General features: G+C 36.3%; 6 protein-coding genes across 19 annotated transcripts; 2 read left to right on the forward strand and 4 right to left on the reverse strand.

The window, feature by feature from the left end:
- Positions 1-2,124: 2,124 nt before the first annotated feature.
- Positions 2,125-11,837, reverse strand: LOC124301572 (odorant receptor 13a-like). 4 transcript variants are annotated; one of them, XM_046756792.1, is made up of 9 exons: positions 11,804-11,831; positions 10,053-10,248; positions 9,801-9,968; positions 3,529-3,817; positions 3,344-3,443; positions 3,136-3,246; positions 2,908-3,063; positions 2,786-2,836; positions 2,125-2,698 (listed from the first exon to the last, which is right to left on the reverse strand). In XM_046756792.1, the coding sequence occupies exons 1-8, from the start codon at positions 11,807-11,809 to the stop codon at positions 2,786-2,788; spliced, it is 1,077 nt and encodes a 358-aa protein (XP_046612748.1). In that variant the 5' UTR covers positions 11,810-11,831; the 3' UTR covers positions 2,125-2,698. The 4 variants fall into 4 exon arrangements, with proteins under 4 accessions (XP_046612748.1, XP_046612750.1, XP_046612747.1 ...); XM_046756794.1 differs by having other exon boundaries at positions 9,801-10,248; positions 11,729-11,837; XM_046756791.1 differs by having other exon boundaries at positions 9,801-10,248.
- Positions 11,838-23,330: 11,493 nt separating this feature from the next.
- Positions 23,331-30,723, reverse strand: LOC124301569 (odorant receptor 49a-like). The gene is made up of 8 exons (XM_046756786.1): positions 30,703-30,723; positions 29,194-29,641; positions 25,760-26,048; positions 25,577-25,676; positions 25,371-25,481; positions 24,456-24,611; positions 23,537-23,583; positions 23,331-23,465 (listed from the first exon to the last, which is right to left on the reverse strand). Exons 1-8 carry the CDS (start codon positions 30,706-30,708, stop codon positions 23,462-23,464), a joined length of 1,161 nt encoding a protein of 386 aa, XP_046612742.1. The 5' UTR covers positions 30,709-30,723; the 3' UTR covers positions 23,331-23,461.
- Positions 30,724-42,731: 12,008 nt separating this feature from the next.
- On the forward strand, positions 42,732-62,091 carry LOC124301566 (probable multidrug resistance-associated protein lethal(2)03659). Of its 6 annotated transcripts, none has more exons than XM_046756781.1 (13): positions 42,732-42,797; positions 47,181-47,310; positions 48,574-48,825; positions 48,976-49,240; positions 49,338-49,512; positions 49,585-49,741; positions 49,844-50,046; positions 50,131-51,466; positions 52,008-52,222; positions 52,799-53,877; positions 56,866-56,976; positions 57,147-59,190; positions 61,158-62,091. In XM_046756781.1, exons 2-12 carry the CDS (start codon positions 47,234-47,236, stop codon positions 57,171-57,173), a joined length of 3,897 nt encoding a protein of 1,298 aa, XP_046612737.1. In that variant the 5' UTR covers positions 42,732-42,797; positions 47,181-47,233; the 3' UTR covers positions 57,174-59,190; positions 61,158-62,091. The 6 variants fall into 6 exon arrangements, with proteins under 6 accessions (XP_046612737.1, XP_046612739.1, XP_046612736.1 ...); XM_046756780.1 differs by having other exon boundaries at positions 42,735-42,946; XM_046756778.1 differs by having other exon boundaries at positions 42,735-42,942.
- Positions 62,092-62,596: 505 nt separating this feature from the next.
- LOC124301567 (synaptic vesicle glycoprotein 2C-like) lies at positions 62,597-69,466 on the reverse strand. 2 transcript variants are annotated; one of them, XM_046756784.1, is made up of 12 exons: positions 69,361-69,433; positions 68,691-68,732; positions 68,558-68,632; positions 68,305-68,466; positions 67,241-67,403; positions 66,038-66,159; positions 65,550-65,788; positions 65,137-65,297; positions 63,661-64,019; positions 63,270-63,429; positions 63,060-63,187; positions 62,597-62,779 (listed from the first exon to the last, which is right to left on the reverse strand). In XM_046756784.1, the coding sequence occupies exons 1-12, from the start codon at positions 69,392-69,394 to the stop codon at positions 62,646-62,648; spliced, it is 1,779 nt and encodes a 592-aa protein (XP_046612740.1). In that variant the 5' UTR covers positions 69,395-69,433; the 3' UTR covers positions 62,597-62,645. The 2 variants fall into 2 exon arrangements, with proteins under 2 accessions (XP_046612740.1, XP_046612741.1); XM_046756785.1 differs by lacking the exon at positions 68,691-68,732 and having other exon boundaries at positions 68,558-68,617; positions 69,361-69,466.
- A 16,535-nt stretch (positions 69,467-86,001) lies between these two features.
- LOC124300293 (serine-rich adhesin for platelets-like) lies at positions 86,002-100,705 on the forward strand. 4 transcript variants are annotated; one of them, XM_046754233.1, is made up of 12 exons: positions 86,002-86,202; positions 88,733-88,903; positions 89,923-90,056; positions 90,789-90,939; positions 91,049-91,285; positions 91,358-91,599; positions 92,909-93,219; positions 93,325-93,917; positions 94,558-94,617; positions 94,734-99,257; positions 99,658-99,713; positions 100,087-100,705. In XM_046754233.1, exons 1-12 carry the CDS (start codon positions 86,160-86,162, stop codon positions 100,183-100,185), a joined length of 6,621 nt encoding a protein of 2,206 aa, XP_046610189.1. In that variant the 5' UTR covers positions 86,002-86,159; the 3' UTR covers positions 100,186-100,705. The 4 variants fall into 4 exon arrangements, with proteins under 4 accessions (XP_046610189.1, XP_046610190.1, XP_046610191.1 ...); XM_046754234.1 differs by having other exon boundaries at positions 91,370-91,599; XM_046754235.1 differs by having other exon boundaries at positions 89,923-90,032.
- A 524-nt stretch (positions 100,706-101,229) lies between these two features.
- On the reverse strand, positions 101,230-103,024 carry LOC124300294 (activated RNA polymerase II transcriptional coactivator p15). 2 transcript variants are annotated; one of them, XM_046754237.1, is made up of 4 exons: positions 102,872-103,024; positions 102,236-102,340; positions 101,568-101,790; positions 101,230-101,439 (listed from the first exon to the last, which is right to left on the reverse strand). In XM_046754237.1, the coding sequence occupies exons 2-4, from the start codon at positions 102,287-102,289 to the stop codon at positions 101,357-101,359; spliced, it is 360 nt and encodes a 119-aa protein (XP_046610193.1). In that variant the 5' UTR covers positions 102,290-102,340; positions 102,872-103,024; the 3' UTR covers positions 101,230-101,356. The 2 variants fall into 2 exon arrangements, with proteins under 2 accessions (XP_046610193.1, XP_046610194.1); XM_046754238.1 differs by lacking the exon at positions 102,872-103,024 and adding an exon at positions 102,632-102,655.
- Positions 103,025-103,843: the final 819 nt, after the last annotated feature.

Genomic DNA, 103,843 nt, shown 5'->3' on the forward strand with positions numbered 1-103,843 from the left:
ATTCCATACAAAATCCTGAATTTTTTGCATTTTCAGGTAAAAAAATACTTAAACTTTGGAATGATTAGGAGTTTTTTCTGAATCCATAACTGTTTATAGTTGTTATAAATGAACATATGTACAAAAAGAAACGTTACCGCGGTTCGAATAAATTGACGAATGTTTTATTTGAAACTCGGTGACGTTTTTTATACTTCCTCATGTCCATTTTTCCATCGAAGAACTAAAAATATCTATTTGCACCAAATACCACCAGGTATCGTTATCTACAGGTAAGATCATTGAGGTTGGAAGCGGAGGTGAGTCTATAGACTTAAAGTGGCCATATTCCGTTACCTGCCTGTGTTTTATTTAGTGGAAATAATAACTTTTTTTTTAGTTTTTCTTGCATCAAGGAATACTGGATACAGGAGGAAAATGTTTTTAGCGCCCAAACTATTCATAGCGGAGGATCGTACCCATGAAGCCTTTTTTTCAGAATGCCACTATCTACAACACATATAAAATCCAGACGATTTCACTGAAACTCAATTCCCACAAGATTATTGCGGGGTTCTTTGATAATAAACGCACACGAAAAATGCTTGGAATTCATTGGTTGACAAACAGAGATCTCATAATGCCCGTTAGATTTAAAAAATTGAATGCAAAGGAGCAGTTTTCACCTTCCTTAGGAGTACGTCTAGATAGTATTGGGGGTTGCACATATTCTCCGCCTAAAATCGCACAGTCTCAAAATAAATATTCATATAAATCTCATTCGAGAAATCTGTCTAGGACAATATTGACAATACGGCCCGTTTTCACCCTATTTTAGGGATTATTTTCAGTTTCATTAAAATGCTGACATCAGATTCGCATTCAGTGTCGAAAAATACATAGGTAACTTATAATTGCACTTCCGGGTCAAAAAAAAAAAAAAACAAACTGAATTGCGCGACTGAAAGGGTTATCGTACTAGCGTTATAGTTCTTCTGGAACATTGTAACATCACTTGACATGCATAAATCTATACCGATTGTAGCTATAAAAATATAACACAGATATCACGGCGTTATGTAATTAAGGGACCACAATTGATACGTGAAATTGACGTCACGCACTGTCTTTCGGCTTTACACGAGTTCGATGTAACTATTGCGTAAACCACAGACCGCAGTGTTATGCATCCAGAAGCGTACAATTTTCAAATACAATTGACGTCACACAGTACTGTCACTATACTTTTAACATTTCGATGTTTGTACAATATAATGGATATGTTAATCAGATGTATTACTGACACGATACAACAGGTGTACAAACTCTAGATTTATCGAGTCTTCATGTCGGGGAACGTTGGGCATGAAGTAATAATAAAGCTCCGTGCACTTCTAAACAATTTCCCTGTAACTACTATAAAACTTTTTGTTATTCCTATGATTTTATTAGGAAGTTTATTTGATATTGGAGAACTTTATTTGTTGGCTGGGTTGCATACTTCTTCTAAGAAACCTTTTATTTTATGAAAACCTGCTTTTGAAATTTTTACCAATTCCAAATATCGTCAGTGCAGATAAGTCACTGCGGTATTCAGTCGGGTTGTGCCTAATTAATATCGTGCTCAGATCAGCTTTCAAATTTTTTCGTGTCTAATAACGCCGGTGTTCAATTTTGTGGTAACCAATCGGGTAAAAAAGAAAATAGACACATTGTAGATAGGTTATATTTATTCAGAGGCAAACATAGGCAACTTTGGTCGTATTAAGTTTGTTGAAATTAATAAGCCTGTAAACTATATTTAATTTTTCACAAGTAGTAAAATCAATACACAAATCTTCGGTAATATACACAGCATACGGAAGTTGAAAATTTGCTTTGTATATCCGTATTATAAAGTAGTTTTCAAATCTAACAATATAATACAACAATAAATTCTAAAAATAATAGAGTACAAAGTTATTTGAATAAATAGACGCATGATGTGTGTGGAGTAGTGTTGGGCAAATTTGTAATTAATTAATTACAAATTACAAATTGCAAATTACAACTATATTTTGTCGTGAGAAAAAGTAATTAGAAGTTGTAATTGTATTTTGTAATTGAATAAAAAATCAATTACAAATTACAAATTACAATTAAACAGCAACTTTATGTACACTATTTGTGTATTTCACAAGATGACTTCGCATCATTCTATAGTCAGATTAGATTCCACTGTTAGATTTCTGTCAAAACCATTATATGAACGGACTGGGAGCTTCGCCAGCTTCAGGGCGGCGCATTAACCTTCCGCGTTTGTACCAGATTTTTTCTTATATAATGTGCATAATACTCGAGTTATTCAATTGATACGCTAGTGATTCATCACCAGTGACGTCACTTTCAAAATTTTTGCCTATAACGTATTACACGTGCCACAATTTCTGATCTAACTTTCTCATGTCCATTTTCTATCTGGAACAGACAGTAGAATAACGCCCTGAAAAGACGACATGCATCCACTTTATAATAATTCCGTTAATTTGTAGTCAAATCTATTGGCAAGAGCTAAAGTGTAACCTGGCTGAAGCTATCAGCTACCTCTGAAATCGCGAGGTTTATATTATCTTCTAATGATTTCTGTAAGACTATTGAAGGCCCCAAGGACAGTATCGCTGATTCGCGATGAGAGTTCGACTCTCACCTCGTGGCTAGACGAGTTCATGCTGTTCATCACCTGTGGAAAACAACTTTAAATATTAATAAACTTTTTCGATAATTTTCATTGTACCAAATTATCCTTAAACTCATTGGAAAAACTCACTCAAGTCATAGCTCTGAGGACTGATAAATATGCCATTGATGTCTTCACGAACTGTAATGAAGAGTTTATGTTATTCATCGTATGTTACATGCATGCGTATGATTGACGTATAACATTCTTACTTCAGAAAAGATTTCTAAGGAAAAAACAAAAACCTTCCCGGCAGTGAGGTGAAGTGGCTTTTGAGATCTGGCCATGACTAAGATCAAATCTTTCGCCTGGGATGGCGGCATCTCGTACCAAGCACAATCATAAACTGCATCGGAGATCCGTGTGCTCTAGAAACAAATTTTGTACTAGCGACATCTATTCAGTTCGGACTCCTTTCGTGCAAGCTCGAATAGTCCTACCTCCAATATCAGACATTCGCCGATGAAGCAATAAACATACAAATCCACCAATGCCGCAACCTCATAAAAAGCAAACGTTATAAAAGCAGTCTTTTCACTGTTTGCGGAATACTGTTACAGAAAATATGAAATTTCACCGTCATGTGCGGTATCTTTAATAAAATCACTAGTCGATTGAAGTGAAAAATATTGTGCACGTCCAGCTTACCACAATCATGTTAAATCCAGCGACACATATCATTATTTCAGAGGATATAACTTGAGACAACAAGACGACGGTGAATGCGGTGTCTATTTCCTTCGCCATCCTGAAAATATCATTTCACGATCAAATGTACAATCAATAATATCCGTATTCTTTACGTAACGAATGATTCGATAAGATCCACTCACCATATCAAACGTAAATGTCGCGTTATTATCTTTTGAATTTCGCATCGATGACCTTTCTCCATTTGCTTCTTTATATTAACTATTCTCTCGGATAAAACCGACAATTCGCCACATATATGCATCATCAGAGTAATGAGTAATGCATGGGTGCCGACATACCCAAGAAATATCTGAAGCAATGCCCCCATTTGACAAACGTACAAAACGGCATACACGTAGGCGTCTGTTCTTTCAAAAGACAAACTTGTCCGAAACGGTAAAACCAGAGATGTCGAGCCATTTCGATTTGCTGAAACAAAGTCATTCGCTCTTTCTGATCGTGCATGTTAAAAAAAAAAAGTTGGTTTCTCGGAATAGTATATTGTGGCATTAGTGCGTAAAGTAGACGGTTACCGATGGGTGTGAAGTTTGCCGCGTAAGCCAGGTCGAGCGCTGTGATCACACGAGTCAGATATCGCCCATCCGCAGGTGTAACACGTACTATTTTTTATCACTCATCGATCGAGTCTTCAATGCCCGCAACGCGTGTCTAAAAGAGCCGTTTGCAGCGCTGTTGCGTAGTTTGAATCGCATAAAGCACTCTGCACCGCTACGCACGCGCACTTTCTCGTATGGAGTGTTGTGCGCCACTGTGTACGCGCACTAGAAAACACTGTGCACCGCCACGCATGCGCACTCTAAGCAAACCGAGTGAGGCTAGGTTCGACACACAGCTGACGTCGCAAGCCATTTCAGGCATGTGTTACGGGTATCAAAACTCATTTTTGACTTATTCATTATAAAATATATTCTATGCCATTAACGACGAAACCGGGGAATGGTGATTCGCCCGCAAGCTCCACACTTGCCGCCAGCTAGCCTTCGGCTCGCCTCCGACTCGTACTCGCGAGCAGACTCATCATCATTCCCTGGTTTTTGTCACGTGTTGCATAAAGTGCTATTTCTAGGGTTCGTCTGACTTTTGCAAGCATTCCAACGTAAAAATAGGATTTTTCCAGTAACCTTTCAGGAAATATAACGCTGAATAATGACAATTTTTTTTTCGTAGCTGTTGACAATACATGAAACTCAATTTATTTTCATTGTACCGGTTACTTTTAATTTTCCTTGTCTGTGTATCATTTAAATAAAATAAAATAATTATGTTCAGTTACTCGATTCATTTGAAGAGAGGCCGTTACCTGCGAGAGTAAGATAAATGAATGGTATGTAGTAGAAAAAAGGGTTGAAATCTGAGTAGGTAAGTATAAATACGACATGACCTATGTACTCAGCGCTACGTTCGGCAAAGTAGCGGCTGTCTGCTATATCCTGATATTACCTCAACAGTGAATTGAATATCTTCTTACATTGAGAGTAACATGAATGGTCGATTTACAATGATTGAATGGAAAGGAATTTGGAAAGACTATGTGTGACTAAGTTTAGTGAAGATGCGGATGAACGCTTGAAGGTGGTATAAACTACAGATGTTGGGGAACAGATTTACGATACAAAGTGTTATCCAGTGAGTGCCAAGATTATGGATTGAGATGATAGCTCAATTCTAAAGTCATTGATGTCGTTTCTGGAAGAACTAATTGTGAAATTCGAGAAAGAAAAGACGGAACCGCCGCATAGAAAATACACGTCTATCTCATATTCCATCGGATCTGCTATGCGGTCGAAAACTTTTTGTCCCCTCTGCATCTTGGAATCGCTGTAGTATTACATTGCAAATTCGGATCAAAGTGAATTTTGGATATTCTATTGGAATCTAGGCTTCTCTGCGTCGTACAAAATATCCACAGCTACGAAGCTACACGAAGCATCGTCATTATTTAATCCACAGCTAGAAGACTGCCACAATACCATAGCAGCCTTAATACGTTTCATGGTATGGGAGGTATTGAAATTGTAACTTCAGCGAGTGCAATTGTAGCACATAAACCAATGATAAGAAGAACAATGCCAACAGCTAGAGAACTTGGTGCGATCGGACACGTACCGATGCTCATGTACGAAAGTTCGAGCGAAGATACATTCGGTAAAATTGATTTTCGTAAGCTATGGTATGTGTGGTTTCGGTTGTGGTTTTAAAGACCTTTTCAAAAATCAGTTCTTGTGAATTTTGATCTCGAAAATCAAATTTTCGCGTATTTTCAATATCATATTCGCGATCAGCCAGTCAAAGTACATGAGTATGCGAATTTATGATTAATCGCGGTACAAGCTTTTCGGAACTGCACCCGACTCTTCCAATCTTTATAATAATGTGATGAATGTACAAAAATATAGAATCATTTTATCAAAAGTCTTGGCTGAGTTTTGCGTCAAGTACATTGATAATAAATGGCCTTATGACAAACGTGAAATAACCATTCATCGCATCCATAAATCTTTGAAATAAGTATTGACGTGATAGCACAAACCGGCGTAAAACGATTTTTTCGAACTCTCGATCATTTTTTAAAGCTACCGATACGATGTTTACGACACAATGTAGCACAAGCCTAGCACAATATGGCACAACCGTTGTTTTTCGAAAATTCCAAAATGGCGGTGCCAAGTTCGTGCACATTGTAATTTACGCTTCTGTTTCGATTGACAAAATACTCGCATTGTTACAAAAGTAGTTGGCGGTGATCAAATAAATTGTCATAACGCAGAGGGGATCGGAAGAACATGAATTGTATACAATGATTGCTAAGAAAGTCAACGAAGTCAAACTGAAAATTTTGGATTAAGTACTACTACTTTTATAGATCAACGGTACTGTCAGGATCAATTATGCTATCGTACTAATACATGCGCTCTTATTATTTTAACGACTTACTGTCGCAAAACAAATTATCAAAAAACTACGTAATTGCTTTCAATATAAAACAGCCTCTCATCCTTCAGCACTTTCGACGAAACAGAAGAACTATGGTTCAAGCGTTGTTATACTATTCGACGCATACAAAAATATCGGTACATGCACAAAAACTTTGAATCGGCTTCGCAGATTCACAAAATTTTCATTAACCGACATTCTAATCATTAAACTGTGATCGTCACTGTGGGTCAAGAAAATTGTTCGTCTACCAACCATAATGAAGGTAGACTAATCGCTTTTTTATCGGACAAATTCACTACTTTCAATATGGTACGTCTAAACAAGCCTTTGATGATACAGGCACCTTAATTGTTGATACAGCAATTGAGGAATCGTACAAACATTTTCCGGTAGTTGTTGGTGAAGACATTGATCTTCTGATTCTTCTCACTGGGTTAATGTCAAAAACAAAGAGGTATTGTTTTTAAGCCAGGCAAAGGTACGAATGGAGGAAAAGTATATACATCGCGCATGTTCTACATGCGATAACCAGCTGTGTTAAAACGCCTGATCTTTTTAATAAAGGTAAAGCAAAGCCTTCGAATCGTTAGAGAATCGAAAAGATTTGCAGTCCGCCAAAAGTCTTTACAATCAGGCAAATACACCTCATTTAGAAGTATTGGGTGAAGGGATTCACTTCTTTTTGGTTTTATGCAATGCCCCAGAAATAGAAGATTAATTACATCAACAACTATCGATATAGGTGTATTTCACTCGACCTCATAGGTTGGGTGGAACAGATTATAATATACATTTGAATACTAAGATCTGGTGCATAACTTTCGGCAAGTACATTAAAAATATGTTCTCATGCTTTATCATAAAAAAAAAAAAATATTGAAATCACATACACTGCCAAGTACTTACATGTCTGTTAATTTACAATAAACGCACGGTTGAAACTTGACCTTTAGCTTCCACATCTCTCTAGAATGACACTGCTGCCACACTGGGATCAGGCTGACCCTAAACTTATCTGACTACAAATGATAAATGAGTATGAATAAAAAACAAAATAACTCTCTAACTTGAAATCTATTCACCGCATAATACGCATATTTGATTACGTTATCATCAATATCACATCAGAGTGGTCATATTCTGTGCAAGCAACATGCTTTTCTAAACTAATATCAATGAGGTTAAATACGTTATTAAATCTACAGTGCTAGCAAGCTGTCAAATTTTCCACACACACGTTTAAGAATTAAAAAATTTTTATCCCCGTGCTCTAAATATATTCACCATTAGGCATCGAGGTTAAGTCGATGTGATAAGACTACTTTTTGAAATGCATGGAAAACAACAATGCTACTGCAGAAGGCTCTTTAGCTTTTTTTCTTTTACATGTGTCAGCATAGTCTTTGTTCGAGTCGTTCGTGTGAGAACTAATAATAGTACATATTTTTGTACTCTCTAATCTTACCTCTTATCACCGTCGCGTTGCATATTACTTTGCGACGGATGGAATTAAAATGTATCCCACAAAGCATGCTGTTCCGCGTCACACAAATTTTCTCACGTCAAGCTCAAAATAATTACCAGTTAGTCATACGCGTTAGTAGAATAATTTTTTGATGATTATTTGATAGGCAACTCTTCTTTTGTGTAAAATATATCTCATAAATTTTTCACACTTTCGTTTTACAATTAGAGTACACTCAAATGCTTCCGTATTCATTATCCCGACTATTTCAACAACTATGCTATCATAAACCTAAAAGGAAGGCATCATTGTTCAAGAAAGTCAAGCCATACCTCGGTCCAATTTTTACGCCGCAACATTATTACAGATAAAAAAATCGATGTGAGTGATGTTCACCGATTTGTTTCTTACATTTGTGAACTTTTCAACATTGACTTTGATATTCTTCCCATCCGGTTATTCGTGTCATATAAATCAACTACGCATGCGCCAAATAATTCAATCTCATTGGTCGGCGAAATTTTTCCGCAGCGATATTTTTGTCTGTGCTGCAGGGGGCCAACCTACACAAAATGTGTACGTTTGCATTTTCAAAGAGCATAAGCATTAAATTCCTACCGTTCTTCGAAGAATCAACTTTCCGACCCAATAACAAATGCTTCCCAAACCTTTCCGAGTCACTACCTCAATTATTTAAGATTCTAACCTAGAAAATTCGTATCAACTGTATCGCCGCGCGCCGCCAGAAACAGTTTGACAGCTGAAACTCGGGATGGCCAGCCTGCACGAACAGCCGATAAAACTTACGCATGCGCAGTTGATTTTCAAGTTTCAACAGATTGCCCCGGTATATGTATACAGTGCAAGCTCCATGTTATGTATCCAGTATCAAGAAATAAGAAGAACGAAAATTCTGATTCGAATTGACGATTTCGGCAAGTTGGAAATCTTACACGTGGTATATTTCGGCTATCCGTGCATCTGTCGTATCGATATAGGGCTTGATTGAAAGCTCTAATAATATATGTATTTTCGCCAGGGATGCTTAGTACGCTTCTCATCGCGGTACAAGATAATATGGCCGATCGCAACATCTCATTTGTATAACGGGGTTGAATGCTACGATGCGCATAGACAATAGATGTGACACAGCACGTTTTGTAAAGAATTTAATTTACTTCTAAATGCTCAAAAAGTTTCGTAAAGAAGGGAAAACTTCGCACTCATATTCGTGCGAACTTCACACTCATCGGAAATTACCCACTTTCCGCACTAGTAACACAACGACATTATACTTAAGGATATTTATTTACCCCAAAATTTTTATTTTTTATAATTTTATTACAAGATACTCGTAGGAATTGAGTACATGTGAAATTATTATGTTCCCAAGCTGTGAAATGTAATGGCTTATTTTATTCAGAAAACTGTTTCCCAAAAATCAACTACAACAGATTTTTGTTTGGACAGTCAGTTCAATAATGCCACGGATTAGCTGTAATCAATACCGGTACATGGAAATTTACATATTTACAGGTGGGAATCTGATAAAACTAAAAGCGTGTTACAAGTAAACTGACAGAAAGTAGTCTATTAAATAAATTAAGCCAATGCAGGGTAAGATTTCACAAATCTACTCAATTTTCAACAAATTCTGAAAAAATTAAAATCAAGCATATCGTTTGGAATTACCATATTTTCAATTTTAATATTTTAAAAGAGTTTCATACCTTACGAACATAAGAATTTGATAGATACTGAATGTACGACTATTTTTCAACAAAATTAATCAAAAATATCAATTTCTGGCCAACAAACCTCCTTAACACTGATTTCAGTTGCTTACTAGTTTGTTTCTAACGATACTCATATTTTTGCCAATGTTATTTTTAGATACTGACTGTGAGTCTTAAAATCTAGTACATACCAGACAATAAAATCTTTTAAAATCAGGCCTATTTAACTGCTGGCAGAATGAGATAATCTTACCTGCAAGTACGATTATCGGAAGAGGTTTCAAGTAGTAGAAGACACACGTGGCGCCGACAAAAAATGTAAAAATTTTGACAAACGTTTTTCCCTTCGAATTACACAATGCGTATTTCCTTTTTTCGCTTGGACTTAAGCGAGTCTTGTTATTTTCACAGTCTTGATTCACTGCATCGATCATCTTACTTAATACTCGATTCTTGTGAAAAACCAATAATTTTATAACAACCATCGTACCCACAACGGTCTCACATAAAATATCCGCGAGTTCCTGAAGGTCGTCGATGTGACTTACAAAGTCTGCCCACTGCATAACTACGAAAATTGTCATGTACACGAGGCTCAGGATAAACCGTAGGTTAGTTTTATTCTTGGGCCAAGTGCCAACTACGGTCAAAATGCGCTCAGTATTAGTGAGCCAATCGGTTGTTTCTGTGAATTCATCCTCCTGTTGGAAAAAATATCTTGAAAGTAAAGTGAGATAAATTTCATACATTATAGTTACTAGATAATTCTAATAAAATAAGTAACGTCACAATACGGGTTTAAATATTGTTGGAATCGCAAGAAGATGTGGTACAATTAGATACTATCTACTTGAATTACAGTTGTCAATACTAAATTTTCTAGTTTTCGCAGCACTAAATCTGCTTATTTAGCTTAACTACATTTTTTCAGTTGCATGAGACCTTAACATCAGCTTATTATTGCACCATTGATAAATTATCACAACGGTAATAAGAAAATGTTGTACAAGTGGCCGTAACTAAAATTATAATAGTAACACGTACTAAACTTTCCATTACGTATTGTAACGACGTACCGAACCTTATAGGGATTCAAGAGCCGTGCGTGCATACTCACAAATTCGCACTTAAACGTGGTCAGATGGGATAGAAAGAAATAAAATACTCAGACGCCAAGTAGAATATTACCGTTGATAAGAGAATAATGTAAGGAAACGCGGGGCACAACGAACCCCGCAAAAAAAAATTAATAAAAATTAATAGTTTTTTTCCATTCTGAAATATTATTAAAGCTTTGTTAAATATAAGTTGAATTCAAGTGTACGACTTTCTGTTAGGACAAAGATAAATTTTTTACATATTCGTGGATTATTAAAGATTTATTCAATACAAATAAAATTAAAGGACATAGAGTGACTTAGAAAACAAAAATTATGTACGTGTAGTGAGTAACGTAAGGGTGATTAACGGGAACTCTAGTTTCCTAAATACGATTAGAAAAACACAGAACGTGTCCTGAGAACTTCTAAATCCTGAATAAAAATTGAAAAATTTGAAAATTCGAATGACGTGACAATTGAGTTAGTCTAGACACAAATCGGAGTGAACGAACACCGGCTGGCCGGACAAGCATAGAAATACTTAGGAAGAAAAGAAGAACCGATGTACCTTTATTTATTTGGTTACGAAAGAGTCACGCATTGAGTTACGCATTTTATCTAGAGAATTATTTTTCACAAATTCACTGAAAGAATTTCGTTTCTTCCATGTTCAATTGAACATGAGAATTCGTTTATCAACATGAACATAATCAGTGCAATATTGAAAAATCACATGTTTAACAAATTTCAACAGATTAAAAAAAAATTATCTCAGTAGGATTTTGGAGATCATGAAATTTTTCATCCCGTTTACTCGATCTGTTGCCTACGGTTTAGAGTATTTCATGTCTTGTATTTTCATTACTCATTACGTATGATTAATTTGTAATAAAAGTAACGACAAAATGTTGATTTTTAATCGAACAATCTCAACTTCGGCGTATCTCAGATTTCGAAATTCTTGTTTTTGTGAAAGAATTTACAGAAAAATGCTGTACGAAAAATGATTCGACAGGTGTTTCGCATTACTCATTAAATATTCCTCCATTTTCGATATATTACCTAATTGAAATCCACGCACTTGCTAAGTATCCAGACATCACCGTGGAATATGTTTGATAATTAGGGGTAATAGATGTCAAAGTTGGCCCCTAACCTGCATGGTGAATTCGATTTGTCGCAGTCGAAGGTACTCGAGGAACTGCGAGATGAAACGTTGTCAAACCGACAGAAATCGTATCTCGCTTCTGATTGGCGATTGGCATGGAAAGAAGCTCAATCGTAACGCGTACAAGGACAATTTAATTCGTCGTTTTTCAAATTCATGAGAACATTACATCATACGTATAATACGCGAGATGCAACGACCTCACGTTAGAGATAGCGTGTGGAATGATCGTTGAGCCTTGTTACCTAGGAATTAACTTATGTCCATTTAATACCCTTCCGAGTTATCTACTTGCGTGGAAAATCTAATTTACTCAATTATGCAGTGAGAAAATCGAAGCTGCAAATAGACCGAAGATATGAACCTTTGGCAGAGACAAAAACGTAGAGATATGCACTAAGAAAACTTTCGTGTGTTACAGTAACTAGAAAAATTCAGTAACACATGTATCGTTAAAAAGACTGTTTTAATATTGTTGGAATTACGAGAAACGAGGTACGCCCAACCATTTTTTGCTGTTGTCGATCCTTTTTTTGGTAATTGAAACGCAAAATCAGTTCGTTCGATTTACTCTACTTTTTTGGTTAAACAAGGCTTTAACGTCAATTTATTGTTGCGCGAGCATTGAATTTTCGCACCAGTTACAAGAAAATCTAGTAACAGTGATCGTAATGAGAAAGAATAGTAACGGATACTAGACTTTCCGGTAACAGCTAGAAAACTGATTTTCTTTTTGTACCTAGAACTATATTTTTCGATTGTGGTAAAAAAATTAAAATAGTTAAGGACTGATCGTGACCGGTAACCGGAACTAAAAATTTCTCTCAGTGTGATATAATGAGTCAAAATTCCTTATAAGCAGACGTGTTTGCACTTCATGCCAACGATGGATTTATAATTTCAGGATTTCGTAGTAATTTATATACTATGGTATTCTATGGTATATATACTAGTTACAAGCATGCACTATGGTATTCAATATTAGACTTCTTTCTATTGTCACATTGATTGTTATAAATATCAGATTCATTATTGGACTCGAAAACTATTTTGTAATATATAGGTTAGACTTGGAAAGTATTTTACAATAAAAATGATAGACAAGTAAAATACTCAAGCAAAACGTATTATTATTTGAAGGATTCGCTTGAAGACATCGGGAAAAATTAATTAAAACACTAAATACAATTGATTTGGACAACGTAACGTCATTGTTACACGAAAACGAGTGAATTTAAAAATTTTCAATGATAAACTTTTCTTTCTTTCTCAATATCGTTATCTTGTCCTTCTAACTTCAGTGTTACTAAAAAATTTCGTGTTATTCGTATTTTCGTTGGGATTTTTTTTCTAGATGACGAATTGTTCGCCAAGTTACATAATGATTACTTGCTCGTCTCACAGACACGTTCTTTCTCCTGAAAATCACTAAGATAATATCACTATAATTATCTCTCTTACTAGACCCCTTCTAATAGATGCATCATAAATCTATAATCATTTACAATTAAAAGATCATGTCTAGTTAGTAGGTTTGAAACGTCATTTTTGATTTTTTTTTTTTTTTGTGGAAGCCATTGGACCTTTATTGAGAAACTCGTTGTAGGTACTTGATAATACATGATTCCAGGAAAATTGTATTTTGTTCTTATCGAAACATATGCAATAATAACGGTAAATCAGGCGTCCTCTTGAACTATATTTTCGAAGACATGTTTTGCGGTAGAGCCCGATTCCAAGCAGCATAGAACTCATCTGAAATCCAAAAATCGAAAGGATTTCTTTAATACGTCAAATTATCGAATCTCCAATCGCTCAGTTATTCGAAATTTTTATTTGGGCTGACATGGCGGGCGTTCAAAGTGAAAATTTTAATGTCCGAGTAGAAAATCGCCTTTTTGTTGTTGATAATTGAAAAACTACGTGATTTCTTTTTTGACTGTGAAAACATTGTGGAAAGCTGAAAGGAAATCAATCAATTTGTTGTCGTTACCGATTTTGAAAGTGCTACGTTGATAAAACAGCGTTGAAAGTTTCAAAAGTATTTAAATGAAATGATCGTTTTCTAACTTGACTGTTCATTTCTGGTACAGCAGCGGAGGCTCGATGCAGCTTCGAAATATTATATTTTCCAACACCTGCTTAGGAAATTTCACTTTCGAAGCCTGTTGAACGTGTGTAAAGTGCCCCATTTCCGAATAATGCGATAAAACGGCGCCGCGCATAATTGAAATGGTATATTTTACACACTAGGGCTTTCTTTGACCCATACTGCGCATCTTCGAATAAATCGATCTTACATACTGTGACATTGAGCGTAAGTTACCCAACCTCAGTTTCACGCGCTGACGATAACACCTTCTTTTTCCCTCAAATCAAACTTTCCTATACAAGTGTTACAAAAAATAGCATGTGTCACACGTACGGATGGGCGATATCTCCCTCGTGTAATTACAGCACTCGCCTTGACTCATGTTACGTTCACACTAATCGGAAATTACCCACTTTCCGCACTTGTAACCCAATATACTATTGTATAACACTCGTAACGTATATTTGAATATATTATTGTGTTACAAGTACGAAAATTTTCATTGGCGATGCACCAAATATGCCACTGACAGTGCGTTGAAGCTGATAACGTAATTTTCGCTTAGTAACACATCGTAAAATTGATTTATTCGAAAGTGCGCGTGCGCCAAAGAAAGCCTTAGTGTGGAAAATAAAGAATCTCACTGATGCGCATGCGCGAACATTGTTTCACCGTACTGTGCGTAATTAGGGCACTGTAAGTACGATCTACAGACTTCAAAAATCGATCTATCCAAGCAGGTATTGCAAAAATATCCTTTCACAACTCGCAGTAAAGCTACAGTCCCTCCTCGTCGGTGTTTTCTTGCGTGCAGCTACCGCCCGACCACGACTATATATTCGTTGTGCCCCTATAGTGTGTACTATTTTGGAGGCTTTATAACTCCGTACATTTTTCTCAAATTAAGGGCGAAAGGGGGGGGTTACAACTTGGATTGTCTAAAATCGTACCTATTGCCAGGAGCTTTTTTTAAGAAAATGAATTTTAGAATTTTTTCATTCAAATTAATAACAAAATGGCGGCATTGCGCATATAAGTAGTAAACTACTCCGAATTCGAGGGTTTTTGCGATGGCGCATCTCCTGACTAAAAATACTTTTTCGTGTGTTGGCTCGTAGCCCGAAGTTTGAAAAAAAAATCATTCCAAATATATGCGACTATAAACAAAAAAATTTCATCTTTCGACTAAAAAATTGCTAAAAAAATTTTTATAAAAAACTTTTGGGATTCGAATACAAAAATCTAGCCACGCCATCGAATCGGTAAACAGATTTTAAAGATTGTGTCAAAATTTCAAGTCCACCAAATTGGAAACATGGTCGTTCGCTACTTATATGTACCATGCCGGAATTTCGTTATTAATTTCAATGAAAATATTCTAAAGCGATTTTTGAAATTATGAATAATAAAGCCCCCAAAACTCAACTTACTCCAAGAAAAAAAGAGGAATCATTTTATGGAAAAAAGAGAATTTTAAAGTTAAAGATTTTGATCATACTTGATACATCCAATAATCGAATTGCTTTGTATAGTGATGACAAGTAACGTGAAAATTATTATTTGTACCGCTTTTTAGATATATAATACCTCAGCATCAATTTATTGTAATATACACGTATATACATCACAGACCGCTCTTCATACACTTCGCAAATCAGACCGTTTTTCTCGCTTTTTCGGGAACTGCCCCTTCTTCTGCCTGGTGATCGCTACATACGTGAGTTTTCACGGCAAAGCGTAGTAATTAAAACGAATTAATCTTTCATCAAGATATACAAAAAGAACATGTCTTCGAAAACTTTGGAAAAGAAAAAGAATTTTTGAAGTGTCCGAATTTGCTTCACATCTTCAAATAATTGGCATTCTATTAACAGATATTCAAAGCCAAATTCTTCAAGCATCTACAACTTCGAAATCCGAATTGTCGAGTAAATTCGCTATGCTCGAACATTCCTATTCCTATTATCTATGCAAACGGATGCATAATGTCTGCTGGATACGGACGTAAGTGTGGATGAAATATTGAACAGATTTGCGCTGCATTATTGAAACTCAATGCCCATCATCGTAGACAATTGGGCTTTACATACCTACGATATAAGGGCACCGTTGGAATAGATAATGACTTACCGCAGCGAAGTTGTCTAAGAAAAAAATGAAAATTTTTCCTGCGGTGAAGAAACGTGGTTTTTCAGTTCCAGCAATGCAAATAATCAAATCCTTAAACTGGAATTTTCATATCTCATACCGAGCACATTCGTATATAACATGCTAAACATGTTCGGTTCTTAAAAAAATAAATTCAGGTTAAAGAGATTCGTCAGCCAGAAAATTATGATTCTAATTGTCAATTTTATTACGAGATAGTCGCACATTGAGTAGTTATCAAATTATTATATATTATATTGGTAAGGTACGGGGATATCTAAACACATAAAACTAGACGATATTGGAATTGCAAGCAGAAGTTTAAATTTTCATGCCTCAAGCAATTAAAAATCTGGAAGATTGGTTCGATTTCACTCTTGGATCGATCATCCTGTTCAGTAGGCTATTTTCTCTGAATGCACAGAAAGACTTTTCCGTATTAGAATTGTTGAATATTTAAAATCTAGGCAAAAACATTTGAATTATAAAAAAATCCACCGTTACCAAGACCACATCACAATAAAAATACAAGAACAACTTAGGTACTGAAATGTTTTTTACTGAAATGATTGTACTCGGTCATGTCATGTGTGATACCGTATAACAATGTCGTCATTAAGATTGACATTTATCATAAAATAAATGAACTGTATTGTTTTTCGAACGCAATCATTTTCGCATTAGATTGACTGGTTGATAACAGCTTTTTCAATGTTACCAACGTATCCAAATTGGAATGGTTTTTTTCTGCCACTAGCAGCTTAGATTCATATTTTCTAGAATTCAGGACAATGGGATTGAGTTAATTGATCAGTTAGCTTCAAACAGATCATCGTATTGTCAATTTTGAAATAGATGGATGCATTTCATCAATTTTTTCAGTTGCATTAATTGCCGTTGATCACAGTCCAAATATCGTTGTGTGTAGGTATACGGGAGGGCTGAAGTGCATACTAAAATGCATATTATTCTAAAAAGCAACCCGAGGTAGGTCGACCCCGCCGATTTTCACCTGGTTCATATATCTTGTGATGCATCGAAAACTAAAAGACACGTATTTTTTTTTTTATCCCCTAATAAACGGTTTAGAGGGGTGAAAACGAACCCCAATGATAGACACCCAATGGTGTGATTTCTTTATGCGCTTGATGGATTTAAATGAAACCAATGATAAAACGTTTTATTAATGAATAGAAACGGTTCAGCGTCGGTTTCTTTCAGTGCAACATTTCGTCACAGGTTTTCAGTGGGATGTTCAGCAGATTTCATAAGTGAATAATCCCTTGGTTCTAAAGCATCCATCAGGCTCACATTACAATTCTGACTATCACTAAGACTGACAATGCTTACAATTTCTGTGAATGGATTGATAGTAAGAACAATTTAGGTTTCTGTAGAATATTATACGAAACAACGGTCACATACAAAACGACAACTATGCAACTAGTCACTATACATTTATACTATAATTCAATGGTTATGAAGTTTTTAGTCTGTTTTATATGATTTAGTAATAGTATTTTACTCAGTGCATGCCACATAAAGCCAGATATTGGGATTAGATCAGACATTTCACTGGAAAACAAGCGGTTCTGATAGATAGGCAAATGAAATTAATGGTTGTCAGGCCAGTGAAAGTTGGTTCAGGACAACCCAAGATACATAGAGTGCTAACTTCAGAGCAGCTGTGAACGGTCTTTTATGTTGACACATTGTCATGCTGAAGTGTAATATGTGTCTGTTCCAACGGTTTGGTAATCGAATAGGGATGATCCAGATGACTGTGAAATATATGAAATAAAAAAGAATCATAGTGTTATTATGTATGTAGTTGAATGAAACAAACAAGCGATGACGACTTATGATTGCATTTGTACATATCATACGAGGTTAGGTGATTTATTGAATGTGGAAATGTATAGCATACTATTTGATTACAGGTATTGACATTTATATCAGTTTTCTTGGTAAGCAGTTAGTGATACCGAAGTATCGATAGGTTAACTTAATGGTTGGTAGTCTCGTGGAAGTTAGTTCATTCTAATGAGATACGTAGTGTTTACTTTTTTTTTTTTTTACCACACTTACGGGCCAGCTCTTGTATGCGACATCGACTTGCCAAAGTGAAACGTCGTTCTGTTTCAATGGATTGATAGTAAGATCGAAATGGTCCTAGGGACTGTGAAACGTGCAAAATAATAAGCCATGGAAGACAAGGTTCCGCTTTATTGCTTCTCATTTTTAAACCGTGTTTCATGTGAATCAAGGTAACGCAGCAGATATGGAATATGGTAGTGTATCAATGTCGACTTTGAGTTTCGAATCAGTCGGCAGACTGTTTTTTTGATTCCGTCGTTTGTTATCAATTTGAAGCTTCATGTTCTATTGTATTAGTAATTGCATGGGACATATTCTAGATTACGGTAGAAAACATACAAATCATTCAACAAATGAGTCACACATTTAATGGAAATGAAAAGATTGAGGCTGATCTATTCATCTTCTACATGTTACATGAATAAATGTAATCTAATAATCAACGTATGTAATCTACCGTCTGATTTGAGGCATCGTGACTGTTCTTCCACTAACTCAGGTTAGCATTGTTCTGTCAGATTCGTGACGAACGAACAGTCTTCTGCGGGATATTTTCTTTCTAACCATTTGTGCGTGACACAAATATTTCTCATTATTATGCGGGCTGTTTTGCAAATTTGTATCAATTGCATAATATCGCATCTTCGTTTGTTCGATTCTTTATCTAGATCTAGCTCAGTAGATCTGTTTTATGCAATGACAGAAGCCCGTAATGTAGATGTCAGTGATAATCATCATACATAGTATTAAAGTTCGAAACCGAAGTTTGGATGTTCGGATGTTCAGATGTTCAGAAAGTGACGTCACCCAAAATTTTCGTTTCTTTGACGTCATCGATCTATGTAGACGAAAATCAGCTAGCCGAATTCCTCAGTCTGGAAACAACCGCGCAGTAGAAAGGACGTATAAGAATCGCGCTCCGCAAATTTCGAGTACCGGGTTCTCAACCTCCCGGATCCCGCGCTTCGGGTGCGCTTCCTGGTGCAACTGGACTTCCGGGACAAGTGCTCCGTAGTTTCTATGCTCCAGGTCCGCTACCTGATGAAACTCGACTTTCAGGACAAGCGCTCGGTAGTTTCCGTGCTCAAGGTCCACTACCTGCAGGAACTGGACTTCCAGGACAAGCGCTCCGTGGTTTCTGAGCTCCAGGTCCGCTACCTGGTGACTTTTGACCTTCACGACTAATTTTCGGTAGTTCTGGCTGTCCACGTTCTTGACCTGGTGACTTTTGACCAAGCGTTGCGTAGTTTCTGCGCTCCAGGTCCGCTTCCTGGTGAAACTCGACTTCTAGGACAAGCGCTCCGTAGTTCTGGCTGTCCAGATCCTTGACCTGATGATTTTTGACCTTCCGGACTTATTTTCAAATTTACAAGTTTGATTATTGAAAACGTCATATTTTGTACTGTCAAACCAATATGCATGCTTCAGATAACATTTTGAATCGAAAAAAAAACCGAACGACCAGGATCAACAAATTGCAATAGGTGAGTGGTTCGCATTGTATACATAGGAATACATGAAAATAACGTCGTTCAATTAGAGCTAAAATTGCTGTGCGTAGTGTTTCCAATCTGTTAGCACTTAGCTCATTGTTCTGTGGTATTTTTTGACGAAATTTATTGTCATAAAATCACGATACGTTATATTTACATGCATGTGTAAACGTGATTTGTAGCATTATATAGAAAGAATCTTACGGGCAGATTCGGTTTGCGTCACATGCGCAAAGACAGTGTTCATTCTGTATACTGTGAAGCAAATACCAGAATTTTTGTGGGAGTCATCGTGCCCCAGTCTCCCCTACAACTATGTCATCTGGTAAAACACTGACAACGAATAATCGAGTGCACGAGCACAAAAACTAGTTACACTAGGCATCCGACCCTGAGCGAGCTTTAGCGAGCGAGTGTTTTAAAACTAGTAAACATTCATCGGTATGAAACTACGGTCGTCTCAGAGATGCCACCTCTCCGGGTTTTGACTACTTTACTCCGGGTCCTGGGTGGAGAACTAAATCTCTGAGTGAAACGTATGACCATTGCGTTTTTCGTTCAATTCTCACCGTTAACGGCCGTAAGGCCCGTAAGTCGTAAAAGATGATTTGCACTGCTAACAGTAATAACAGGTTAAATCCCCCCCTACCGTGATCTCCGAATCAGTAATTGGTGCGAGGTGGCGACCCTGATCGTAGAACTTTTTCACTCTCACGACACTCGATGACTATTTCACTCACTCGCTTATTTCATAACATAATGGGCATAACCGATTTTCACCTTTACGAATTGATCTCTGAATTGGATAACATATATGTAAATAAATAATAATTTATTATAAATATTTTTTCGATCGACATCGTTACGAGCGTGACAGCACCAGGGGGCGGCCATTTTGGTTAAGCAATCAGCAGCGCCATCGTACGTTTATATTATTAACTGCTCTACCCAGCGGCCATTCTGTTTTTCTATCTTTTTTTATCGATCACTCCGTAACTTTATTATAACATACCAGCCGGATAAGAATTCAGATTCATGCCAAAATCAATAGGGGGCGAGATTTTGATGCCGAATATCTGTATTTCAAACTTGAAGTCGATTGGTATACGCGTTCGGTCAGAATCGTGTTCACAAGGCGCTCTAGCGTGAAGAAGAAGATGAAAGAGAAAAATGTTTTTTTCATCATCTTTCAGGTAATACTGCGGAAACCACTTGCCAGATTTCGATTAGACTTTCACACTAAGGCTATATCAGCTGGGACCACCAGCCGTGTAAGTCTCATTCAAAAATATTCACGCGTTCCTAAGATATAACGGGTTGCTTATACACGGGAAGATAGAGAAGTAATTTCTTAGCTAGTTCTCGCCTTCAAGGTAATTTGGCGGCGATTCGCTTCCACGAATCTTGATTTTGCAACATTACGTCCATTTATTTGATTATGCACATAAATTAATGGCAATATTGAATCAAGTAATAGAGAAAAAGAATATCAGGTTCAGCCACTTTATATGAACAGTCTTTTTAATAAAATGAGCAATCGAAGTGTGAAATCGAACAAAGTTTAATCGTTTTGAACATTTTAATTGTTTGCGCAGAGCTGGACACCACAACAAAAACACTGGATAGTTGTTATTATTTTTGAGTTTAACTAGACAATGGCTTATTCGACATGTATGCGTTGTCTTATGAGAGACACATGTAGCTATGGCCAAGGTTGCGTTCAGACTTGAGTTCGTATTCGTGTCCAAGTATCTTGTGACTTTCGTTGTCTCGTAACACAAATTATGGAAGCTTGTGTTAATCGAATTTTCTCGGATTAATTTCTGTTGCAAAGCAAAGTCGTTGTTTTATTTATGTTCACTATCATTGTCACGAATAAGAATAGTGGAGATTTTTAGAACCATTTTTTTCTGTTCCTAACTTTTGATTCAGCCTGTGTGCCCCGTTTATTCTTGAACAATCCGCCTGAATCTTGTCGGAGATACTGATTACGGGGTTTCTTTATATTTTTCGAATATTACTTACTTTTTGTGCCAAGCATTCACCAATATAATAATAAAAGTACACGTATAACGTCGCCGACGTCTCATAGACAACAAAAGTGATTGAAGTAGTATTCTGAGCGCTATCCAGATCCTATCTCACATAAAATTGTATTTTATTGACAATGAGTCTTCAAGCAGATGTTGTTGAGCTTTCCTATCCTCACTTTTAGAAATGATAGAACTTGCAATGGTGATTGTGTGCAATCGCTAAGAAAACTTTTGAAACTTCAAAAATATTCATGTTGAATCAGGTTTTCATTGCATATGTTATAGTATAGATGCGCTATAAAACACCATAGACTCGGTGAAAAGGTGAACCCAATATTCGTATTTTTCGTCATTTTTCTCAACTTTCATCAGTGACCAGTTTTGTAAACCCTTATTACATACCGAGTATTTAACCGGAAGACAGGATTGGTATCCCTTCAAAAGCAGAGAACACGGTCAGTTTGATCCCATGCGGTTTAGTTTTGACTAAATTGAAGTTTAAAAAGTAGCATTTTCAAAATCATCTTCCCTGATTATAGGTATATACCTAGACTGTGTGAGACCTCAATCTGGTGATTACCTGTCAAGAAGAAACTTGGTTAAACCCCCGCCCTCGGAATTCGTTGCTTCGGTTAACTGATAAATATTTCATGTTAAACGTTCTGAAAATTTTGACCCTCGATGACTCAGGTATGAGGTGACGAAAAGTTTTGAATCGATCCAGAAAGCTCCCACTTATAGCATAACAATCTTCTAAAAGGAAAACAGAATCGAGGAGGTTCCAGTCTGGGATAGGCTCAATTTACATGGAATTTCCCATAAAACTTTTATTGATAACGTAAAATGCATTATACGATATCAGAAGCAGCATTTCCTCGACGACGATACAATTTGTGTTTGAAGCTACCTATGGTAAAAAACGTAAGGCCTGTTGTTAAAACAAATGAATACCATACAAATGAAAGATTAAACCATGCAATAATTCAAATATTTTCTTGTATACGTAACGGGATTTAACGAATTACGTCAACACCCGCCTGCAAATTATCAGCTCAAGTAACACCCTATAAGAAACTAATGGTTGCACCCCAACGGATGGTGAGATTCGTTTCCACATAATCTTTCTCTATATATTCCAAAGATATCAAATAAACGTCTTCATTAAATTTTATTATTACAGTGTATAGTATATATCTATTTCAGACAACAGTAGTTAGTAATTGAATGTTTTTCCTGATATCCAATCACGAAATGATTTGTAATTAATTTTTTTTTCCTTATTACCCATCACAAAAATAATTTGCAGCTAAATCTGTAATAGCATCAACTGAAAACTCACAATATTGAAATCAATCTTTTTTTACACTTATAAAGAAGAAAATATTTCCATCAGAAATGTCCCGGTTTTGATTCTTGTAGCAAATTTTTATACTGTTATTTTATAAATTTTGAAAAACCAAGTATCGTCAATTAGCATTTTGTTATTTATTTGAATTTTATCGATATATCCGTCAAAGAAAAAGTTAACTTCTCGTCATGAGAAATAGCAGTTTCATTAAGTTTATTCACCATTAAATAAAAGTTCATTAAACAAAATAAATCTCACAATTATAGGTTCGTATTCATATAATTTTTGGTCTTCTTTGGGTTTGGTCAAGTATGAAGTCATCCGGACAATTTACTCTGTTACAGTAAATCGCTGGTGACTTCGATTTATGCAGAGAAAATCTTGCCACAGGCACAATTTCGCAAGTAATCGCGAACAGGCGAGTGATCCAACGTATTACCTGTAAATGAATAAAAGACTTTGAGTAACGGAGTTACTTTTAAAATTATTGAAGAAAAATACCAGACTCACGTTAAAGTCCTCAACACGGAAAGATACGCTATTGTTGTTTTGATAATCTGTAACGATGTGTAAATTTTCATATCAATTAAAGCCAAGCTCACGCGCATAAATGCAGTGATTTGGAGGATGCCGAAAAATTACACCTGCCCACAAAAAAAAAAGTGGTCTGTACATTTGAACAGACCCACTTACCTTCGTGTATTTTGACGCGCTGAATCCGAATCTGAGGTCCTTTTCGTCCGTACACCCTCAAAATTTTGAGAAAAATGCAAAAAACCGTAAAAAATGGAAAAAACTGCAGTTTTGGTGATAAAAAAAATTTCTAAATATAAATCATACAAGTTTTACACGTGATTCGATCCGCTGAGTATAAATCTGAAGTTTATTTTGCCCGTAGGCCCTTAAAAATATAAATAAATTGCAAAAAATCCGTAAAAATTACTATAAATTGTATTTACAGTAATGAAAAAATTGATTAAACGTGATTAAATTTATTTCTCACATATTGTGGTGAACTAAATCCAAATAAAAAATCTGTTAATGTGAATCGGTCTGAAATTTACCAAAAATCGTTCAAAAAAGCGTAGAAAGATAAGGTAAGGAACGAGCTTCATTTTTTTTTATTTTTTATTTATTTTTTTTTGTGGGCTGGTGTTACGAATCCACCTAAATCCGTCGATAGATTAAAGTTATGGGCATGTGTGGGAAATTGATTGAGGTTCGGTACATACGTCGGCACTACGCAGTCAGGTACGAAATACAGTGCCTAGATATAGACGTAAGTAGGTAGAGATGAAATATTGAATAGATTCGTACTGTATTATTGAAACCAGATGCCCATAATCGTCGAGCATTTGTTCGTTGCTTTGCATTGAACGTCGTATGTACGCTACGGTCGGATCGAAATAGATTATAGATTGCAACTTACTTGGGTGAAATTCTCCAAAGAGAAAATGTAAATTTTTCCAGCAGTCAAGTAAAGAGGCTGCTGAGCTCTGGCCATGCATACGATGAGATCCCTCGCCTGATGTGGTGGTATATCGTACCAGGCACATTCGTAACAAGCTTCTCTGAAACGTTTGCTCTGCGAAATAATGACTGGTTATGCCTAAAGTCGAATCAGCCGAATCGTGGTAATTGAAACTTGGCTATGGATAGAAAACCATTTGAGAAATCATCGGCAATGATATTCGTTCTATTGACAGTGAACTTAAGTGAAACAACATCCCTGATTTATGTAGTTGAAACGAATGTGAGCTAATTCAAGTGAGGAAAGCTAGGATATCAATAATTTAAGAAAATGTTTCGTAATTGGAAGGTTTAACCTGATTAAGCTCGGGGTAATTAAATTCGATTGTAATGTTTTTGGGCTCATTTTGGTCACCAGCCAAATTCCCGCAAATCATCTGAAATCATTTTAAAAATCTTACAATATAGTTTACTCAAAATGCACTAATTATAATCGACGACGAATGTTTGTTATAGCGTGTAAAAAACTATTTTTATCCACTCTGGAAATAATTGCTTTTTTTTCAGATAATCTCTGAGGATTTGTGTTTATGGTGAACAGAATAAGTCTGAAAACGTCAGATAAAAAACGCCAGAGTTTAATCGTTTCTCGAATTAACGACATCTTAGCTTGCGATTTTCGAATTTATCCAGATTTATTTCTACCACATAGAAGGGACGTTATTGCATTCCTGTCAACTATCATCGGCGCAAATAAAATTCCAGCAAATTGTTCGAACGTTCTTTTTTCTTTTCCAAAATTTTTGTTCATACGGTCAAACTGATTTATCCTTGATCCGGGTACAATTGATCACGCAAGCTTGAATAATCTCACCTCTTGTATCAGACACTCGCCGATGAAACAATAGGCGTACAGAAAGGTCAGCATTGAGGCCTCGTAGAAGGCGAAAGTAATCAAACTGGTCCTCTGAACCCTTTCGGAATTCTGTCTCAGGGAAGAATAAGATTTTATCGCAAGTCTCTTTTCGCTGGTCTTTTCAATTTCACAAAGAAAAACGATTACGATTAAAAAGTGTTTACCACAATCACATTGAACCCATTGAGACAAATGAGCAAGGAAGATCCGAACAGTTGGCCTAACAAGACGATGGTGAATGCCTTGTCCATTTTCTCCGCCATCCTGAGAATTTTATATTCCGATCAGAAACGGAACCAACGACATTTAGCTCTTGGTTTTAAAAATTTTGGAACACAATAACTCGCCACATTAAACGTGTATGCCTCTTAACAATGCTCCGAATCCCACTATGCTGAAAGTTTGCCTTATCTTCTTTGAGAGCAGCTATTTTGCTGGATAATATTGAAAGTTCTCCACATATATGCAACATGAGCGTTATAAACAAACCGTCGGATCCGATCAAGCCGACGGTGACTAGTGGCAATGTTCCCCCTTGATACAAATAGGCCAAAACATACGTGTAGACCTCTGTGATTTCGAACGAATAACGAGTCCGGTACGGTAAGACATAGGGTGTCTTACCATTGTGGACTTCTGAAAAAATGGATTATCTCCATTAATAATTATACGATATTTAAAACAGAAATTGATCTACGAATCAATCTAGAGCATCGTTGAACTAGTCGTGAATTAATGGTGAGTAAATTACGCGCGAAAAATTCTCGGTTATTGGGAGGTAGTTGAAAGTGAGATTATATTTCAGCTTTTTTAGCACTTTTAGATGAAGTTTTATAACTGGTATAAAACAGCGCTTGATAACGAGCAAGCGCCAAAGATAATAACAGACTCGAAATAAAATCAGAACTGTGTCCAACAGCTGAAATATTGATATTACACCAACGTTTGCATTCGTTTGTTAATTGTATTCAAAACTAATATCTCCGTCAATTTTATCAGCCATAAATTATCAAATGTCATTTCCCCCCAAACAATTATTATTGAAGAAATAATTTCCGCATTAAATATTAAAAGAATACCTCATTATTTATGAAAATGCGGACCGAACAATTCCGTTGTTCGATATAATATGTGCATGTGCACAGAAAAAAAAATAATTTCCATGGTGGTTAGCTTTTAGGACGCGTGAATACAGGAGTACATAATGTTTTTTTTTTAACTTGGAATAACTTTTGAATAAAAAATTCAAAAGGGGACTTTTTTCGGCTGAAGTAAGTGATTGGAGGTCATTTGCCAAAAGTCGATACGATTTATTACGTTACGTTATCTGATAATCGTATATGAAGTATTTCCCAAATTATTGTATTCGTAAGCTAAGAAGATCTCTAGAAATACAAAAATGGCAAATACTGGAACGTCAAACAAAAGCTTATTGTTGAATATCGATGCTTCGTTTCAAAACTCAAAAGTTGACTTTTCTTAATCTTTTGGACATGTAACTCGTTTGCACAACGTTTTGTTCCCACTTTACGCGAAAACGAATCATCCGATTTCAATCAACCTCAGATTGCTTGGTAGTAGAAATGCCTGAAAATGACCTACGGTGTGTTTCATCTCGATTCGTTAGTTGTAAAATGAATCCGGAACGAAATTACGCCTGAAAGTACGCAACTTTCACTTCACTCGTGTAACATGGGACTGCCTACCTGGCTGACTGGTATTTATGGTATTATAGTTTAAACTATTACGTAAAATTCATTGTCGGAATGTTGTATGTGCGCGAATAACTTGACAACTGTTGAACCGATTTTTCAAACTCTTTCTTCAGTGAATATGATAGACACTCGGTAGTAACTTCGGCTCCGTCGTTTCGATGAAACGAAAGACAAATAAGCAGGAAAAAAACGTACCAAATCACTAGAAAATACGCGAGCTTTATTTTATGTTATGGTTTTCTCCACTCTGATCCTTTCGTATTTTGAATTTGAAACAATTCGACTTTCTGCATTTTGAATTTTTATAGAATAGATATTCGCATTGTTTGGTTAATCCATAAATTCGTCAGTATATTGGTTAGACTTTTCGAGCTTTTTTCTCTCAAATTCATGTATGGTCTGCTCATTTTTCAGTCTGAGAATATTAAGCTTACTATACTTTTAACTGGTTACAAATAACTGAACTATTTTACATAATAGTTCAGATTCTTCCCAAATTGAAAGTATTGAATAAAATTTAAAATAACGTCAATCCCCCGAAAATGACTGGTGGGGTCAGTTAATTTTAAAACAAGATCTATAGTGAATTCACTAAAGTGTAAAATCACTAATCGCTCGATTAACGATTGGAACGGGTGGAAAAATAACTGATTTTCACGATTTTTTTCCGATGGTTAAAATACGCTAATAAGTCTATTTTTTTTTTGTGTCAAATGAAAGAATTCATGAAGAAGAGAATATAAATTTTTTAATATTTACTTTCATTTATTTTTTTTACACTTTTTCATCAACGGTTTTCTCGAAACGTGGTTTTTCAAAACGGTTCTTCACGCCATTTTTCATCTTGCTATGGAAACTTCTTTTTTTGTTTCAATTTTCATATTTTTCTTAACGAAAAACTGTCGAAAAAATAGGCTAAATTCGATACTTTATTTTCAAATCGCCGTCATTTTGTCAAATCTGATGAAAAAAGAGTCCATAGCAAAATAACGGCTTTCATAATGATTAATAATCTTTTTACCAATTTTTTCTTTTTATGTAATATTTACCGTTAAAAAATTGTAATGAAAATAGAAACAAACGTTAGTAAATTTATCTTCTATTTTTCGTCAGTTTTTTGAATCGACATAAAAGAAATGAGGCTGATTAGCGTGTTTTAATCATCGAAAAAAAATTGCGAAAATCAACTATTTTTCGACCCGTTACACTAACATGATCATCGATCAGTGTCTTGGATGGAGATGAAAATTTTACTGCATCCTAAGCTGGTGTAAAGTGGACTGGCCCAAAATTCAACTAGCGTTTTTTTTTTTTTTTTTTTTTACATTTTTTGAAGTTAACCCACTTTGCCCAAAAAGAAAACAATTTTTCGGCAGCTCAGAAAGTGAAGTATTTCTAATCATTATTGGTAAACAAAAACAAAAAAATTCCTACCGTTTGAACAACCATCAATAATCAGTATTTTGACAATGATTTGAAATTTTCCTGTGATTATATAAGATATTCCAAAAGTTATTTTCAAAAAAAAAAAAAAAATACCAGTGTTGATATACTGTAAAATTTTCATCGCTGGTTGAAAAAAGGCACCGATCTTCCGTTCATCGTTATGCCAAAGTGCGTTTCATCATATGGTGAGGCATCATAAAATCCTGTCCCAAATACGAAAAGGTTCGCTCTTCACCGTCCAATGATTTCAGAAATTTGCATTTATCTTCACGTTGTTAAGTCAATTTTTATGATTAGGCATTTTCGGTGAAAGTAAAGAGAAAAAATCGGCTGCCCTAAAATAATCAGTCCTGAAGCTTGCCACAATTTTCGCAATTAACTCAACGATTACTGATTGTGAAACGATTTGTCTTTAAATCTGAGCAGTGTTTTGCTCAACTCAGTTTTAACCGATTTTAAGTCGTCAAAATCTACATCGGTTGATCTTGACATTAAAATCATGCAAAACCTGTTCATTCAATCTCAAAATATAGTTGGAATTAAAAGTCATGAAACACATACCCACGTGGGCCTAAAAAAATGACGAATTACTTTATAGGACGTTAATTAATGAATCTTACTTGAAAATATGAGTCCAGCCAGAGGCCTCAAATAGTACAGAATGGCAGTAGAAAATACCAGGGGTACCAAAATTTTGAAAAATGTTTTCGCCATCGCATTGTACGCGGCGTACAATCGTTGCTCGTCGATGCTCCTGTTGTTCTTGAAATCCGTACGATCTTCATTCATGGCGTCGATCATCTGAGCCAATATCCGATTTTTGTGAAAAACGATTACCTTTGCAAACAAAATCATGTAGATGGTCGTCTCGGACAAGTTGTCCAAAAGATTTTGGAGGTCACCCATATGACGTGTAAAATCTGCACATTCCATGCCAACGTGAACGGCCATGTAGACAAAGCTCACGGCGAAACGTAGGTCATGTTTGTCCTTTGGCCACATGCCGAATGGCGTTAACATCCGTTCAGTCCAACCCAGCAGGTCCGATATTTTGACAATTTCGTCGGCCTGCTAAAAAAAAATGTTAAACACCAGGCGTCACCAAAATACATTACCAATTACAATTACAAATACCAAAATGCGAAGCTGCGTGGATCGTTTCGTAATGTTATATTTGACTGCCGGCAATACGCTAAAACAATTGATAATCAAAATTGTGAAATCAAAATGGAATCGAGTAAAATTAATTCGACAACCCGACTATGAGGTTGGATTTGTCATCTGTGCGTTATCGGAACACACTTTCAGCCGTTATTTAATCGAGCATTCTTGTCATTAAAGAAAATAGAGTTTGCTGTGATGGAAGCTCGTCTATAAACCACTGTAAACACAAGCAGAGATTATAGATTACTGAATTTCCCAACTTGATTATACTACAGTAAACCAGTTCACATCGGTTTGGTGTTACTTACTGAATAAAAATACCCATTATCTTATTTACGTAACTTAAAATACAAGTGCTCTATTTTCAGCTACTTTATGGTATAATTCGTCAAATTTTTCCAGGTGCGTTGAACTTGGTTGTATCTCATGTAAGACAGCTGCTCGCTATTTAAACAGTAACCGTCGCAAAAAATACCTTCATTGCACTTTCATTGTCAAATCATTCGGCAAAGATCCTTTAACTAGATCACGTCTCTTATCTTTACCACATGTTCTTATCGTTAGCTCTACGACAGTCTTCCGCGTTAACTTCATATTTCATTAAATTTGAAACTGATTTTACGTCTTGTAGTATAAAAATACATTCAGACTGTCTGGTAAAGTAATGTCGTATCTCTTGTAGGCTTATATGAATGGACTTTGAGAACAATTAACCGATATTGCTACAAGCTCGCTTTAATATATGAGTATGCATGTGTAATAAGAAGGAAATTGACAAATAACTTGAATGAAAGCTGAACACTTTATAACATTATTGTAATACTTGTTTTTAGTTTCACGCCGGGGAAGGCAAAACACTTTCTATGACGAATAAATTCATCGATATACTAAAAATTTCAACTGAAATTGTCAGCGTATGTTAAGCAAATAAAGAAGTACCGAAGAAGTGAAACCTGGACCCTGACCTGCATCGTAGAGGCGATTTTTCGTAGTCACAGGCTTACGAAGGACTGAATGACCACCATACGATTGGAACCGAGGAAAAGTCCGTCTCGTTTTTGATTGGCGATTTGGACAGAAGGCAGACGCCAATCGAACCCAGAAAAGAGCATCGTCTAATTTGGTGCATTTTCAAATTTATGAGGGCATTATCGATCACACGCAAGAGACGGCATGTAGGATGATCGTTAACCTTAACTACATTAGGATTAACTTACGTTCAGTCGATACACTTGGAAATATTCATGCACATATACAAGTAGGCTACGAATACACCGAAGCAATATCTCTCTGAAAATTTTTACATGCAACAACGATGCAAATTCTGACGGTATCTCCGTGAAGTGAATCGCGAATATGATGGCAAAATTCTCTATGGAAGTACGAACAGTTCTGCACTTACGATCAGGGAAAAACTATACGCGATTCCTCTTTACCTCTTACAATTAGTGCCATGCTCTTTCCCTTTGCAAGGAATATATTGGCTGGAATTGGTTTCCGCTGTACGTGTATCGTTCATTCTCGAGCAAGTCGAAAGAGTTCAAAATTTCGTTTCTCATACTTTGGTCAAACACTGTTGTCGAGTTACTTTTCCCAGCGTAACAGCCCAAAGCGATTTTTTTTTCAGTCAATAATTTCAACTAATCGATTTTTGCAGACATCGAATAATTGCCATTTGACACTCAATGACGTTAATTTTTTTTTTTCTTAGAAACCGCTTGTTCTAATAACAATGTTGATTTTCACTCAAACCGCGTTACATGAAACAATGATTCGATCCCCCATCGCTAGGAAAATTTTCATATTCTAACCAGAAATTCTGAATTACTAAAATATGCCAGTTTTTTTATCGATGATTGTTTTTTAACATGGAAAAATACGAAAATTTTTAAACCCTTTTCTAAAGTAGGAAGAACCTTTTTCGATCTATTCTGAGTTTTGCGCTGCAGCCCGCATGAAAAAATATATATGCGAAAAACAAATGAGCAGATTTTCACGCTTTATTTATGCGATGTGCAACATATATTTCTGCATATACGTGCACGATCGAATATGTTAATAACAATATTACGCTTATATGCAGATTCGATATAATATGTGCAAATATATGTCGCACTCATCCAATCGTATTTGAGGCACGCATGTACGTAGCATACGTTCCTCATTGATCTAACACGTAAGAATCATACAGTTTGCGTGAAACAAATATATGTGCTCACACATATTTCCAGGCGGGTGAGGGGATCTCATTATTTGAAAATGATCACGGTGGGGAATATTTCGTGTCGCCACTTTCGGAATCGATAATGCGATTTTTTGTGATGGTTCATTGTCAACGATTGGGATCCGGTATCACTGTAATTTTCCCCGACAGTAACTCCCTAGATCAAACGTGCCTCGCTATCTACAACCGGCAATTTTCTCGGAGTTGAATATTTTTTTACTGTTTTCTTTTCTTCTTCTCTGTCTCTCGGAGATATAATATCGGAATTATAGTTTGGCGGTAAGACAGCTGAAATAGAGACGATGTAGTTTTTCTGTCAAACACATTTCGGCATCGTCGAAAGAGCGATAAGGTTTTCAGTATAGTTGGAAGCCTGACGACGTATTTTCATCATCTCGCAGGGAATACAAAAATTTTTGTCTTGTTTTTGGTTTATTAGGCAAGTGATGATTTTTTTTTAAACACATTTACGAACCTGTCGACAAAGATTATCTGCTGGAATAAATTAAGTGAAAGGAATGCCGTGGATTACACTAAGAAAAATTTCATTTTTTATAGTTATTAGAAAGATGACGTCAAATGGGTATCATTTCAATGCATTGCGCTGTTTGTTCGGTTAAAAATATTTTTTCAGTTAAACAAGGCCGAAGCATCGATTCATTGTCGTACTATTACATCAAATTATTGTTATACTTACAAAAAAAATATAGTACCAGTAACCATAATCAAAATAAAAGTATATGACGCGTACTAGACTTTCTGGTGACAGTTACAAATCTAATTTTTATTTTGTATTCAGAACTACATTTCCCGTTTATGTTAGAAAACGAGAATAGATTTCAAGAAAAAATGTTTTGTAATCACAATTAGAAAGTTCTGTCAGTGTAAATAGTTCAACGAAACTTCTCGATATTATTTTGGATAATGATGAAAAGGCTTTAGGAATTTTTTTAATAATGCTCAATCGCAGAATCGACTAATCCGAGAACCCTGAGAATGAGATTGCAGAATTTCAATGCCTTATATTTTTATAAAAGATAACCGACGATGAGTTTCATTTCACAAAGAATAATCTTTGACTACGGTGAACTCGTAGTGTAGTAAGCTGCTCGAGTGAGAAAAACTTGACTCGATGATCCAACATTACACGTTGTGCAAAGTGTGTGAGATAGGAAATCGTGTTTATTAGCCTTTCAGTCGGAGCAACTTAAACAGCGTTATTGTGAAACGACACAAGCAAACAAGATATAAAGTTGAACGCATTACGTCGCAAATATAGAAATAATAAAATAGTTAGATAAAATAAAATAGAAGAAAACCAGTGGGAACAACAATGAAAATCATCGCCGGTACAGCGGTGAAAACAATTATAGTTACTACGATAGCATAGGTATAATAAGCAATCGAACTGATATAAGAAACGGCAGAAAAACAATAGAATATCAATGACGATTAGAAAGAATTGTGATAAACGCTGCAAGACCCGCTAACGGCCGTACATTTCTTCTAACAATAAGACAATGAATTAACTACACTGGGAAAAATTTCATTTGTTATGGTAAATAGAAGAATTAAGTTGAACAGGTACCGTTAAAACAGCTCGGTCCTCAACTATTTTCATTTTTTACCACAATCGAAAAATATAGTTCTAGGTATAAATTGAAAATTAGTTTTCTAGCTGTAGCCGGAAAGTCTAGTATCCGTTACTATTCTTTCTCATCACGATCACTGTTACTATATTTTGTTGCAACTGTTGCGAAAATTTAATGCTTGTGCAGCAATAAATTGACGTTAAAGCCTTGTTTAACTAAACAAGTAGAGCAAACCTAACAAACCGATTTTGCGTTGCAATTACCAAAAAAGGATCGACAATAGCGCAAAATAGTTAGGCGTACCTCGTTTTTCGTAATACCAACAATATTCGAACAGTTTTTTTTACGGTACCTGTTCAACTTAATTTTTCTATTTACCATAACAAATGAAATTTTTCTCAGTGTAGTTAATTCATTGTCTTAGAAGAAATGTACGGCCGTTAGCGGGTCTTGCATTCGAGTGCGAATATCTCATTTACCTGTCTAGTGTTGATTTGTTACGGCATTCGTGACGCTGTTGACAGACGATGGTAGACAATTCCACGAAAGTTTTCTGGTTTTTCGAGTTCGCTATGCCTGAGTGACACTAATCAACCTGCAGCTATGAATAGCCTAGTCATTAGGAACTGAAAAAGGCCTTTGCCCTACAAAACGTGCTGTAGAGATAATTTTAAATTAAAGGTATGAAAAAGTGATTTTTTCAAAATAATTCCTCAATGCTTGATCCTACGACAAAATGTCTGATACAAATTTGAAGAAGGCTGAATTCCCTGCATTTTTTGTATAAACCCTTTTTTTGTAAGTCTGATTTGTAACGAGTTACAGCGGCGGAAACGCGAACATTCTTCAAAAATGATATTCCAATTTTTTCAATTTTACTGTAATTCAATAGAACCAGAGTGCAGGGACCTCCACTTATGTGGCATAAAAAAAAATGTTCAAAATGGCATTCATTGTCATTATACGTACGTACAATATTTATTACGACAGTAAATGTTTTCTCCTTTATTATATCGTCAACGTTTTGCGGACAGTGTGACATATAAATGACCGTTCATGGAGCGGAAGGCTTATTTATCAGTGCTGCACGTGTTTGAAACCGACTCATTTATTCAATGAGTGGTTATCTGGATGTTATCATTATCCTCGTATTACAGCTTTTTCGTCGCAATCGTTACGAGTTCGGGAATTTTTTCCCAGAAAATAAAAGCTGAGAATATTTGTGGTGTATCAATACAATTTCATTAGTATAACTAGTCTTTTTTTTTAATTAATCTATACATTCTCATTTGGCTGGGACTTCCATGGAAGGTGATCCGAAGCTAGGTCAATAAAAGGTAAGAGTCCCACATGTATCTGGCAAGATAAAATCGCTCTGAACTATTGTTACTTAACTAATATCAAAAGATGACTAAATCATCGAAGCACGGGTTTTATCCTACTTTATTATCCACGGGTTTTACCTTTTAAATTTTTGTAACCTTTGGTTGACTTTGAAAGAAGATGTTAAAAATTTTATTTCGAAGCACTTGACATGAGGTCTTATGGGAATCTGTGATTTTGACGCACTTTTATCATTTATCAAGTTGAAATTACAACCGTTGAAAAACCTTGAAATCTTGTAACCAAAATTCTTATTCATTCAACTTGTGAATATCCAGTAAAGATTTTCTAAAATTCCACTCAACGACTAAACCCCCAAGAAAACAAGTTTTTTTTAAATCACGTGAACCATTATTTTTCTGTATTTGACCCTCAAAACTCATTCCGCTGGCCTGTTATAATTAAGTTATCATGTAAATATATTAAAGCCGGCTAAAAAGATAATTGAAATGATTGAATATCAATGTCATAAATACTTTCGGAAACTGATTAATGTTTAGAACTCTCTTCGGTAACATAAAAAAAAGAAAATAATAAGATTGCACAAGTATCTGACATTACAAAATGTAATCTTTTACGTTCGTCATTCCCGTGGGGATATGAAAATGACTCAGTAATAATATTTGCGCAACACGTAGCGTAAACTGATGATTCGTTCCGGAGCATCCGGATCTGTATCACGAAACTAACAATCATTCTTTATGCATCATATTTTTGCAGAAGTTCGACAACATTATGAAAGATTTCCGCAGCGGAAGTTTCATTCCATTCTCAGGTTTGAACTATCATTTTTACGTCAAGAAGTCTTTAGACTAATTTTCAGATTATGCGCCTCTCATAAAAGCTTCAGCTTCTTATCGCTAGATTGTTTGCACAAGTAACATTTCTCAGAATATTTTCCAACTACTGTTTCGAAATATTCTCGAAATGCAAACTTTCGTCACAGAAACAGAAAGCCGAAGTTTTTAAACTCAAACGATCTCGTTCGGCTTTCCAGCACGTGTGTCATGACCGTCCGTGATGATTTCTGTCCAATCGGTCAAATTCACGATCAATTAACTTTCGTTAGAAAATTACGATACTATCATGAATAACAAGGAGCTTTTGAAATTTCATAAACAGTACAACCAAAAAAACGAGGACCAAGGAAACGGTCAAATGCATTCGTCTCGCGTTCGAAGGCTGATTACGGTGTTGTTGCGAGATAAGATTGCACGAAATTAGGAGCATTTCTTAGAACTTGATTAGGGTAGCCTTCGTTAAATTTTCGGTCAAATATCTAATCAAGATACTTCCTTATTCGAGTGGAAAAAGCGTAAATATGAACAGCCGCTGACAAAATTCTGTTACATAGTTTTAGTTTGTATTCAGTGTGCTAATGTTTGCCATTCGCAATAATAAATTTTCTGGTTATTCAACGATAAATTTGTTTGCGTAGTTGACTACAGTGCATCAGTCAAATAAGCCGTTAACGTCAATTTATTACTGCGTGCCGACCTAATATTACCGCAAGAATTACCTAGAAGTGGCGGAAGACACTCGTATAACAAAAAATAAATGAATAAATAAAACAGCGGCATGTAATTTATTTCCAATCACAGCCACAACACCCATTAGGCACTATCGTAAAATGAAAAGCCTATTGTATTTTTAAACGAAAAACGTTACCACGCAATGAAAAATAAATCATCTGCTACTTAACACGTATGTATCATCACTCACACAGGTATGTGAATACTTCCGGTTACGGAATGACGAATTTTTGAACTTTTCAATTATTATTTCGTGTATCCTAAATTACATAGGAATGGTTTGACCGACTTGGGCAAAACTTTAACGATGCGTGAAGTTTTTTTCAAAGAAACGTCAGGAAACTTTTCAAGTAAACTTCTACTACTTTTGGTTACCTATATCCTTAATATCGAAAAAACGGACAAATCGGTGCGATTGAAATTTAGCGATAAAATCAACTATTCCGTGAAGATTATACACAATCTTGCTAAACAACCGTCGACTTTCGGTTACGTAATGGCGGCAGCCCGAATTTCTAACAAAATTCATCATTCGCAGAAGTTTGTACGAATTTTCGTAAAATTTCAAAATTTGATACAGGACCTCAATTTCTCAATTTAGCGTATCTGTTTCTATCTCGGTATCGTTCGCCACTTGGAAATTATTCTCGTACGATAGTTTGCCCCGGTCTCTCGTCTTCGAATATCAAACAAATTAAACCGATTGTAAGCTACTCGGAACTAGCAACGCGATCTTCCGATCGTGTCTATTGCTAGCAGCTAAACTTTTTTTTTTCATCCAACTAGTTGTTATCCTGTACCGAATACCACAAGGTCTTTCATTTTAATCGCCCTAGGCCAACGATGTACGCGTAATATATTTGAACCGAGGTTGTAAAATGGAAAACAAATTTGCGCTATTCTTTGGTATCGAATACATGAAACACGACACAATCAAACCAATTTTCCTTTATCCAATCTCCTGGATTTAACATAAAAAAAAATAAAAAGAAAAAAAAACTATTCCGACAACTTTCAATACGATGATATTCGAGTCCTCAAGTATTTTTATACGGAACACTGGTTGAGTTCACACATATTAGAAATTTTTCTCACGAGTAAATTGTTTCAGTTCAAGATCGATACTTCAAACGAATTCATCCACAAAGAATTGACGTTCCGAGTATCCTATTTGGTTCTCAAATCTAGTTTTAGTTTTAGTGACAAACACGTTCAAGCTTGTTTCGTGATTGTTCGAACAATCAGCTTTAACTCCACAAGTATCGCGAGCACCTTGCACAGATTATCTGTGCGGTTTAGTCGTAGCCTACGTCATCGAAAATAGATCCGTACCTAAAAACATCGGTTCTTGCTGCTTATTTGAACATTAGCCGCGCGAGTTGAAAGAAGAAATGTTAATACTCTACGGATATTGAAAAATACGCGAATGAATATACTGTCCAGCCGATTTTAAAAACTATAATCAAGTGAAATCGACAAAGTCAAGGCGTTACTTTCCTTTCACCTCGGTCCTCAAGGACTGCTTTTTTCTATTCGGACATTTTTCACTCATGATTTTATTTTTCTGGAAAAGTTTCAACACGTTTGGGAAAATACCGACATTCAAAATGGCGGCGTGATAACAAAAGAATCGAGACTAATATTTTCACCATAATATTAACAATTCAAAGTTATCCATGACGCTTTGTTTCACCTACGACTAAACCGAATAGGTAACAAAATATTGATGTCATTACCTTATTTAATTAAAGGAATATGATTAACTAATCAAACCGGTTTAATGTAGAGAAGAACGTAAAATATAGTATCGACAATTATAATTGCAGTAAATAGTTGCTTGTACCGCATTTTGTTGTGATTCTAGAGTATTTTAATCATTATCGTAACGATACCCAGTTTACTAGATCTTTCTAGTTACTGAAACAAATGCAACTATTTTCTCACCACCCGAAAGATGCTTACATCCAATAATAAATTTATATTAACGCGTTCCGCACTTGATACTGATGTTACAATTGTAACGAACTAACGCGCAATAAAATCATTGAACGCTGCCGCTCTTAAATAACTGCTTTTTCAACTCGAATCGTATTACGTTGGTCCAACGAGTCGAGACCATAAGAATTAGCATCAGTTTCGAAATTTACCCATAGATTGTGCAAGCGTTCGATGACGTCCTGGTCTAATTTTATGTCAAGTTCAACTTACAGAACGTTTCGATCTCTGATTACGTAACTTGAAGTACGATTTTACATTTAGTGTTATTGTTCCGATTATATTTTTTATCTCTTTTCATGTAAGTACAGCCGTTAACATCCACCGTTAAAAATGTTGCCACGTCAGTGAGTGTTCGTATTCAATTAAATTCTACGCAGATTATGGCTCTCAAGAGAGATTGAATGTGCTTGACAAAGGGTTTTGGATCGATCTAATCTTGATTGACTTTGATTATGAAAATCCGACGCAGCTGCTGTAGAAATAAATTGCAAGAAAGGAATCTGTAACTACAGGGTGCAGTTTAATCGGTAACCGTATTGTTTTCACAGATAACTCAATCGCAATTTTTTTGTCTTAATTCCCTTTCACAATCAGCATAATGTACGTATGAAACTTTACGACATCGTACAGCAACTGAGTCAATTTCTAGGACGATTGTGAAACTGCTAATTTTCCACGCAAATGTAACTTACGAATAATCATGTCCGAAATAAACTATGTCCAACCGAGAACACGGGCTGTATTTGAAAACCTGAGGACCGATTGATTCGAAAAGAAAGGGATTTGAATTGGTCATAATCCCGTTGAATTTATGCAATAGTGTGCATTGTGCACAACGAAAAAAGATTTGTCCGTCTCATATTTATTTGATTGAATTAGATGCATTGCTCGAATATAGAAGGAGAGATTTGATCTCATGCGAACGTTTACGAACATCTCGTTTTAAATTAAATAAATAGATAATACCGTAGGTATAAAGTAAAGTTAACATATCGATGCTTCGTTTCAAATCGTTGTCAAATGATTAACAATCCAGTAGCATCGTTCGATTTTGTGTGGTATACGATATAGCATTTTATTCGGAAGACTATTTTCTAAAAAGTCGGTGAACCAGATTTGCTTTTTTCGAGTAGTTACGCATTTCAATACTGCCTTTTATCGTACACGAGCAGTATTCGTACAATTGTGTAAAATTTAATATTTAACGACACCGACACGATAAAAAAATAATCTTCTAGTGAATTCGTATAGTATCATGAATAAAATGAATAATCGTGGAGTCAAATCTAACAAATCTACCAGATAATCAACCATTCCGAATCGATTTGAAACTCAGCATCGATATCTAAACTTGTTTATAATTCCGATATTCACTATTTATTTATCATTAAGAAGATCTTCGCAGTCTACTTATATAATAATTTGATAAACAAATTCAATAAGAAGTATCAATCAATGGCCATCTAGCCTCCTTGAAAGTAACCGATGACAGTGTCCTAATTCCAGACTATTTTCAACTTGAATCATTATTTTGACGGTTACGTGCCACGTACGGACGTATGTAAATCTGTAACGTGAAATATTATAAATCTTACAGAAATGGGTACCAATGTCTTCTCTGAAACGTACAAGAAACTTTCCACCTAAAATTACACACGTAGAGGGTGGTGAGGTGTGAGTGTTATCAAATAGATCATGCAGCTCGTCGGCATTAGAAACAAGAGTGTTTATACCTACTTCTAATTATATCCGAGATTCACATTATATGCAGTGCGACTTGATGGTACGTAGCAAAGATCCAAGTCACCGTAGCGAAGCAACCGACGACGGCGTGAACAAAGATAGAAGGCGGTTAGTTTGAACGGGTAGGACAGAGGCGAGAGATAAATATTTTGCAATGACTGATAAGAGGAAATGTAAACACACCGCGGACCATCCGGATACGACACAGGTGTATCATCGCGATGTGTAAGCCACAAGGCAGGTTTAATAAGAAGTAACAGATAAATCTTATCTACTTCAGAAGGTATCGTCGTTGATGTTTTCTAAGCATTCGATTTTCTCTCCTGTGCTAATGCAACTGTATTTCATACAGCGAAATTTATTGCTAGAAGGATGATGTGTAAATCAATTTTGGCGGTTATAGGAAATGCAGAAATAGAAAGAAGAGTTGAGGAAACACGGTGAAGTAATTACGTTACGGACGTAACTACGATGAAATCCACGTTTCCTGAAACGGTCGTAATTTGTTGATGAATGCGTTTAATCGATTACCTGGTTACGTAACAACGACAATTTCACAACGGAACGAAACAACTGTAAAAAATTTTCATCGGTCTTGGGTTGAAATGTTGGACTTATGAATACTCTTCGGAAAAAAATTCACCATCATCCGAGTAACGGTAGTGTTGGGGAAATTATTTCATCAAAATTGTAAATCGCAAGGGAAGTCAGTATTACTCCGAATATGTCGGAAAAAATCATCTCCTTGAAATCTCATTAGCGCAGTATGTCGGAGAGAGCGAAAAATGGATCTTCGCTTGTGAAACTGTCGTAAACTGCGGATGACGAATGAACTGAAACGAGGTCGAAATAACTTAATCATTCAATTGTGAAATAATCGTTTCATGAGACATCACGCAGTAAGTTCGCAAATTCCTAGGAGACTTTGAATTTGCACACCACTTGCCTCGAAGTTGCAAATGTGCTGTAAGCGACGAACTACAGATCGGCTTAAACATAGACGGATAATGTGAGTTTCTTCATCACTCCCATGCGATTTGTCTTAGGTGTCGTTTATGTGCAAACGCTGTTTGCGTCCTCAATCTAACACCGTAATTTTCTCTGAAATTTCGTGTATACTATACGCCTGGTGACGTAATTTGCCCGTTGTTTAATGAACTATGTGGACCTCATAAGCGGCAACGGACAGACAGATAACCCGCATGTATTGAATTTTTTTTTTTTTTTAATTAGAAAATCGGTATTACTTCTTTCAGTACGTGGTATAAAATGTCGACGTGAAATGCGGTTCAAATTTTCAAATCGATAAAGTACAAAACATGACATTTTTTTTCGGAATAATGCCACTTTTCATATTTTTGATGAAAATTTCACTGCCCAGTTGGTCTTTTACCAATTCGAATGCTCCGTCCTTCAATTTTATACATACGCATGGATCACTTCGTACGATACCAAAGAAGAGATCCCATACAGTTTTATAATATCTCGTTTGATATTGTTGGACAGTAAATATAACATCCGAAGTATTCGTCATATGGACACGCATAATAGATACAAGAACCCGTCTGGTGATTAGGGTGAAATCGTTATATTATTAAAAACTCAATTACCGGATGAAATCCGTTGCTCTTCGTGTTTGTCGAGATAAACCTGCCGCCAATCGGAAAGTGAGAATATTGTAACAGGTTTAGCGAGTACGAGACAATTCACAGAAACATTACAAAGGGGAATTGAGAATCGCACGACGCACGTTTAACCGCAGTACAGACGGTTTGTTATCAGCCGATAGAACGACAGCGCAACAATGCGAAGTAAGGAGTAAAATGAGCCGTCGTGAGACTGTTTTCATGCAGACCATTCAGATTTTTGGTTTTTCTAATTTTTTACCCGCGCCCGACAAAAATGTAGTAACAATAGATTTTGTGGATGATAAAATTTCCTATAACTTTTTTCTGTGTAACGCATGGGTTTTTATTTATAGCGCGTCAAACTTTCTTTAACATGGTTATTGCTAAATACATAGTTAATGGTTAACGAAACATTAAAAATGGTGTGAACCAAATTTGCAGTACATAAAATTTTCAATAAACTTTGTTTCAAGTTTTTTGTTCTATTGGAATTTTTGCTTTTCGGAATTTTGCTCTATCTTAACCTTACTTTTCGGAACATTTTACTTTGCTCTGTCGGAACTTTACTTTACGGAATCTTGCAATTCGGAACTTTGACCCGTCAGTTTTCTGACCATTCGAAACTTCGATGATTCCTCGAAGTTTTGTTTCTTTACTTCAAGTTTCGTCACGAAAAAGCTCGGAATTCTGCGCCCTCGGAACTTTTCAAATGCGGAACTTTGACACCGCCTCCGCGACCCGATATTACGGTGAAAATTGTGTTCCGTGATCTCGCCAATTCCCGAACAATGTGACCTGTCCGGTTGAAACTCGCCCCGCAAGGGCGCATGCGCGTCGAAGAGCCACCACGTGCCCGAATGACGAGTTCTCTCGACTCCCTCGGCTCAGCGCCAGCCAGTCAACTGCAGTCAGCATCGCTTCGAACGGGAGAAGGCAGAGTGCCGCAGTTTAACACACACGGTCGGTTACTCGACAGGTCTGCGTCTCGCAGCGAGAGAGGAGGAGGCGACGAGGATTCGATCCTCCGAATGCTTGGAGTGTGCCGGGCCCGAGGCAACGCGAGAAAGAGCGATCGGCGTTTCGAGGCACGCAGGAGGCGCATCGAGTACGTAAGAATACAATCATGCGGCGTGTGCACGTTGCTCGCGCTCAGCGTTTCAATGTTTGTTGTAAACTCGGTCGTGATATTGCGCGATGCGAGTGTAAAATGGAAGCGCGTCGCTTTGTTGTTAGGCCAAGAGTTATTGCGGAAACTGCGTCTACGTGCAACGCTTCGATCACAACGCCTCGCACGTTTTACGAGCGGTTTTCACACGGACGAACCTTGCGAAGTTAGCGTTGCTTTTCTCCCACATTCCAGAACCCTAGACTCGGTCAATTTCCCGCAGTGCGGTGGCTACGCCACTGTAACGATCGCCTCGTTCAACGTAGAAGGGTTTTTCCTTGCGGGTTAATCGGAATTGCGTAATAAGTGAGGATGACGATGTGCTGCCGCGTGAGTTAACCGTACCCGTGAAATTATTAATAAAATAATTGAGTGATGTTTAATTGACAAGAAACGGGTGAACATATTTTGGTAAAAACACACCGCACGCGAAGAGTAGATCTTTGCAATCGCGCATTCATTCGTCTAAAGCGAGACACTTGTGTAAGCACAAATATTTTGCTGATGCACAATCCCACGGAGTGCGCTTTCAGACTTGTCGCATCGTGCACGTCGCGTTGCGGCGTTCGCATTGTTGTACGGAAATCCTGTTATTACGTGTATCTGCATAAAAAATAGCGTTAGAAATGAGTAGCATAACGGCGTTGTATTTCCGGAAGGGAATGGTTCACAGACCACACGCTTCCCTCACGAATCACATGCAGCCGCCGAGTATTACCATGTACCTATACGTATATCGTGCTAAATTATCATTCAACCCGATACGTCGATTGCCATGGCAACCGGAACGGGCGTCACTCTCGCAGCTGTTTATCGTCACGCATCCCACCGTTATAGCTACGTTGATACGATTTTAATTGAGAAACTGTACAACCGCCGAAGGACGGCAATAATTGTGCTTCTCTGCATGATTGCAGAGCGAAGCTGCGGTGATAAAACATTTTCATCTAGAATCGCGGGGAGTTGAACGTGTCATACTTTGTGCGTTTCTCAATGTCACGCGAACGATAAGCAGAGGTCGTATGCAATGCGACAACTAATGCCTGATTATTGAAGAAGAAAATCGATCATTAACCACTACCTCGTCGATTTGTTTACATCGAAGCGGTCAACTTGATACTGTAACATTATGACCAGAGCTAATTGAACGGTGTTTTCGCTTATAATCTCATTGTCAGACGCTGGGGTATTGGAATAATTTTTCCTGCGCGTATTTCAACTCCGTGCCCGGCAGTGGCGATAATCCACAATTATTTTAGTGCACGGAAACGATACGCGGAGGAGATTACAAGCAAAAGAGAATCGTTTTACCGTTAAAAATTGTGAATTAATTCACGTTCAACCGCCGATGGTTCAATGAAGTGATGTTCAAGTTCGGATGTAACGTATTTATATCTTGCTAATAGATGATCTTGAACCCGCATTGAAAGTCGCTCTGGCAGGTAGACCACTTTTTTTTATACCAACTATAAGATTTCATATCTACCTGTACTGGTAGCTACGATACAGAAATGCTGCAAGGTCAACATAAAATTTATATTCCGATACTAACAATAACGCTTGTTGTATGCACACACACACACACGTGAAATGGTCTAGAAGATTCAACCCGGGATTACGTAACGACGTTGTTGCTGGTTCTCGAGTCATAAGAGTTGGTAAGGCGGGACCGTCGTGTCACTTATTAATAGAAAAGATGTATTTTTTTTCAACCTTCCCAGAAATGAAACCCGCGGGGAGGGGGGAGAGGGTAAAAACCACTCACTCGTAGGACACAAATTCGTTCGATCAACAACTGTATATTTATATGTATTTGCTTTGAAATATTTACCCTACGCACGAAGGTTCAGGACAGCTATTTTTAGCGATCGCGACATTCCCTGCATATTATACGTGCCCTTTGGTTTAGGACGTGCAGACCTGCTGTTCGCTACGTTGTATAGTTTCCACTCGTTGTTATCGATCTGCTTGATTATTCATTTCGCCAAATTTACGGACCAGAGTAAGATTTTAATTTCATCGACATACGCTGTCAAATGTTGTGCAATTCAATCCGAATTCCCTGTCATCGGTGTTACCTTTATAACGGTATTGTTATTTCTTTTTTCCAACACCTATAACTTACATGTACATAATATATATTATATCCCTATATACGATGTCTACTGTTGAGGTGAATTCTTAGCGTTGTAGAATGGAGTAAAAAAAAATATTCGCCAGGCCATTCATATCCAAAGTAGCACGGTTGACGGATTTCTACTATGCTTATTGTTAGACTTTCGACGGCGGCTGTGTCGTCGTTATACCGGCTGCCGATTACATAAAATAAGAATTTCGAGAAATAAAATAAGTCTACGGAAAAATAAAATGACACAGGTTAACTATTCAGAGTTCGAACGGTGCACGATCAGTGAAGAAATCGGTGAAGAAAGTCTGCTGCAGGTCTAATATTAATTTTCAATTAAGGTTTAATGGGATAATGTCTGTTCAGATGGTCTTCTAGAATAATTGAAAAGATGTCCAGTCAACGATGAAATAAACTCCCTCCGTTATATTGTTTCATTATTTCTAACAGATGCGCGATGGTTGCACTTGCTTAACGTTCGTTTACGTTGGTTCACCCTTGATCTGTGCATGCGGGCTGCCTCGATCATCAGCTGTCTGGTCTCTCTTTGCTGGTGACGTTCGAAGTCGTCGCGAGCAATTCCTTTCGCTCGTAACACGATGATGTTGACACAAATTCTTTAACTTATTGAGCCCGAAGCTGAAGAACTTTTTTATCCACTGTGCATACAAGTGCCGATGGTGACATCAGTATGGTACAGTGGCTCCAATTGCCGTATTTTCACTTTTGTTTAAGGCGATTATGCACCAATATGATAATTTCGAGGCTGTTATGATTTACCGATTGCTGACATTTATTCCAAGTATAAACAAGCATATTAATCACAAAATTTGAAACGATGTAAGTCCAAATCAAAATCTAGACCAGTCGATTTTCGGTTTTTTTCTGGTAATGCAGTCGGATAAAAGGTAATGAAGCCTTTATCTTATACCATGCAATGGACAAGTCTTATTTTCAAATTATTAAACATCGTGTTAGTATTCTCCTACAAACGATCGAAGTCGAACATTCATTATCCGCGTGCAGATAATGCAGTTCAGCAGTGATCTCATAGTCGGAAATCTAAACTAGTATAACAAAGTGGTAACATTGAAAAACGCAACACTTACATTGCTAGAAATGGAGACAGTGGCGACTAATCACAAAGCAACATCGCGTTCGCGGAAAAATGTCAGGAAAATCGATCCATTGAGTTTACAACTCGGTATTTATTGCGACAACTCGGTTATTCGTAAGAGTGACGAATATTTGCGGAACTGTGCCGTAGTGCACAACTCATATGTACGCAAAGTACAAACGCGCGTCACGCATGCGGTATAAACGAACCATACAAAAGCCGAGAGTCTCTCGTGTTCAGAATTCGTGTGGTTGATTAGAATCGCAAATCTGGCTCGCAATTCAAGTGGTCGGTTGTACTTTGAGCTCCAGCGATTTGTCCACGTCCACGGTCCTTCGTATATATACTCCACAACAATCTAAACTGTTAGTTTATAAAAGAAGAAATATTGTAACTGCGAAAAAATCGATCAGGCATAGTGACGAAGCGAAACTCTAATACGACGACTGTATGTATTATGTACGGACCTAAATCGTATTCCCAGCCCCACCTTTCGCTTACCGGCATGTAGGAACACCACGTTCATCCACGTGATGAGGTCGTTGTGCTAAATTCGTCGAAAGTCATCATAGTACCTTCTGAATCTTTGCCACCGACGATTGGTTATCAGCGATATTTACCGTGTCAAAACAATACCATCGAGGTGCTGTTGGTAATATTATACACTTGTGAAAACAAAATAATTCCTGAACGCTACGGTTCGATCAATGCATTTACTTTGCAGATGTGTAATTGTTAAATGAAATTGTAATATGGTAATTGGTAATTCCAAGAAACTTTAGATCCACACTTTGCGCTTGATTCATTTCGCACGAATAAGGGATAATTAAATGGAATTTATGGCAACCGTTTCGAACCGCGTTCACATCGTACCGTGGATTTCGGTCACATTTAGCATCACGCTAATGAATTTGTTACGATTTGTTCCTGTTGCAGGAGGTGACTGTGCTAGATGAGAGACATTTGGTAATCATCCAACTTCATGTGCCATGGACAAGTCGGAGAAACAACAAGCGCAACGGAACCCGCGTGAAAAAGCAAATCCGTTCTCGATCATCACATTCGCGTAAGTTCAACTCACGTTTGTACAATTATAAACCAGATAGGTGACATTGGTTATCGGTATTCGCGACAAAAATCACCGTCATTGGTTAACAAAGAATTGGAGCGCAATTATGCACTTAACTATTTAACTATGGTGTAACACGTGTGCTATCGGTATAATTATGCTCTGCATTTATCAGAAGCCTTGCTAGTGATACTCATATCGCCGTATTGATTAGCATCGCAAACATACCGTAAGTAACATACAACGCATACTGAATTGATATCATACAGTGGTCTGCGACTGTAATTAATATCCGGTATTTCGTTACCATGGAATGCAAGTACCTATGGTTCATCATAACGCCAACTCATCTTTTTGCAACTTAAACATCAGTATAACCATGACAATCACAAGCTTGACAGCATTAAATTTCACACAGTATACATGATTATAGTAATGCCAGTAATTTGTAAGCGCCTCGCCCAGGAGTGAAATGAAAAAATGCCGGGTGCTAAGAATGACCGAAAATAATCGATTTTCGAATGAATCCATTATTTTTTCCCGTTTAATCGAGCATAATCGATTATTTTTCTTTGCAATCGGTTTTTGTTTTTTACTCCCATGAACGACGCAATACAATATCAATTTATCTGATTAAAGTATCAACTATTATCATTGTCTTACCTACTAAGTACCTATTTGATGTAATAAGTGAAAGATAAATGAATATTTTCACCTGAAATTGAAACATGTTTTGACTGAAACTATAAATTATCGAAAAACTTTTCCGCCAACAAGAGTACGCACTGACGAAGTTTTGGTTTCAAATGCACCGTTTCAACAAATATAAACAAATATAAAGTAATCGATTGATTTTCACCGATTCAATCGAGTTGTGTTCAATTATTTTTTGGAGTCGGTTGATCGATGCATCGATTATTTTTAGCTTACTGGCCATCGCCACTGGGTACGCAGTATTATGATTTCAAGCTAAAACTTACCGCACAGTCTAGAACCAAGTCATTATCGAACACTGTGTATAGCACGTATATTTATACACGTCCTCGCCTCTCGAAGGTACTTGAGAAATGAGATTTCTATTCGTTACCTCTGTCCTGCCGTTGGCAATTGGCGATTGATAATACGACCGTCAAATTGAGTTTTTCAACACGATGGCATGAGAAAACATAAATATCTATCGCTCAGCGCCTCGATCCATTTCTATAACACTTTAACTTCACTATATATTACATACTTCACCAACGAATGGTTCTCATGTAGATGGGTTCTGAGGACGTTTGCTTTGGGATACCGACGAGAGCTCGAAGTAACAGACCTCTATGCACCCCTTAATGAACACAAGAGCAACGTCCTCGGGGACCAAATATCGAGGATCTGGGAGAAGGAACAAGAAAGATGTTGTCGAACAAAGAAAGGAACTCAGCCCAGTCTGCTGCGAGTACTTGTAAGGTGCTTTGGCCCCCGGATTATGATGTTGGGGATCATAATAGCAGCCTTGGAGTTTCTCGTAAGGTGAGACTAGCTCTCATTGCAGAGACATGAAACGGTTCCAAGGTCAATAATTAGCTGACCCAAAAAAAAAAAAAAAAAAACGAATGGTAAAACATAAAAAACATTTTAACGAACATTCGTTGTGTCTTCGACACCGTCAAACACCGACAGGATAACGCAGCCGTTGATGTTAGCCGGGTTACTTCGGTATTACCGCAGTGACAATGTCAATGGGTCCAAAATGTCAAAGGACGAAGCATACTTGTGGGCCGGTGGAATAATTTTATGCTCCACCCTCAACTTCCTTGTAATTCATCCCTGCATGCTGGGAATAATGCACACGGGAATGAAAATAAGGGTCGCCTGCTGCTCGCTCATCTACAGGAAGGTCTTAAAGCTCTCGAAATCCGCTTTGGCTGAGACGACCGTTGGGCAGGTGAGTTGCTGACACTAACTCAAACCTCACGTGACTGCACGTGTGACCGACCATTATCAAAGACTGTAGTATTCATCCACGTATAAAACTATTCCAGATTGTTAATCTGCTTAGCAATGATGTGAACAGATTTGATTTGGCAGTTTATTTTATCCACTACATTTGGCTGGGGCCCTTAGAGTCTGTGGTAATAACTTACCTGATTTACCGGGAAGTTGGATGGTCAGCAGTCATTGGAATGCTGACACTGCTATTCTTCATTCCGTTGCAAGGTGATTGTTGAACTGCCGGAACCGTTAGAAATGCACACTAACAAAATACTTATATTATTTTTTAATCGTTAGGATATCTTGGAAAAAAGTCCTCTACATTCAGACTGAGAATCGCTCTTCGAACAGATGAAAGAATTCGCCTGATGAATGAAATCATCAATGGTATTCAAGTAATAAAAATGTACACGTGGGAAAAGCCATTTTCTTATCTTGTCGAAATCGCAAGACGGTAAGGGTAATTTATTATTCTGAATAAAGTCATTGAGCAATATAAATCGCAGCGAAGGAAACATATATCACGGAATCATACATAATATTGTATAATTTTTAGGAAAGAGGTTAACGCAATAAAGAAAAATTCAATCGTCTTAGGAATATCATCGTCGTTCGACATGTACACACCGAGACTCTGCGTCTTTGTCACGATACTGGCTTACGTTCTTAGTGGTAATAAAATTACCACGGAACAAGTGTTCATGATGACAGCCTTTTACAACGTCCTTCGCACAGCAATGACAATTGCGTTTCCAATCAGTAAGAGCGGAAATCATTCCAAACGCCATTATAATTTATACTCTTTCAATTGGTACCTCAATTGCACGTTTTTAAATATTTCAGGTATGACCCAAATTGCTGAAGCGTTGGTGTCCGTCAGGCGTTTGCAAAAATTCATGCTGCACGAGGAGAGAGAAAAACCAGCGATCAAAGCTAATGGACAAGCCAATTGTGAGAAAACTAGTAACAGCCAATATGCTGTTATGTTGAAAAATGCTACGGCAAAATGGGTGCCAGACAACAAAGAGAACACACTTTCAGAATTGAACATTGAGATAAAACCTGGTCAATTTGTGGCAGTTATCGGTCACGTAGGATCTGGAAAAACAAGTCTTCACCACCTAATATTACGTGAACTTCCTCTCGTTAGTGGCAGTGTTGAAGTGAACGGTAAAGTCGCTTACGCAAGTCAAGAGCCTTGGCTTTTCGCCTCTTCAATTAGACAAAACATCCTTTTTGGTCGACCCATGGATAAGACGCGCTACGAGAGTGTCGTCAGTGTTTGTCAACTAAAGAGGGATTTCACCCTATTTCCCTATGGCGATAAAACGATTGTTGGCGAACGGGGAATCAGTTTGAGCGGAGGACAGCGCGCGAGAATAAATTTGGCGAGGGCCGTTTACTCAGAGGCAGATATTTACCTCTTCGACGATCCTCTGTCGGCGGTAGACGCTCACGTGGGAAGACACTTGTTCGACGAATGCATCAATGGTTACCTCCGGGGTAAAACCAGGATAGTCGCGACACACCAGCACCAGTATCTTAAGCATGTCGATCGGATAATCGTGATGAACAATGGTGAAGTGGAAGCTGAGGGTACATTCGAAGAGCTTGAAACTGCTGGACTAGATTTCGTGAAGCTACTGCAGGAGCAAGTCAACGTGCCAGAGGATAACGAAAGCACGCGGAAAAGCTTGAGTCGAAAATCTTCAATTCAGAGCATGAGATCCGAAGAGATAAACGACGTGGATCCCGTCGAGGAAGCGGAACTGAGATCGACTGGTCGAATATCGGCCAAAATCTACCTGTCCTACTTTAAAGCAGCTGGCAGCGTTTGTTTCGTCGTAACTATGTTCTTGGTGTGCATCCTGAACCAAGGTTTCGCTAGTGGCGGTGACTACTTTATCACATACTGGGTAAACACGGAGGAGACCTCAGTAGACATAACCAACGGCACGTTGGTATTTAACTGGACGGCACCCTTGACCAGAGACATGTGTATTTACACATACAGCGGCATTACAGTGGCCACTGTCATCTTTACTTTCTTGCGAACGTATATGTTCGTCAGTGTTTGCATGCGGGCGTCGAAAACTTTACATGGCAACATGTTCAGATGCATCACCAGGACAACAATGCGTTTCTTCAATACGAATACATCTGGACGCATTTTGAACAGGTACGAAATTTACGTTACTAGTTTGTTACACTCACAAGGTGAGTATTACACTTCCGGATGACGGGTTCTGCTAAAACTGTTAGGGGTGTTTCTTTGGCCGAAAATATAAAGTTTCTTGCGTATAGTTCTATCCATTGGGCCTTTCACGCCGGTTAAAATTGACAGTGCGATGAGTAAAATGCCGCAATAAACGATATTTGCTGTGTACTTTTGTCCTAAATATTAACTTTCATTGGTCTCTGTTTTAGTTTCAATGACACGCTCTTACAGATTCTAGTGTAAACGGATGTATTATTATTTCAGAGCTGTAGTCGAGCTCAAACAAGCGAGTTTCCGAGAACCTGATGTATTATAGATTGAGCGAAGGAAAGCCCAATGGATGGAACTGAACATGAGAAGTTCTATTTATTTAGTTCTAACACTTCTAGAAGTTTCAGCAAATTTCGCGCTTCGGAGGTTTGATATTCTGATTATCAGTGATCAATAATGACGACCGACCTTAAGATGATAACCGGGTGTTTTTATATACGTTCTACGTCAGGTTCTCGAAAGATATGGGTGCCATTGATGAACTTCTACCGATGAGTATGTCTGACGTTGTGCAGATTGGCCTTTCACTACTCGGTGTGATTGTCCTGGTTACAATGATAAGACCTTTGCTCATGATACCGACCGTGATTATCCTAATCCTGCTGTATGTTATGAGAGTTATCTACATCAGTACCAGCCGCAGTGTCAAACGATTAGAAGGAATAAGTAAGCATGACGTTTATTGTTATTTCGTCTGGCATGCAAAATTTAAGATCAATACGAATACAAATACTTTTTATTGTGTGAACTGATCTTTATTTAGAGGAACACAGCACTTGCCCTTGAGGCTTACGGTCAAAAATTTCAGAGGCATCGCAAATAGCCCAGTTTCCGCACTTTTCACACAATGCTTATATTATTTTTGTAATAATATAATTAATGCCGAAACTAGTTGCCAAGGGTGTATACCCTACATTTACTGACTCGCTTATGGGACTCCAATGTTGATTAGGTCGATAAACGTAAGAAATTTCCATATCGAAGCTCTCTGCCCCATCACTCATCTAGCTTCAAAATACCATATTTGGCTGGCTATCTTTGCTAATCTTCAATTAATGGTTTCAATCTTGGTACCTACCCAACATGAATATAGGCAAAAAAAAAAAATTAGAAAAAGAAGACCGCTTTCAATAAGTATAAGCCAGATACTGATCTTACGAAATATGTCTCAAGTGAACTGGAGCTTACCAGAATGTGGCAGTGACATTTCAATCTTTCACAATCTACATGGTGTTTCCTCAGCTCGTTCTCCAGTATTCGGACATCTGAGTGCCACTTTGAATGGATTGACTACGATTCGAGCTTTCGACGCCGAAGCCAATCTCTCAAAAGAATTCGATAACCACCAAGACTTGCACTCTTCAGCCTGGTACATCTTCATTTCATGTTCGCGAACGTTTGGATATTACCTGGACTTCACTTGCGTACTCTACACTGGCCTGGTGACATTCAGCTTCCTTGTTCTGAGCCAAGAGACTTTCGGAGGAAACGTGGGTCTGGCAATTACTCAGTGTATCGGGCTGACTGGGATGCTGCAGTGGGGCGTCCGGCAGACTGCGGAAATGGAGAACCATATGACATCCGTCGAGAGGGTTCTTGAGTACAGTACCCTTGAACAGGAACCGCCGCTTGAGAGCAAACCGGAACATAAACCTCCAGAAGAATGGCCAACCGAAGGAAGAATACAGTTCTCTAATATGTTTTTGAGATACGATAGAGCCGAGCCCCCGGTTCTAAAGAACCTGAACTTTGTGATCATGCCAAGGGAGAAGATTGGAATCGTCGGACGAACCGGTGCCGGGAAATCTTCGTTGATATCTGCATTGTTCCGACTTGCATACATTGACGGTGAAATATTCATTGACGACATACCTTCCAGTAACTTGGGAGTGCATGATCTGCGGTCCAAGATCAGCATAATTCCGCAAGAACCGGTTCTGTTCTCCGGACGGCTGCGTGAAAATCTTGATCCGTTTGATGAGTATTCCGACGATATGCTCTGGCAAGCGCTGGAGGAAGTAGAACTCAAGGAAGCTGTAAACGAATTGTCGGGTGGTTTGAATTCGAAAATGTCCGAGGGGGGTACTAATTTCAGTGTCGGGCAACGACAATTGGTCTGTCTTGCTCGTGCCATTGTTAGAAACAACCAAATATTGGTACTTGATGAAGCTACAGCCAATGTAGATCCTCAGACTGATGTGCTGATTCAAAAAACTATTCGAAAGAAGTTTGCTGGCTGTACCGTTCTCACTATAGCCCACCGACTCAACACCGTTATGGACAGCAGCAAAGTGCTTGTTATGGATGCCGGTACCATGGTGGTGAGTTACACTTATATGCAAACATTTTCTATAATTATGTCGGTATTGACTATCACATTTTATTCCTGAAGAAGCAACATTACCTTCAAACAAAATTCAGAGTGGTTTCTCTCAAATTTGTAGCACAATTCATTCTAGCACAGGCGGCATTATTCTACCTCTTAAGAGGATCTTAGTACACACATTGACAGCGGAAAAAGTGTATGAGTTTTGGGAATTTATACCTCGACAACCAATCATTTAATTCAATTGAGGTTCGGTTTATTCAAAACTACGTAGATCAAATTTCATTTATATATTTTTCATTAGTATGAATGGGAAACTTGTATGAACGAGCATTTTCAAATTTTACCATCTGTGCATGAAGGGCAGTCTGAATTAAATCAATAATTATAACATGCATTCTTCAGTCAAAGCTGATACGGTTACTTAGGCAGATACAACGTTTTGCTAGGCTTTGATCATGATTGTGGATTGTTACATTTTTTTTAGTGAATTCATCATGTTGCTTCTCTCTGAATAATCGATACATAAATGATTGCTACTGCCTTTGTAACAATGATTTTGTTTGACGTAATTGTTTATTTCTTAACAATTTACCCAGCCTCTAAGGTTCACAGAAAAAACAGATCAATCAACTTTAAAAACATCATAACCTCACACATTATTCGGATTATATCAACTTAATGCTCGGGGTCTTCAATTACGATAGGTATGCTTTTGTGTTAGAGGACGTGAAGGTATGTAGCCATACTCGTCCCTCACGCTCGCCTACTTGAGGACACTTTTTTTAGTGTCCAATTATCGATGCTTCCTCCTGTCCTCCGTGAGTATGCACAGAAGAAATAGTAAACGATTGACTACGCATGCGCGAGTTTCATTGTCTTTTCGCGCAGGCTAGCGATCTCAAGCTTCAGCTGTTATTTTTTTAGGCTACACAGATATCACATAATTTATATAATAACTTGATTAGGCTCGGCAAACTAACCAATGAATAATAATCGTAATAAGAGCGTGACCCCAATTTCAATTCGATACTTGACGCGGAAAAGTTTGACAGCCCATGCCCGTTTACCAGTAAGTTGGCCTTCCTACCGTAAAGACGAAAATATTGCGTCGATACGATCTCACTGACCAATATAGAGTTCAATTATCTCGCGCATGCGCAGTCGGTCGCTCAGGCTGCTGAATTTCACCGTTTCCTTTCAGTATGCTCTAATTTTCCAACATGCATTGAGATCGGATCACACCCGATTTTCACTTACGATAGCCAATTAATCGAGAAATCTATCTATGCATTAACAAACTGGTAATAGGTGAATTGTTCTTTCTGAAATCCTTCTGAAATATGGTCGGTTGAAAAATGTTTTCTCTCGAGAAACGCAAGTTTACGGTTCCATTTTAGAGCTTCTGAGACCCCAGAGTGGCATACAAGTGATTAAAATATTAGTTGTAAAAATGAAAAAAATTGTTGACCTTTCACGGAACAATCTGTCATAACTTGACAGAGTCCAGATGTTTCTTTTTTGGTTTGAAGAAAAATTTTTACATCTAAGTAGGTGAAGTCAATAAATCTCAATGGCATGCATTTGTGTTTTCCACAGGCGTACACTCGTTACCTCGCATTTTATAGTGCCCACGATATCTCAAAAACGCTTAAACCAGTTATTTCAAATTTGGAGACCGTATTCTTGGATAGTTTAACCTCTTTGCCAAGATTTCATGTTTTTTATAATTCTATTCTTGTTACGGGATGTATGACTGTGATTACGACGAGCGGTTATCAATGAATTCAGCCCTGTCGTGATTGTATTATGGCCTATTATGAGTTTGTAACCCGTCGACTACGCACTCATACGAAAGATAATGGAGAATGAGAGGAACTAATATTGAGAAGTTGAATGATTGTTTATATAATTGATTTATTGTGAATGACCTCAAAAGTACAATGAGAAGATGAGAAGGAAGTATTATTCGCAGGAGGGAAAAAGGAAGAGAAATGAATTTATATGTTGGCCGAATGAGAGTTGACTTGAAAGTGAATATATGGGAGGAAGGATGTAAGGGACTGGCTAGTTACCGTCTATCAATTATAGAAGGAGCATGTTACTGATGCGGTATGGGAACCCAGGCAGCGAGGTGATGGTAAGGGGAGGATTCGAGAATGCAGGGTATAATGTAGCTGTAAAGCTCATCACACATAAAAAAACTGTGATCCGTGAGCCGGATCACCTCCAGGCCGTAACGTTCCCTTACAACAGAGATTTACACGACTCTTCTTTCGTCATGGGCTTTGGATGGCGAGAAAAGAATCCGAAGTCTGGAGAATGTAACATTCTCTTGTTAATTTAATAAAGAAAAAGTCGTCGATTTTTTACGCAAAATCTAGTCAAAATCAACATCAAAAGGTCGCCATTTTGGTGAGGAAAAAAAATTCAGATCGTAGCAAAAAATATTGACTACATAAGCATACTGTCTGCAAAGAAGTAAGTCGGCTGAGCCATTTTTGACATGTTGTGGGCACCGCTAAACATGCATATCACCGAGGGAAATGATTGACGTGATTGTTAATAACGATGCGTAGTACTGATTCCGATTTTAAAAACAATTCGAATGAAGCTCAATCTTGTATAAACTTTTGAATAAATTGAACCCTAATCGAACTAAATAACCGGTTGTCGGAATATAAATTCCCGAAATTCACCCACTTCTCCAACTGTCTACTCATTTGTACCCTCGTACGCAATCTGTGCTTGAGTAAAACTGTACACATGCGGACGTTAATTCAGAGACGGCTAATTTTTCGGCCTAGTTGATTACGTTGGTAACCCTGATTCAGCCTGCTGTGCCACTGTCGGTCGGCCGCTACGGGCTCAATCTGCATTACCAACGTACTCGACTCGGCCGAGAAACTAGCCATATTTTAATTATCGTCCATATAGGTATGTAGATCCTAATATAACAATAAGATCACCATTGTGCTTCCAGGAGTTTGATCATCCTCATTTATTGCTTCAAAATCGACAAGGATACTTGTACGACATGGTGCAGCAAACCGGACATTCAATGGCGGAAAATCTTACAAAAATAGCAGAAAAGGTAAAGCATTATTCTTGCAACCATGTGCAACTTATGCACATCTTATAACTGTGAGTTTTCCATTCTTTATCGACCCTATATTTTCCCTCTAGCTCGAATAGTATAGCTTGGCAGAAGAAAACATAATGAAATCAACGTAAATGTGAATAAGATTAATGGTGTTATTTCAGAACTACACTAGCCAAACGTCGACTTGAAGGAATACATGAAGAATACTAGGATTTGTTGTGGATTCACACAATCATTTTGGATACTAGGATTCTAAACTTGCCAAGAACGTATGAGTATGAATCATCCATTACCAAGGCTGCACATAATACGTTAATCAAAATCTCTTTCACGAAGCCTTCCATCTCCTATTCTTAACATGTCGTACATTATATTTAAAAGTGATTCATGCGAAAATCAAATATTTTTATATAGTCTTTTTTAATGTGTCTTAAAAGATAGTTGTTATCTACCATTCTCAAACTTTGTATACTTTTCCATTAATTTTTAAGGACCTTATAGGTGCAAATACTGATATCGAATCAGAGCGGACACAGTTGATCTTAATTTTATAGGTACTTATTACGCTGGCACGTTTTATTCACCGCCAGAAAAAGTTTATAAGCTTTATATAAGCATACGACATATAAGCTCAATATATGGGCTTCTACTAGGTTTCAATTACTAGGTTTAATAGAGTAATAATATCAATATTGCAGTATTCGTTTGTTGTGGCAAATCGCATATAAAAACGATCTCAGTAATCAATGTGCCTAAAACAATCTATATAGGAAAATTTTATCACTATTATCATTATTATTAGTATTCAATATTATTGCTATGATCATAATGATTAAAAAACAATTATTATACCTTATTAGGATATTAATTTTTTTTTTTTTAAGTTTTCTGTCAAATAGCTGTATGAAAATATCATTTCAGTTTAAACTTTTCTTAAACTATCGATATAAAATGATCAAGGAAAAACAGAAACTCCGACTGTACGCATTAAGAGATTGATACAGGAATATATTTTTCATTTCTACCTTCCAATTAATTGGCAATGTAATTTATCAAAGTTTCTATAGGTATAGGATAGGCAGAAGAATACACGTCACGATTGCATCGATCCTACCAGAGGCTTGCAAAATTATGCAAGATATTATGCCTATCGTAGTAGTGTCACGCATAGCGTGCGAGACTACGGAACAAGGAAACGTGAGCTCAAATCCAATGTGCGTCCATGAGGATGTGAACGGCCACTCGTAAAAATTGTAAAACACATCACGTCGTTTGAATTTCGAATCGGGAAGTAAGGTTTGTACTCGGTCCGGCTACACCAAGACCAGGTAGTTTTCCTTGTCACTTGTGCAAATACGCGTGTTTGTGTTAAACATCTTAAAGGCCGAAGCATACCGAATCCCGTAAGCCATAAGCAGAATACAGAAGCTGTATCAAAGTGGCACTACGAACTCTGCAATCTGGTTACGGCTTTTAAAAATTCAAATCACAAAAAATTCATCGGCATAAACCGCTACGGAAAGTCAAAGAAAATCGAGCCTTGAGATAACAATCTTGAAATACCTAGTCAATTCATTGCACCCCTCCCCCATTCCGCACAAGCTATCCACTTATATAGAGCATACCCGAAAGGCTATGGCGAAACTGGTAGTGATTATTATTATTATAAACGTTAATTAATCGCGGATTAACGAATCGCAAAGTTGATTAAAAAGTCGCCCCGCCCCCACACACACGCATACAAAAAAATTAAACTAAAAATAACCATAACTAGTATTCTCCATGTTTATGTTACGAATCTACCTAAATTAAGGTAAGTGTTCCAATTGTTAGCAGCGTCCCAATTATTGAGCTTTTTTCGTTGCATCTGTTTGATGCTCAGTTTTGAAATTATCAAAAAAATTAATTTGCAGTGTCTGACTCTCTAGCAATTGGTTTTAGTCCTCGAGAAATTAACAATTCATAATTTCGGAAAATAAAAGGGTCAGTAATCCGGTCTACATATGTCAATAACTGGTACACTTACCTTACACATTATTCAAGAATATTCTCTATATTTATCGAACAGTTTAGAATGTTTCCAGAACTTTCAAGAGCATTCGAAACTTTCCTGAAATTGTTTAGAATCATTAATCGACAACTGAGAGCTTAAAGACAAATCGAAGGGTACTGAGACCAATGGGAAATAAAGAGCAACTAAACAATGTAGGTATAATTCTTCATTCATTAAGTAGTTTGAGTAGAAAGGAGAAAATTTTGGATCGGCTCACTTAATTAACACGTGTATGTATAATGGTAATGCCGATATTACTTCGCACTTGAAACGGACATCATCAGCCAGATAGGGGTATCTTTTCAGTTGCTAACGCAGGAAGGCTATCGATTCTACTAGTGAAAAGTTTTACAAGTTCCACTCATAACTGATCGAAAATCGACATGAGCAACTAATGGAACGTGTGACAAACTGATGAATCAATCTATCCATATAATACAAGACATTCATAGGGTGGTTTTCATATTCGAACGATCGGTAAGGTTTTGTCAAGGTCATACATACACGGATCGATTATGTGGTCTTATATGTTAACTTCCATTTATTGGTCGTCCTCTTGTATGTAATCGTAATTCTTTCTCTGCCATTTTGGCACGTCGCAATATTTAATTGTCTGTTCCGTTCACTGATATACCTATAACTACATCAGTATATAGTTTCGTTCGACGTCTCTATCTAGGTACTCTATTCTAAATCTATTGTCTTTCGGCCCCACTACTCTACTTTTCGCCGGAGTGACAACCTTAAACCTGGGCCTATTATTATACTTTATACGAATAACATATACAGATTATACACATACATGTACAGGGTGTAAAAAAATTGCCAATTACTGGAAACCGTATTGCGTTCGTCTCGATGAGCAAAACCAGGAGAATGCAATTACCGTTTGTGGAAGGTCCGTTTTCTCAAAAAACGAAACAACAGTCGACCTGAACTTTTTTACCAGGAAAAACACAATCAATATAGATCAACCGCCGTTCACGAATATTTCAAACATACGAATCCAGTTTATTTTAACCCTTACTGTCACACATTTTTCAACTCAATATTGTGGACTGAATTTTTTATTACCCGGAGGTTTTTGGAGTCACTGATCACGAATCTGAACTCGTAATTTGATAATTTCTAAATCCGAGATGGCGGATCCAATATGGCGGATGTGAAATCGAAAAAAACTATAAAAATTTGATGTTTCTCGCCTAAACTTTTTACTCGAGGGTTCTTGGGATTATACGAAGTAACAAGATCATTTGAAGTTGTAAATAAACTGTGATAAGGCTAAAACATGGAAATATTTGCGATGGGAGGCTGAGAATCCCACTGTGACTGATAGAGTTAATCACATGTTTCGGCACTTCGTGAGACGTATTGCCATGCAAAGGATGCAGCGTTAATTTTTCAACAGCACGAGAACTAGTCGACTACGAAATATGACATTCTTCTCTCGATCGATTTTTTCCCGATTGTTACATCATCTTCTAGGTATATCTGATTTTGTTCACTTAGTGGTTGTCGATATAACTGGAGGTAAAATAAAAATAAGAAACGAAATCTTACAGTGCATGAAAAATCGACGATTATAATGGTTGTGTTAATCAAAATACGTACTATTTAATCAAATTTGAATATTTATTTGACAAGTAACACAGCATAACTAAAGCTCAAGTCAATCGATCTCCATTTCGACCTGAACACTTATCCCTCACGTTTTGTACAGACATAATCAATTCAATTTTTGTAGACCTATTTCGGCAAGATTCAGATAGACCAGATCTTTCCGGTCGCGTATTTAATAACAAAAGAAATTAATTCACAGCTAAGAAAAGCTACGTCGATCGAGACCAAAGTCATCAAAATCTATTGATTCAGTCTCGAACCTCTTTTATTTTTTATTTACGTTGCTAATAGAACAACTCGTAAACTACAGAACCCATCATATCCAAAATCTAATCAGTTCTAAAATAAGAAACGTCTCGTCGATTTCTTGATTGTAAAGAAATAGTTTAATCACAGTGAAAGATATCAAATTATTAAGGGAAATAATTTTGCTCGTACCCTAGGATAAGTGTCCCAAATATTAGTCGTAGTAAAGTTGATTCTAATTGATTGTTTCTAGAATTTACAATAAACTGAAGTACGTCTGAGGGAACTGCAACAAAAGAACCGAAGTAGAAGTGCACTCCGCGCTGGTTCTCTGGCAACTGATTTTTACGCATAATTTGGAAATATGCTAGGCTGCACATACGGCGAGTGGGAGGGAAAACCAGGTATGTCCGAAATAAACAATAAAACAATGGAAAGACCCTCGCGGTCTCCTAAATGCGGGAAAAAACCCGCACCAGCATTCTGGGGTACTCTTAGACGATTGTATTGTTGCTAAAATGCGTAGTTATTGTCTACGGCTACATCCAAGGTACACTTGGGGACAATGAATCTGAGACGGATAATTTTTTAAACTAGACAGTTATGTTGGCAACACAGAGAAACCTACAGCGCCATAGTCGGCTGAGCGCGAAACTAACTCAGTCTCAATAAACGTAACATAACCCATGACCGTCGAACTCAACCTTATAATACGTGTCAATCTAACAAGTCATTATCTCCGCGGTATTCTAAGATTAGATTCGATGGTCATGAATTATGTTACGTTTATTGAGAATCAGTTTGTTTCGCGCTCGGCCGACTGTGGCGCTGCAGGCTTCTCTGTGTTGCCAACATAACTACCTAGTCCAAAAAATTATCAGCCTCGGACTTATTGACCCCAAGTGTACATCGTCCCGAAACGCGGTTATTGTCTTACCGAATATGCTGCGATTGCCCGTCCAAGAAAGCAGAGTCAGACTATGAGCTGGACTGGGTTTTTCCTCCCTTCCAAATGTGTGTAAAGTCTCGTTCGTCAGCCTAGTCATTTCTTCGGAAATTATATCAAACTGCGCAATAAATTGTAAAAACAGAATATTTGGGCATGCAGGACCGAACAAATTTTAAATTATATTTTTAAATATTACGCTCGTAATGGCAATTTATTTTGTCTTTACATCTATCTTGTATCTATTTTGTTATTTCTAATGTTACAGACCTATATTATAATACTATACAAAGTATATTCTTTAGTCAACGTACAGAGCTTTAGCGATAAGTGACAGAGAGAGAGAGAGAGAGAGAGAGAGAGAGAGAGAGAGAGAGAGAGAGAGAGTGAGAGAGTGCCTAATTCTGTAGTAGTTCAATGCGAGTGATGCATTTTTTTCTATTTTCCCTGATCGACGAACGTGCCGACGGATTGTGAGCAATATTTTTTTTTTATATTGAAAGCTATCGCTTATGAGTTTCCCAAATTTACCTGAGTTAATGTAGCATCGATTTTTCTTTTTTTTTTTTACGTTACACACTTGATTCGAAATTGATTCGAAATATATTTGAAGTATATTGTGGAAATAATGCCTAAGTACGATATATTGCTGCAATCTCACCAGAACCTCGGTCTGAGATTCCTGAGAGAGCGTAACTATTTCAACATTGCCACAATTTTATTGCGCCTTAATGGCAGTATCGTTTCTGCATTCCTGGCAGAAAATGCGCTGCTAAACAATTTACTAAAAAAAAGTCAGCCTGCAAGATTGAACATTTGTTTCTCCATGTCTTCCGGGAGATTTTTTTGTGGGATTGGAAAGCTTCTCCTATTTTTTTCTGGAACATCAACCAGATTTTTTGGTAAATATATTCCAAGGATTCCGCCACCTAACAAACATTGTTAATAATTAATATTTGGAAAGTTGTAGAAATTACTGTTTATAGGTAATTATTCCTGTTGAAAAACATTTTGTTAAGATCTCTGGGAAATCTGACTTTCGAAACATGTCTCATATTATATCCAGCTTAAAATACAAATATTACTCTAAAAATATTGAAAAAATTTTGACTATGGTTTTGTGGGTCAGCTAAAGAAACTATAGAGGATAAGGTGAGATTATTTATTTGTAGACGTATGAATACTATGTGTAAGTGAAATGATACTCACATGTAACGAGACCTCCTATCAGAAAAATAGGAATTTCACAGCTAGTCTTAAATAGCAAGCCGAACAACAAATTGCTGATAATTGCGCCAAATCGTCCGGCTAATGTCGCAGCGCACATAGCCATTGAACTGCAGAAAAAATGTACATAGTATGTTCAAAAAGATCTTTACGTGTATATTCTCATGTACAACTCGATAATCGCACACTTACTTAACATTAGTTGGAAAGACGTCAACTATGACACTACAAATGACAACATTTGCCGTTGACGAGAGAGAAGAGAATAAGCAAGCAACAATCAGATTCTGTGTCGAAGATCGAAGAAAGTAGATCAGGACTCCAGCTATTCCAGAAATCACTCCTGTGGCAACTAAAAGAAACAGATAGATAGGTATGTTTACTACGAAAAACACACGCATTTTTCTTGCGGTTCATTCGACTCGCTATTCTCTAAATATGAGTATAAAGAACATCATCTATGAACGTCGACTGGCAGAAATATCATATGTATGCAAATGTATAAATTAAAAAAAAAAAAATCTATATGATAATAATAGCTGTCATCGTATTATACATGAACAGTAAAATAGATGTTCATTACTCGGCATAATTCTGCGGTCCAAACGTCCAGCTAAGAGAATAGAAGCGAAATTTCCCAGTAGACAGCTAAGTCCCATTATTATCGTGTTGATGAAAACTTTATCATCGACGAAACTGTCGCATTTTTCAAACGTATCGTCAACGGATATTGATGTCAAATTGGAGGCAATGGAAATAATCTGAGACGTGAAGTTGGAACTGATGTGTACATGTCCCACGGACTGTAAGTTTGTGAGTCCCAAATTTTCTTCTCGAAGATGTGCCAGCTCGCATACCGTTATAGTTTGGTTAGGATGCGACTTGTAGTAAGCTTCGAACCGATTAAACAATTCCGGAAACCATAAGCCCAGCCCGAGGCCCCTGTAACGTTAATTTCTGGTATTATCGTTGTCATAAACGTACCGGGAGTTTTCGGTAAATCTCACAGCTCAACGCCAGCAAATAGGCAACGAAAGTTACATGTTAGGTCTGTACAGTTGGTTGCAGAAAGTGACGTCAGTTAAAATAAATTCAAAAAGTCAGATCAATTCCTCGTTGGAAACATTGAATTTACTGCTAATTATTGGAGTTTATCAAGAATCGAACCCAATATTTGGAGAATTTCATATTACTCAATATCCCCTGTAGAAGGTGCGACTCAACAGAATCGACAAACTCTGTTACCATTTTCAATTGGAACATTAAAGTACTCATCTGCATTTTTTTTATAATTATATAATAACTGACCTTAGCCGAATTGCCTTAAAATTATAGAATTATGTTCGTGGGTCAGAATCAAATTTTAATTTGTATGCAATTGGAGTATTTTATAAGGTACCTCAAACCAATGGTACGTGCATATGGAGCATTCCATACTAAATTGGTGAGGTAGTGACTCTGAACATTTTTACATTTCGTATTTTTCTATAACGACAATCTACACAATGGATAAAAAAAATTTAGAAATGGAGAAAAATTAATTATATAGTTACTGAATATCGGCCATTAACGGGACTGTCTGGAAAGTTCTCGTTAGAGAATGGCCGGATTCACCTCATATCAATTTTCCTCACATATTTAGGCGAGTCAATGATATTCACCACAAAAACCGAACTACATGCCGACTGAATGGAACATCTAAAATAAAAATACTAGGACGTCTTGATACAAGAACATGCACCATTTCAAATGACACCCGAATCGAATATGTCTGTGATCAATAATATAATTAGTTCCTGAGGTGGATGTTGTCATGTCAAATAATGCTGCGTCAAACAAGGTTGTGTGCAATACGTTTGCGTTAAAAGTGATTTGAGGAAAATCTAAATAAGGCAAAAAGGTACCCTATCGATTCTCAATGTTGCGTTAAGAAAGATATTCAGAACTTTATGCATACGTGTTCAATAGTGATAAAAGTTGCTGTTTTTCCAGCGATGCCGATATGCAGTTTAGTTTTAGAACTTTCTTATCCTACAGACAAATATGTTTTTTTACCTACCCAAACATATTCGTGAACATGATAAACGAAATCAAAGCTGTATATTTCAGTAACGGAGGAGCAAACACTTGGTGCAGCTGCTCCGACATTTTGCTGACAGTTGCTTTTATAGAATTACATTCATCGTTAGATTTATGATGATCGTAAGTAAGTACCGCAACCTTTAAAATGAAAACCAATGGTTAATAACTGATAAAACTTGATACAGGTTCAATGATATTTTACCACTCCGATTATTTCAAGTGTTAGCAAATATAATTATAAACTATTGAATAACTGATGGAACTGTGTAAAAAATTGTATGATTAAAAAAAAGCCAACGTGATGTCAATTTTTTTGGATAACAAATATTTCTAACCGTTGCGGATTGAGGATTACAAACATAGACATGCAAAGTTTAAGATAATACTAACCGGATATTGATGTGCTTGCATACCAGTGTTTGAAGCGAAAACTTCCCGCAAGATCTGTAACGCCTTTTTGTGCTTCCCTTGGGAAATTAAGAATTTTGGACTTTCGGGATACTTTGATATGAGAAATGCGGAGACCAAACTGGGAATGGCCAAAATCCCAACAAATAATCGCCACGAGTTAAACACGAGCCCGCACACCACAACGTTAAATTCAAGAGGAATAATAATCCACGCAAAACCTGTAATATTAATATCCTATATCTAACAATAAGACTATATCAAAGCATTCTTACGTTTAATATTTCATAGTTAAAAAGGATCCAATTTTCATTATTTTCATCCAGAATATTAATGATTTATAAATAATACGTATAATTGTATTAATATACTTTCCGATGTTACATACACGGTCTTTGTAATTTAAGTACAATTTCTACTCAATGTCCAGAAATAACAGGATACTTTTGATATCCTATATTTATACTCACCAGGTAGAACTATACCTGAAATAGTCCAGAACATACCGAGATAACAAATAGCCGTAGCTCTCGTTTTTTCAGGATGAAATTCTCCAAGGAATGAAACTATTACCGTTGAAGGTCCACCTATCCTATATTATTATTTCATGCATACGATCATGTTAGTATATGTTATTAAAATAATAATCATTTTTTTAAAACAATTCTATGATCGTATAAAAATTCACGTATTTATACCGGGACAATCTCTTGAAACTTGAAAATCAACTGCGCATGCGCGAGTTTTATCGGCTGTTAGCGCAAGCTGGCTATCCCGAGTTTCAGCTGTCAAACTGTTTCTGGCAGCGATGTGGTTGATACGAATTTTCGAGGTTAGAATCTGAAATAATTGAGGTAGTGACTCGGAAAGGTTTGGAAAGCATTCGTTATTGGGTCGGAAAGTTGATTCTTCGAAGAATGGTCGGAATTTAATGCTCATGCTCTTTGAAAATTCAAACGTACACATTTTGTGTAGGTTGGCCCGCCTGCATCGCGGACAAAAATATCGCTGCGGGAAGATTTCACCGACCAATGAGATCGAATTATTTGGCGCATGCGCAGCTATTTTCAAGTTTCAAGAGATTGTCCCGATATATAACTTTCTTTAGGTGCTGAGCAAAATTTACGGCACCTGTGTGCAGCAGTTAAAATGAAGATGAACAACGTTCTGCCCCTATAATTATACATATAATCGGTTGCCAATTTTTTTTCCTGTTATAGGCAACAAAAAATAGCAAAAAAAAAAAAATTGTACCGAGTAGCTCGGAAAATTTTGTACGTTTCTATGTTACGTTATAGGCTACAACATTTTTCTTTTCCAGAAGTCACGATTTTTGTGTTATTTTGGTCCAAAACAACTAAGGAAGAGTTACCAAAGCATCATTCGACATATTTTTACGTTTAGATCAAGAGAAGAAAATGTTTTTTTCCTTGTAAATAACTTCAACTTCAGATGTAAAGCTTGTGATCGCGAGTTACTACAGTTCAAAAAGGTTTGACCCTAAAAACCGGAAAAAAATTCAACTTAATAACGGTTCGTAAAGAAAGCTGCAACCGATTTTGTAAAGGTCGGGGTAGAATCTTAGGTATATACTTTCGATTGGACTGTCCTATGACATTTCTAGAGCAGAGTACCTCATATAGTAAAACGATAAGTATGAATTGCTTACATACACGAATCCATTGATAAACCGAAGTATAAATAGTATAGGAAAATTTTGGGATAAGCTGGAGAGTAACGTGACAATGCCATCGATCAACAGGCACCATATCATAATATGCCTCCGACCGGTTGCATCCGCGACGACGCCCCATAACATTGCGCTTAATGTACCTCCTGCAAATTAAAGTGAAACGTAAAGTGTAAATTCGATCATAGATCTCTGTTTAATCGGTTAAGTATGCTTGATTTTCATAATTGAATCATATTACACACAAGGTTTTTAATGCCTCGAGAGTAAGCGCATACACTAAAGGAAAAAAATTGCTCTTCGCAATAAATGGCATTCACTTGACTTCCCTGATTTTTTTTTTATTTGACCCAGTATTTTTGGAATTCAAATAAGATGTACTAAAATTTAATAAATTTACTCAGATCAATGCAATGGTTGCTTGATTCAATTTTTCTTTTCTGATAAAAAGTAAATATTGGCTACGGACTCTTTAAATAATTAAGGCGTTCTGAATTCCCAAAATATTCACTTGGTTCAAATACAAATTTTTTAAATTACGTTCCTTTTATTCTAAGCAAGTGATTGGTTGCAGGATTTAAAAAGCTGGAAATTATTTGAATACTTTTTAGCCCATATTTACTTGTTGTTGGTAAAAAAGAAAAATCGAATCAAACAACCTTTGAATCGATCTTAGTAAATCGATTAAATTTTCAATACGTCTTATTCGAATCGAACAAATCATTAATCAAATGAAACAAATCAGCCTTTACGGAAGAAACCCTCAACTGGGATGTAAATTCGTACCCGCAACTCATAGTTAATGCTAAATTTCCATAAGGAAAAAGTCTAGGGTACGAATTGACACCTAACTCGAGGGTTTTTTCTGCGAGAGAGGGAAGTCAAGTAAATTCGATTCACTTGTAAAAGGCAATTTCGTTTCTCAATGTACATGCCAGACATGTTACATACCTAAACCTAACTCGAACAATCGCTGTGAGTGTATGTGTTTCGAATATTTATAGTATATACTTCAACAAAAAAATGAATTGCTTAATTGTCACTAACCAAGTGGAATTGCAGCGTTGAGTAATCCCATTTCAGTAGAGGTGAGATCAAGATCACATTGCGCAGCTGGTAGTATGTACGCGCTTAAACTATTTTGAAAACCAGTTGCAATCGAAATTAGCCCGCATACAAGCATAAGCGATACGTGATATCGACCATGGCCTAAAATTACATATGACGGTCAACTTCATTTCGTAATATCAATTAAATCTCAATATTTTCGTCTACCAAGTTACAATACAAAGTTTGCTACCTGCCAAATGCATAGCCCGTTCAAAGCTAGCCGATTCATCACCGGACTTTTCAATGGTCCCTGAAAAGTCAACAGCTACATAATTATGAGCAAAGGAAACAAATGTAATTTGTTTTTCACCATATAAGTTTACCAGCAATTGAGGATGAATCGCTCGGACCGTCGTAATCAAAAACTAGGAGAAGTAAAAACACCGTTTGAAAAAATCTCTAGCAGCGTTAAATGCGCCAATAACCGTAAACACGAATGAAATAACATCCCTGCTATGTATTAGATGCGAATTTGTGCAAATTCAAATTACTCAAGCCAAAATTTTGACAGTTCGAGAAAAGGTTGTAAAATTGGAAATGTAAAAAATGATTAGACTGTGGTATTATTGACCCAAAATTCTAACATATCGGGGCTTATTTTGTTCACCATAGAGATTTCCTGAAAAAATTTAGTAAACATTCATCTCTAGAGTGGATGAAAAAAAATTTGTAAAAATAACCTAACTGGAAATTTTTTACACAGTTTATACTCTTTTCCTATCTTCAGATTCTGACGTCTCGGCTAATGCCTCCTGAATTACCGAAACATCATAATGTTGCATTATTTGATGCAGTAAAATGATTTCCGGACAATTTCCTTACAAACGATAGCCACGAATGTCACAAGAATTATAAGGAATTCTTAAATATTTGTTACATTTGCAATATGCGAGGGGGAAAAGTCATTTTGACGAAGTCACAAAAATTCATTTTGTCATCCCTTAATTAACTACTAACAATTAATTTACGTATTTCACGAGATAATGCACTCACGCAATTGCTGTTCTTCTTCCTGCAACTTTTTCATTATTCCGAAGCTCCTTTGTTATTTATGAAGCAAAGCACGCACTCTTTCCGGCAGCAACTTTATTAATCAATGCTGTAAGCATGTTATACCCTCACCTTATATCAAGAAGATACAGTCGGATGAGTTACTATGCAGACTTTCCGTAAGGCATGCAATAAATCTGTCCGTTATCGCCGCGTAAGAAAAGACTAAAAATATTACGGACAATATAATCGCGTACTGTTTTTACCATATATCGTATATGTATGTAAACAGGTATATATATTTACACATATAGGATAAAGCCAAAGGCGGGCGGGGGGGGGAGGGGGAGGGAGCGTTCAATTATCATGACGGCATATTTTTAGTCCCATTGTCAATACGACACGTTCTTGTTTTGCGCTTCATGTCAACATGCTAACGTGTCATTCGATGCCTTATAATAAATTTACAAAAATTGTATCTGTGGATAACGCCGATAAATTAAATACCGAATTGAATTAATTCCCACTACATCAATGGACAACCAGGAAGTTGACGTTTACCACACTTATTGGATTGTTTTTCGAGTGCGATTTTTCGTGACTATAATTTTGTTGCAAGAGTATTGAGGAACAAATGAGAAACAGAATTGGAAAAATTTGTAGGGTTTCATTTCCAATCACCCAGGTAAGTCTAGACCATAAATCCAAATTACTTGGGATTTAAACATGTCATTCTTTGGGCTTAATTTAAGGCAACCCAAAAAAAATTCTGTGAACTTGCCTGAAGTCGTGTAAATTCGTTCGAAGATATTTTCTTTTCGAAGTATTCAAGTCCAAGTCTCTATTCCTACGGAGGAATCTGTACGTTTGGATTTTTTTTCAAGATATTTTCCGGACCTTGTACGAATGAATCAATTTTTTTTACAACAGCTCGTAATCCATGTCGTAATTGTTATTTTCTCAAAATTGCTGTAATTTTTGCAAAAATTCGACCAATGCTTACGGTTATCGTTCAAAATGTTCAGAATTAATCACCCTTTCAGAAAACACTCGATTTACCCTGATCAATGCAAAACTGCCAGAGTTGTTGAGTACTATATATGCGATAAAAATCGCGTGAAATTTAAACCCAATTTTCGTTTTGAATATACTTTTTTCTCTGCATGGGTTCGACCCAAACTCACTCTCAGCAAAAATAATTTTGGGAAAATCTTCGCAGAAAAGTATGTATTATATAAATTATAAAATTCCTCATATTCTTTTTAAAAAAACGAAGAACTACGCGAACTGGCGTGTTATTTAAACTTATAGCTGCAAAATTACACAAAATAGTGTCCAGTAGATTTCTATTGAAAATCAGATTTTCATCGTTTGGCTGCTCAAAGTGTTATTATCGTTACAGTTTGCGTAGTTGTTCATTTTTTTAAAACGGATATGCAGAATCTTACGTGCAACAGTAATCCACCAACAACCAATTTTGCATAGCACTTTTCAGTAGTTTTACGTTTAGAAATCCTTACACCATGGATGGCAAGATCTTCGGACTAAATGGAATTTTGGAGGAACTATAAATGTAATCAGACACGGAAAAATATAAGGAAAATAAGTAATACCTAAAAACTGAAAGGGAGGGGTCATATAGATAGATATTACCCATATCTGCACCACAGACCAAAAGCTAAACTGATTATGAGTAGAAATTGGAATCATCACGTTCGGTTCCTCAGCGTAGCTTGCATTGCCATGGGCTCGACTATGTGCAATAGATTGGTATGTTGCAGTATACGCCAAAGAGATCATCGGAGAGTGTCGGTGTGAATTCACGTAATTTGCATGTATCATCATTTCACCCTACAGACAAAATAGTGGTGGAATGTATAATCAAAATATAATTAATCAGAAATTTTAATTAGACGGCGGTAAATAATTATAAATATAAACAACTACGTAAACAGGAAGTTCATCAAACTTTGCGAATATGCATATAGAGGGTATCGTTATCCTAAGTCGGAGCAAGTAAAGAGTGATAAAAAAAAAAATATTCATCCAGCCAGATGCTGAGGCATCTAACTGGGGCCTTACTCTGAAATTCAGTACCTAATAAGGTAATAGAACTCATTATCGTAACCTCGATTTGTAATCAAAAGCGAAACTAGTAAATAATGCAACATGTGTTGAACTGATTTATCAGTCTATTCTATGGACTGATAAAAAAACTGTCGATAGGATATTGTTATTGCGGAAATAATAATACATTCGATCGTTGAGTTAAAAGCTCCAAGTGACAACTAAGGAATATTCTACACGAATTGCCAAAACAATTAGTTCGTGTTTTTAGGGCCACTGGGGCCTTATAAAAAAGTTTTATAACTTGTATTATGTAGTATGTTCGCATTCTTAGGGCGTCTTAAGGGGGGGGGGGGTATGCTTAATTCTGCCAAAAAAAAGGCTTATTTTCAACAATTTTTTTTGACGAGTCATGCAATATAAATTTATTTTATTGATTGTGACATTGTTGAGTAACATTCCAAGAGTATTTCATAATTTTTTGAAAGAAACATATCGAGAATTAAGCTCGTGGCAGCAGATCTCCCGAGGCGCCTCGAACAAAAGTTGTCCGCCGGTGAACATGAATTCTCGGGACTGGTTGGTCTAAAATCAAAATGTTTTAATTCTATCGTTAAATAATTTCTTTCCGCAAGTATCTCTGGAAGAAAATAATTTTTTTTTTTTTTTTGCTTCAAAAGTTTTTTGACACTTGGAACAAAAAACACCGATTTTCGCTAAAAAAAAACAGCCTATTTGCTATTTCAAAATGCATAATTGTATGAAAAAAAAAAACTTAAGGTTACCTGGGCAATTATGTAAGGAAGTATTGTACTAAATTTCAAAAGAATCGGTTGGATAGTTTTCGAGAAAGAAAGTTCGCGCGCTTCAAAAATGACGTTTTGAGTAAAACTACAATACTTCCTTACATAATTGCCTAGGTAACCTGAAGCTTGTTTTTTTTTTTATATATTTTATAAGCGAAAAATGAGAAGAAATTAAGACAGAGTACGGAGAATTAAAATAAATCGTGAACTGAACAATGTCACAGAGGGTAAAGTCATTTTCGGTTATAAGGTCCGATAAAAAATAACAGAACCCGACAAAAACCCATCAAAATATTGAGTCAATCGGTGAAGCCAATTCTATCTCCGGCTGGCGATGGAAAATTAATAGGAATTAATGATTTTTCAATAAGATCTTAATTTTTATCGGACCGAATGCTACTCGCATTAATGCAATATTTCTTTACAAGAAACGACAGAATACGTTAATTATGCTGACCAATCAATGGGAAATATCAAACGGAAACCCGATTAAAACCGGTATAAAATATCGATCGGTTTGAATTATTTCATTGAATTAGGGATAGGGTGATTCATGAGTGTGCAGAGAATCCAATTGGTCACATTGCTAGGATGGATGAATCACTGGTATAGGAGTCCAAAGAAAAGCTGAGTGGAAGCCGATTAGGAAAAAAAGGAGGGAAAGATAAAAAAACAAAGGTGACCAGGAGTAATGCAGAAAAGTATCTCAAGTTACCGCTAGCGAGAATCTGACGAAGAAAGGACAGAGCTGAATGGAAATAAATGAAGCATCGATCCACGCAGGGCCTTAAGGTCAATGAAATGAAAAAAAGGTGAATTCTACGTGGAGATTTTATGTACGAATAAGCATCTTGGAAGGAGTTACAAGTTTCTCAAAATCATACATTTTCGTTATCATTGTGTAGCTTATTTTATGCTATAAGTTATTTACTTTGCGATAAGGTGTGTATACAAGGAAACGAGGAGTAATGCATTTTTAAAATGAAATTCACACATAACTACCTCAACTTAAATAGCCTAATAAGCCGGAAAAACAGTTTTGTCGCGATGCTTTACATCACCATAAAAAAGGAAGAGTGTCGATTTATCCGATAAACGTCCGCGACGATCTCGAAAATGGCCCAGTGCAAAATTTGAAACAGATAGGATTTGGCAGCCAAATGTGAAAGTATTGGAGAGAAAATTACAAAAAAAAATTTTCAATGAACAAAAATTTATACATTTTTTAATAAATAAATATAGGGGAGACCGGGGCACGACGGACGCACCAAGAAATTTTTACAACAAATTTTTCTTTTAATATCAAGATATTATTAAAGGTGTGTTTAATATGTGTTGCATACGCTACTTCAACATTCTATTAGGGCAAAAGAAATTATTTTTAAATATTGTTTAAAAACGATATTTTAGACAAAGGCCGTTTGCTCCGCAATATAATTTCTTTTGCCATACATTTTTCTAGATAATCAGTGATTTATTCAACACGGAATATGATGCAGAGTTATTTTAAAAACAAAAATTAAATTTTTGGAGGCGAGAATTTTTTTTTTATCATCAACTGTGACCAAGTCATGATGAATTTGTTCGTGATAGGTGAAAACAAAAAATAATTAGCGGCTTAAGGGGGGCCGTCGTAACCCGATCTCCCCTATAAACTGGGAAGAACATAATCGTTTATTTAAAAAAAGAAATAAGGAGAAAGAAGTATATGTTTGTCAGTAAACCATTGAAAATCGATTTACTTCCGTCAGCACTGGAAGTTCAAATTAAACAGGACATGACAATTTTTCATACCTACCATTTGATTGTTAAATTCTGTAAGTTTCAAATATTTGATCGAGCCGTTTCTAAGATCGTCGCGGGGGCTTATCCGACAGATGGACATTTTTCTAACAACCTGTTTTTCGTATTCTAGAGGTTCGAAGGCTCAAAATTCGGTGAAATTAGAAAAAGTGATTTTCGACCAAAACCTGTATTTTTTTTATGTCACCAAAGGTGATGAAACGTTAAAAATGCTTAATTTCATCATTCAAATTATGTGAAGAAAACTACATCCAACAATATCCAAGACACATTGCATGTTTGTATTAAAATCCTGATGTCGTCAAGTTCATACCTTTCTTTCCACAGTTACAGAAAATTCTGTCAATTTTAAATACATTTTGAGCTAGTCACAAATTTTTTCAATGAGTGTTTTTTATTCCTATCATGGCGTTTAAATTCATCCACACGTCTATTTCATTGACCCGCAATATAATTGTAAGTTTTCAGCTGCGATAAGCCAAAGTTTTATAGAAATATCTGTGGAAACGTTAAATAAACTTGACAAAACTTTCCATAACTTTCAGCGGATGCTGTGAACTAAAGTTTATATCTGTGATATAACGTTTTCAACGGAAGTAAAATATGTTTGTATTTTTTAATGTAGTCTTATGTGTACTGTTGGCAACGCATATCAATACATAGACAGAAAACAGCTGTAACTAGTGCTTTATGACCTATAATTTCGTAATCGGCCATTGCCACAGACCATTATTGCCCCGTGTGATTATTCAGTTAGAATCCAATGTTTAACGCGATCTCAACCTGAGAATGTGTAAAAAATTAAGAAGTGTACTCAATAGCACTACAGTTTGGACGAGCATTACTCGAAACTATATGTAATAACAGAGAGGTATGGTAAGGCGAGGGGGTGAACGACCGCTATAGATCAGCTAGAGATTAGTAAAGGGACAGAATGTATTATAATACTACGGTGATGTGTGAATGAATCCAAGTACGCTAATCTCACGCACACTACGGCGAGTGGTCAACAAGACAACACAGTCCAAAGTTCTCAAAATCCCCGCGAGAGCGAGCGAGAGGAGAATACGGAGAAGAATCCAAAACCAGATCAGTATTAGTCGAAACTCGGAAGCGGAAAAACGTGAGTCTTGTTGACAGTAGCTCGTTATGTGTGCGAGAGTGATACAGTGAACTGTGTGAACGCGGGGATATCAACTCGACGAATCGGGGCTCGTAATGATCGGTTTGATTATTAAATGACGTTGGATCGTGTTTCTAATGTACCAGTGATCGAGTAATTAGATGCGAGAGCAGAACTCGGTAGAGCCGGTTGGGGATTCTCGTGCCGGCCTTCCCGGGGCCTCATGATTGAGGTTTGGACCCGGGGTGGTTGACACGCTGGGAAACCAACGTGGTTGTTACAGTTCGCGGATCAAGAACATTTGAAAATAAATAACAAATCACACAAAATTGGTGTAGCCGCGTGGGCTGGCCTTGCCGGAGTAGCTAACAATAACATAAGCTACCCCGGGGTGGTTTCCGTGTCGGGAAACCAGCGCGATTTGCACGGTTAAAATAGTAATTCGGGTGAGATGGTACCTGTACTCGTCATCCTGGGGCCTACTCCGGTTCTGCTCGCGACGAGACACGTGTTGAACGGATAACCGCTAGAAAGTTACCCAAGTTGACACAAGCGTTGAATAATTACTGATTGAATGAATGTAAAGCTTGTCCAATAAGTCCTGAAGTACAGTTTCATATCTGGTGGCCATATTATTAATCGTTAAATCGACTCCGAACCCATCATTATTGTTTGGAGTGTATTGAGAAGGGTGACTGTGAGACCTATAGCTAGTACAAAAGAAAATTTGGGTACTTGTAGTACCCGGCTGTGAGGTTTGTCACTAACATGTACAATTGCAAAATGACTAATCCGAAATAACTTAAGTCATATTCTTTTGAGGCTTTCACAATATATGATTTTCTTTCAAAGATTTCAGAGTATCCAAATGGTTTCACCATATTTCAAAGAATTTAAAAAGATTTCAGAGATTTCGTATACAGGTTGAAACAGTAAATAGTAACACTGAGAAAAATTTCATTTGTTATAGTAACTAGAAAAATTCAGTAAAACAGGTATCGTTAAAAAAACTGTTTGAATATTGTTGGAATTACGCAAAACGAGGGAAAAACATGTAACCGTTTTGCGTTATTGTCGATCCTTTTTTGGTAGTTGCAACGCAAAATCAGTTTCTGAGGTTTACTGTACTTTTTTACTTAAACATGGCTTTAACGTCAATTTATGGTTGCACAAGCATTAAATTTTCGCAACAGTTACAAGAAAATATAGTAACAGTAATCGTAATGAGAAAGAATAGTAACGGATACTAGACTTTCCGGTAACAGCTATAAAACTAATTTTCATTTTGTACCTAGAACTATATTTTTCGATTGTGGGAAAAAATGAAAATAGTTAAGGACTGAGCGGCAACCGGAACTAAAAATTTATCTCGGTGAACGGAGAACCGCTTGGTGAGACTGACTGAAAGCGGTGATAGTTAGGGTGTTGTTTTGAAAACAAATGTCCGTAGCTGTATTAACTGTATCATTTGTATCAGTCACGTATCGATCAATAAGCTGGCAACCGTGCCGATCCTATGTAGAAAATACCTAATTTAATTAAATTTTATTCTATTACTTTGAAATTTGATCGTGCAATCATATTTATACATTTTGCATGTAATAACTGTCGGAAACGAATAACTGTTTTTGAAGAGAATAATTCACTAGCTTTGAGAATCATTGAATCCCAATTTCACAAGTCAGTGACATCATCTGTAATAATTCCTTTTTCCGGCGCAGGCATGAATAAAAGTCACTTCTTGGCGCCTGTTTTCGATCGGCAAAGTTGCATTTTATACCGTTAACCCGAGACCTACCATATAAAGTCTTTATACCGCAGTTTTGATGCTCACTTCGAACTGCGCATCTTGAACAGCGGTATAAAGACTTTATATTAGTGCCGCATAATGTGGCCTGTTTAACCGGTTAAAATAGTTCCTGGTCAATTAGATCTCGTTTCCGGGTTAGTATGAGCTCATATTTCCCACAAATGCCTTTTATTGAAAAATATGCCACTTTCATCCCGCTTTTAAGATCGTAGAAGTTAACTGTACGGTTGAGTCGGGAATAAAGTACTATTATAAGCCCTGCAACATTTTTATCTCATCAAGTCTACGACCTTTTTCAGAAGATACTAATAGTTATATGATATTCCGCATCGAAAAAAATTGGAGCAAGCATCATTACATCTTGCACATTAATTTATTGTCGTTGTAGTTATACTTTTAGTGAGAAAGTTGAAAAAATTATCTAAAGAAAAAAGTGACTTGTGGCGATTTGACGAGGAGGAAAGAAATGAAAAAAAAATTGTATACATTAACGACTAGAGGAAAAAGCGTAATTTTTACATTCGTATTTACGTGTAGATTGCGCATCGTATTCCTTTTTACGCATAACAATCTTGGAGGGCGATTGTTAAACATGCATATTCTGACACAAACCATATTAGAAATCAATGGTAACACAGCGAATGATGTTCGTTTCAACTTTATTTAAAAATAAGATTTTATTAAAAATGAACCATAAATATTTTAATTATCTCCCCCCCCCCCTCCCTCTACCCCTCTTCCTTCCCTCTGCCACTGCCTCTCAACGATCTGTGTCTGAAACAAGTCATCGTCACATTATACGAGTTGGGTACAGTTATTTCCAGCCATTCTGTTGAAACCTCAAAAATATTAATTTAGATTATTAAACAATCCGTCATTGCGGTTAAAAATAAAGTAAAAAAATTATGTGATGCATGAAATTAAAGAATTTTTGATCGATGTCATCCGGAATTGGAGAGTTGTATCAACAAAAACAAAGGGGTCTATGAATTCGTTTTCAATTTAATTGTTTGAAGAAGAATAAATTTGGCTATACCGATGAAATTTACATTAGTTTACCATTAAATGATGGCCATTGAAGATCGCCATGTCTCGCTTTCTCTGACCGTATGCTTCTATCGAAATGAGTTCATGAAAACGCAAAGGACTCCGGTGCAGTTAACACGACGTTTATATAAAATTTATGATGATTTATGTTTGAATAAAATAACGGATTAAGATACAATTTCATGAATAATGAAGGAACTATTTTATGAAGAAAGAGAACATTAAAAATAAAACGAAGTTCCTTACGCTATATTACTGCTCATTGAATAAATTAAGAACGTTTAATTGAAGAATAATTAAATGAAAAATCAAATATATGAAGGAATGGTAATAAAATCGTACGAATGTGTTTTTGAAAGATATAAAAACAAGTTCCTGATGCACGAAACTTGAAGCTGGGGTGTCACCGCAAGCGTGCACCATACCTGCTTAAATTTTCTATCGCAGATTTCGCCAAAACGGCTGCATGTGTAGGTTTATCACATCTCAACCACCTTATACCGAAAAAAAGCTGATCCAATCTCGAAATTTCACTTGTAAGGTACTCTACGCAAGTACATGCTTTTCCGAAAATCTAAGCTTCCGTAAGTATCGACTGTGCTAAAAATCTTGGCCCGAGCTGAATAAACGGGATAAACTCAAAGTGATCGAGATGAGTTAGATATTTTCTGAAAACACATATGCGGATCATTGTCAATATTTACATGAAACAACTATCGCACAGATAACACATCATTGTAAACAGTCAGAGTTTGGCTTATGAAGGTTAGGAAATATTTGTTACGGAAAACGAAAAATCACGTCGTAATCACTCCAAGTTATAGCATATTTTCATGCGTCAGCCCTACATAAAAAACATGAGAGCTGTCATGGGACAGCCGGTACGAACGAAGTTCCTTACGCTATATTACTGCTCATTGAATAAATTAAGAACGTTTAATTGAAGAATAATTAAATGAAAAATCAAATATATGAAGGAATGGTAATAAAATCGTACGAATGTGTTTTTGAAAGATATAAAAAAATTCTGCTGAATCACTTTCACAATTCATTGTTTATTAAGAAGAAAACGACAGAGATTTAGTGAGCGCGCGCGAGAGAGGCAAAGAGACGCTATACTGATGCCGCTTGTTTTCTTTCCGAGCGCTGTGTGAGAGAGAGAGAGAGAAAGTGGGAAAGCTATGAGAAAGAAAGAGAGGCAAAGTATAGACGTACGCTGTGAGAGAGCGCGCTGCGGCCCAAAGTATAGTTGTACGCTGTAGGAGAGAGAAAGAGGGGCGAAGTATAGTCGTGCGCTGTGAGTGAGAGAGACCGCTGCTGCCGTCTCCCACCCCAAGCGCTGAGACAGAGAGAGAGAGCGCGCGCACACGCTGGAATAGAGAGAGAGAGAGAGAGGGAGATCGCGCGCACTATAGCAAACGAGCACTATAGCCAAAAAGTGTCGGTTTTTTGGTGTCGTTTTTTTCCGCCTAGCCCCTACGGTGAACGAGCGATAAGGAACTTCGTTCCAAAAATCCGACAGATCTCTGTCGGATTCGACACAGATCCGCTACAAAATCCGGTGTTATCCTCCACATGAGAGACAAGGATAGCAGATGTGAACGGATCCTAGTCGGCTCTGTCGTAAATGAACTCGGTTTGCGGCTTGATGAGCAAAATTTTATTTCGGAACGTGTCCGGTTTCTATTCCCGCGTCCCGATGAACCTCAATTTTTTTATAGTCCAGATTGTCGGAACGTATCCGGTTTCTGTGAGATCCGGACACAATCCGCTACAAATGTCGGACACAAGTCGGACACAATTGACGGCACAAATCCTGTCGAATTTTTTGTGTAGGGAGCATGCGTAAAATATGTTCATATAAATCATTGTTGACAATGAAATACCGTACTTACGTCTTTTACTTTCCGCGGACTCAATCGATTTATAATCGAAATACTGGCTGCAGTGAAGTGAAGTTTGTCGCACATAAAAACTAGTGCAATATCGAGTGGGATCACGGCCAAAGCCGGATAGGTACAGTTCCTACCTTCAGTCCGCCTCAGTCTCGTTGTTACAATCAGTCCGCTTTCGCCAGTAACCTAAGGAAAGTATTCTGATTTAATCTACGGGATAAGTCGATTATTTCAGGCTCTCTAAATTACTGTACTCCGGGTTATCGACTGTAGTTGCTAACAAGATATGTTTGAATATATATGTGTAATGTTCTATACTATATGTCACAGACAATCGTCATAATACACCGCAGTGCATCGAAATGCCTTGATACTAGATCAAGCAGCCCAAATTCGAAATGTAGCGCATGTACACTTGGGGACAATGAATCTGAGATGGCTAATTTTTTGAATTAGTCAGTTATGTTGGTAACGCAGAGAAACATACAGCGCCATAGTCGGCCGAGCGCGAAACAAATTACCCATTTAACAAATCTCGTTCGATTTTCATTTACATTACATCAGCAAAGCTTCATTTTTACATATTTATGAATATCAGACCTGCACTTACCTACACTTTCGAATACTTTATATTTCTCGCAACTGATTTTGACTTTCAAAAATGCGTCGCGTTCAACCTTACAATATGCCTTTGTTTTTATTTATTTTTTTCCAATTTTATTGGTCATATTCAATGTTACCAGAAGTCCAAACTACACTTTCTTTACTGTTTTTCGTAGCGTACACTGAAATCAATAATGTTTTTAATTGTTTCAAGATTCAAAACATTGATAAAAATCATCATATTATTTTTTATTTACCGAAGCATGAGTGTGTAATGTCCGTTTCACGCGCGATGAAATCCGTTCGGCTTCTATATCGGGTTCAGCTCCGAATATGGAAATTGTTGCTCTCGTCAGCTCCTCAGTGCAAAAGTACGTGTGACATTTCATAATGATTTTTCAGTAACGATTGTAATGAACACGAGGCCTACATCACGTCACATTTACTTAAAGTTTTTAGAGGTCGAGTACGAAGTAAAGTGTTATGTTGCTATGCTACGACAGCGAGCAAATTTTGTTCTAGCGAAACAAAATCTTGTGAGTCCGATATTTTTTTCATTCGTTACCTTCTTTCTCTCATAGTTTGACATTCCAACAGTAGTCATGTATAGCCAGAGTGTTAATTGAATGATTGTGATTGACGTGTATTCAGAGAAATTTGAAACCTTCACCTCCTGACCGCTGAAAACTTGTACCTAATCTCTAGAAGTTATTTAGTAAACGTCAACGGATCGTGAAATGTTTATCTTTTGAGTCACAAAATTCGTAAACAATCCATCAGACAAACTCCAGATGTCAGAATTTCATTATTATACAATTATGATCTATATTACTTACTTTGGTTATTATAACATTACATAATGCTGAAAGACCCTGAGAAACACCGTTTGGACCCTTTCGAGAAATATTATTCTCAAACTGGAAATTCCTAATAATAAACACGAACACTGTCACAAATGGATAATAAAGCGGACAGATATGGCAATTATATTCTGGGACACTAGTCGGCGGGCAGAGTCACAATCTAACCAGATAATACAACTAGAAGTTGAAAAAATGAACCATAATAATTTTTTAATTTCTTATTTATTACTTTTGTGATAATGATATCCTGAGGTTCATCCGAGTTTGTTACAGCACGGACTTAAAATTAGTAACAATTGAGTGTTATCTAATTTCCAAAAAATATTTACAAGTAGTATTTTTGTGTAGAAAGGTCTGAATTTTCTCCTGGAAATAAACAGTGTTTTAAAAAAACCTCGGAAATCTAACGTAAGTTGAGAAATTATTTTTATATGTCAACTGCATCTTCGTTCGCAATGAAAGTATGAGCGTTGACTGAAGCAATATATCCTCAGACACCGGTATGAGTAATGTATAACATACGTATACAAACTACATAAGGTACGTACAGGAACAATTATACCTATATCTTCATACTTTGATTCACTTCTTCGACTGTTTCTTCCATCGTTTGCATCTAGAAAAGACTTCTCACCAGGTGCAGGGTTGTAAAAATTGTTATGAAAAGGTAATACATTATCCATTAAATTTAATCTTTTCATAAAAAATTTTTCCATTAAATAAAGAAATTTAATGGCTAATGGAAATTTTTTCGATTAAAAAAATTAATTTAATAGTTAATAGAAATTATTTCCATTAAAAAACAAAGATTAATGATTAATGGAAATGCTAATGAATTAAAAAATTTTATCCATTATTTACAACTCTGACCAAGTGTATGTTTATTATGCATCTATTTAAATAACATTATTTTTATCGATCCGATGGAGTTAGATTAACATTGGTGAATTTTACTCCAATGAATTTGCATAGTTGAAAAAAGTATACGGTGTCCATATGAGGCTATATAAAAATTTCAGTCTGTTCCCGTTTGTCATTCCATAGGCATAATAATATTCGACTCTGCATTATCTGGGCACACGCGATGAGCGATGGTAACATCAATTCTTGTCGTCTTTACGTACCGACCGCCTGCAGATATGAATTGTGCGTGCAATGTAGGACGCAGAAGACGCCGCTTGACGATGAATTTACCTCGCCTATTGACGATTACGAGAAACTCCACAAGGCTAACAGTCTTTATACATTTTCAGTCAACGCTGTCGTTATTCCGATTTTTCACCGAAACGCCAGAACACATGAATATAGCACAACTTACTCCTGCATACGTGGCGATCCGCGCGTCCGTTTATGGAACTACTAATTTGGCTTTAAAATGGGGGCCTCCTTTACCTCCGAAAAATTGAGATTATTTTCAGGCCTGTATTCAAGACCGTGGTTTACACAGTGGTCTTAGATACCAAGGGGTCTTCCATTCAAATAATCATGGTGTTAATATGATTCCAGATAATTTCGTAATCTTCGAAATCACAATGAAATCAGTAATATTAAAATAAAATTTTGCATTAGTGATCATTGATAGTCATGAAGAAATCATTTATTGTTGATTACAGAAATCTCTTTGTTACCGTAACCATTGACTGAAGAAAGTCTTTGAAATCATGAGAAATCACATAATCTAAGTAGAATTTATTTATCGAGTGATCTCTCATAATCACTCTATAAAATGTAAGTAATCGTGAAATATTATAATCGTGGTATCATTTTTTTTCTCACAATCAGTGAAACACTCTTCGCCACTGTAATTTATCTTTTGAGCCTTCTCACCATCTTCTCACTTACATGAGTCAAAAGTCTATCAACATGTATTTGGAACCTTCTGCACGGAGAGAAAAAAGTCATTAAATCAACGAAATCAATTTAGTTGGATGAAAAATTGTTGTTTCAATCATTCTTTTGTGAAAATGAATATACCGTAGTTAACATAATAAATTGTCAGGTTAAAATTTAGTTTGAGTGAGTTGTGTCAACTCCATGATCCGGTTGAAGAAGGGGATACCTGCGGTTGAATGCGTGTAATCATTTCAACTAAATATTTTTTGCCGTCAAAGAATTTATTACTCCACGGAATTAAATTTGATCCTCTTGAATCAGTCCCTGCATGTGATTCAGTAAATAAATTGATTTCGTTAAAAAAAGTAATTTTTATTCTTTCCGATTAAACTTATACATTGTTGAATATGTATGGTTGAATGAACTAAATGTGAATTTGTCAGGAACTTTTGATGATTGAAAGAAACAAATTGTGTTTCTTAGCCTAAACGAATCCACGTTTCACAGGTATATATAATAGGTACCACTTGTTTCGTTGATCCAAGTCAGCGAACGTAATTCGACTAACTGCATATATACTTTTGTTGTTTCAAATGTATGAATCAGTCGAATCAACAAGAGAATTATTTCCATACAAATAATACAATGAATCTATCTACAATCACGAATAGTCCAATAAATTTAGCTATGTTTGAATATTTTGTTGGTCGAAAAAAACCACAAAATTCCAACGTGTACAGCAACTGGGAAAACCTAAAGTTAATTAAATCGAAGTTTTCAGCGAGTTGAACCATTTATATCGACGAATTATGTACATATGTCCAATAAATATTTTGTTGACTAGGAGCGTTTCATTCGTTAATTGAACTATTTCATCCGCTTTTTCACTCCTTTGATGTTGTTGAAATCTCTTCACGTCACCTGGCACTAGCTTTGTATCGGTGAGATAAATATATCTCGTGATCTAACTGAGCAAAAGTTAATTCGAAGTCTGTGCGATAATTTGGCATAGTAGATACAGATGTGCAGCCAGGTAGAATGATTGGCATTTGCAACTGGTCCCCGGTTCAAATCCCGAACCAAATCACGGACCATTTAATCGGAAGCTCAAAATGGGTTTTATCCAACTTGCGAACAATTACAAGTTATTTGCGCTACTGTACAATCTACCAATTGCCGTTATTATGCTAAAAACATCAATTTTATTTTAAATCAGAATCACTCCAAATGATTGTGGAACTTCCTTTCGTTCCATTCAGTAATATGGGACATTCCACTTCAAGTCAGCCACCTTCAAACCTTAATACCTTCTATATCATTTTTCTTCTAGGATTTTGTTATACCATTTGAGAGTAGTGCCCCTGATTTATTTCATAATTTTTTGAGTTGCCGTTCCCAAATTTTACGATACTCGAAATCGACAAATTTTTGATCAATGATGTCTCCAAATTGAATAGTCGTATCAACAAAAACAAGGAAGTGTTTGGGTTCGTATAAAATCCAAAACCTCTTGTTTTTGTTGATACGACTTTTCAATTTGGAGATATCATCGGTTAAAAATTCGTGGATTTCGAATATATTAAAATTTGGGCTTCCAAGAACTCGGGAACGGCGGCTAGAAAAATTGTAAAATAAATCATGGACACTACTCTCAAACAGTATGACAAAATTCTAGAAAAAAATTAAGTCAAAGCTATTGAAGCCTGAAGGTGTCTAACCCATATAGTAATTGTAATAAAAAATTACCTTAGCTTATTATAACCTGAACATTTGTTTATCCAAACGATATGAGACTACAGTCAATAAATAAGTTGTTTTGATTAATTAATAAAACACTACACTAAACTGAATGTTCAGTTGCTTGTCAAACCTAGCTGTAATTTTTTCAACTAAACATTCAATTCCAATAAATGAGATTTTTTGAAACTAACAGAACATTATTTTGCGTCAATTAAACATGTGTTAAATCAAAGAGTAGAATATTTGGATTATCAAAATGGTTTTCATATTACCTATATTTAATTTCTTTGATTGTACATCCTCCTATTTATTTATTTATTACTAATCCAGTTGCATATATTCTGCAGAGGTTCAATAACGACCCTATACACAGACCGAAGATATAAAAATAAAAATAGAAGAAGAAAACTTAACAACAGAACTAGAAACTAGAAACTAAAAAAACAAAAAAATGTAAACGAACTTGTGTTGAATAATAATTTAGCCAAGAGAAGTATTTTTCATTTAGTTCGTGCAACTTATAAATTGTTGTAATAACCAAATATTCGCTGTCCGTGAACGCCGCATTTAGTTGATCGAACCAATTTTTATTCTGATTCAAAGACTTTTTTCTCTCAGCGGAGGATTTACCTGAGTCTGGATTGCGTATTCAAAAAGATGTGACTTTCTTATAAAAATATACATTAGATAATAATCGTTTTACGACGACGGGGAGTGCTAAAAAATCGAAAGAAAAGATTCTATCCGGTGATAAAATTGATTGCCCAATATCTCGAAAACGTCAATGCCTGGAGAGCAACAAATTGGAGGATTTTCGTATCGTAGTGTGTACACATCCAATAAAACCACTTCGAAACTTTTATTCCAAAAAGATTACCGAAGATTCGTGAACGGGCCCATTTATATGATCCACTATTTTGTCCAGGGTATTTCAATGATTTTTTACACCCGGTATACTTAAGCTCAACTCAACTGGAGAGAGCGAGGGAAACTTTTAGAGAAAAGACCTGTGCAGTTGATCTTTTTACCAATGTCGTCGCCACTGTCGCGAGTACAGACCTACTCCTCTGGTACAAGTGCATACAAACGTAAAAAATGTTTTGCTTGGATTCAGTTTAGTAGCGTCTCAATTTTGACCGCGGACTATTAGTATTAACAGTTTATTTGTGAAGTATCTTCATCGTTTTCGGCGTGTCTTCCAGAGTTAAACAAATGGAGGCTCTACTGCCATCGGAAATTGCAAGACTGGTTTTCGGTAAGATTTTATTTGGCTTCTTAGTCGTCGCTAACCTTTACTTCTGGCGGGAATATCAACAGCCTTTGTTGTGAACAATACTTTGTGCACGTAGAATCTAATTTCTTCTTATTCTCTGACTTTCATCTTTAGTCATGATCGTTTAACTTTCCGTTTCAATAGAGTTACGAAAGAATAAAGTGGCGTGTTTACAATGTATATGTTTGCTTGTAGCTGTTTACATTCAACTACACCACCCACTTCACGTACCTTTAAGTGCATAATCGTAACTTATTCTCTATCTGTGCTTTATGATTCTTTACTAAGCAGCTTGTAGTATCCAAAACTCTTATTCCGCATACTTTACCTGTACACCTGACGTTCCAATCGATCAAGCATGATCGAAAAGCCAAGTCTTTGTTGATTATGAATTCTTGATGGGTATATGAATCTTGGTAAGGTGACTTGAATCAAATTACTATAATTTTTTCTTCTATTTTTATTGATCCAAACCTTAGCTGCATTGAACTTTGAGGCTTGAAAATATAGCGTGGCGAAAATCGAGCCAGTACAGCACACTTACCGATCTTGCCTGCTTTTGTTAGACTCTCCATATATAATAAATTCTCCATATGATCAGCATTGTTGAATTTGATTGAGGAAGCATGGAATTAAATTAATACACCAGTTGGGTAGTAATTGTAGCAAATATAATCGACAATCCAATGCATAGTGTAAAATGAACAACATCATAGACTGCTTTAATTTCTTTGAATTGGTTATCAATTCTACTAGTCTATTATTTGCTAGTTTTCAAAAACAGAAAGTTTGAAAGATTATTTATAGTCTATCTACCTGAAAGATTTACTAGTCTCAAGTAGCCCTAGAAATAAATGAGGTCAAAGTTAATAACGTTACTTCAATGATGCAAATGTAAAGTAAAATTTCATTTGGCAACTTTAAAAATGTCTGAAGTTTAATAAACTATTACAAAGCAAAATATACTTATATTTTGGAAACTTGATTTCTTGAAAGTAAGTTTTACCAACATTTCTTTCGTTTAAAATACTAACTTCAACCCCATACTCATCTGCTATTGGAGGATGAATACAGGAATTCTCAAAAGTCCCGAAAAAAAATATACATGAAGACGTATCTCAGATGATTTGAAACAAACTCAATATTATTAACATTGAGCTTACTACATTATACAACCTACAGATATCACAAGAACAGTATTCCACAACAGTCTGGCATTAAATTTAATTACTAAACCCAAGTCTTGACAACAATACTCGCAATAAGTGACTATTCAAGTTGCTATGTTCTTGAATTACTTACGAATGATGATGGATTCACATCCAGAGTGAAGAAAATATATAGTTGTAGTAACAAACTTTGATATCTATTATCTCTGAAAAACTAAAATAGATACTGTGTTTTAGCTAGCGATAAAATAAAACTTATTTATGTCATGTCAGAATTTAAATCTACGTTTTCTTCAGCATTGTACATAAGTAAAGTACCAAATTAAATAACCTTTTAAAGTATCAAAGATTATGGATGCCTAAAAAGAATGCCTGTATTTGTGTTTCTACAGGCAGTAATTAAACTTCAATCCAACTTCTCTTATCGGATGCACTTTCCAAATTTAAATAATTTTTTGTAGATTAGTTATCACGCGTTGAACATAAGTTACTATACAGTACGTACATATGCAATTGAAGATGAAAAGGTCACAATATCTGAATGAAACATTAGGAAATGAGAACAACTATTTAGTAAAGCTCCAACAGTGTTATTTCTGTGTACTGTGTAACAGAAATGGAAGTAAACAAATATGAATAACACAGGCTAAGGTATGAACAATTTGCCTAAAAGTTGTATGATTTATTTATTTATTTATATCATACGGGACTTTGCCCACTTATAAAACGAAACATTCATCAATAGAGAAGGTATAATGAGACATAGAATGAGAAGGTTTAGAATTATTAAACTCTGATGATTTCAAACCAATTCTAATGTTTCTGATCTCATTTCGTAGACTGACCTGATCCTCACAAGTTGTATTAAAAACATTCAAGACATTCTACGTTTCATTACACCTACCATATGCAAGTGTAATTGTTGATGAACACCTTTTGTGCCGCACTTACAAAAACAAATTTTCAACGACTCTGAAAATAACTATTTGAAAAAAATATTCAGGAGTCTACGAAGATCTCTATGGAGAACAAAACAAGCCCAAAAACATCACAGCTTGATCACTTTGAACGTTCTAATGAAAAAACCTTTGCTCAAATTGCTGATATCTGAGCTTGTGTTATTCAAATTTGCTTACAATTAGATGAATGTTTTTTTTTTTTTTGTAGTAGGTATGTTATTTTGTTTGCGTTTACTGTCATTTACACGAATAACACCACTGGAAATTTTTTCTCTCTTCATCACGCTTGATTCAGGCATTGCGACTCATACACCCTCAAAACTGCTATTTGACACTTGTGGTTTTTCTTCAACATGAATTTTTTTTTTTCTTCTTGAATTTCAGGATACCTTGAAGACCAAAAATGCAATGAGGCTGCCAGATCGTTTTTGGAAGCCTCTCCACACCTGCATGAATGTCGCACTGCTGTATTAAACGGCAGACGGTTCAACACCCGTGTCAACGGATATACACTTACTGATATATTTGATAAATTTTCTGCTGCTCATTTATTAGGTGACATTTTAATCTCCTAAACTCGTTATATTAGCAATCCACATTAATGTTACAAATTTTTTAAAGACAAGACAAGTAAAATTCGTTTAAAGAAATCTATTTGTGTAATAAATATTTATTACTGCAGGTATTAAAAATAAAAATCATTACATTCTGCACCATTAGTCACATAATGATAAGGCATCCAAGTACGAGACAATGTATTTTTTATACTTTCTTTAATCCACAATATGCAATGGTAAAAATCACCACCATTTATCATTATTTTTCAATTTGTAGACAGCAAAAATCCTTTTCGACTAAGTAATATTGTTATATGAGAGTAATTTTTGGTTTCCAAAAGAGCAGAAATATGGACGAATGTAGAAAAATAAACTTCTGTGTTTGTTCTAATTCTTTCAATTCAAACTAGTTTGTTTTCTATTGTAGTACTGGCAGCAGCAAGTTGTTTTGTCTTATTGCATAGTCTTCGATTTAATCCGAAACTTCGTTGATTTTCTTATTTCCTCTGAAGCATCACCTTTCTCAATAATAAGTCGAAAGTAGCGGATTACCCCCTAACTTTTACTTCCATTCATATCTTGAAATGCACCTATCTTTGTCCCTGAAATCTCAGTAATCAGGCTGGATTGCAAATTCAAATTTACGACAATACTGAGTTACGGTGATAAATGAACATAGGTCGATATGATATTTTTTTAAAATAGTAGTTTACTGCGTTTTTTTTTTTTTTTTCTCTAAATTTTATGCTAGTAATAAGATGAATTTTTGGGGATTGAACAGCTGTACCAATTTCGATGCATCTTGCGATGGACATCTTTACAGCTATGCTTAGAAATGATTTACCTATGAGTTACCATTGACGCTAATTAAGTCGTAAAATATGCCCATGCAAATAGTTTGGATTTTCTATAACAGTTTGAGAAATTTCAGCAATGTCATACCCTCTGACTCATATACAAAATTTAGGTCAAGTACTGTATGGCAGCCATTCCTGAGGTTGCATATTTTGATTACAGTGCAGGAGAGATTGAATAAAGTTGCGGATTGTGAGCAGGTCAAACGATGTGGCGATTTGCTGGACCAGTTGCGATTTCTGATTGGAGGATCTCGAGGACAACGTTTTGTAGTAAACATCAATGTTCCATCACAAGTATTAGCTCATTTCTTTCAAGTTCTTGCTACTTTGAAGAATTTTGATTTCATATGCATATGAACGGATTAGAAATTTGTATCTCACTATTATTTTTTCTTAAAAGTCAAAATCATCACTTTTCGTCATGCCTGCCAACACCACGCTATAATATTTATTAAACATTTTAGAAACCTCATTTTGTCAAGAACTACAATATGCGAGCTTCTACTTCAAAATATAATAAAAAATTTTTTTAAATATCTTTTTACCATAAATATTCAAGCCACTATATTTTTCTGCACGAACAGAGATACATCTACGTATTTTGTGTATTATTTAAAAGTATTTTGTTCTTTGTTATGTTTATCAATATTTAATGGACTAAAATTAAAATACTGTAGATGCACATCTAAAAGCTAACTTGTAATGGCAAAAATAGATGATATTCAGGATTGCATAGCGCAAAAGATGTTCTAAATATTTGTGTAACATAATATTACTCACCTCACAATTATATCACAAAAGCAATTTATAACTTGGTACATTTTTGGAAATTCTAAAGTTTTCCGAAAACTGTTTCGTTGTGTTGAAGTTACAAACTTCATCCTTGTCGATACAATTTAATAAAAAATTAGCTTACGATGTTTTACTGAGAATCTATCGAATCCTCGTGTACTATAATTAAATTTAATCTCCATTACTTATCCTTGAAAAATGGGGCACATCGATTTAAACACAAATTATTTACAGGCGAGTTCTCAAACTTATGGCGGATCTCCGTTAATAACTAGTAGTATACGTAAAAGGTATCACAGTGCCAGTGATAGAGACCGTTCTAGGCGTTGCCCAAAACCGCTACATCAACTAAGTGAAAACCAGACCGAGCCAGTAAGCAGTCAGTGTGAGTGGCATATTTGTAATTGATTAACCAGAAGTTGTTGATAAAATACAATGCGACTTAATTCGATATTGAGATCACTTCAAGTAAATCATACAATAAATTATTTCAGTACGTTGCGAAACAGTAGAAGCTACTCCACTGGAAAGCTTACCTGGTCATACATATTTGAGCAGCGTACCCCATCAGCCTGAGCCGTCTACTAGCCATGACAGTGATGGCGTTTACTGCACTTCAACAAAAAATGAGTACACTGATCGCCCTCCTTTGGGTGATTTTTCATCTCTTACGACACAGATGTGTCACGATACGAGATTGTCCAACCAGGCCATGGAGCAGGAAACTTCGAGTAGGGTGTTTACACGTCAAACAATAACATTTACGGATATTGTATTTTGAACAGATCATTAGTGTAACTTAGTACAAACTACAGGTGGAAGACTGGAGAAATGCAGTTCAGGTTTGGAAGATGTAACAGATATAACGGATTTGAGGCGGACAGATAATGAGGAAAACAAGAACTTAATGCTCGGAGGAAAAACGATGGCTACTAGTACTGATGAATTGACCACGTACTCCAGCATTGAAGTACAAACCACTCCCTACGCCCTCTCGGAATCAGAGTCAAATGAGCTGGACGATGAGCCAATTGAAAATTTAAGCGTAAGTTTATAGTAGTTCTGATTTTGCACAAATATGTAGCATGCAATGATCTCATTATACAAATCATATACGACACATTGATTACGGGGGTGTATACAACTGGACGACCAAAAAAACGGACGAATTTGGAGATTTTTGACGTTCCTAAAATTCGTCCTCTTTTTCAACTGCCTACTTGTATGAATTACCTCATTAAGGTGATTATTAACTCAGTTATGTGGCATGTCACATTTGAATCTATTCGTACAAATGTCTATTGTGCTGTTGTATCATTGATATTCTCATGGAGAACACAATTTACATTTGAAATCTTGTGCGATCTGTACAGATCAGTAAATTCGAAAGCATATGATGCTTAGTACTTAGGATACGAAAAAGTTTACTTTGAGAATCTTGTGGTTATGCCAGTACCTTATGGATAAAACGTCACACTTGATTCTTGCTTCCTCAACCATATTTTAGAGTATAATAAGTTTGTTCTGTAAACTGTAAGACTAATTATAGGACTCTATAGTCTTAAGTGCGAACGCAGCTAATTGTTTTTAAATTTTGGAAATGTTTTTCGGCAGCCTGACTTGTGAAATAACGATAAAAAAACTTCGGTAACTTTACTTATTCCAAACGCTGTGTGTTTGTGCAAGATCAGTTTGACATTTTCTTTTGCATGTTATTATTTGGGAGTTGGGAAGAATATTCTCATTCAACATGACTACTGGCTTTGTATCATCGGACGAAATCCGAAGGCAGAACTCGACGCAATAGAAGATCAGCTGAAAATGAATGACTATTCAGAAAAAATTATTGGACAAACGAAAAAAATTTAGAAGCAATGGACATAGAATCGACCCTCGTTATCCAGCACACCCAACTTCTAAACACTACCATGCGTGATGCATTACTACAAAATTTCAGATATTTTTTTTTTTGATGTACCTAAATGCAGTGCACATTTCACATAAATTTTGTCTGCTGACGTTCTCACACGGACTAGTCTTTTTGAAAGTTGCATTGTGCGTGAGAAAATTGTCACCATGTATAAAAAAAATTGTGTTTAATTTTGAACAGAATCTCCTTTATGTTAGACAAAACGGATATTTTGTGGTAGTAGTGCTTAACCTTTAAAGTTTTTAGTGAATAAATGATTCTTTCAGAATGTACAATCCCTTGAAAACTACGCAGCAACTTGGTAGCATGTCATTTTAGACTATCAGTGGCATGAATCATTTTTACAGAAAGATTCAAACGATGTATCATACTTACAAGTATATATTATTTATTCTTTTAATTAACAAATCTTGTGAACTTATAGTTACTGACCAAAGAACTACTTAATCGGACGGAATTGCAAGAAAGAATAGCTGAAAATATAAACAAAGCAATACTTCCCATAGAAATGCCTTCTAAGGATGAAAGCATTTGTGAGTCTATGAGTGGCGAGATGAACACCTCGATCATGGCTGAGCTGAATAATGCAATTAAATCCATAGTTGTAGCGACAGAAACGGATCCAGTATTTGAAAATTTTTTGGACGAGATCATAGGACCAAATGTGGATACCGATACCAGTCCAGATGAAGAGCATGACTTCAGAGTTAGTTTGGAACATGAAACAAATTCTAGGTAATTGAATTTACATTGTGGTGCTATAAATTATGTATATGAAATTCACTTTCATTATTGAATTGGGGATAGATTTATCTAATTTTTTTTTAATTTTGTTTGCAGAATTCAGACGGAACCATCTAATACTGCTGTAGTTGACATGGAACTGGAAGAAGTAACTTCAGTAGTATCCACTAAAAGTACGAGTTCAAATGGCATAACAGAGTTACCTTTGAAGCACAGATTACGTAGTTCATCTCGACAACAGAATAGTAAGCCGGAGGACGAAAGAGACAGAACAAAAGACGTTGAAAGAGTTGACAATGCTCTTGAAGATCATAACGCTGAAGCTATTCGGAGTATTATTAATGCAAACATAGTTGGAAATAAACAAATGTCAGACAAAGGTCCTGCAGTCGGGAATGCTATAGCAGCAAAGCCTGCTGTGGCTATCCAGTCCACTGAATTGTCGCAACCTGTATCAATTCCTCCTGCAAGTCAGATCGCAGACAGTACTGAAGTAATGGAAAATGATCTTACAAGCCACAAAAGTAGTGAGGAACCAGCCGTTAAAAACCTCATTTGTCCAAATTCTAATTCTGAGCTAAATGGCAATCAGATTAATCTCATCAGTGAACAAGAAATGATGGCGATGCCTACATTGATTCTTTGTTCTGCAGCAGAAGTGCGCAATAGTATTAAAGCAGATAATCTGTGTAAGTTTGAAATATTAAAGAAAAGATCTTTAAACGAGTTACTTACATTTATTGGATAGACGCAGCATTCATGATTTAGTTCATTTTCTCTCTCATTCATTTGTATAATAAATACTAATCTGTAAAAAAAATATTTTTGCGGAGTCATTTTACTTGTGGTTATTAGATAATCGCAAGCTTTTGACCTCTGTGATACAGGTGGTTTTCTATTACAAAATAGAATTGAATTATTCAATACGAGTAATTTTTGATGCTGAGACATGCCTTACTCAAGGGGTTGACCACCTTTCACATTTGGTCTACATCGCACATGAAATTTTATGAAATGGTCTCGAAAATCTCCTGAAATATACCATAATCTATTAAAGTCCTGTGAAATCTTGTAAAATATTATGTGAAGACATGCGAAATCACTAAAATCCTATGAAATACTTCGAAATTTTTTGAAATCCTATAAATGTTTTGAAATCTACAATCACATAATCCATGATGTCTTTCAGAATCGTGTAATCTTGAAATCTGGTGTACACAAACTGACGAGTGGTTAACATAACTGTAAAATAAGAGTTAAGGAATGTATACAATTAATATTGAAAACTGAGAAACTGAGTTTAAGTAAATGAAATCTTTAACATTTCAGCCTCATCCCAGTCAACTGTGTCTTACCCTGAACCTCGATTCGTTCCCATTGCCCCAAAAGGTAAACAAGGAAATTATGATCCTTAAATATTCTTAAACCATTAAATTGTATTCATGTCCGAATATTATTGAATTAAGTATTAAAATTCAATTAAACAATTGGCATATTTTTTCTAGGACCTGACAATTTGGAGCCAATGTTGCCGTTGTATCTCAGAGCTGTACATGTTCCGATACAAGTTCAATCGAAGATTCAACCTCAAGTCGCTACCAAAGTAGAGAAAATGATAACGAATCCTCCATCGTCATCACAGGTATCAAGAGCTAATACAAAGTGTAATCGCAAAATGATGAAAAAAAAGAAAAATCTTAAGTCTGCTATTGTACCGACAAATACCGCCGTAGAGTCTAAAACTTTGTCGGTTACGAACACAGAACAGACTAGTTCTGCAGAAGTTGAGTCTATAACACTTTATGCAAATGACAATAGCTTTGGTACACTGATTGAAAATGCTGGGAATATGCCAATGATAAATCTTGATGATACAATGGCCTTAACTGGTACCGGTTTCTCTCCCTATCTAAAATTCCACGATAACAAAAATATCACATCAACATCCAACGTATCATCAGCAAAACTGACCAATGATGTTCCGATTGAACAATTAGATGTGGATATCAAGGTTGACGAATCTAAAGTATTGCCTCATACGGAAAATATTTTATTTGCTCGGAACACTCCAAAGTCATTGTTAAGAAATAGGTCCAGAAATAACAGATTAAGCATGTCAACCCCTCGAAGGCGAAGCAATCACATAAGAGCACTGGATTTTAACACCCCAAAAAAATCATCAAGTTCTGAGCAGAAGACAGGCAGCGACAAAAGTGTACAATTTTCTCCAAAATCGTCTAAACGTATAAGGTCAGCTTGTAGAACAAGCCTCTTCAAGTCTCCACCTTTTTCTGGTTCGGTAACGATGTCACAGAAAATAAAAACACCAGTGAAAGATCAACAGCCATATAAAGTACCAATTGCTACCAGAAGCCCTGCTCCAAAGTTACTCGGAGGCTGGGATAAGTACACTGGCGTTGGAATGATCCTTGGCGGCACATCTCCACATCCCAGTTCTTCGTCGACATCCGTCGAACACGATGAACCACCATCCTATTCTCAAGCAAAATCCTCGTCATGTACTGTGAAAAAAAGTTGGGATGCCGATCTTAGGCAAGTTTTACAGGACTATCAACAACCTTCGTGTTCGACATTGCTAGTGAAAAAGGGACCTGTAAAAGTGAAAAGTAGAGTTGGGAAAAGCTGCAGCGCAGGTAGAAAGGAAAATGCTTCAAAATCTGAAGGAAGTGAAAATGCTGAGCAGTCTAAGCATGGCGTAATAATGGACCGGAATGAATCGAAATTTATTGTAAAACGGGGTGTGAATAGTTTTGACGAAGTTATATCTGATGAAGTTGCGGATGTTAGTCCTTCAGTAGCAAACAAAGAGATATCACTGCATGAAAAGCGCTCTGCTTTAAATACAAATGTCGAATTAGTCGTGCAAACCGATGCACAGATCGTTACCTCCAAATTACGGCATGAACATGCTCTTAAAGATGAGATGGAATCCTCTGAAGGCTTTGATGTGAGTAAAACGAAAGAAAAACTGAGTGTTAAAAAGTATGCTATATTAAAAACTTTGGAAACAAAAATTTCAAAACACAAGTACAATCGTGAAATCGAAAGCACAACTTTATGCCCTAATGACTCTAGCCAAAAGAAAAGTGAATGTTTGAAAGTTTCTCCTGAAACTCATAGTCTAACAACTCACATATTGCAAATGTGTGATTTAGAAACTCCAAGAAAAGGCGATATTTCTCCTGGTATTCCTCCCACTCCAAGAATGCTCAGTCCAAGTAGCATTACTATAACTCCATTTACGAACAGGACCCAGGAATCAAGCAAAGTTCCAGGTATCATTAGTACGCCGGATTTTCCACCGACTCCAAACATAAGGCTAACGCCAAAAACAATGGAAGAAATCACGATTGATGGAATCAAGAAAGGAGAGTTTGGAACATGTTCGCCTTATTATGAACCGAGTACAGAACAGCCGAATATTGTAGATAACGTGTTCAGTAGCCTAAATACCACAAAAAAAAGTGGGCCCGAAGTTGTACCTGTTGCACCGTCCATGAAAACGGACCCTGATGATATGCTCAATAGTGGGGTGGATAATGATTTTATAAGAAGTACTTTAAAGCGTAAACCAGAAATAACACAGTTTGAAGTAATAAAGGAAAATTTGTCAAAAGAAGAAGCTGACAAAGAGTTGAAGATATCGACAAATTCTACAAGTACTGAAGTACTATTACCTGAATTGATCTATGCGACACCTATTAATATTCAAGAACAGATTGAAGATGAAAATGTTTTTGAACGGTCCCCACAAAATCAGAGTACTGATTCCACAAGTCTAAATGAATCGAGCAAATCGTCATCATCTGGCACTAGTTCATCTTCATCAACGTCATCATCATGTAGTTGCTCCAGTTTTGCAACTACATCTACGCCATTCAAGTCGGTAACAAAATGTAAAACAAAATCTAACGCGTGCGATACCAGCACTGACTCTAGTGCCAAAAATCAACCCGATGTACTGAATACTCACGATTTAATAAGTAAACTTTCTCCCATAACTGTAAACAACGGCGTTGCTGCAGTAGAAAGTAACAAAAATCTCTTTGAAATGCAAAATACTTCGTCATTAGAGAAAGGAGAAACATCACCTTTAAAAGTACTGTTACTGAATAAGACTCAGGAGGAGGTAGACGCTTCAACAAAGGAAACACCGCTTAAAGATGAGGCACTACTGTCCGAGGCTAATATTTCCGAAACTCCTAGTAGCTCTAAATCTGGAATAGAAAATTTGACCAATTTAAAGTCAAAACTTTCTACTTTGGACAATTCTGGCTATGAAGATAATTCAAAACAGAATCAGGTAGTTAATAAAACTCATATTCATCCTTTTACAAGACTGAAACCGAAAATTATAAGTGTGCAACACTTTTTGCCAGATGTTTCACTTGCACTCAAGCCACAATTGCTATCTGAAATTGTAAGCAGTACAACACAACCTTCGAATAGCCAAGTCTCCTCATCATCCGTTACATTAGATGGTAAGCTTGGTATGCATTTGGAAGAAAAAAGACTGCGTCTAATGGCTAAGCTGAAAAGTAATCCTCAGACAAAGATAGCTCCAAATAGAGTAAGGTTCAAACAAGTAAATTTAAATGCGAAAATGAATACCAAAGAAAAACATACTATAGCCACATTTTCCACTTATGAACAGAGAAAGAGTTCAACTCAAACAATGTCTGATAATCCAGCAACAAAGCAAGTTATTCAAATTAAAAAAAAAACAAACCCCAATGCAACAAACAGTAGCAGAGCATCGAGCAAACGGATTTCGGAAAATGAAAGTAATGAGGGAGCACAGCTTACGCAATCCCAAGAAGCTTCGGTGAAATTAATTTCTGAAGACTGTAAACAGGAAAAATGTGATGCAGCTCAAAGTGGCACAAAAAAGTCATCTAATATGAATACACACAAAAGTTCTACGATAAGAAAAAAAGACTGTAATGCACCTCTGAAAAGTAGAAAATCGATCAGGAGAATACGAAATCGGCAAGTGCTTCAGGAGACTGCCAAAGCTGAGTGTGACTCCAAAATTTGTGATGCGATGAGAAATGAAGATCCATTGACAGTGGGTTTGACTACATTAGATTACGATACCTCACAACCAATGAGTTACACGGAATTGAATGAAGACCTTGGAGCTACTAGCAAAATTATTGATCTAAGACATTCAACCGAACTTATAGCAATTGTATCCCAAAAGTGTGAAACGATTTTCGAAAAAGATTCCGATGACAAAAATGATGAGGAATGTCCTGTAGAAAATATCACCATTCCAGTGAAAAAAAGTCAGACTGTTCAGTTGTCTAAAGTCGACCAGATCAAAAGGGATCTTTTCAGTGATGAGGAAAATAGCGATCAGAGAACTACTCGTTCGAAAACCCGTCAATTATCGGATACGCAAAAAAGTGAACCTTCTATGCCTGTTTATAGCGCTCAATCCGAACCGAAGATTTGTGAGATTGTGCCTAAAAAATCAAAAGAAGAATTAACAAATGTTTTGGAATGTTTGAAATTAGTTCCGGCGAATAAAACTGAAACAATTGGGAACACAGGCAACAGTTCTCAATTACATATTAACGAGTTGGGTGAATATCAGTTTTTCCATACTGATTCCGTATCAATAAAGAAAAAGAGAACAAAGTTTCGTAGTAGTAGTTTGGAATATATAATATCTCGGTATCTTGATGATGACAACGGAACAGAATGTCAGAAGGTAATGACATCCACTGCTTATGAAGAAATTTTCAATCATTCTCCAAGACCAAAGAAAAGAGTAGTGGCTAAGAAGCTGAAAATTAAAAATTCCAAATCCACAAAAGAAGAGGCTCTGAAACCCACAAGTACACTTGGAACAAAATTTGAAAACGATATAATAGAGACATCAGTTGTTTTATCTTCGAGCGTGAAATTAAAAACCGCACCATCCAAAGTTAAGAAGAATGCTACAAAAACGCAAACCAAGAGCCTCATGTTGACTAAGAAAGATGATGAAACGGAGCATGAAGGTAAAGACTTACAACACATTAAATAAATTACCTTTACATGGTGTTCAGTGGTCCTGGAAACTATCCATAGATTTTTCTTATGTCCTGGAAATGTCATTGAATTTCTTACGAATTTTTTACTGGACACCATGCTTTACTGATCTTCAACAAATTTTGCAGCACAATATTACCCGGAAAATAATTCAGCTCGCACATTTTATTTTTCAATAGAACTGATAACAGTTTTTCGTAATATTTGAAATCAATTCTTTCCAAGTAAATTGTCATAATATTAACATTCACGAAAAAGTTCAATTCAAATGTCAGAATTATTTCGAAAATGCGCCCGATCACACGTTTTTCATAGGAATCATCAGTGATAAGAGGATAAAAACTAAGTTACACTAATTTGATGTTGTAGATGGCAACCCAGATTCGGAGAAACTGAAAATCTCAGACTCAGTAGAAGATCAACCGGTAGGGTGCAAAAATTTATTACAATTTCTTAAGTTAGCATAGAATGAAATGAAGGAAAAATGAAGAAAGAAAAATCTAAAATTTAGAAATACGTTCATCTTCCTTGTTGTCTAGAACTTTGGTAAGAAAACAAAACCATGAGGTATCGTAATGAAAATTCATGGTTTAACAAATATTATTACCTCTACACCCGATTTGTTGCAGGTACATCTCAGAATAGGATGAGAAATAGGATTGATTATTCGTATTTTATAATAACTATTTTTTGATTTTTCCTTACTACATTTATACAGTTTTGTGTTCTTATACTGACAGAAATATCACTAATTATATCTAGGCATATAAGATATTAGATTGATTTTATACATTTTAGATTGAAAAGAAACGACGTATTGCTGACCCACAATCATTATTGAAGAAATTAGACCTGGACCTCTTTCTGACGTCTGTTCATGGACCTGTCGGACAATAATGCATTTCGTTTAAACAGTTAACTAAGTGTACATAGGAAGATAATGTTGTTAAATTTTGAACATATATTTATACATGTAACTTACTGGATATTGTTATTTGTTTCTAACTACTATTATTACTATTATTACTATTATTTTTATTCGAAAGTTTCCGCGCAGAATTCAAGACACTGAAGTACATAAATGGCATTACCGACAAACCTTTTATTACCATGCCTAAAGAAAGTAATAATGTTGAGTATTTCTATTATTGTCACTCTCCAGAACTTTATTCTCTCTCGGAAAAAAACCCTAAGTTGGGTGCAAATTCGAACCCCCAGCTCATAGATACTGCTTAATTCCCACAAACAAAAAGTCGAGGGTACGAATTTACACGCAAGTTGAGTATTTTCCGTAAGGGTTAACTTACCACTTTTGTAACTGGACCAAAAGAGACTGTTCATTGTCGATTATATAGATTAATGACTCCCATGGACTATATTAGAAAAATATATATAAATATATATATACTATACCATATTTTTCAATGCTTCGTCTATTATAACAGAATAATATCTAGCGCTGACTAACGTTAAGGAAACAAGTAGTTTCGGAATGATTGGTTTAATTTACAAATTACTCCAGATATAGGTATATCAGATTTTTAATCACATTACCTCTCTTTTTCGGCGTTCCACCTCTTGAGACCATTATTTATTGTGTTTAGTGATAAGGAAAAAAAAATTCTGATTAATATCAAATTTCTTATCTGCAAGACTAGTATGGCCCTTGAATAATTCGTGCTCATATTTTCTCACAATATTTTGACATACATCAAGCACATCTGATTGTGAGCCCGATTACTCCTCGGTTTCCAAGAAATGAACGTAAGTATTCATACACACATCCATTGTGTAGATATTACTATGTAGAAATGGTTTCAATTTTTTTTCAACCCACTACTTGCTAAATTTACTAAACTTGTACATAGCTAAATCATGTGTGTTTTTTGAAAACTAATAGACAAGACTTGTACGAATAGGTTACTGACCTTAACATGATAATTAGATACCTATAGTATTAACACATATTTATTAAATAATCGACGTTAGCTTACAATATGAGGTAATACAAATTTTTTCTTCCAGAAGTAAAACATATGTTATTAATATTTAGATATATCTGTTTATCTTAACACATCGATTTAACAGCTTCATCAACGTCTGCAACTGCATCCACAAATTTTCGCCACTGGGCTGTGTTTAAACTGATTCCTATAAAATAGAAGTCCAGCATAGAGTAATTAATGTACATACAACAGTAATAACACAAAAAATATGGTTCTGCACACGTCATTAAAGAAACACGTTCAGAATAAGCAAGTAACATATGCCAATTTTACCTTTTTTACCAGGCTTTAATTCTCCTTCCTTATCGTAATACATTTCTCTTATGTCAATCAATAGCTTTCCCTTGAATTCTCTAACCGTGACTTGCCGGTTATTTCCCAAGTCCCAAGCATTGTCTTCTTCCTTTTTCTCTTTCTTTGGTTTTTTGCTTTGGGATGCCTCGACATCTGAATTTTCTCTTTTTGACTTTTTTGACACTTTTTTCTCTGATTTTGGCTACAAGGTAACAAGAATACGATACAAATGTTGATATCTTCAAACTTTTCACATTTTTGGTAGCGAAAGACAAGTTTCGTGGATGTTTGTTAGCTAGTAAATTCGTTCCGGACTTATACAAATCTCAAGAATAAAATAGCAAGCCTGAGTATTTGTAACATAATGAAGTTTTAGGACATCTTATGTCAATAAATTCAAACAATTTTCCAGTGCAAATACTTCAGTTAGAAATTGCCTAGTGACTGCATTCATCTACTCCAAGCTATTTAACTTCATCGATATGTTGGCTTTAAAATTCGAAACTTTATTTTCTTTCGGATTGGATGAAAAATTTGTGCATTATCACTTCAAGATTCTACCCAAATTGAAATATTTACAGAACATTTTAAGAAAAGAGTCCAGGTTTGAAATTGAAGAGAAATTTGAAAAATTAAAGTTTATATACCTCCGAGTCGCTGCTGTCATCACTTGACTCCACATACTTTTTTGACTTCGGCATTGTCAGACGAATATTGCAGGATAGCTTTCTGTATGCTTGGACAGGTTGTAACTGTAACAATGAAAACTTGCTCTTAAGTTGATTAATTGGTAAAAGAATAAATTTTTTTAGTCATAACCCTGAACCAATAATATAATTTACAAACATTTCAATATTTTAAGATTGCTACGCAAAGAAAAGTTGCCGATTGTAAATAGTTATATACATGTCTCTACTAGTACTGGAATAATACTTCTTGTTAAACGCTATTAATTTCAGAAAACGTCAACTGACGATAAAAATGTTATTTAGTGCATATCAATGTATACGTATAAGTATCTCTGAATAAAATTCAGAACATACATGGCGTGGTTAGTAAATTTTTAATGATGTGTTTGATGCTCAGTTTAAGAACATGAGGAACATGAGTAAACAGATCGGGAAAAACTGTACAAAAAACATAAAAAGGCTAAGACCGGTTGGGAAAAAGTCTGATATTACATATCAATAGACAAAAATATATCTGAATTTTGAAACTTATATGTATGGCGATACGTATCAAATGATTTTTTCTTGTATCGATAATTTGGTAGTTATATGTACCGTATTAAAAAAGTGGCAATTCGCAGAATCTCTCAAGCAGGCGAATAAACATTAAATAGCGGATAGCCGTTAACGTGAACACCATCAACTACGGATTGTTAAAGATAGTCAGCTTTTGAATAATTTGAATCTGTACAGTTCCCCAAGACACGGAGCGGGAAACGGTCCTTATGCCTAATAAAATTGGGCAATGTCGCGGCAGATGGCGGCCGCTCACCTACTTGTAATATCCGACCGGAACGTCCGTATGTTCTATCAACTATTATTACTGCATGTTACTTTTATCAACTAACCAAACTCGAAGTACGAGAATCTTGTAACCATAAGAAATTAAAACAACTGTCTAACTATTTGGAATATCCCTAGATGGAAATAACTATGAAATTCACTAGCCAAGGCTTAAAAACCATGTTACGAGATCTTCGTACTACAGAGAGCTATAATATTATTATACGTTACTATATGTCACTATCATATTAACACCATAATTAACTAACATGATTATATCCAATTATTATATAGCACTCGACAATGCCATTTGTGCATTCGGAGCTGAGAACTATACTATAAGCAACATACGCTTCACTATGTAGCCTGGAGTATAGAAGACTGTAAAACCATAGATAAATGCATAACCAATATAATGTAAAGATAGCACTGCTGCAATAACCCATAAAACCAGAGACTGCAAAACCATCAAAACCGTGAATACTAATTATCCAGCACGAACTATACCTTCTTTCGTAACGTCGTATTGTAGGCAACACGCGCAACGTTTTGAAGGCAATGCAGATCTCCAATGTGGAGCCATACAGAGCTTCACCTAGAGAATACATTAGGAAACTTACCGACGAAACGATCAAAGGTAAATCAACTCGCACTAAACTCAAAGATGCATACGCGGCAACGCCCAATGACAGGCAACCGACAAGTATAAAGAAGACGTTCTAGAAGCTTCCAAGCCGATTTATA

The sequence above is a fragment of the Neodiprion virginianus genome, chromosome 3 (assembly GCF_021901495.1).
Source record: "Neodiprion virginianus isolate iyNeoVirg1 chromosome 3, iyNeoVirg1.1, whole genome shotgun sequence".
NCBI lineage: Eukaryota > Metazoa > Arthropoda > Insecta > Hymenoptera > Diprionidae > Neodiprion > Neodiprion virginianus.

Bases quoted from the DNA above. Each gene is read 5' to 3' on its own strand.
- LOC124301572 (XM_046756791.1), bottom strand. The intron at 3,818-9,800 runs GTAAGATTATCT...ACTTTGTTTCAG, and splicing joins TCCGATAATCGTACTTGCAG to CAAATCGAAATGGCTCGACA. The intron at 2,837-2,907 runs GTAAGAATGTTA...TCTTCATTACAG, and splicing joins CCTTAGAAATCTTTTCTGAA to TTCGTGAAGACATCAATGGC.
- LOC124301569 (XM_046756786.1), bottom strand. The intron at 26,049-29,193 runs GTAAGATTCATT...CCATTTTTTCAG, and splicing joins GGCTGGACTCATATTTTCAA to AAGTCCACAATGGTAAGACA. The intron at 24,612-25,370 runs GTGAGATTATTC...ATTATTTCGCAG, and splicing joins GCGAGTGTCTGATACAAGAG to AGCAAACGTTTCAGAGAAGC.
- LOC124301566 (XM_046756781.1), top strand. From the start codon at position 47,234: ATGGACAAGTCGGAGAAACAACAAGCGCAACGGAACCCGCGTGAAAAA. The intron at 49,241-49,337 runs GTGAGTTGCTGA...AAACTATTCCAG, and splicing joins CTGAGACGACCGTTGGGCAG to ATTGTTAATCTGCTTAGCAA. The intron at 49,742-49,843 runs GTAAGGGTAATT...TATAATTTTTAG, and splicing joins CTTGTCGAAATCGCAAGACG to GAAAGAGGTTAACGCAATAA.
- LOC124301567 (XM_046756784.1), bottom strand. From the start codon at position 69,394: ATGAAAAAGTTGCAGGAAGAAGAACAGCAATTGC. The intron at 67,404-68,304 runs GTTAGTGACAAT...TTTAATTTGCAG, and splicing joins CAACGCTGCAATTCCACTTG to GAGGTACATTAAGCGCAATG. The intron at 66,160-67,240 runs GTATGTAAGCAA...ATAATAATATAG, and splicing joins CGGTTTATCAATGGATTCGT to GATAGGTGGACCTTCAACGG.
- LOC124300293 (XM_046754233.1), top strand. From the start codon at position 86,160: ATGGAGGCTCTACTGCCATCGGAAATTGCAAGACTGGTTTTCG. The intron at 91,286-91,357 runs GTAGGGTGTTTA...AGTGTAACTTAG, and splicing joins CATGGAGCAGGAAACTTCGA to TACAAACTACAGGTGGAAGA. The intron at 91,600-92,908 runs GTAAGTTTATAG...GTGAACTTATAG, and splicing joins AGCCAATTGAAAATTTAAGC to TTACTGACCAAAGAACTACT.
- LOC124300294 (XM_046754237.1), bottom strand. From the start codon at position 102,289: ATGCCGAAGTCAAAAAAGTATGTGGAGTCAAGTGATGACAGCAGCGAC. The intron at 101,791-102,235 runs GTATATAAACTT...GTTACCTTGTAG, and splicing joins ATGACAGCAGCGACTCGGAG to CCAAAATCAGAGAAAAAAGT. The intron at 101,440-101,567 runs GTAAAATTGGCA...TCTATTTTATAG, and splicing joins ATTAAAGCCTGGTAAAAAAG to GAATCAGTTTAAACACAGCC.